This window comes from Ammodytes marinus (genome assembly GCF_949987685.1).
Source record: "Ammodytes marinus genome assembly, chromosome: 4".
NCBI lineage: Eukaryota > Metazoa > Chordata > Actinopteri > Uranoscopiformes > Ammodytidae > Ammodytes > Ammodytes marinus.
The window spans coordinates 25710563-25854741 of NC_137233.1; the positions used below are offsets into that span (position 1 = coordinate 25710563).

Sequence of the window (144179 nt, forward strand, 5' to 3'; positions counted from 1 at the left end):
ACAGCTACAGGACAGAAACGGGCAGCTGCAAGGTTTCATATCCTATAAGTGTGGTTGAATGGGTTTCATTTAGATTTAGAGAAAATATATCAACTGTCCTATTGATATTATTTTATATTAAAAAAGAGGTCTAGGCTCTGCTGGGACAATATTAAATAGATTAGAATAGAATGTAACATAAGATTTACCTGTAAAGGCAACTAAATAATTTATAGTAGCCAAACAATCAATTCCAGTCAAAACATTTATTTATTTAAACAATTTAACAATATTTGGAAAAACAAGAAAATAATGAATTTAGATCATTTCAAATATATGAGTGGTCCAACATTAGCAGAAAACAAAGCAATTTCGTCAAATGAGATTTGAAAAAAGTGCCTTATTAAATTAAAGAAGTGCATACTGTATTAGAGTACATTTAAAACGACTCCCATGTGCTGAACTTGGCCTGATAGATTGTACATCTTAATCAAATTGAATATGTTCAAAACACAATGTGCAGTAAAGAAAATATATAATAAAGTATAACAATCCTTTATCCAATAATGTACTGTACTGTATTTGACAAATGAAAAAGGTACAGTAGACTCCTGCTGTCAGAGGAGGTCAAGACTCCTCTAGAACTCTACCAGGTATGTGCGGGCCTTCATCAGGCGTTTGAGGCGACTCTGCAAACCAGCCCTCTTGCTACCGATGTCCAAATCCTCCTTCAGCAAGAACTCCAAATTCTCCTTGTCTTGAAGCACCATCAGCATCTCTCTCTGCAGCTGGATGGCTGACTCCTGTAACATCTTGTAGCGAATCACCAGCGGGATCTGGTCAGCCAGACGCTGGCTGGCAATCTGAGGGAGGAGAAAGATCGAAAAGTTTGAGACGCAAAAGCCGATATCTAAAAACCTGCCCTTTGTCTAACATTGCTGTTTTTGTTTATGAATTATTCCTCTAGATTAAAACTCACTCTGTAATACGATTTAAGATGCAACGTCAGCTCCTGAAGTGTTGCATTGTTATCTGTTCCATACACAATACTGGAAGAACCATCTTGTTCTTCCTCCTCCTCCTCCTCCTCCTCATCCCCCTTCTCTTTCTTGCTGTGACGCAAACTGTTGCTGTAGGTTCTGTCCTGAGAGTAAACAAGCAGCTCCATCTTGAACTGGGTCCTCAGCATGGATTCAGCAGTGGACTCTTCTTTCACCTTGATGGCTTCAATCTTTGCCTATAAAACAAGATTTTAAGTAGTCTTAACAACAAATAAATTATTCAATGATGATAGTCGAAGTATTAATGAAGAAATTAACTATCAAACTTTCAGAAGATTGCTACCTTGGTAGTTTTTAAGAGGTTAGGATATCCAGTAAAGCTACTTTGGGCCAGCTGTATGAACACCTTCCTCACAGCGTCTTGAGGAAACAGAAGTACCACAAGATACAGAAGCTTGATCTTAACTTATCATGTCACTGGTGGATTTATGAATATGTTTGAATAAAACTGAGAAACTCATTTAATATGTCATTTGTTCAATCACATACCTCCTACGTCCTTGAGTCTCCTGACAGCAGGTTCTTCCAGCTGTTTGATCTGCTCCTTGACCATGACCTCAAAGGTCTTGTAGTTGATGAAGCCCGGCAGTTCTCTTCCACGGTATCTCTCTTCATACTCCTCCACCTCGTCCTCAATTCCCTGGTTAACTGCAACACAAACGTATATTTGTCCTGCTGATGGAAGTTTAAGGATTGAGGCCTGAAGTGACTTTATTTGCTTAATAACAGTTAAGACATGCTGTCTCCTTTGGTCATTTACACAGCTCACCCCTGTAGGAAATGAACCAACCAGAGTCATAGGCTACCTTCTAAATGGCCTTATCCACATCCAAAAAACACTAAGTCCTCTATGTTACAGAGGGCTGTAGACCAGATCAAAACGATCCACTCACATTTTTCTCCTGACTGGTCCAGGTGGGCATTCCACTTCCTAAACTCTCTTCTGAGCATTGAAAAGACGTTGAGCTTCTCTCCACAGTGGAGTTCCTCTCCTGTCGTCAGACTGATGGCGTCCTGAGTGAATGCTGTCACTTTCTGCAGCACACATTACATATTTAACATTGCTAAAGGTTATTTACATTCATTGGGATTTTGACATTTGTCTTTGTAGCCAGGTTAATGTTTTGTAGCGTGAGGGAGCTCACGTCAATGAGGAAGACAAGTCTCTCAGCTGCATCAGATGGGGGTCCATTTCCATATCTCTCCAGCTCTTCCCGAGTCTGTGCTAGTTTCTCCTCTATCTGCTCTTCTAGTCGAGGCAGAGATCGCTGCAGATCATAGCAAGGTGAAAAACTTTAACACGTAAGGTGAATCATCATAATTTGTAGGGTTCATTGTTGAGATGAAGCAATAAAAACATTTACCTCAATGTGATGCACCAGCTCAAGGGTGAGTTTCTCAGCCAGTTTAGGAACAGTGGCTTTGCCTTCATTGTAGAGAGTTCTACAGCAAGAATAAAATATCTACTGAGTACATGCTCTTCAACCTGTCAAACACTTTGATGGATTTTCAGTAATAACCCAAATATTATGCACTTACTGGAAAACCATGTGATCACTGAAGAAGGCTTTCTCTCTTTCTATTGCTTCAGTAAGAGACACCTTGTCTGTGATCTCCTTCTGACCCCTGCACTTGACGATCATGTAGCCCTTCTTCAGGTGGATGACCTCATTGTGGACAATGTCAACCACCGTCTCTTCTGTGCCTTTGTCCACCAGGTCAGGCTTGGTCAAGATACCTTACACACACAGAGTAGACTGGGTAAGAGTTAAGACACTTAGCCTGCCTCAGAGCTAGGTGATTCTTATTCAAAATCAGCTTTTATTACCCAAAGTCCTCTCTCCCTCAGGATCCACCTCCTGTGCCATCTTCAGAGCCTCTGTGGTGGCAATGTCCACGTTGCATGGAACAACTACCAAGCTGATGGTTTCTTGCTTTGTGATGAACTTCTGGATCAGTCTTTTAATCTGAAAGTATGAATTCATATGGTACATGAGAGGCTGTGTAGTGGTGTTGTAGTGGAGGAAACTGGTAGGTGTGTTGTCTCTGGGCTGATCTTCTAATATCACTAGATTCACTTTAGGTGTGACGGCCAGAACACTACTTAACACCCGATATGTTAGAATATGGAGCAGTAGAGATGAGATATGAGTAACAATTGATCCACTGTTTATTGCCATCTCCTTCTCAGCATCCAGTACACAGGAATCAATAATGGCCTACAAAGGCATACAGTGTAGTGTGAAAGTTTGTGAACCCCTTGAGCCTTTTGGAATTTTATTTATTTTAACAATTATTAATTCATTTTTATCAATACCAGTATTTTTTATATGAAATAACAGATGTTTGTTTATCAATTCAACATTTTTCTTTTCCAGAAATCAACTGTTAAAACAGATAAAACTAATTATTTGACAAATGTTGTATGTGCAAAAGTTTGTGAACCCTGAGCTGCATTGCTTAAATCGAGCAAGGTAAACACAATCAGATGGGCCAAATCGAGTGATGAAATAGACCAATGTAATGAGAGATCTTTAGGGAAGAAATTGGGCGGCACTAGATAAAACAAAGATAAAACCAGGTCAGTTTAGGCCCACCAAACTGAACCCATACAGGTCAGACATGCTCAAAGGGGAAAACATTTCAGAGGATCTCAGGAATAGAGTTTTGATGTTGCAATTTTGTCTGAGGACAGCTATAAATTCATATAAAACAGTTTGAGCTCCATCGGTCCACCGTGAGGCAAATCATCTACAAATGGAGGGGTTCACAAACTTTCACACAGCACTGTATATCAGGCATTCAAACTCATAAGCCACGAAAAAGGTGAGAAGCCCGAAAACAAAGGGGGATCTGGGGGCATAACTCCCCCCCCCCCCCCAGAAGATTTTTTTTGTGATTTGAACATTTAAGAGAAGCAATATGGTGTATTATGGTGAAGAGAATTAAGGACAAAGAAAACCTTATCAGATGAATAGTAAAATGAGCAAAACAAGTTAGTCAGCCAACTTTCTTGACTTTTCCAATACAAAGTGTGTAGGTAGCCTATTTACAAAGAAAAACGTTAAAAACAGCTTAGAATTTTTTTTCTTCTTTGACTCACTTGTTAGACAGGCCGTTTTCAAAGTCTTATTAAACCTATTTACAGCCTGGGCCACAAAACCATTTTAGTCTGTATGTTTAGGTCATATCTCCATGACAACACTGAGGAGGGTAAATTCTTTTGGACCACGCTAGTTTTTATTCTTTTGGAGGTTAAAATGTATTGGCGCGATCTCTTGAGTGACAGCTCTCCGCCCGTTGTCCCTCACTTTGCCTCGGAGGTATATGTCAGCTATTTCCCTCCCCCCGACGTGAGGCGGAGTAAAAATCTCACAAAATGGCGATGCGCACAAACCAGGATTATTGGATGCCGTGTGAATAACTGAGGTCAGCCCGGATGCTACATCCATATTATTTACTATCTATGGACAATAGTGGAGGAAACAGGTGAGTGTGTTGTTTCGGCGCTGATCTGCTATAATCACTGCATTCACCTCAGGTGTGTAGGCTAAGGCCAGAACACCATGCACCATTCAAAATCCGTGAAAACAGCAATAGACAAAAGCACATTATCAATTTGAGGCGACACGTTAATCTGCAGTGACAATCCACAAACCGCGGCCGTTAATCAGCGCGTGCATAAATCAATGCAAACGGCTGTAAAACAACGGTTGGCAAACTGTGAATTTATTTAAAAAGTGATTCACATAAACCAAGAAGGCACTTTAACACGGTAAAATACACTTAACAAAAATATAAACGCAAAACTTTTGTTTTTTGCTCCCATTTTTCATGAGATGGACTTAAAGATCTAAAATTCATTCCAGATACACAATTGTACCATTTCTCTCAAACATTGTTCATAAATCTGTCTAAATGTGTGATAGTGAGCACTTCTGCTTTGCAGAGATAATCCATCCCACCTCACAGGTGTGCCACATCAAGATGCTGATCTGACATCATGATTAGTGCACAGGTGTGCCTTAGACTGTCCACAATAAAAGGCCACTCTGAAATGTGAATTTTTTTGCTTTATTGGGGGTCTGGGGACTCAGAACCAGTCAGTATCTGGTGTGACCACCATTTGCCTCATGCAGTGCAACACATCTTCTTCGCATAGAGTTTATCAGATAGTCAATTGTGGCCTGTGGAATGTTGGTCCACTCCTCTTCAATGGCTGTGCGAAGTTGCTGGAGACGGCTTATGGTGGAGAAATGAACATTCAATGCACGAGCAACAGATCTGGTTGACATTCCTGCTTTCAGCATGCCAATTGCACGCTCCCTCAATGCTTGTGGCATCTGTGGCATTTTGCTGTGAGGCCTTTTATTGTGGACAGTCTAAGGCACACCTGTGCACTAATCATGATGTCAGATCAGCATCTTGATGTGGCACACCTGTGAGGTGGGATGGATTATCTCAGCAAAGCAGAAGTGCTCACTATCACACATTTAGACAGATTTGTGAACAATGTTTGAGAGAAATGGTACAATTGTGTATCTGGAATGAATTTTAGATCTTTAAGTCCATCTCATGAAAAATGGGAGCAAAAACAAAAGTGTTGCGTTTATATTTTTGTTGAGTGTAATAGGCCTAGTAGGCCTGCTGCGGCTACTTCAACGCTCCGATAACTCGGAGAGAAAAAAATGTCAACTTCCCTGGAGACGCTCTGACTGACTGATGTCACCGCCCCTCAATGACAAATGCTATTTCTGATTGGCCAAATGACCGACACTATGGTCACTCACTCCACTTTCTTAATAGCTCCACGGTCCACACCACACACACACACACACACACACACACACACACACACACACACACACACACACACACACACACACACACACACACACACACACACACACACACACACACACACACACACACACACACACACACACACAGTGCTGGCCATCAGACCCCCCCCCCCCCTCCCTCCCAAAATGTTTTCTCAACGGATCTCCACAAATCGCATATATGGCCAATTTTGTTTCCAAAACGGCGAATTTCACCGAAAGGTGACTAGTTTGCATGCCTGATATATGTACAACTTGCGTGACACGTTAATCAATCTGCTTTGACGGGCTGCAAGAGTATTAAATATTGTGCATAAATTCAATCGGTCGTATGAAACAACGGTTGGCAAAATGCATTTAAGCCAATTTATATACAAAAGCACAATAACAGGGCCATATAAAGTTGCTGTGGCTACTTGGACGCTGTGATAACTCAGAAAGAGAAAGAAAAGGCAACTTCCCTGTGTGGACAGTCTGGCTGATTGACAGTAACTATGACATCTGCATTAAATAATACACATCTTAAAAAATACTATAAGGCACTAATAGTGAACCATTGAGGCCTTTTCTACAGGTGGGGAACACAGGGCCCAGGGTTATCTTCGCAGTCAACACTTGATCTGGAAAGACTTTTTACCAAAGAAAGTGTCCTTACAAAAGCAGGTGACAGTGTGTTTTGGGGAACAACCATACCTGGTCTCCAATGTTCTCTGGTTGACCCTTTACAGCCACCCTGGCGATGCCAGGAAGGTCAATGAGGGTCAAGTCTGGAACATCAGGAGAGGCGATTTCCAGACTAATGAGGTCATCACTGATCCCCACCCCAACCCCAGCCATTTCATCCTGAGCTGTAGAGAGATGAAATTATGTATGGTGGTTGCAAATGAAGACGTTTAGTAGCTCCATCAATATGTAGCTTGATAGTTGACAATGACATTTAATACTGCTGTACACTGTACCTTCTCTGATCTTCTTCTCCACATCTGCAGGGTCTTCTATCTCTTCCTCAAAGTTCTGGTAGCTTATCTTTCCATACCACTCCTCTCCTTCTCTCCTTCTCTTCATCTTCAGTTCGAGGGGACATCTTGTCACAATGCCTGAATTAATGAAGAGTGAATGACCAGAGAGGGGAAAATCCTTTAAAATACAGTGTGCTTTATGATAAGTCTCAGATAGTCCCTTCTGTAAAACCAGTTGGGTAGGTTTAGAAAGGATTGTTCTGTGGCAGCCAAGCTTTTGATATTTATCCTGCCACAATGTAATAATGAACCCTTAATATTTACACAATAGACTAACTTGGAAATGTGGTTAAAATATCATGTACAACACATAAAGGACTTTGTTACTGAATGCAGTTCCTGGCATTGGTATGGATTAAGTCCTTCACTCGAAATGTACTTATTTCACCGTCATGTTTTAAATTATTATTGGAGGAAAAAAACTGTTTATCACAGGTTACCACTTCTTCTTAATTTCTTTGAAGGCTGATTGTATGGTCAAGTTCTTTTTTTAACCATATTTAAAGTGAATTTCTTATTTTCTTTAGATAGATAGATAGATAGATAGATAGATAGATAGATAGATAGATAGATAGATAGATAGATAGATAGATAGATAGATAGATAGATAGATAGATAGATAGATAGATAGATAGATAGATAGATAGATAGATAGATAGATAGATAGATAGATAGATAGATAGATAGATAGATAGATAGAAATATATGGATGGATGGATGGATAACTCACCACTTCCTCTTGGCAAAGCCACCCCTGACAGCGCCTCCAACACAGAGCTCTTCCCGGAGCTTTGGTCTCCGATCACGGCGATAGCCGGCAGCGCCAAGTCCTTCTCTACCCCCAGAGAGCGAAGAGAGTCAATGAGGTCAATGCAGGGACGCACCTTCTCCTCGTACTGTTGGTTCAGACTGTTCATGTTGATGATTTCTTGTTTCCTGTAAAGAAAGTGTTTACAAAAAACAAATGAATGTCACTAAGATTTTACTAATCAGTTTCTTCTGTGACGAAGCAGATGCTTGAATGCGAAATGTCAGAGCGCACTCAGCAAAAAAAGTTATTAATCCCCGTGTGTTTTGAAAGATCTTTTAATTATTTTACACATTTTAAACATATTTTTGAAACATTCTAAACATCTTTGTGCGTTTTTAAACAATTTAAAAAATATATTTGAACATCTTTATCCAGTGGATTAATCCTGCTTCCTTTAAGCATGCATAGTAGTGACTGAGTTTGCAGCGGAGTGAGAAAGATAGGCAGACAGACTTGCCCAAATATTTGATTATTGTTAAATGTCCTTCACACACCCAGTGTTTTTTCGCTAGTGCCTCCAATGTCCAGCTGTGTGAAAATAGTAGCCATCCGAGGTCCAGATCCTCCTAGGAGGGTCCGGGGAGAGATTTTTTTTTACTTTTTTAAAGTGAAATGCATGAATCTGGTGCACTTTGAGAGGAAAATTAAGAGGCTAAATATGAGGAATTTTGTGTAAACAAATAATTTGGAGACACTGGGTCGGATGAATTAGAAGCTATTGAAGAAAGACACATGAATTTTCCATAAAAATATGAATTTAAAATAAAATATTATGCAGGGTCCTCTGGGTTGGGCCAAGCCCCAACCTCAGCGATTTTTACCAGCATCCAATAAGGAAGTGATCACAACTGTAGTAACCGGAAGTGCCACTGGGGGGTGGTGCCAAGACCGAGCAGTTTTTCTTTGACTCACTTGTTAGACAGGCCGTTTTATTAAAGTCTTATTAAACCTATTTACAGCCTGGGCCACAAAACCATTTTAGTCTGTATGTTTAGGTCATATCTCCATGACAACACTGAGGGGGGTGAATTTTTTTTGGACCACGCTAGTTTTTATTCTTTTGGAGGTTAAAGGGGACATATTATGAAAAACCAAACATTGCCGGTGTTTGGGCACACTGTTTAGGTTATTGGCGTCCCTACCAGCACACACAAGCTTCAAAAAGACAAATATGTCAGTTTCTTCTGGGACACTTATTTCGAAAAAGGGGGGATTTGAAGGTTTCTTCCAAAAAACACAGACTGATGACGAAATCGGTCGGTTTTCATTATCATAAATACTCCCACGGGAAAGCTCACCAGAAACTCGGCAGTTGATTGGCAAATCAAGACGCCCCGTTGGTAACCACACACACCTGGCTGAGCCTCCACTCGCTCATGCAACAACAGAGGAGAAGCAAGCAGTGTGAGCTCAACCTCAAGCTACCATCACACCCCAGCCTCGAAGCACACTAGGGCTGAATGGATTTACTTCATTTTTTGTTAGGCTATCTTCAGCAAAGGTTTGCAATCTGTTAGTGTGATCAAAGCCTTTTTACTGGAGTGTGGAGGAGACTGTGCCAGGAAGACTGAGAGACACCATCCGTCCGAAATGTAAGTAGTCCTATTTTCAAAATAATTCTGTCCGTTTGTTAGTTCAATGTCTGTAATGTGCTTTATTTTATCCCTCCTATAATAACCAACACCGACTGAAATGAGAGAATGCGGGGTTTAGTCGTTAGCATTAGCGCCCGCTAGCTTTACCGTTAGCTTTATGCTAACGGTTAGAGCTGTGAGTCTTTTGCAGTGACAGTTATTTGGCTCTTTTGTGAGCTCACGTTAGTCCTGCCGTGACGGCCCCTGAGTGAAAAACAGACGGTGAAACTGTAGGGTGTGTTGGAAACTGAAGAGTATTTTTTTAATAGCTTCATCCTGCTACCTGCTAGCTGTCTGACTGTATAGCTCAAGTACACACCGCAATAAGTCTGCGGACAGTGTGTAGTTAGGGTGACCAGATCCCAATTCACCAGATGTGGGACAAAGACTACGTTTGTGCGGGACAAAGTGCCGTTTTTTTAAGCAAAATAAACCTGTAGTACAAGCAGCAGTAGGCCTATTACATGATCTCCAGTGTAATGTACACATAGACAGGAATACTGTAAGTTGTCTCTGCTGGTGTTTGTTTCCTGTCCATTATATTTCAAAAAGCACACAGTATCACTCAGAACTTGCTTATTGAGCCAGGGCTATACTGAATTTGTTGTAGCTTTGCCATAACAGATGTATGATGTAGGCCTATACATGTCAGCTAGGCTACATGATGTAACATTGAATGTGGAATGTTTTACAGGTGTCTGAGTGCCCTGATGGAGCCACCAAGACCGTCACACTATCCGTTCCTTCAGAGGAGGATGTGTTCACTGGGTGGGACAGGTGGTCTTCTTCAGGGCCCAACAACAACTGGACAGTTACATAAAAGTTATGGCTTTGCTTCCGTTTGATGTACACTTCATATTTTCATTCCACTGGCTATGAATAAACTGCTTTATTTTTAAGGATGTTTTTGGTCTTTTTAAAATGTAATGATACTGTTTTATCAGAGAAAATCTTCAGCGAGATGAAAATGTGAGTTTCAAGTAATCCTTTACTACAGGTAGCAAACAGTGACAGTAAGCAACACAATACATTTTTTAACGGTAACTTTATTATGAATGAGTGATCACAATACAAATGATACATTATCTACTAGATATTGAAATGTTGTGAGATAATTTGCAGCTCTGACAAACCTAAAGCATAATTATTTCAACCATACATTTTACAAAAGATAATGTCTTTCCAGTGAATCTTGACATGATTCAGGATACATTCTTTTCCATTATGGTTACTGTACATTTTTACATGTCAACTCAGTATCGGTTCACAACCAAAGCTTTTTCACTCCACTGGGCTGTAGATCATTCCACAGACCTGTAAAGACAAACGTAAAACAGGGTGTATGTTACCAGTTTAGAGAGTTTATGCATAAATACTTAGCTCAAATTATGTTATTGACTGTGACATAATTAAACAGTATTTACCTGAGGATAATGTCAGGGAAATCAGAAATCTTGATGCCATTTTCACAGTTTTCAGCTCAGACTCCTGTCTGAACAGGTTCAGTTGTACATCTTTTAGTTTAGAACTGGTTAGTGTGCCGATATTTGTGGTAGAAATGAAGCTAAACATGTTTACATTGGTCTCCATGCTGCATTGGCCAAAAGTAAACAAAACTGACAGCTGGGCGTGTGCCATGCCCATGTAGGTAGGTATAGAGTAAATGAGCAGGGCGGTGCATGCACGCCCATGTAGATCTGACCAGTCAGAGCAGACTAGTATTTGTGCGAAGGGGGGTAAGCTGTCAAAACCTACCTTTTGAGATAGAGGGCAGAGAAGGCTGGAAAAGGCGATGAAGAAATGGGAAATGGTAGAAAACTATTGGGTTTTTTGAACAATAAACCATGAAAACCTTTTCTAGTAGACCTTGGAAATACACCTTTAAAACCGAGATTTTGCATAATATGTCCCCTTTAAAATGTATTGCCGTATTATCTCTTGAGTGACAGCTCTCCACCCGGAGGTATACGTCAATTGGGAATTGCCTGTTTGTCATTTAGCAAATAAATTACTCCATGTGTTAATTATATAGCCTAAAGTAAACCTAAACAACACTAAATATTCAGCATACTGATAGATCCACATGTTGTACCAATGACAAACTCCGCCGACATTAGTTGTGTTCATCACGTCATGGGCCGGTTTCACAGACAAGGCTTAAACCTAGCCCGAGACTAAAATGCCTGTTTGAGCTGGATTAATTCAAAACTACTCGCACAGATTCAGTTTAAAATAGTCCTAGATTAAAGCTATTCTGGATTAAACAAAGCCAATTGCAAAATGGATGACTAGAGCTACTCTAGGTCTAAATTTGATTTTAAATTAATCCTCCAAAGAGGCAGGTTTAACTTCATTTTAGTGGTGTCTGTGAGAGAGCATGGACTATTTGGAATATCTAAATGAAGACCAACTCCCACTGCAGAGGCCAGCCAGAAGAGTACTTGTGGATAGGTCTTATCCAAAACATTTATTTGATGAATTTACATTTCAAGACCGCTTTCAATATGGAAAATGCACTGGAAATAACAACTTTGCTTGAGCTTATTAGATGGATGCATTTAAATTGAAGATGTATTCAGCATAATAAAATGAGTGTCTAAAACTGACACACATGAATAACAAAATGACAAAACACAACCTGAACACCTTTTATTTTCTACTTATATCTTCACTGCGATTAGTAATCACAATTGTCTCAGTACTGTATCTTGTTTGCATCATAGCTCTCTCTTCCAACTTCATGTCCAATTCCACCTGTACAATTTTCATGTCATACTTCCTTCAGATAGCCTATTGCATTTTCTGTTCATGGAATTCTCAGGCTAACTTTCATGCAACGTCATCTTTTTTGTCCTTTCTTGAAAGGTTGTGGCAAGCGCTTCTTTAAAGCGAGATTTGGGTTTTTCCAGAGTCTATCAGTGCAGATATCATTAAAAAAGATGTCAAAATTATAAATGAGAAAGATGTGAAACACCGATAATAATGAAGATAACCTGAAGTTGGTGTATTGTTCTCTTACATTTTCATTAGAATTGAATTTGTTGCAAATTGCGGACAAACTATGTACTTGCTCAGTCCCAGCAGTATGGCTTTTAGATTCAATAACCGGATGGTTTCAAACTATTCTTTAAGAGATTTTTTTCAAATTCATTAAAGTTTATTGACGGAATTGTTTTAGCCTCTGCCATTGTTTTTTCTCACAAGCAATGGTGTTTCTGCTCCACTCCGGGTGTTTAATGATCACCGTTGGACCAGCAGCATGTGCTCATGGGCAGGTGTTTACAATCAGACTTACTTACCTTACTCCCGGACTTCATAGTCACAGACTAACTAAACCAAACCTAAGCCATATCCATGAAAGTGACTTCAACGTCCCAGTTTAACTAGTCCACATTAAGGCCTACTCCTGGCGTAATCAAGGCCCTGTCTGTGAAACCGGCCCCATTTTTGTTTTGGGCTAGCTTGTTAAGCAGGACAGTCGGCTAATGTATGCTCAGCTGTGTGGCGTTGCATGAATAGAGGCTACTTTAAAACAGAGACAAATAAATGCAAGTTATAGCTTGGCAAGTGAGGCTTAGGGGGCAAACAATACACTCTTGACTCAATCAATGTATGTGTTACCTCGCTGGTGGGGAAGGGCAGGGGAGCAGGGGTGTGTGTGCAGCAGTTGCAACGCGCCTCCGTTTGTGCACTCTGCGCGTTCACGTTGACAAAGGAAGTGTGTGCAGGGGGGGGGGGGCATATTTATTGGGGCATTATTATCAACGTTTTTAATCGTCGAGCATTTATAGATGATAATGTCGGCATGGACCACATACACTATGAAAAAAAAAAAACGAACTTTCAGATATTTTTTTTTTTTTCAAAAGGGCACTTGATTTGGCCAGGGGGCAAAGGGCAGGTGCTATAGCACCACTTTGGGTCTACCTGTGCACACCTATGGTAGTACACATGTATAAATACACTTTCTCACTAAAAGGATTGAATGTTATGTTAACATAGTTTAAAATAATATTTTAGTTTTTGAATCTCGTTTAATATGTAATGTAAATGTAATGTGTATGTTTTTCTTTTCCATCAGCAGCCTTTGCTTTTTATTTTTCCCCCATAAGCCATCTGTGAACAAGTTTTTGAACTTAAAGTTATTGTTATTACCTGTTTAGTTGTATTTCCTGGGTGGTGTATGGGTCATTCACATTCCCCTCAAACTCCCATCAAATCTGGTATTGTTGCAGTTTAATAAAGACTTGTAATTATCCACCTTATCTTCATCTAATTAAATTGCCTTATTTTAGGACAAACAATAATTTGCTCCAATCAGGGCATGATGAACCCACCTAGAAGGCCCAGGGACAAAAATATGTTTATAATGTGCTTTAAGGTGAGACTGCAGGTGAATGGTCTGTGGTGGCGGATTTTGCATATGATGTATGTCTGGACTCAAATGTTAGAATGCTTATTAATGAAATAGGAAACATTTGCTACAGGCCTGTATAAAACATACATTGACTGTTTTAGTGTAAACTGACTAACTGAAATGTAGTTTCAACCATCCCCCTCAATCTCCCGAGTGGAGCCAGCCTGACTATACATTTGAAAGGTGACAATGATCCTGCAGACAGCCTCCTGCTGTTCTGGGGCAGCCTGCCCCACCCACGATTATAATATGAATGTATATCTCAAAACCTGTCTGCCTCCCAACCTGCCTTCCCCTCCTTCCCCCCACCCAGCCTTACCTGTCTACCCGCCTCCTACCATGTCCTTAAATAGTCCATGATTTTGAGTGAACATTGTCACTTCTTGTAACATACTTACGTGTGTTGGAACCGGTGACCTCTCCGCGGAGAATTCTTGCTATTCTTGATTGAAAATAAACCTGATGCTATACACTATATCACCGTTTGCTTGACTTTTCTTACCACAGTAATTGGCGAGTTAATTCCAGGAAGGAGAACACCGGCAGAGGGTCCACGGGACCGGACAACAGCAAGCCCTTCCATTTCGGGACAGAGAGGACCTCTGTTGGCCGTCCCGTGGGGAAACTCTGTCATCTCCTCCGAATCGGTATGTGAGAACATGTTTTGTTTTAAAGCAACAACAATTGGGTTAAAGGATTACTTCTAAGGACATCTCTGTAGGAATTTTTACACTACAGTCGGAGCGAAACTCTCCCGTTTAAATTTACTTGGAAGTGAGCATGAACTTTAATTAACCATTAATGTAATAAAGCTAGAACGCCAAAGTGAACAGCCACGAGTTAGCTTCGGCCCGGGTGCTGTGTGACTGTTAATGCATCTGAATGGCCTTCCGCCAAGCACCGGACTGGAATTGACGAATTAGTCTTATTTGTTCAAGTTGAACTGAGCAGGTTGAGAGGAAGGTTTTAGGTAGTTTAGTAATTGGTAATGTTACTTGTTCGGTTGACGGACCGGGACAAGCAGCTGGACAGTGCTTTCATTTGTACTAATTTTCTTTTCTCCGGCAGGTTTTAACTCCTTTAAAACTTTTCCCTTCTTGTGAACATAGCATAAGGGCAGAGTTGGCCCTCTATTTTGGTTGTTTTGTTGACAGTGGAGAGTTCTGTGTTTTACAAAAAAAAAAAAAAAAAAAAAAAAGAGAGAGAGAGAGAGATTTTAGTTTTCTTGGAAAGCCTGAATTATTAAACAGGTCCTTCTGGGAGATTAAACTAGAATTGTTAACCCTTTTACAGACCAAGATATTTGTGTTGGTGGGGCTTGTTTTCGATCAAATAGCAAGAATTTTGAAATTTCATAAGTGTTTTATTGTTTGTCTTTGTTTTTTGTATTGTCTTGTTGTTTTTCATTCTGTTTTGCTTTGTGTTAACTAGCCACGGTACCACAAGGAAAAGGTAAGAAAATTGTGGGCTTATTTCTGTGTTTATAACAATGGGGAAGATTTTTAGCAAACGGGCTGATTTTGTCACGACAATTGACTTGCGAAGGCTCCACAGGACGCTTCGAACCATTTACTTTTAGCATTCAGGCCTGTAGCCTTAGGATATTGAGGCATCATATGTCTTTTAGCTACCATTTAATTCCCTGTTCAGATGGCCTTGCCATTAACTTTGTCTAAAGCTAGCTGCCTATCTGTTTTAAATTCCTTTTTGAGTTTGGAGTTGTTCTGTTGAAGGGAACATTGTGCAAAGTCATTTTCTGTGGCTGAACTAGCCACACACAAAAGAAAACAGGAGCCGGCCTTCGGGGCTGGTTGACGTGTTTTCACTTGATTTTGCTAGTGTGTGATTTCTTTCAGAGGCTTTTCCTGTGGGCTCTTTTGGCTCCATGTTCATTTCCGCTGCTCTCTCCAGCAGAGGAGCAGCGTCAAACACTCTTCCAGTTGGTAAGCGACGATTCCCTAGGTCACTGTTGTGAATGTCTGCTCTTCTATCTAGCCTAGCTTATGGATATGCCTCAGTCGAATGTAGGCTTTCAGGTTCGCTATTTTACCAATTTACTTTTAAAACACTTTTGGGCCAACCAAGGTGGCCATTTTTACCTTCTGCTTAGAGTATTTCTCTTGTTATTATTCGTCTGCTATGGCCCACTTCCAAGGTGTGGTATCCTCCCTGTGTTTTGCTTAGTTCAACCATCTCATCATTTGCATCTTCCTTTTGTCTAATCCTCCGTCCTGACCATGGCCTTTTGTCTTGTGTTCACCATGTGTAAATTACTGGGATTGACTGTGTTTTCCCCCAATGTTTTCCTGACTTTGGGGACTTTTGCTAAACTTGCCTGATTTAATGCTGTTTTCTTCCCATCTCTAAAATAATTTGTTCTGTCTGTTTTTTCAGTCTCCCTTCAGCACGACAGGGACACTGCCACCTAAGTTGACTCTGTTAACAAATGCCTTTGTCTACACCTCCTGTGTTTACATGAATCCTCTGTAGCAAAAAGGGCTACTCTCATTTTTGCAGTCATGGCTGGACTAGCCTGTCTCCATGTACTTGTCACTTTTGCCTTGTTTCTAGCATTAATCTTGTTTACTACATGCCTCCTTTTAGAAAGAGGACTAGCCCATCTGTTTTTAGAAAATACTTGTCCTGGTTCAAGCCAAACTCCCTCATTTACATCTCTTTAAACCACAGATAAACATGCACAGCCACTCTTAAAGAAGCTGTATTGTTTTCTTGATTGCTCATTTCTTTTAGATCCCCCTTTTGTAGGCCCAGCCAACATGCCCATTTTACTTCTCAATAGCACAGAAACCCATGTTTTTACATTTATGTAAGTATCTCCCCCTTGTTTCACTATAGCCTTGCACCACTGTCGCTGTGACAATCACTTTTGCTGATAGCCCACTCACCGTTTTGATCGGCCATCAATGCCTTTAAAACATGCAATGCTAAACAGTTTTCACCTTTCAGACATTTATTTTCCGTTATAAATGAAACGTTTTTGGCTGCTTGCACTAACTTTTCCTCCTGCAGGTTTGCTATTCCATTCTTTCTCCTTTGAACCCTCGTGTTCATGCAACTTGGCAATTTGTTAGGCTCTACATTTAGGTTGGTTTAGCCTGTTTGACTGTGGGCTGTTTTATCTTTGCAACACAGAGTAGGAGAGATGGTGTATAGTGCTCTGTGGTTCTGTCCCAGAGCAAGCGATAGAGATTGCCCTTGCCCACTGATAGCCCACTTACTGTATAGCCAATTCCCTCATAGTTTTTACTTTGTGTGCTTCACAGCACATGTGAGACAGTGAGAGGGTTGTTGTTGTTATAGTTTTGGTTGAGTTTGAGGGGTGTTTTATGTGTGAGGGTACAGAGTTCTGATCTCTGGCTTTGCCAAAAATCAGTCAGTTGGCTTGTTTTTTTCTTTTCTTTTTCTCTCTCTGTGTTTTGTGTGGAATCTCTGGCGTCTGTCTGACCATTAGCCAAATTGGTCACCTTGCTGCCGGCATTTTTGAATGCTTGATTTTTGTATGTTTGTGTTTTTGTTGTTGTTTGGATTAACTCTGTACACTTGGGTGTGTATTTCAGTTTTCCTGTTGCGCGCAGCGATCGTTTAAGCTTTGCTTAAACTTGTTCCAGCATTTTCTTTATGCTTGACTTTTGATTTTGTTTGGATTAACTCTGTGCACTTGGGTGTGCATTTCAGTTGATTTATTGCGTGCAGCGATCGTTTAAGTTTTACTTAAACTTGTTTCTTGTTTTGCTACTAACTTCATCTTTGCTTCCCGACTCTTGTAGGTGCTGATTATTTCCCTGGAAATATGCTCATCTCATGCTATTCCCATACCTGTTTTCTTTTATGTTTCTTTGTACTGTTTCTCGCATTCTGTGGTTTTCCTAAAACCTAACACAACTCATTTTAACACAACTAACTTTGTAATTTGTTTTGTTTTCTTTGCTGCACATTATCAACACTTTGCTGCAAACTTGTTGATGTTTCACCACAGTTTACATTGTGGGCTTTGCAGGTCTTTTTGGTAAGTAATTATGGTTCTGTTTTGCTTGATGACTGCATCAAAAAAGGTAAGATCCCTTTGTTTAGTTGACAAGTCAACATTGTTGTTATTCATGGCTTTGACTTTCTGCTATAAGTGTTATCTTCTTTCCCTTTTAAGCTGATTTAGTGGGCTTTTCTCAATTTGCCATGTTGATACCTCATGTCGCTGTCTCTTTGATTATATTTGAACAATATCCTTCTCTCCTCTATGCGTCACAGTGTATGCAGCAGTGTTTCCCCCTGTCCTGACTTGAAAGGCGCCTCCGCTGTCCCTTCCAGACCTGGAGCTTTGGTGGATGTCTCTGCTTCACGGCATCTGGCCTCAGCGCAAGGCCAAGTTGGCTTCACGGTGATTTCTGCATCCAACACACACATTAGTGACAACCCTTTTGATGCTATTTTTCCTACCCTAAGTAGTTGCAGGGCGCATTTGTGATACCTTTACAAACTGTTTCTTTTGGCTGCCATTGCGGCTATGACTGCCATTAAACAAAAGAAACTTGAGTTTCCCACAAACAACTTTTCTAAGCACGCCTGCTGTCAACTGTCCCTGTCACGGTCACTCCCCTGTCTTCTCTTTCTGCTCTCCACAGACTGGTGAAAGGATGCACTACCACGACCAGCCACCACCCGGGGATCGGTTTGTGGTCATGGCTCCCAGACGGAGGTTCTGACAAGCAAGCGAGGGACAGGACCCTTTCAACTCCTCCTCTCCTCCATGACGGCCGTGAAGGTTGCAGAACGGACCACCTGGATCCATGCCAGTCACAGCGAACGGATCGAGAGGCACCTACAGGACTACAGCCCACCAGCTTGGACCAGATGACATCAGCTGGACCAGCACCAGCAGCGACGAGGAAGATGACGCAAGGAGAGCCAGACGACCCCCACCTCCCCCAGCAATGGCCGCCTATCCTGCACCACGGATGCCCCCCTCCCCGGATTCACTCACACATGCTTTCAGACCTGATGGAAAATGTCTGCCCTCCCCGCTCCACAACCCCCCCTCCCTACCAACAACCCCAACCCCTCCCACTCCTCCGACTACGCAGCCATCACCCTGATGACTGGATTTGCCATCAGCTCCCCACATCCTCCACAGCTCCCCTATTCCCTACACCCTGGCAGATGACCTTAAGCGAAGGTTTGTCCTTTTTCGGAAGGCGATGAACTTGATTTTTGCCTCCAGTGGTGGCTTTTGCTGCTTGTCCGTGCCTTTCTGCTACCCTTGGGGCTCTTTGAACTTTACAGGCATTCTAGGACTATTTTGCCTTATCGTTTTTGGTTTCAGCTTTTCATTGTTTCTTTGGCCTTAAACTTTTGTTTTGTTTTCTTTGTTTCTTTGGTTTAATGTTTTTCCTCTTTGGAATTCGATTTGAGGTTTTTTCACATTAAACTCGCTTCTTGATATTTTGGCCTTCTCCTTTGATTATTGGCCTGTCCTGGGTTTATATTTTTTCCTTACGAGGTTTTTATTATTCCCTGTTATTCCTTTTGCCTTACCTTTTGACTGTTTTGGGGTTTATTTTTTTCTCCCCTAGTGTATATTTTGCCTTACTGTGGTTTGCTATCTTTTATGTTATCATAATATGATAAAAAGAGAGAAGTGTGGTGGCGGATTTTGCATATGATGTATGTCTGGACTCAAATGTTAGAATGCTTATTAATGAAATAGGAAACATTTGCTACAGGCCTGTATAAAACATACATTGACTGTTTTAGTGTAAACTGACTAACTGAAATGTAGTTTCAACCATCCCCCTCAATCTCCCGAGTGGAGCCAGCCTGACTATACATTTGAAAGGTGACAATGATCCTGCAGACAGCCTCCTGCTGTTCTGGGGCAGCCTGCCCCACCCACGATTATAATATGAATGTATATCTCAAAACCTGTCTGCCTCCCAACCTGCCTTCCCCTCCTTCCCCCCACCCAGCCTTACCTGTCTACCCGCCTCCTACCATGTCCTTAAATAGTCCATGATTTTGAGTGAACATTGTCACTTCTTGTAACATACTTACGTGTGTTGGAACCGGTGACCTCTCCGCGGAGAATTCTTGCTATTCTTGATTGAAAATAAACCTGATGCTATACACTATATCACCGTTTGCTTGACTTTTCTCACCACAGGTCTAACATTGTTATCTCATATCATCTGGAAACTTTGCAAGTTGATTACTTACCTAAAACAAAATTTATTTCCATTACAATTTTCTCAGAAAAGTTTGAACAATACAGAAATGTGCCAATATGTAACACATGTTGCATACATGTGCACATCGTAAAAAAAAAATCAACTATAGATGTTGGAAAAAGCCAGAGTTGAATTTTTATTTTTTTACAACATGGATTTTGGATACAGCCTTTTTTCATTTTATAAATCAAAAAATACCATGTACAGGTCTTAAAAATGCATTTACATCAAGCAGAAAATGTCTCCTAAATCAATCAATGAACAACATATGAACAAGTCATTTACGAACAACCTTCAGAATAGTGTTAAGAATGATTATTGAATGTTTAGTTCATGTAAGTGCTAGAAGTTGGGATTTTTTATTCAGATTATAAAAACAAAACTATCAAATAATATTTTTCTAACCACTATCAAACCAACATTAACACACCATTTCTCAGAGTTTGTTTTGTAAAAACTTTGGACACCCATATATTGTCAAACTGAAATAAAGATTTCAGACCAGGTTGTTCATCCAGAATGTGATCCTTGAAGGTCCTAGATACAATTTCTGGTGAACAACCTTTCACAACATTTCATGCTTGTAAAACCACTTTGCTCCCTGATTATAGTGCTAAGAATGGTTATGGGAATTTAAGTTTATTATTGTAAGTGCTTTAGAAATTGAGATTTTTGGTTCAAGAGTATTAGCATACAACTAATGATGAGATAATGGCTGTTAAAGATGGTTGTATTATGTTAAGGTTTTGCCTGCAGTGTCATGCCTTCATTTTATTTAAATAGACCACAATCAAATTACCACCTGACATGAACATGAAGCCTTTGTCATCAATTATGCATGGGAACACATTTATTTTCATGGGATGAGAGGATTCACTAGCCAGGGCAGTATCATTTCATGGCTGATTGTCCAAACATTACTTAGTAAGAACTTAACTAGCAATTATATAAGTTATTGATCAAGGGGAAAAGGCATTATTTAGTGACCAGTTTAAAAAAAATCGATTGATGATCAGTGCACTGGGAATCAGGACTGAATCAACTTTGCATTTGAATCATAGACCTTCATTTTTTCAAGTGGAAAACCACATAGGTTTATTGATGATAGGAGACATAGAGGCTATATATGTAGTTGGTAAATGTCATATGGCTTTATAATTAAAGATTGTATTACAGCTATTGTGTTTTGCAGTCAAACTAGGATAATTTCCTCAATAAGCCCAGAAGGGGGAGACAAAGAACATCGTTTTTTATTGATAGCTAACTCATTTGTTTGTAGTCAAGACCAGAGACCTCTGATGTAAAAAGTTTACCACTTTCACCAAGAGTAAAACAGCTACAGGACGGAAACGGCAGCTGCAAGGTTTGATATCCTATAAGTGTGGTTGTCATTTAGATTTAGAGAAAATATATCAACTGTCTTATTGATATTATTTTATATTAAAAAAGAGGTCTAGGCTCTGCTGGGACAATATTAAATAGATTAGAATGTAACATTAGATTTACCTGTAAAGGCAACTAAATAATTTATAGTAGCCAAACAATCAATTCCAGTCAAAACATTTATTTATTTAAACAATTTAACAATATTTGGAAAAACAAGAAAATAATGAATTTAGATAATTTCAAATATATGAGTGGTCCAACATTAGCAGAAAACAAAGCAATTTCGTCAAATGAGATTTGAAAAAAGTGCCTTATTAAATTAAAGAAGTGCATACTGTATTAGAGTACATTTAAAACGACTCACATGTGCTGAACTTGGCCTGATAGATTGTACATCTTACAGTTTTTCTCAGTTGCTTTGGTGCTTTTCTCAGATCAGAAAGAAAATTCTCATAACTATTAGTTCAACCTCCGCAACGTTTAGTCATTTGAGCACATCATAGTAGCAATTTCTCCTTCCTCTGAACAAATTGCAAATGCTTTTGGACATGTATCAGTTGCTTTCATACCATTCTCTGCTGTTTTATAACATTGTCATTTGCTTGTCATGTCAGTCAAAATGAACTATACTTATGGATGCTGAATAGTTGTTCCCAATAAAACTAATAGTCTTAATTTCATTGCTTGAGTCATTACATACAAAATTGTTGAACTAGTTATCAAATTCTGTCAAGCAAATTTTATACCTCTTCTTTATCATAGATACTTTCCTCGCTGCATTGCAAGGGATAATATCCGTTGTGATGAAATTATGTGGCCAGACAGACAGGAACGTCTGGATGTGCCAGAATGATTTACCTATATATGTTCAGTTACAATATGTCCTGTTATATTGTTCACACTTGTGCACAGCTCTACCAAAAGGGTGTTTTTTTATGTTTGTTCTAAATAAGTGACTGAAGTGTATTTTTCTTTTGCACAATGCTTTAGAATTGCAAAGAGCATATACAGTAAAAATGTGAAACATAGGTATTCAGTGTCTTGTACTCACTTACTCCCCGAACTACAGCAATGTGTAACTTTACTGTAGTTTTCAAATGGCTGTACAAGTAGTGTATAGTGCTGTCTTGAGCATTTTCAGGTAGTGTCACCGAGTTCTGACCTTTTTTTTGCAACGTAAAACACTGAGAGAATAAACTGTCATAATGAAAACATGACAAAGCCATTTGACTATCTTGTTCATAAACGATGGTGTCAAGACTTCTCATTTTGATGACACTGGCAGTTTCATTGACATGAATACTTGCTTTTGAGGAAAGACTATCCATTTTGAGCAAGTGACGTACTTTTGCAGGTTATCCACTAGGTTTTGCAGTTTGCACTAATTGTTTTGAGAAATGCACTGACTGCTGTGCAAATGTTAATAGTGATGTGAGAAAAGCACCAAAGCGACTGAGAAAAACTGTAATCAAATTGAATATGTTCAAAACACAATGTGCAGTAAAAAAATATATAAATATATAATAAAGTATAACAATCCTTTATCCAATAATGTACTGTACTGTATTTGACAAATGAAAAAGGTACAGTAGACTGCTGCTGTCAGAGGAGGTCAAGACTCCTCTAGAACTCTACCAGGTATGTGCGGGCCTTCATCAGGCGTTTGAGGCGACTCTGCAAACCAGCCCTCTTGCTACCGATGTCCAAATCCTCCTTCAGCAAGAACTCCAAGTTCTCCTTGTCTTGAAGCACCATCAGCATCTCTCTCTGCAGCTGGATGGCTGACTCCTGCAACATCTGGTAGCGAATCACCAGCGGGATCTGGTCAGCCAGACGCTGGCTGGCAATCTGAGTGAGGAGAAAGATAGAAAAGTTTGAGAGGCAAAAACCGATATCTAAAAATCGGCCCTGCGTATAAGCATTGCTGTTTTTTTGTTTATGAATCATTCCTCTAGATTAAAACTCACTCTGTAATACGATTTAAGATGCAACATCAGCTCCTGAAGTGTTGCATGGTTATCCATTCTATTCACAACAATCCCAAAACTTAATTTGGGCTTCCCCTTATGTTTTTCTTCCTCCTCATCCTCCTCTTTCTTGCTGTGACTCAAACTGTTGCTGTAGGTTCTGTCCTGAGAGTAAACAAGCAGCTCCATCTTGAACTGGGTCCTCAGCATGGATTCAGCAGTGGACTCTTTGTCTGGTTTGATGGCTTCAATCCTTGCCTATAAAACAAGATTGTAAGTAGTATTAAGACCAATTCAATAAATCCAATGAAAAATTGATAACCAAAGTATTGACGATGAAAATCAAATTATATGAATTTAAATGTTCAACTCCAAGGTCACACTCACACTTGGCCCGGTTTATCAGTGCCATGCCTAAAGAGCACCTATTATGTTTTTTCGTCTTTTCTGACCTATAAATGTTGTTATAATGTTTTATAGTCATGTTAAACGATAATGACGTAAATGCATTTAGACGTATTCCCTGCTTACTGTCTGGGGTGGCTGTGCACATCGCTCAAAACTACGGTGCGGCCCGTCCCTGCCCTGCCCTCCCCTGCATGCTCAAATCTGCCCGCGCTCGCACTGACTGCAGTCAGCTATTTTCACTACACACCCTGCGTTCCAAATCGCATACTTCTTTTTTCTATTCTACATACTACATCTGACTATAAAAATAATCTAGTTAGGATGCAGTAGGCATACAATTGGGACATACTTTTACTTATTTATTTCATCATAACATTGCGCCTTGATCTTGCCTCTTGCTTTTATATCCATCGCATCGCCATTTGTTTTAATATGGAGGCTCCGTCGATGTGACTTCACTTCAGGTGCACACTGGACTGTGGGTCAAAATTGCCCAAATAGGATGCTGTTTTCAACACTTAAAATGTTGGCCGGATGTAGTAGACATCCGGGTACTTTCAACCATCCTACATCTGACCACAAGAATCGGGACATCCCAAATCTTTTTTCTACCATACTAAATAGTAGAAAGTATGCGATTCGGAACGCAGGGACAGTGTAGCTAATACTTCCATTTAGTGTAGCGGTGAAGCTAGGGGGCGGTGCAAGGTTGCCACAAGGGAACCTGACCAATCAGAGCAGACCCGTTCTGCTCTGATTGGCCAGGTTCCAGGAGGGCAGACGGGGGTAGGCCTATAGGGGAGACGGGGGTCTTAAAGAGAGTTCCGTTTAGGCTCTAAACAGAATGTCTTCGCAGAGAGGCTACATAGCAATGCCAGTGTGAGAAATAAAAAGGGATTTTTGGACACTATACCATGAAAAAAGTTTCAAGTAGAGCCAAATACAAGACAAGACAAATAGCATAATATGGGATCTCTTTAGGCACGATTGTCCCCTCTCCCTCCTCCCCCACTGTCCATGCCCAGTCTGCACTCACACCTCTCCAAACGATCCAGGCCTAAGTAGTAGGCCCAGATTTGCCTAATGCGAGTGCGCCCTTTGAATATGTCTACCTTGGCAGTTTTCAGCAGGTTAGGAAATCCAGGGAAGCTACTTTGGGCCAGCTGTATGAACACCTTTCTAATAGCATCTGGAGGAAACAGAAATACAACAGGATACAGCACTGAGCATATAACTGGTGGTTAAAGATAATACCGCAAAGTGTGAATAAAACTGAAGAAATCATTGAATCTGTCATTTGTTCAATCACATACCTCCTACATCCTTGAGTGTCTTGACAGCAGGTTCTTCCAGCTGTTTGATCTGCTCCTTGACCATGACCTCAAAGGTCTTGTAGTTGATGAAGCCCGGCAGTTCTCTTCCACGGTATCTCTCTTCATACTCCCCCACCTCTTTTTCAATTCTCGTGTTAACTGCAACACAAATGTATATTTTAGAGTCCTGTTGATTGAAAGCTATAGACTAGATCAAAATGATCCACTCACATGTTTCTCCTGACTGGTCCAGGTGGGTATTCCACTTCCTAAACTCTCTTCTGAGCTTCGAAAAGACGTTGAGCTTCTCTCCACAGTGGAGTTCCTCTCCTGTCGTCAGACTGATGGCGTCCTGAGTGAATGCTGTCACTTTCTGCAGCACACATTACATATTTAACATCTTAAAAGTATATTTATATTTGTGAAGAGCACTTGTCTTTGTAGCCAGGTTAATGTTATGTAGAGTGAGGGAGCTCACATCGATGAGAAAGACGAGTCTCTCAGCTGCATCACATGGGGGCCCATTTCCATATCTCTCCAGCTCTGCCCGAGTCTGTGCTAGTTTCTCCTCTATCTGCTCTTCTAGTCGAGGCATAGATCTCTGAAGATCATACACAGGTGAAACACTTTAACACCTGATGGTGACTGATAATAATTTATAGAAAATAAGTTGTTGAGATAAAACAATAAGAAACATTCACCTCAATGTGATGCACCAGCTCGAGGGTGAGTTTCTCAGCCAGTTTAGGAACAGTGGCATTGCCTTCATTGTAGAGAGTTCTACAGCAAGAATAAAAAGAACTTACTTAGAACATGCTCTACAACCTGTCAAACACTTTGACAAATAAATATTTTGTGAATTTAACCAAAAATTATGAACTTACTGGAAAACCATGTGATCGCTGAAGAAGGCTTTCTCTCTTTCTATTGCTTCAGTAAGAGACACCTTGTCTGTGATCTCCTTCTGACCCCTGCACTTGACGATCATGTAGCCCTTCTTCAGGTGGATGACCTCATTGTGGACAATGTCAACCACCGTCTCTTCTGTGCCTTTGTCCACTAGGTCAGGCTTGGTCAAGATACCTTACACAGAGAGAGTGACATAGATAGAGAGAGAGCTAGGTAAGTAACTTACCTCAGAGCTAGGTGATATTTTTCAAAATCAGCTTTAAATACCCAAAGTCCTCTCTCCCTCAGGATCCACCTCCTGTGCCATCTTCAGAGCCTCTGTGGTGGCAATGTCCACGTTGCATGGAACTACTACCAAGCTGATGGTTTCTTGTTTTGTGATGAACTTCTGGATCAGTCTCTTTATCTAAAAGTATGAATTCATATGGTACATGAGAGGCTGTGTAGGAGTTGGGAGCATAGGCCCGAGGTTTCATTTCACTGTCAATACTTGATCTGACATAACTTTTTACCAAAGAAAGTTTGCCTGTAAAAACAGTTGACAGTGTGTTTTGGAGACACCGAACAACAATACCTGGTCTCCAATGTTCTCTGGTTGACCCTTTACAGCCACCCTGGCGATGCCAGGAAGGTCAATGAGCGTTAGGTCTGGAACATCCGGAGAGGCAATCTCCAGACTAATGAGGTCATCACTGATCCCCACCCCAACCCCAGCCATTTCATCCTGAGCTGTAGAGAGATGAAATGATGTATGGTGGTTGCAAATGAAGACGTTTTAGTAGCTCCATCAATATTTGGCTTGATAGTTGACAATAACATTTAAGCATGCTGTATACTGTACCTTCTCTGATCTTTTTCTCCACATCTGCAGGGTCTTCTATCTCTTCCTCAAAGTTCTGGTAGCTTATCTTTCCATACCACTCCTCTCCTTCTCTCCTTCTCTTCATCTTCAGTTCGAGGGGACATCTTGTCACAATGCCTGAATTGATGAGTGAATGACAAATAAGGGGAAAATCCTTTGATATTAGCCTAATAATAATAATAATAATTATAATAATTAAATTATCTTACTACTAGCTTACTACTGACTTGATAAGCGCTACTATGACATTTTGAGTTCAAAATGCGATATTAGAAGTTTTCCAATATAAATAAATAATAGGAATGTAGGGAGAGTTGATATAAGCTTCCATTTCCTCTCTACCTAATATATGTAGAGTACCTTTTTTATGGATTTTTGCTATTCATAGAAGTGAGAAAATGTGGACATCTGTCAAAATTGGTAAATGTTATGCTAACATTAAATATAACATTTTCCATAGGCTATTGGATATTCATTATATTCAATATTTTATATTGTATATATTCAAAATAAATAAACCTGTTTAACACAGGGTACCAGTCTGCTTCATTTCTGTGAGGGCTAAATGTATAGTCAATGTATAGGCAATTCAAAGTGCTTAACGGGCTTAAAATACATCAAGATAAGATAGAAATGTAATAATAAAAACAAAGAACAAATATAGGCAGACAAATAGTTTAAAATGTTAAGAATTGCATTTAACATAAAGTTAAAATAACAAGCGAATAGAAAGGGTAGTGTGTTTCTAATGAAAATACTAAGCACAACATTGTTCATAGCTGTAACTTATTACTTCAAAATATAGCCTACAATATTAGGTGGGCCTATGACACATTTTATTATTGAGGGTCCGGCCGAGATTATAGAATGGATGGATGGATGGATAGATAGATAGATAGATAGATAGATAGAAAGAAAGAAAGAAAGAAAGAAAGAAAGAAAGAAAGAAAGAAAGAAAGAAAGAAAGAAAGAAAGAAAGAAAGAAAGAAAGAAAGAAAGAAAGAAAGAAAGAAAGAACTCACCACTTCCTCTTGGCAGAGCCACCCCTGACAGCGCCTCCAACACAGAGCTCTTCCCGGAGCTTTGGTCTCCGATCACGGCGATAGCCGGCAGCGCCAAGTCCTTCTCTACCCCCAGAGAGCGAAGAGAGTCAATGAGGTCAATGCAGGGACGCACCTTCTCCTCGTACTGTTGGTTCAGAGTGTTCATGTTGATGGCTTCTTGTCTCCTGTAAAGGAAGAATAAACTGATTTCTGTGAGATCAGTTTCGTCCGTGGCGATCGAGTCTACAGAAGATGCTCGAGTGCCGAATGCTGGTGGAGTGTCAGATTACAGATGCGGTATAAATGAAACTGAATGTCAAGTTAGGTTTCGTTTCTCTGTCTTTCATTTACTTTTTCCTGTTAACCCTGTATGCCATGGCATAGTGTTGCCATCATCCTACAGGTCCTTTATTTATTTATTTTAATAAAAAGAATAGGCTTTTATCACCAGACATGTCAAAGTGGGCGTGGCATTTATTTATTTTTTGACTCGGGTTGCATCTATTTTTGGTCATAGATAAACAATCATAATTTGTTTAGTCCAACAAGGGCTTGGTGAACCTGCCTAGGAAACAAGTGAGTTTATAATGTGCTTATACAGTAGTTAAAGGAATAGTTCAACATTTTCAGATTGAAGTGGTTTGCCTCAATCTCTCTGGTTTATAGGCAACAGAAACCTTCCCTGTAACTTTGCGAGTATTTTTTATTATGTTAGGGGCATAAATTGCTCATTCGGATTAGTTTAGCTCAAGCACCAGTAGGTAGACAAGGGCAGCAAGTAGCCTGCATTTTGAGGTACTTTTACTTTACACAACCTATATTTGGCAGCTGTGGTTGGCTACATTGAAGATCAAGAGTTTACAGACAAAATATGTCATCAGATGATAAGATTCCCAACAGCATTTACAGTTGTCACATGTGGCTTCACTTTGCTCACTCTGCATTGCATCAAAAATAGTATCCAATCTAATAAAACACTTTTATACTTTTATACTCAATCCACTTTGAATGTTACTGTGAACCTGCAGGTTATCTCATGTAGCACCACTTGAAACATGTAATGATTGATCAGTCAGTGGGTCGGTTTCAGCTTCATAAAAGTTCTCTTAAAGCTCTTGTTCTTTTTATCAGAACAGGCAGGGGTCAACAGCAGGCAATATTTCTTCATCACATTTTGAACCAAACTGTTCTGAATAATAATAAATAGTTTCCAATGTTTAACTCAAAGCTCAAGAGAGATTTTAGCTCTACAACTCTTTTCTGAACTAATCTTTCCAAAACATATTTGATACAGACTAATCTGAACTCTTAACGATTTTTAACCAAGCAATTTTATAGTTTTTAAGTCCCCTGTGTTCCAGAGCCTAAACAGATTAGGTAAATAGATGTAGACATAAACTTTAAATTGAATAGGATGCATGCAGATAGACATGCAGGCACTTTTATGAATACATACATAGAAGAGTGAAAAAGGAGAGAAGATATCAGTCATATTAGTATATAATATATAATTTATTCAAATAATGAACAAACCGTTAAACACAGATAAACACTTCTGCTTCATTTTCTTTGTGGGCTAAAATGTTTGCTATAGCAGATGTTTGAACTGTTAAACTTCTTTTCAATGCTTTGTGGGTGTCACCTGTTTTCTGTTAGCAGCATTCAGACCTTTACAACTAGTTTGTTTATGTTTAAATTACTAAAGCGCAACATAGATCTAACCTCTCCTTTTGTTTAGAATGTGCACCAGATTGATGCATTTAACTTCAAGATACGCAATCTAAAGAAATTTAAAGAATGTGATTACTCATCAACTTCTTCTAATAAAAATCTTTCTCATCTTGTTTGCTCTGCGGTTGTGTTGTGTTGAAGTTGTATATGTTCATACTAAATTCAGTCAACAGAATGCGTGCCTTTGACAGGCGTTCGAGGCGTTTCTGAAGGTCGATTCTCTTGTGTTTTATGCCAGAGTCCTCTCGAAGCAACGACTCGGTTTTCTCCTTGTCCTGAAGCACCTGCACCATCTCCCTCTGCAGCTGGGCGACAGACTCCTGCAACATCTGGTAGAGGATCACCAGAGGGATCTGGTCAGCCAGACGCTGGCCCGCAATCTGGGATTTGGAGAGGAGAAGTAGGGCTGTAAAACTAACATCATTATCTTTACCTTATTACTGGAAAATATATCTATATTTTCTGTTACTCTTGACAGCACAATATCATGCATATCCAAATCCTTTATTCATATTTGGGTATTTTTGGGTATACTGGTATTTTACACATGTAGGGGAGAACGAGGTAATGTGAGACATCGGGTAATTTGAGACACCTCCTGTATCTAGGCAATGCAACACATTTTTGGTCATGTGAGCATTATGTTTTCAAGCCCCTCCCATTTCTCCTTGGCCATAAAGGAGAGGACCTCATGGTGCTGTTGTAAGCATGTTTTTTTCACAAAAACATTTTTTTTTTGCATGTAAAAGTAAATTTTCTTGCTGTCAACTTATTCAACTGTTGTGCCAAAGCAAATTGATTCAGGTAGAAAAACTTCTACCATACATGTTGATGAACTAGTACCAACATATGAAACCATGTGATGATGCTAACTGAAGATTAGCCTGAATTGCCAAGAGGGGTAGTTTTTCTCAAATTGTGTACTTTCAAGTGTTTAGAATTTTTTTTGCTTAAACCTACAGTGTGTAGAATTTTGGGTTTTATTTCCTAGCAGATTTTGTAGAAAGTAATTATAATATATCCATAAGTACATTTAATTTAGTGCATAATAGCTGAATTTTTTTTTTTATTATTTTTTTTTCCCTTAGAAAGGGTCTCATATATGTCCATATTTCTGCATATCTTGGACCAAGGCCTAGTGCCACCATCTTGAAAGTGTCATAGTTCGAATGTCATCAAGTGCATTGTTTAAAATGTAGAATTGTTCTTGTCCTTGAAGGCCACTGTAGCTTCTGTTATTATTCGAAAGGGTTGAGGTTACCCAGGGAGCGTTGCATTCTAGAACATTGTAGAACTTTCTTGATGATGTCATATTACACACTGCACCTTTAATTGACCAAACCCCATGATTCTGTTACTAGTCCGACATTAGTTCTGGAATATTCTAACTGTTACATGTGCTGTTATAGTAGTTTCAGAGTGGAAAAAGTAAGTGGATCAGTGTACCCCCTTGATTTCTCTGGTATGTCTCAGGTTACCCCTAAGCTGGGGTAAAGTGAGACACCAGACAACTTATTTTTTAAACAATCATATTTTCATTTCCCTTCGTCCTGAATAAATCCTGATCATTTCCATTGCTAGGAAACATCCTGAATTAATGGGAAATGTGTACATTTTACTGATAAATCTTTTCAGCTCGCTTAGAGGGGAGGAAATGTAAAAGGTGTCTCACTTTACCCCACTCTCCCCTATCAGTAGAATCCTAATTACACTTACTTGGTAGTAGGACTTAAGGTGTTTGACCATTTCCTTCAGGGTGGCCCCACTGTCATCATTGCTCCCAGGGCTGTTGGTGGTTTTCTTTACCACTGTAGCACCGAAGGAAACAGAAAGCTGTTCATCTTCCCTCTTCCGCTTCCCTAGCTTCTTGCTGTATGTGCTGTCCTGAGTGTAAACAATCGACTCCATCTTAAACTGAGTCCTAAGCATGGACTCTGCAGCATTCTCCTTCTCCTTTGTGATGGTTTCAATCTTCCTCTAAATGACATAAACATGTGTCAGTAAATATTTAACAATCTTTTGTAGAATGTATACAGTAGCAATGGAAAATGAACATTATACCGTAGCGGTTTGGATGAGGTTAGGAAATCCAACAAAGCTGCTCCTTGCCACCTTAAACAGCTCTTTCTTCACAACTTCTAAAAAACAAAATACCAAGACCATCAGAAAGTGAGGATTCCATGATCAAATAATGACTGAAAGGTACAATGTACTCAGGTGTACTTCAATCACTGTAGCATCATGATACCTGACACTTCCTTGATCTTCAGGACAGCAGGCTCTTCTAGCTTTTTGATCTGCTCCTTGACCATATCCTCAAAGGTCTTGTAGTTGATGAAGCCCGGCAGTTCTCTTCCACGGTACTTTCGTTCATACTGAGCCACCTCTTTCTCGATATTCCAGTTGACTGTAACAGGGATGAATTCGTTAAACAAATGACTTTTGAGAGTTTTTTTTAGGGACAGGAGAGAGGGTTTAGTTGTTGTCAATATAGTTACTGTATATAGAGTTAAACTTGGGTCAATGTAAACATCACCATAATTTTTTAAATCTACAAAAGGTTGCATTTAAGGTGAGACATGGCAGGCAAATATTACAGGCTAATTTGTTTAGCCACAGCAAAACCATCCAAAGTGATGTAATGACACAGCTGTTGATGCACTTACATGTGACTCCAGAGCGGTCTATGATCTCTTTCCATCCCGCAAACTGTTTTCTGAGTATGGAAAAGATGTTGAGCCTGACATCCCCTCTTGTGAGGCCAATGGACTCCTGTGTAAACGCTGTCACACTCTAAAATGCCACAGGTTAGAATAAACGGAGAGGGAAAGTTAACATTTCAGAAGCTCAAACCCTTTGGTTACATATTAGGTTAGGAGGTGTAGTGTTTCGCAAGTGTAAAAAAGTGCCAGCTCCTAACTCACATCAATAAGGAAACCCAGTCTCTCAGATGCGTCAGATGGGGGTCCATTGCCATATTTGTTCAGCTCTGCCTGAGTCTTGAGTAGTTTAGTCTCTATCTGCTCTTCCAGCCGAGGCAGAGATTTCTACAACTCAGGGCAAAAATCAACACGTTAAGTAGGCAAAGTTATCTGTAATGAACTCTAAGGGGGAAGCACTGAGAAGCATTCACCTGGATGTGTTGCACCAGCTCAAGGGTGAGCTTTTCCGCCAGTTTAGGAACAGTGGCATTGCCTTCATCATAGAGTATCCTACATCAAGCACAGAAAGTGACTAAGTACATCCTAGACCTAGAGGACCTGTCGAACAGCAAATCATTATTTGAATAATTGCCTAAAAAGACTGAACTTACTGGAAATACTCATGGCCTGTGAAGAAGGCTTCCTCTCTTTCTATTGCTTCAGTAAGAGACACCTTGTCTGTGATCTCCTTCTGACCCCTGCACTTGACGATCATGTAGCCCTTCTTCAGGTGGAAGACCTCATTGTTGACAATGTCAACCACCGTCTGTTCTGTCCCTTTGTCTACCAGGTCAGGCTTGGTCAAGATACCTTACAGAGAGAGAGAGAGAGAGAGAGAGTACGTGTGAGAGAGAGGGGGGTACATTAAAGGCACTACGCGTAACTTTGTCAGTTGGCGGCCCCTTTGGACAAAAGCGGTAGTATTTTCTCGACGCCAGCTGTAGTGAAGCTGTTTTCTAGCACGTGCCGGCCGTGCGTGTGTCAAAATATTAGGACGCCGTATAGTGCATGTCCGTGTGTTGAAAGTGTGGGCACGGCCTTTTTTCGGCTCTGTTAGAGTGGTAGTGACACTGCATCAACTAATGCCAGTCAGTGCCACACACACCTGATTGCAATGAGTTGATGCAGGTTCACTCACTCTTACGGAGCTGAAAGATTCTGTGTCCTCACAGAAAGTGAATGAACAAGAAATGCCAGTATAGATCACGATGAGGTAATGTGTTTATGTTGTTGTAAATAATGACTATTTCAGATGAATAATGGTCATCTGATGATGATGAAGCAAAGTAAACTTTGTTTTAGTACCGCTCATTCATTTAGGAGTAAACACTGCAGTCTAGCTCGCTCCCGTGAAATTGTGTACACGTTGCTTGGCAACGCCCTCCACCCGCCCGTCTATCACTTTCCCTTTTAGCTTCTTTTTTTTTTTTTAAAGATATTTTTTTGGCATTTTTATGCTTTATTGACAGTGCAGAGAGACAGAGGTGAAATGGGGCAGAGAGGGGAGTGACATGCAGAGAACGACCGCGGGTGGGAATCGAACCCGGGTCTGCTGCTGGGCCCGGCCCGGGAGGGGGACGCCTTACCAACTGAGCTAAAGGCCCCTTTTAGCTTTTCTTCATTGAATTTTCTTTTTTCCTTTGATGGTTCAGCCCCGTTATCAGTCATTATGACGACAAATAACTGTCTCAAACAAGGCTCCCGCTCCCCTTCCCTCACCTGGAGGAATAGACTTCTCAAATCGCGTTGCTGCGCCACACTGAAATCTGCGACCAATATAGATATGTGACCATAGAGCCTGCAAAACATCTTTCTTTGCACTGATGGTCTCGTTTGCTGTTAAAGGTAATTTATGATTATCAAAGGAAAAATTAGGCTGTTTTAAAGATATTTAAAAGTTACTCGTAGTGGCTTTAAAGTTTTCAATAACCAAAGAGCACTTTTTTTTAAAGTCCAATCTAATCACCCAAAGTCCTCTCTCCCTCAGGATCCACCTCCTGTGCCATCTTCAGAGCCTCTGTGGTGGCAATGTCCACGTTGCATGGAACAACTACCAAGCTGATGGTTTCTTGTTTTGTGATGAACTTCTGGATCAGTCTTTTAATCTGAAAGTATGAATTAATATTATAATATCAAGTGCGGATGTAAAGTTGTAAACTGTAATACTATCAAATTGCCATTTTGTCCAGGGATGTTCTAATCAAATAATGAACAAATACATTGTAACAAGAGTAAAAAGCTAAAGCCACACTAACTGCCCGTGAAGTTGTAGTAGACAGTACACTCAAGAGAACACAATTGCGGGATGGATGAAAAATGGAGGTGGCCAAAGAAATCAATCATTTCAGGGTTAGGCATGTTGTTGAACTTGTGACTGACGAGCAGTTTAGCAAATGCTAAAAAAGATAGGAGCAATAGAAATAATATTGCATATAAAGAGGTTGATGTAGTTTAAATGTAAGGAATGGATTCAACTGCCTTTTTAACTGCACTGACATAAGCTGTAACAGTTAGCAGGACCAGCTAGTTAGCAACTACCATCAGTTGTGACCAATGACTTCCAAGGCAAACTATAAAGGTTAAGGTTAGTTTTCTCTATTTGAAGCTCATTTAATGACACGCACACTGCAGTGTTTTCCACTGTGTGGAAGCAGAGGGAGGTAGGCCTATACAGAACAAGATTAACGGGTTAGCAAGGTAAATGTACTCCTCTCTCTATAGCTCAGAAAAAAATGGCTGGGCCCGGGTAGCCAGATTAGTTTTTAAGTCACGAGGGGGACTCTTTTTTAACCTGGCCAGATCACCATGGTAATTCAGGCCTCACACCTAACCTGGTCAGGAGGTTATGTCCAGAATTTGGGATTGCATACATTATATAACATTAACTCCTTTGGAAATCTCCAGGTGCAGGAACATGTTATATCGGCTGACTTGTTGAATTTGAAATTAATTAACCCTTCCTTTATCTATTTAAACACAAGTTCCTAAATGATGGGAACAGTAGTTCCAAATTATAAAATTTGATTATGAGTTGTCCTGTTTTAGCCCAAGGAGAGGTCAGGTCTTCCTAACCAAAACCCTCATGATTGGAACAAATAGAAATGTGACCTGCTTATGGCATTAGGGAACTCTGGGGATCAGTACCATCATACAGATTCATCCCTTGAGGACCATGACTATTTGTTCAATACTGTCTGTACAACAGAAGTGAAGATATTTTGTACCAAAATATTAAGTGCTGAACAACCATACCTGGTCTCCAATGTTCTCTTTTTGTCCCCTTACAGCCACCCTGGTGATGCCTGGAAGGTCAATGAGCGTCAGGTCTGGAACATCAGGAGAGGCGATCTCCAGACTGATGAGGTCATCACTAATCCCTGACCCGGTCCCAGCCATTTTATTCTGAGCTTTAGAGAGAGGACATGATATATATGATGATTACAAATGACACATTTCAGTAGATCAACCAATATTTGACTTATATTAGTGACATTTAAGCATGCTGTATACTGTACCTTCTCTGATCTTTTCCTCCACATCTGCAGGGTCTTCTATCTCTTCCTTAAAGTCCTGGTAGCTTATCTTTCCATACCACTCCTCTCCTTCTCTCCTTCTCTTCATCTTCAGTTCGAGGGGACATCTTGTCACAATGCCTGAATTGATGGTGAGTGGGGGAGGAGAAAAAGTGGAATCCAGTGTGCTTGATGAAATGATGGGAATATCTATCTGAGAGATCCATGATCCATGAGAATGAACAGCTGTCTCACTTAGTTATGTGTATCTAACAGTTATGTCAGAACCTTGCATTATATAAATTATTTTCCAATTTGAAGTCAATCTCTTTGTAATTGTATACTATAAGGAAACACCTACAAATAATGTGGTCAATAAAATAGGTTAATGGTTGGTATTTATTACTGTAACTCCAGGTTATGTTTTTCATGCTCTCTGAAGCCCCATCATTTTGTACAAAACACAACTTTCAATGTTGTAACCATCATTGTGGCATCAAATATAGATAAGTCTATTTGTGTCTTCATTAAAAAAATAAAACATAAAAATCCATATAGGATATTCTGTTTTTAATAAATAAGTAAATCGAATAGGCTACTTACAGATTGCTTATTATTACCATGCGTTGATGGTGTTCCGTTTGCTCTGTCATCACCATCCAAACTTTTACCATCAGTGTTTTTATGATTAAATTACTATACAACATTGTTTAACTTCTTCAAAGATTAACCTCTTAATTTTGCAAACAAAGTGCACGAGGTTTGTGCTTAAAAAAAAAAAAAAAAATCATAATTAACAATCTACAAATGTTCTCATGGGAGAGCCTCCCCCCCCCCCCCCCCCCCCCCGTAGACCACAGTCTCAGAAAGTCACGTGGGGAGATAGATTAGGTTGTGGTTGTAGGTTTAGGCATCTTTCTTATGTCTATGGTTGTAGGTAACTCACCACTTCCTCTTGGCAGAGCCACTCCTGACAGCGCCTCCAACACAGAGCTCTTCCCGGAGCTTTGGTCTCCGATCACGGCGATAGCCGGCAGCGCCAAGTCCTTCTCTACCCCCAGAGAGCGAAGAGAGTCAATGAGGTCAATGCAGGGACGCACCTTCTCCTCGTACTGTTGGTTCAGACTGTTCATGTTGATGACGTCTTGTCTTCTGTAACTAAATAAATAAAAATAAAATTATAGCATAAACAAATGTAAGTTCACTGAGATTTCACTAATGAGTTTCGTCCGTGTCGTTCGAGTCTACCTGATGCTGAAGTAGCCTACTTGTAGGCCTACAGAATATTGGAGTCAAATTCGATCTTTAACAAAGGAAGGAAAATCCTTTGTACAGACGAATAAGATAATCCTACTTTGTGAGATGACTAGTGTACATCAGCAGAGGCTCTAGTGCAGAATGTTGGAGAGTTTCGATTTCATGCTGTCAAGTTAGGTTTCGTTTCGTTTTTTGGCTAAAGGCGCCCCCTAATTCAGAAATGTAAAAGCACAAGAGAAACAGGTTTAGATTTGTTTTAATGTGTGTTCAAAGCAAATCTAAACGAATGAAACAGTCACACCAAGAAATTATTTAAAGGTGGAGTCAGGCTGACTCAGACGACGTCAGCTATTCTGGAGTAGCCTGGTCCAACCAGACCATCGTACTTAATTTCATTTGTACAGAAGCCTACTTGAAGTGAAATGAAAATTGAGCGGAAGTAGGTAGGCGGGCGGAGCCAGGCTAATTCTGGAGGATGCTTGTTGTCAAAATCAGTGAATATCTCCTCACGATCCCCCTAACTGTCCATACGGTGTGTAGGCCTACACTGAAGAACAATCAAGTGTTAATACACAGCTTAAACTTAATGGCTAAACGGGCATCTTGCAAGCTACGATGCGGCCCTCTTTGTTTACAGTATGTTTACCAGTTTACAGAGGCTTCTCAAATGGTGGGGCGCGTCCCCCTGGGGGGACGCCGTGAGTTGTCAGGGGGGGCGCGGGCTGCCTTGATTTCCAACTGACCAAAAAAAAAGAGGGATGTGTGCTTGTGTATGGTCATATCCGCGCGAAAGGCCGCGATTTGCAGTAAATAAATGTCCACGTGTCTCTGTAGGCTATTTAAAAAGAAATAAAGCAAGACTAATAATAACATTAATGAATTATTGGTTATCGCATCACAGATGGCCTATTGGCCTATAACCACCATAACTATGTTTACAGTTTAAAAATGTTTTGAATGAAATGCAAACCTCAGTGAATCATTTGCTCGTGTTTCTCTGTCCTGAGATTCACACAGACTAAGCAGTCTTGTTTAAATGTTACAAATTGAGCTAATAAACTGAACTTTGATTTGTTTTGCTGCAGAAGTTATCTCAGCTAATTTTTGTTATCTAATTTGATAAGGTGATTGTATGCCGAATGCTCGTGCCAGAAACTCATACAGTGGTTTTGTACAGCTAAATAAATATTAGCAGGTTCTCAATAGTATTTCAATTAAGGGGGGCGCGAAAACATTTATGTCCCCTAGGGGGGGCATGAGTGACAGAAAATGATTGAGAACCACTGGCCTAGTCCAACCTACTACGAGTCCAACACAATCCAAATCAACTTTCAGTAAGGAGTCTGGGCAGTGTGAGTTTTTTTTACTAGTTTCACAGCCTGCATCTTAGCACCAATATGACATCATGCACATAGTCAACACCTTTTTAGAAACTTGAGAATTATACAAACATTGAACACATTTTCCTTCCACGACAGTGGGACCCAATTTGAAAAAGACATCCAGTTGTAACAGTGTATGTCAATTACCTAGCAAATAATGAGAAATCATCGCTTGTGTGTTTCAAACTACAATAAATACAACATTCAGCAAACAAAACTTCTGACAGAGAAGGAGTAAAAGACTACATCTAATTATCTTGTAAAATAGCCAGCAAAAATTGTATATACAATGACAGCTTTTCCTCCCTTTTTAGTTATAACATACAAATTAATGCCAAACTGAGCAGGGGACATTTTTCTCCTCTACCATCATCACCCGATTGCCCTGGTTAAAAATGCAGAAGTGCCTCTCACTAAAGGTAACACGGCTACATTTGGTTTGACCTCCCACCTGACTTGGTTGTTGTAGCTCCCTTCAGGGGGTCGGTTTCAGCTTCATAAAAGTTCTCCTAAAGCTCTTGTTCTTCTGATCAGAACAGGCAGGGGTCAAGAGCAGGCCATATTTCTTCATCACATTTTGAACAAATAGAACCAAACTGTTCTGAATAATAATAAATAAATATTTTCCAATGTTTATCTCAAAGCTCAAGAGAGATTCTAGCTCTACAACTCTTTTCAGAACTAACCTTTCCAAAGAATATTTGATAGACAATTATATGAATGTTTGTGATATTCTATTTTGAATCACTTTACATGAACTTAGGAACAGTATGAAGGCTGCAGACCCTGACTTAAACTCAGCTTCCACCCGGACATTGTGTGCCGATGAGCTGGCTCAAATCTTAATTCTAACGATTTTTAACCAAGCTCTTTTATAGTTTTTAAGTCCCCTGTGTTCCAGAGCCTAAATAGATTAGTTAAATAGATTTAGACATAAACTTTAAATTGAATAGGCTGCATGCAGATAGACATGCAGGCACTTGTATGAATACATACTCACACATAGAAGAGTGAAAAAAGGAGAGAAGATATCAGTCAGTATATAATATATAATTTATTTAAATAATGCACGAACCGTTAAACACAGAAAAACACTTTGCGGGCTAAAATGTTTGCTATAGCAGATACTTTTTGTTTGGACCATATTTGAACTGTTAAACTTCTTTTCAATGCTTTGTGGGTGTCACCTGTTTTCTGTTAGCAGCATTCAGACCTTTACAACTAGTTTGTGTATGATTAAATTACTAAAGCGCAACATTGCTTGGAGCACAACGTTCTCCATAGATCTAACCTCTCCTTTTGTTTAGAATGTGCACCAGATTGATGCATTTAACTTCAAGATATGCAATCTAAAGAAATGTAAAGAATGTGTTTACTCATCAACTTCTAATAAAAATCTTGCTAATCTTGTTTGCTTTGTGGTTGTGTTGTGTTGAAGTTGTATATGTTCATACTAAATTCAGTCAACAGAATGCGTGCCTTTGACAGGCGTCCGAGGCGTTTCTGAAGGTCGATTCTCTTGTGTTTTATGCCAGAGTCCTCTCGAAGCAACGACTCGGTTTTCTCCTTGTCCTGAAGCACCTGCACCATCTCCCTCTGCAGCTGGGCGACAGACTCCTGCAACATCTGGTAGAGGATCACCAGAGGGATCTGGTCAGCCAGACGCTGGCCCGCAATCTGGGATTTGGAGAGGAGAAGTAGGGCTGTAAAACTAACATCTTTACCCTATTACTGGAAAATATATCTATATTTTCTGTTACTCTTGACAGCACAATATCATGCATATCCGAATCCTTTATTCATATTTGGGCACACCTCTAGGAGAAAGACAGGGCTGGGGATTTTAAATTTTTTGGGCAGCACCTTGAAACAACAACTGCTCGCAATGCTCTTAAGTTATTTGCTATGAACAAAAAAAAAATGTATATATTTTTCTGTGTCTGCCACAGCAAAATGTTTCAAGAAAAATTGACAATTTCTCCTAAAATGATTTGCTTTAACTTTAGATCAGTTAATTAGCTATTCAGCTATTGATTTGGTAATGCATCCCAGCAGAAGTAAAGGGCTAATGGGCCTAAACTCCACAGGAAATGTCCAATGTAAAACCAGATTATTTCATCATCAGTAATATTCATGTATTAAACAGCAAGTGACATTCTATGTAACAGCAGAAATAGACACGTCCTCATTATCAATACAAATGATGCACTAGCCTATAAAGAATTATCATTTAAGTCTTGCATTAGGGGGTGCATCGCTACTAAGCCATCTTAAACTACAAATACAAATTGCAGTGGTCCTTGACTAACATTCTTTTCTACCCTCTTAAGTTGTATCTAAATGACGTATTTTAAACATGTATCAGCAGTATCCTTATTACACTTACACGGTAGTAGGATTGAAGGTGTTTGATCATTTCCTTCAGGGTGGCCCCACTGTCATTATTGTTCCCAGGGCTGTTGGTGCTTTTCCCTACCACTGTAAGACCGAAGGGATTGGACAGCGAAGCCTTTTCATCTTCCCTCTTCCGCTTCCCTAGCTTCTTGCTGTATGTGCTGTCCTGAGTGTAAACAATCGACTCCATCTTAAACTGGGTCCTCAGCATGGACTCTGCAGCATTCTCCTTCTCCTTTGTGATGGTTTCAATCTTCCTCTAAAATACATAAACACATGTGAGTAAATATTTAACAATCTTTTGTAGAATGTGTACAGTAGCAATGGACAATGAACATTATACCGTAGCGGTTTGGATGAGGTTAGGAAATCCAACAAAGCTGCTCCTTGCCACCTTAAACAGCTCTTTCTTCACAACTTCTAAAAAACAAATACCAAGACCATCAGAAAGTGAGGATTCCATGATCAAATAATGACTAAAAGGTACAATGTACTCAGGTGTACTTCAATCACTGTAGCATCATGATACCTGACACTTCCTTGATCTTCAGGACAGCAGGCTCTTCTAGCTTTTTGATCTGCTCCTTGACCATATCCTCAAAGGTCTTGTAGTTTATGAAGCCCGGCAGTTCTCTTCCACGGTACTTTCCTTCATACTGAGCCACCTCTCTCTCGATATTACAGTTGACTGTAACAGGGATGAATTTGTTAAACAAATTAGTTTTGAGAGTTTGCTAAGACAGGAGAGAGGGTTTAGTAGTTGTCAATATAGCAGACTGGAGTTCAACTTAGGTCAATGTATACATTACCATCAGTTTTTAAATGTTAAAAAAATGTTTGGCTATTGTGTTTCCATAACTTGTGTTCTTTCATAGAAGAATAAATAAAAGGCCCAAAATTTACATTTATGGTCAGATCCACTATGAATGGATTGTGCGTTAATAGCTCCATGTTTTGCGGCAAAATAGCGCCCACAATCTGCCCCGTTTTAGCAACGTATTTACAAAAGACTTTGCCCTTACTAACGTATATGCCGGTGCTAACACGCCTACAAAGTTTGGCAGCGGGCGCAGTTTGCCCTTGTTTTGCGTTGACGTGAGTTAGCGGATCTATCCGTGGGCGGGACCATTTCATGCAGCACTGTGTGCTGTGCAGCCGGTCTTTCTCCTCTCTGCCACGGCAGCGGAGATGAACAGCTGATCGGTGCCACTATAGTTAAGGCAGCACGCGCTGCGTCAATTTAGCGCTTAATGAATAAATATTTTTTCCCCGAATATAACGAGACTATTCGGGAAGTAAAAATATTCGGATCGATCTCATTATCCGTGCTTTTCCGAATAGCCTACACATGTTCGGATTCGGGCTCATCCCTAGTAGGCGTGCAACCGAACATTGTCTGGAGATTTGTTGCTGCTGTCCCGGTTGTTGATATCGGAGATGGGGGTGGAGGCACGGTAGCAACGAGAGTGGAACAGAACAGGGAAATACCTGGCGTTTGTTGACAGCTTGATTTTGAGGCTTTGTGTTTCGCGCTGTGCATGTACACCGTGCCTCGTATAAATTGCCGGGTACCGGTTTCAGCCTGGCAGAAAAATCCTTGTTGGATAGCCAAATTTCGTTGAATTTACACTTTCCCATGATGCGGGCCGACTGCTACTCATGCCGCTACTGCTACCTGAGCGACGTGCGTCTGCTCTGAGTCATGGCCGCAAACAAATGTTTTGTTGGTTCCGCTCTCGCGATTGCGCGACATCAAACTATTCTGCAATTTATTTATAGATAAATAAATGTTACCTATTTTTAGATTTGAGACCAATTACAATCATACAATCCTACTTACCATGTGTTAACATTTTTAAGACCTTTGACAGATGGATTTAAGACTTTTTAATGCTAATTAAGGCCTTATTTTTAGATTTATGAATTTAAGACTTTTTAAGGATCCGCGGGAACCCTGAAGATAACCATAAACTGTATATAAAGAGGGTAACACAATTATTTTAGTATGGAAAGAGTTATGTTTCTTCTTTTATGATTGTATTAGCGGAATGCAAACAACTTAGAGATGCCTCCCGCCACCTAGTGTACAGGAGTGTAAAGCACAGAAAATAAACAGGACTCTAGCTACATCTTTTATATAGGGGAGAACGGGGGAATGTGAGCCATCGGGTAATGTGAGACACCCCCTGTATCTAGGCAATGGAACACATTTTTGGTCATGTGAGATATATATTTTCAAGCCCCTCTCATTTCCCCGTGGCCATAAAATAGAGGACCTCATGGTGATGTTGTTAGCATGTTTTTTTTTCACTAAAATGTCTTTTTTGCATGTAAAAGTACATTTTCTTGCTGTCAACTTAATCGATTGTTGTGCCAAAGCAAATTGATTCAGGTAGAAAAACTTTTATCATACATGTTGATGAACTTCCAACATATGAAACCATGTGATGATGCTAGCTAAAGATTCGCCTGAATTGCTAAGAGAGTTAGCTTTTTCTCAAATTGTGGCAGTGGGGTAAAGTGAGACAAATGTTGTGAGAGTGAGACAGTGTCTGTACCCTCTTTTAATGAATCCATTATATTTGAGGTAGCAAGGAGACTAGTTTGAATAAGACAAAAGACAATGTGGGCTGGAGGTGGGGGTAGAATGGTTGAAGGGGTGTCAGCAAGGGCATGGTTTGGCACGTATGTATGTGGGGGACAGGAGAGTGACCTGTAACATCAACAGACTCTGTCTGTATTCAATGAATGATCCCAATAAAACAAATGCAGAAAAATATTAATCAAAGACTCAAAAGATGGAAAATGACAGCTGGGTCTAGTCCTGTGTTCCGAGTCCCAGGCTGTTCTAGCTGGTTCTGATTGTTCTTTTCCCCCAGACACTAGCTGGCTCTAAAGGTCCTGTGTTCTGACCCCCAGACTGTGTTTTAATCTAACTGGTTCTATCTGTCATTTGAATGTTAATTATTGAATATGAATTATATGGTGTATTTGATCAGAGTTACTTTCAAGTGTTTAGAAAATGTTTTTCTTAATTGACCAAACTCCATGATTCTGTTAGTAGTCCGACATTAGTTTTGGAATATTTGGTTTTCAAGCTAGCTGTCAGGATTCTAACTGTTACAACATGTGTTGTTATGGTAGTTTCAGAGTGGAAAAAGTAAGTGGATCAGTTTACCCCCTTGAATTCTCTGGTCTGTCTCAGTTTACCCCACAGCTGGGGTAAACTGAGACACAAGACAACTTTTTTTAAAACAATCATAATTTCACTGCCATTCGTCATTAATAAATTCTGCTAATGCTCTTTTCTAGGAAACATCCTGAATTAATGGGAAATGTGTAAATTTGACTGATAAATCATTTTAGTTCCCTTAGAGGGGAGCAAATGTAAAAAGTGTCTCACATTACCCCGTTCTCCCCTACAGTCTGAACACATATGCTTGGACATTGCAAAGAAAATTCAGGGCAGTGAAGCAACCTAAATATTCATAAACCTTTGTGAATAAGTGTAGCAATATGTTCGGACAACTTAAAAATTGTTTTTATTGTTAATAGTCATTCCTGTTTGTAGGCTGTAGATATTTAAGAAAAAGCCTCCACATTTTCGGTAATTACCCCCCCCCCCCCGCGCGCGGTATTGAAAACGGTATTGAGTTTGAAGTTCTAGCATCGTGACAAGCCGATTGCATAGGAACGGGCAATTCTGAATTGATTTTGAATATCCTCTCATTTACATTCATGCAAATAGGACAGACGCACGGGTCCCTGTATGCTTCGCAGTGCAGTTCCAGAACAGTTGCATACATTTCCCCCTTTGCTTGTCTTCTGTGTATAGTACGCTATTTTTTTCACTAATTTGTTTTGGGTTTTTACCCTATTCACCTGCCGTGCCTAAAAAACAACAACTCCAATATCGACTATTTCACTCAAATGTTAACTTTTAATTTAACTTTTGTTTACAGTTGTGTAGCACGGAAGCCATAGCAAAAACATCCAAAGTGATGTAATGACTCAGCTGTTGATGCACTTACATGTTACTCCAGAGCGGTCTATGATCTCTTTCCATCCCGCAAACTGTTTTCTGAGTATGGAAAAGATGTTGAGCCTGACATCCCCTCTTGTGAGGCCCATGGACTCCTGTGTGAACGCTGTCACACTCTAAAATGCCACAGGTTAGAATAAAAGGAGAGGGAAAGTTTTCATTTCAAACCAATCTTCTACTTGAACTCCTTCACTTGGGGTAATCTCAAACCCTTTGGTTACATATTAGGTTAGGAGGTGTAGTGTTTCGCAAGTGTAAAAAAGTGCCAGCTCCTAACTCACATCAATAAGGAAACCCAGTCTCTCAGATGCGTCAGATGGGGGTCCATTGCCATATTTGTTCAGCTCTGCCTGAGTCTTGACTAGTTTCGTCTCTATCTGCTCTTCCAGCCGAGGCAGAGATTTCTACGAATCAGGGCAAAACTCGTAAACACGTAAAGTAGGCAAAGTTATCTGTAATGAACTCTAAGGGGGAAGCAAGTATTCACCTGGATGTGTTGCACCAGCTCAAGGGTGAGCTTTTCCGCCAGTTTAGGAACAGTGGCATTGCCTTCATCATATAGTATCCTACAGCAAGCACAAAAAGTGATTAAGTACATCCTAGACCTAGATGACCTGTCGAAAAGCAAATCATTGTTGAATAATTGCCTAAAAAGACTTACTGGAAATACTCATGGCCTGTGAAGAAGGCTTCCTCTCTTTCTATTGCTTCAGTAAGAGACACCTTGTCTGTGATCTCCTTCTGACCCCTGCACTTGACGATCATGTAGCCCTTCTTCAGGTGGATGACCTCATTGTTGACAATGTCAACCACCGTCTGTTCTGTGCCTTTGTCTACCAGGTCAGGCTTCGTCAAGATACCTTACAGAGAGAGAGAGAGAGAGAACAGTACATTCAGGATTTCAATATCCAAAGGGCACTTTTTTTTAAAAAGTCCAATCTAATTACCCAAAGTCCTCTCTCCCTCAGAATCCACCTCCTGTGCCATCTTCAGAGCCTCTGTAGTGGCAATGTCCACATTGCATGGTACAACTACCAAGCTGATGGTTTCTTGTTTTGTTATGAACTTCTGGATCAGCCTCTTTATCTGAAAGAATAAATTAATATTATAATATCAAGTACGAATGTAAAGTTGTAAACTGTAAAACTAGCAAATTGCCATTTTGTCCAAGGCTGTTCTAATCAAATAATGAACAAATACATTGTAACAAGAGTAAAAAGCTAAAGCCACGCTACTGCCTCGTTTCCATCTAGCAGAGCGTGTTGGGTCGGAGCGGCTCAGAGCAGGACAGCTCGCTTACGCTAATCCGGGTGGTGTTTCCACCACCGACACTATCCTATAGGGCGGGGTTTAGGCTGGACTGCAATAGCTGCCGCCAGAATAAAGTATCTGGCCGTGGAACAACTGCAGTCAAGCCAGCGGTCTCTCGTTTTTGCTTGGCCAAATCAGCAGCCGCTTCTATATTTATTCCCCCCGTGTTGTGAGCGTATTAAGCCGGTAAATACACAGAGATGGCTCGGTGCGAGACGAAAGGGCCGTGGCAGCTACGTAACTATGGTGACATCTAGGGCCCGACCGATATGGATTTTTGGATGCCGATGCCGATTGTTTTCTGAGAAAAATTACGATAAGGATTAAATCGGCCGATTATTATTATTTTTTTATCCCATAAATATATATTGAAAAAAATTACTTTTTTGAACCCTTAAATATATATAAATACTTGTTACTGTCAATAGGTGTACAGGAACTTTTTATTTATTGAAATATGCATTATCTAACAATAAATAAAGTGTTACAAATATGTCTCAAGTGACATTTTTAAACTCAGACATTAAGCATTTTATGTAACTGCACCCAACCCTCTGGAACTCCCTCCCTCCAAACATCAGCAACTCAAACTAAATAAACTCATTCAAAAGTCAACTCAAAACTCACCTCTTTCAGGAAGCATAATTACACCGGACTCCACTCCAAACCTTATCTTTAATTTGTCTGTATTTTGTTTTCTTTTTCTATAAGTATGATTTTCTATATGTTTGATGTAAAGTGTCTTTGAATGACCTCCAATAAAGCACTATATAAATTCTATATAATAACTATAGTAATATCAACTACTATTAACAATCAAGAGATGACCAATGACTCTGCTATTGGTGTCAGGGGGAACTGTCAAGTGTGAATCAATCCACACCTGCTGCTGCTGTTAATATGCTATAAGGCTACCTCCGGGGCAGCAATGCATCTCACTCAACATGATTGCTGAAAAAAAAAATAATAATAAAAAAAAAAAAATCGGCAAAAAAAATCGGCGGCCATTTTGGCGATGCCGATTTTTCGGAGATGTGCTATAATCGGCCAATTAAATCGGCCGGACGATATATCGGTCGGGCCCTAGTGACATCATAGCAGAGGGAAACAGTGTAGCCCATTGATTAATTTAATGAAGAGGAAACACACCACATAATAAACGGACGGCAGTGTGTAGCTCCACCTTTTCGTCACCCTTTCGGTTTAGCTCACTTATTTTTGGACTCTACCCAACTTTTGGCAATGGAAACATCAAAATAAGCAGACCGAGCCGGCCCGCCCCGCCCTGCTCTGCTAGGTGGAAACGAGGCATAACTGCCCGTGAAGTGGTAGTAGACAGTACACTCAAGAGAACCAAATTGTTGGATGGATGAAAATGGATGTGGCTAAAGAAATCCATCATTTCAGGGTTAGGCATGTTGTTGAACTTGTGACTGACGAGCAGCTTAGCAAATACATGCATGGGGGCTGTAGAAGATAGGAGATAGAAGTAATATAAAGAGGATGATGTAGTTTTTACATACAAACAAACAAAACAAAACAAAATTAACGGGTTACCAAGGTATGTTGAGTATAAACACCGATTTTTTTTAAGTCACGAGTGGGACCCATTTTAATGTTTTACCGAAAGAAAGATCATACTATTATTTATCATTTCAAACTGAGACTCATTGGCCTTGACTCGTTTACTGTGAAGAACATATATCAGAAAAAAATTGCAATGTACACACTGTACACCCCCCTTAAACATTTATATTACATACAGGATGTTCCGGTCTAGTGGACCCAGAGCTAATACAAGTGGGGAAAGTGTAGGTTTTGGAAGAGAAATATTTTGATGATGTAGAGCAGGGCTAATCAATAGGCGGCCCGCGGGCCGGATATTTACTGGCCCCCGCCTTGACTACCGACCGACCCAAAAAAATAATTATTAATGTACTAGCACGCGCGATGTGTGCTTTTGCATGGTCATAACTGCGCGAAAGGCCGCGATCTGCAGTAAATAAATGTGCACGTGTCTCCAAGCGTTTCTCTATCAGCTGCTCTGTGTATGCAGCTTTGCGCGCGCAATTGTACCGCAGTGTAAGTGTATGGTCCATTATTTGTATTTAGTGTGTCTGCATAGTATTGCACCAGTAGAACTTTGCTTTGTACTATCTGCATGTTTGCACAAAATGTGTACCTTCACATAGCAAACAAAATTGCACAACTGTAAAGTCAGTGTCTGTAGTTTTTTTGTATTCAAATAAGCAGTTGTTGTATTTCTGTACTGTGCATTGGCATCTTTGAGCAAAATGCGCCTCCCGTGACCCTGGATAGTGACCCCTTGACAAACACATTTTTTGGGGGAAACACTGTAAGGTGTTGCACTTAGCCTACATTTATTTCTATGTTTTTTGATAAGCTGTTGCACTCTTAGTAAACCTAGGCCTACCTGTATTTTGATAAGCTGTTGCACTTAGAGTACATTTACACTCAACAAAAATATAAACGCAACACTTTTGTTTTTGCTCCCATTTTTCATGAGATGGACTTAAAGATCTAAAATTCATTCCAGATACACAATATTACCATTTCTCTCAAACATTGTTCACAAATCTGTCTAAATGTGTGATAGTGAGCACTTCTGCTTTGCTGAGATAATCCATCCCACCTCACAGGTGTGCCACATCAAGATGCTGATCTGACATCATGATTAGTGCACAGGTGTGCCTTAGACTGTCCACAATAAAAGGCCACCCTGAAATGTGCAGTTTTGTCTCACAGCAAAATGCCACAGATGCCACAAGCATTGAGGGAGCGTGCAATTGGCATGCTGACAGCAGGAATGTCAACCAGATCTGTTGCTCGTGCATTGAATGTTCATTTCTCCACCATAAGCCGTCTCCAAAGGCGTTTCAGAGAATATGGCAGTACATCCAACCGGCCTCACAACCGCAGACCACGTGTAACCACACCAGCCCAGGACCTCCACATCCAGCAGGTTCACCTCCAAGATCGTCTGAGACCAGCCACTGAGACAGCTGCTGAAACAATTGGTTTGCATAACCAAACAATTTCTGCACAAACTGTCAGAAACCGTCTCAAGGAAGCTCAACTGCATGCTCGTCGTCCTCATCGGGGTCTTGACCTGACTCCAGCACGTCGCCGTAACAGACTTGAGTGGGCAAATGCTCACATTTGATGGCGTCTGGCATGTTGGAGAGGTGTTCTCTTCACGGATGAATCTCGGTTTACATTGTTCAGGGCAGATGGCAGACAGCGTGTGTGGCGTCGTGTGGGTGAGCGCTTTGCTGATGTCAATGTTGTGGATCGAGTGGCCCATGGTGGTGGTGGGGTTATGGTATGGGCAGGCATCTGTTATGGACGAAGAACACAGACATTTTATTGATGGCATTTTGAATGCACAGAGATACCGTGATGAGATCCTGAGGCCCATTGTTGTGCCATACATCCATGAACATCACCTCACGTTTCAGCAAGATAATGCACGGCCCCATGTTGCAAGGATCTGTACACAATTCTTGGAAGCTGAAAATGTCCCAGTTCTTGCATGGCCAGCATACTCACCGGACATGTCACCCATTGAGCATGTTTGGGATGTGCTTGACCGGCGTATACGACAGCGTGCACCACTTCCCGCTAATATCCAGCAACTTCGCACAGCCATTGAAGAGGAGTGGACCAACATTCCACAGGCCACAATTGACAATCTGATAAACTCTATGCGAAGAAGATGGGTTGCACTGCATGAGGCAAATGGTGGTCACACCAGATACTGACTGGTTCTGAGTCCCCAGACCCCCAATAAAGCAAAAAAATGCACATTTCAGGGTGGCCTTTTATTGTGGACAGTCTAAGGCACACCTGTGCACTAATCATGATGTCAGATCAGCATCTTGATGTGGCACACCTGTGAGGTGGGATGGATTATCTCAGCAAAGCAGAAGTGCTCACTATCACACATTTAGACAGATTTGTGAACAATGTTTGAGAGAAATGGTAATATTGTGTATCTGGAATGAATTTTAGATCTTTAAGTCCATCTCATGAAAAATGGGAGCAAAAACAAAAGTGTTGCGTTTATATTTTTGTTGAGTGTATTTCTATGTATTTTGATAAACTGTTGCACTTAGAGTACATTTATTTTTATGTATTTTGATAAGCTGTTGAAGAGTTAACCTATTGTGTTTTCTTGAACTGATAAGATTGTTAAACACTTAAACAACAGGCAGCCTATGTTAATCAAATAGGGATTTTTTTGATAAGCTGGTGAACTCTATTTGATAAAATAAAGACAATATATGCACTCCTATGTCGTTGTAGTGTTTTACAGTATATGTAGCAATTGATGTGATGCTCATACATTTTTGGCATTTTTTTCTGGCCCCTCATTTTGGATCATTTCCACCAACCGGCCCCCATTCAGAACTAATTGAATAGCCCTGATGTAGAGGAAGAGGTTTCAGAATGTGAGGATCACTCACTCTCTCATGATCATTACTCATCATAAACTGCTTATCAGGGGTTGGGTCGCGAGGGCAGTAGCTCGAGCAGGGGACCCCAAACTAAGGATGCACCGAAATGAAAATTCTTGGCCGAAACCGAATAAAATTAAACAGTTGGCCGAAAGGCCGAAACCGAATACCGAAAGAGGCTTTTGCAGTTTTGTTTATTATTTAGTAAATTATTTCAACATTGCATACATGAACTCCCAAATGTTCTCCTCAAACATAGCCTACAACTAAAAAGCAACCCTAAATAAATAATTAAACAGTAAAACCTTCAAATCTAAGAGTAAAATTTATATTTTACTAGGAATTAATTTGTGAACCTCTCACTGATTTTTACATGGACTTATATGAGGATGAATCTACAAAAAGGTCGACTTATTGCCTTTCTTCATTTTTTGCAGTGCAGGTTGAGTTGCTCTAAAAAAACTGCACCACAGCTGCCACCATAATGTTCAGACTTCAGAATTTGCTTCAAAGCCCAGATCATAACAATGAGAGGCTTTAAACGATGTCCATTCTTAGGAGGTGATTGTAACCTTTTCGTCTGTAAACTGAAACTAACGGGGGGAGGCGGCTTGCTGGACATATATTTAGTCGCGCTGTCAGTTTGCCGACTTGGCTCTGTGTATTCAGGCTCGAGAAATGCAATCAGGCCGTAGGAGCCTTTTCCCCCAACAGCGCTAACGGACAGGATATCTCCGGTTATCATTTTAGATGTCAAACTAAAGTTTTTTTTGCGCGGCGGCCCTCACCGGCGAGGTGTCACTGTGAGTGACACCGTTACCAACTGTCACAGAGTTTCACCGGGTGAATCGCTGCTTCGCTCGCGCAAGGCTTTTGTGTTTCTATGGTGATTAAACATCAGTCTTGGACGAGCGTTTTAACTTTATGCTGCATTAAGCATTGCACTGTCTGCGCCGTGTTTCATCCAGTTTGAAAAAATTCTCCCACACTGGACTTGACATTTTCATGCACGCTCCAAACTGCTCCTGCTGCGCGCTCACAAAGAGACGTGGACTCGCATACACGGTTACGTCTCTCTTTACTGCCATTTCCTGGTTTACAAGCGCGCAGCTCTTTTAAAAACATATTTCCTTAGTGTCATTTAATTCGCCAATTTTCGGTAATGTTGTTCGGCTTTTTAACTGTTTCGGGCCGAAACCGAAAATTACTTATTTTGCCATTTTCGGCCGAACTTTTTCGGTGGCCGAATATTCGGTGCATCCCTACCCCAAACGTCTCCTTCCCGCAGTGTAACTGCAGTGTAACTGTAGGGACTCGGAGGGACAGCTGCCTCCCGCCACATGAATTGTTTTTCTCCGCGGTATAAACGGTATGGCCAAATCTCTCCCGGTAGACACTTTCATATCGTCCACGGTATGATATCGTCCTATCGCCCAGCCCTATGTGGTAGCGCTCATCACTGCTTTATATCTGCTATACCGGTGACACGGTAGAGTCAAAATCCATATCATAGCGCAACTTCATACCGGTTTACCTTCTATACCGTTTATACCGTACACCCCTACTGTGAACCAATCCAGTGAGAGCTGAAGGTACGGACCGATGATGTCATCAGCACCACATCATCTGCATAAAGCAGTGATGAGATCACAGTGAGGATCACATTTCTGAAAATTCAGGGGCTGTTTATACGACAACACGAAACGGTTCATACGCGAAAATATTTTCGCGGATGCACTATATAATTTACATGAAAACAGCAAACGCAGGCATGAAACCGCAAGTTTTTGAGATCAACTACCAGGGAGGATTTTTTGGAAAACACAACGGTTTTGGTTTCTTGTAAACACTGAAACCATTTTCCCTGGTAACGCTGACGTCACGGCTCCACTTCACGTATGCGTAGCTGATGCGTAGTCTATAACATTTGCTGTCAAAATACCCACACGCAAGTTATAAAGTTAGAAGACAACATAACATGCAAGGTGTCTCCGCGGCACCATCACTGTGATCAGCGGAGAGTGTTGTGCAGGGCTCAAATATAACACTCGCCAATTTAGTCTAATCGATTAGTAAGTTATTGAGACCACCCGCCACTTTGTCTGGGGAAAGATTTGTGCTCTGCCGGTTTTTCTAGCAAAATAAACGTGTGTAGCATCTATATGCCAGGGACACGGCTCTCTCTACATTAAAAAAACACTATCCATAGTTCAGCGCGCGGCGGTTAAGTTACTGTTCAACAAAAGGAGCATCAAGGCTACGGCTTCACAGTAAAAGCATTTCACTGGCTAAACATTAATAGCATTTCACTGGACAAACGTGAGTTGACTTTTATTTTGAAGTACGCCTAACAGGAAGGTAGCCGCTCAAAAGCCCCTTCACTATCAGCATGTCTTCTGTTTTCACAAGTTCAATGCGGTGAAATAAGAGGACAGAAAGCTTGTCATTTACAATAGTTGTAACCCCAAGCTTACACCAACCGCTTTATGAACGTTAGTGGCATTCATTTTCAGTTACAGTAAGGTTTTATACATCAAATTGTACATGAAGAGCTATCTATAAGTGTCACCGCTGACTATTGGCTTGGCATGCCTACTACAGCGATTTCGGCCCGTTTCCTCTGAAAACATGTGTACGAGTGAATATTTCAAATAAATTGCGTCTGAACGGGGTTTTTTTTTTTTTTTTTTTTTTTTTAACCAAAAACGTGAAAACTGTCACGTTTTCACTGTGTAAAGTGCCCCTCAGAGTCTGACAATGATTTCGAAGAAGAGGATGAGATCAAGCATCAGCTAGTTCCCAAATGAAGATAGAGGACCAGCCTTCAGCAGCCAGCCCTAGTCCAGCCCATTAGCTTTGTAGTGTAAACTGACCTGAATTGGTTAAATTTCCAATGAAGTCTAAATAATATATGCTGTTTATATTGCTTTTAATTGAAGTAAAAATCTGATAAGTATTTTAACATAGCATGTTTGATTGTGTTGAATTAAAAACCCCTAAAATGCAGCGGGTCCACCAGACCCACACACAGTGGCTGTTTAACAACAATATGAATAATAGGTTAACCTAGCTAGATCACCACGGTCATTTTGCGATTGAGTTATTTGTACATTATAACATGACAATCCGTATAATAGCAGTGAAGATATTTTATGCCAAAATATTAAAGCGGCAACGAGTAACTTTTAAATATCTTTTAAACAGCCTCATGTTTCCTCTCATAATCATAAATTACCTTTAACAGCAAACGAGACCATCAGTGCAAAGAAAGACGTTTTTATATAGTTTTTATTACTGCATTTGATCTGGTCGTACACCCAGTCCGATTTTCGGTTCACGCGTGCATGCTCTATGGTCACATATCCGTATTGGTCACAGATTTCAGTGTGGCGCAGGAACGCGATTTGAGAAGCCTATCCCTCCAGGTGAGGGAAGGGGAGCGGGAGCCTTGTTTGAGACAGTTGTTTGTCGTCATAATGACTGATAACGGGGCTGAACCATAAAAGAAAAAAAAGAAAATGCAATGAAGAAAAGCTAAAAGGGAGAGTGATAGTCGGGCGGGAGGGCGTTGCCAAGCAACGTATACACAATTTCACGCAGCGAAACTAGACTGCAGTGTTTACTCCTAAATGAATGAGCGGTAGCCTACTAAAACAAAGTTTACTTTGCCTCACCAGCATCATCAGATGACCATTATTCATCGGAAATAGTCATTATTTACAACATAAACACATTACCTCATTGTGATCCATACTAACTAACTGCCATCTCTCGTTCATTCGCTTTGTGTGAGGTGACAATGCATCAACTCATTGCAATCAGGTGTGTTTAGCACTTGCTGGCATTAGTTGATGCTGTGTCACCCATAGACTCACGGAGCCGAAAAGAGTCCGGTGCCCTCACACTTTCAACACACGGACACGCACCATATTGCTTCCTGATTATTTGAATCTTGCACTCCCTGCACGAGCTACAAAACAGCTTCACGACAGCTGGCGTCGTAATAATACTACCGCTTTTGTTCAAAGGTGTCGCCAACGTGCCGACTTACTCGTAGTAGCTTTAAGTGCTGAACAACCATACCTGGTCTCCAATGTTCTCTGGTTGACCCTTTACAGCCACCCTGGCGATGCCAGGAAGGTCAATGAGGGTCAAGTCTGGAACATCAGGAGAAGCAATTTCCAGACTGATGAGGTCATCACTAATCCCTGAACCGGGCCCAGCCATTTTATCCTGAGCTGTAGAGAGGATATGATATAATATATGATGGTTAAATGACAAATTTAAGTAACTCCATCAATATTTGACTTATGATAGTGACATTTAATAATGATTTATACTGTACCTTCTCTGATCTTTTTCTCCACATCTGCAGGGTCTTCTATCTCTTTCTCAAAGTTCTGGTAGCTTATCTTTCCATACCACTCCTCTCCTTCTCTCCTTCTCTTCATCTTTAGTTCGAGGGGACATCTTGTCACAATGCCTGAATTGATGGTGAGTGGGAGAGGGGAAAAAGTGGAATCCAGTGTGATTGATGAAATGATGGGAATATCTATCTGAGAGATCCTTGATTTGTGAGAAAGAACATCTGTCTCACTTACAGCTAGTTATTACAACAATTATGTCAACATACCTTGCATTATATAAATCATTTTCCAATATGAAGTCAATCTCTTCATTATTGTATACTATAAGGAATAGGGCTGTAATGATACGCTTATCCAAACCGAAATCGTGACAAACAGAGCCACAATCCTGTATCGCGGAATGAGAAGCCAGAATCGCGTTGTTTTTTAAATATTTTTATTATTATTATTTATTTATTCTTGTTTGTTTCTTACAAATCGAATCGTGAGTTGGTGTATCGTTACAGCCCAAATAAGGAAACACCTACAAATAATGTGGTTAAAGCAGCTCCGAGTAACATTTAAATATCTTTTAAACAGCCTCATGTTTCCTCTCATAATCATAAATTACCTTTAACAGCAAACAAGACCATCAGTGCAAAGAAAGACGTTTTTATATAGTTTTTATTACTGCATTTGGTCTGGTCGCACAGCCAGTCCGATTTTCGGTTCACGAGTGCATGCTCTATGGTCACATATCCGTATTGGTCGCAGATTTCAGTGTGGCGCAGCAACGTGATTTGAGTAGCCTATCCCTCCAGGTGAGGGAAGGGAAGCGGGAGCCTTGTTTGAGACAGTTATTTGTCGTCATAATGACTGATAACGGGGCTGAACTGGGCTGAACCATCAAAGAAAAAAAAAAGAAAATTCAATGAAGAAAAGCTAAAAGGGAGAGTGATAGGCGGGCGGGAGGGCGTTGCCAAGCAACGTATACACAATTTCACGGTAGCGAACTAGACTGCATTGTTTACTCCTAAATTAATGAGCGGTAGCCTACTAAAACAAAGTTTACTTTGCCTCACCAGCATCATCAGATGACCATTATTCATCTGAAATAGTCATTATTTACAACAACATAAACACATTACCTCATCGTGATCCATACTAACTGCCGTCTCTCGTTCATTCGCTTTGTGTGAGGACACGTAATCTTTCAGCTCTGTGAGAGAGAGTAGTTAGGTGACACTGCTGCATCAACTCATTGCAATCAGGTGTGTGTAGCACTGACTGGCATTAGTTGATGCTGTGTCACTAACCACTCTCACAGAGCCGAAAAGAGTCCGGTGCCCTCACACTTTCAACACACGGACATGCACTATATTGCTTCCTGATCATTTGAATCTCGCACACCTGGCACGAGCTAGAAAACAGCCGTCGTAAAAATACTACCGCTTTTGTCCAAAGGGGCCGCCAACTTGCCATGTTACTCGTAGTTGGTATTAATTACTGTAACTTCAGGTTATGTTTTTCATCGTCTCAGATTCTGATTGTCTAAGCCCCATAACTTTGTGCAACACACAACTTTTAATGTTATAACCATCCATCCTTGTGGTGTCAAAGATAGATAGGTCTATTTTTGGCTTCAATAAAAAAAAAAAAAATTATTCTGTGTAGGATATTCTAGGCAAAATAAATAGGCAAATAAAATACTTGATCACAGATTGCTTATTCTTTACCATGCGATGAGGGTGTTCCGTTTGCTGTGTCATCACCATTCAAACTTTTACCACCAGTGTGTTTATGATTAAATTACTATACAACATTGTTTAATTTCCTCAAAAGTTAACCTCTTCATTTTGCGAACAAAGTGCATGAGATTGATGCTTTTAAAAAATATACAATCTACACATTTTCTTATAGGGGAGAATGCCCCTCGTATACCACAGTCTCAGAAAATCACGTGGGGAGATAGATTGATAGTTAGGTTGTAGGTAACTCACCACTTCCTCTTGGCAGAGCCACTCCTGACAGCGCCTCCAACACAGAGCTCTTCCCGGAGCTTTGGTCTCCGATCACGGCGATAGCCGGCAGCGCCAAGTCCTTCTCTACCCCCAGAGAGCGAAGAGAGTCAATGAGGTCAATGCAGGGACGCACCTTCTCCTCGTACTGTTGGTTCAGACTGTTCATGTTGATGGCTTCTTGTTTCCTGCAAATAAATTGTTTAAAAATATTGGTGAGTTTCAATTTCATGCTGCGTTAAGTTAGGTTTCGTTAATTTTTGCAGCATTTTTGCTGTGCACTCAGCAAGACACGCGTCATAATTGCGAGGGTTTGAGCAAGACGGCTCCTACTCAAACGAGGCTGGTATGTGTTTTGCACCAGCAAAAAAAATAAAAAATTCTCCACTTGAAGCAAGTGTGGCAATCCCATCTGCAAGGAGAACTTCAAGTTTGTTTGCAACCCTGCCACACCTGAGCTGACTGAGTATTTGATACTGCACAAAACAAAATAATGCCTAAAAATCAGTTTTGGTTCTATTCATTGACATATCCCAGGCCTACTAATTTGAACACAATTTGTTTTAGTTTGCATGTAGTATATTGAAAATAATTCATATTTCTATTTTTTTTTCATCTAAAAACATGGTGTTATCCTGAAAAAAATGGGATTTGAAAGGGTTAAATCTTTAAAAATGTATGAATATTTTACATCAATACTTATTAAACCAGATGTAGAGGAAACAATAGCTCATAACAATAAGAAAAAATAACGTATAATAATTGTAGATCTATCTTTATGAAAAGCTAATTTAATTTTCTGTACTTAGCAATACGAGTGTATTTGACACCGCAAAAAAATATATAATGTCTAAAAATCAGTGTTGCTGCTAATCATTGATACATCCCAGGCCTAATAATTGTAAAAAATTTAGTAGCATGTAGCAGGTTTTTTTCATCGTGGTGGTATCCTAACAAAACCTTGGATTTTAAGAGTCAGTGAATCATTGACATATCCCAGGCCTAATAATTAAACACAAAAAAAATAGAGTTGCATTGTTGTATATTGAAGAAAATATTTTTTATAATGTTCTATAGCTAGTTAGCTACCTTTATAAAAAGCACATTTTCCGTACGAGTGTGCCTAATATGATAAGGGGCCCTAAGGGTTAAATCCATAGATAAGTTAAAGTTTCTTTATAGGTCCATGGTTAAATCATACAGCTGCATTCAAAATGCCAAGACCAGACACGCAGCGATCTTTTTCACCCATGGAAACCCCGTAGTCATTGGCGCTAGCAGTAAGCTAGTTCACGCGACATTTAACACAAATAAAAGCCGTACAAACTGAAAGGGAATTTCTGCCGCATTCTCAACAGCACGTTACAAAACAGTGTGCATTTTGTTAGAATTGTTAAAGAGCAACAAATTAAAAGTTTATTTAAAAAAAATCAAAGGGAGAGAGGTGTAAACCTAACTTACCAGCTCCAAGCGTGGGGGCACACTAAAGCTGGACACACAGCACAGGTGCAACGCCAACATTACTCCCCAGGGAAACAGAAAGGTATGGCATAGAAAATGATATTGTGGAACCTATAAACAATAGGAAACAATTTTGGGGGAGTTCAAAATAGAAAAGGGTGTGAATAATTACCAAAAATAAAATAAAATAAAATAAAATGCAATAAAATTTAGCTTGGCTACATAGATGCAATGCAGCGCAGCCACCACAAGATGGCCTCATTATCACAGTTTTCTAGGGTTTTATTTTCCTACAGTGTACCACTTACTCCCACAATACTTTGATACATTTAGATCTTGGTAGGCTACTGGTTATGAACTACAAATGAATACTACATACGGGAAACAAAATGTGAATCTTTTGGCCTATGTGTCTGTTTGTTTTTTCGTCAGTGTACAGTTTAGTTATCTGTGTGTGACAGAGAACTAAGGGTGCTTTGAAGAGCTCCTTTAGTTAGACAGAAGTTCTGGGCTTATAGTACTGGTGTCTGCTGGGGAAATAACTGCTTATTTGAAAGATTTGGAAGTTGCTCTGTTCTCTATCCAATCAAGCAAATCAAAATCTAATAATTGTACTTTTCATTCCATGATTTTAAGGAAAGGACATGCAACCAAAAACTATTGACCACATGCATGGTTGGTCACTGATGAAGTTGTGTATGTAAAGGCTTTTGTGGCTTGCATTACCAACATTAGAAAGAGCAAACAACAAACCAGTCATTGTTGGCTTCTCGTTGCAGTCTGGCAGACTCTCACATTCCAAGAAGCATCCCTAAAATACTCTTCGTTTATATGTGGAGACCAAGGCGACAGCTCAAAGAGCAGGGTTCAAAACATAATGTGTACAGTCTGCATAAACTAACAGAAAACAAACGCTATTTTCAAAGCTAGGTATTTTTTGCACTGATCCGACAAAGAGATCTTAGCAGACACATGGAGAAGAGCACATCACAGTAATGGGCAAATGTGTGCACCTTTATTAGCATGAACGTCCGGTAAAATATCCACACTCATGAACTAATTTCAAGTGCCAGTACACAGATCTGCATACATTTATCATGGATGTCAGACAATTGGAAATACATGTGCAATCAGCTTTATTTCACTGGCACACGCCACATGCTTAGGAGGTCAAGAAACAGGATTGCACAGGTCATATCAATGTAAACGAACAGCAACCAAGCATTATCCTTGAACATTTCTACACATGAAGTGCACAGATTAATTCATTTTTTTCTTTTCTTTTTAAAGTTGTACAAAACCTGAATTGTGTTTTTAAAGTCAACAAAAGGTCAATATTGTTTATGTACAGATGAGCCCTCAATTAATTTTTTCATCACTTATCCCTGTTGTACTGACTTGCTCTTTTGCTGGGCTTTAGCAGTGCAAATGCATACTCTGGACATGCTGTAGGGAGATATAACTTATGCTTAGAATTTCCCAGAAGTTTGAGGAGAGCATAAGAATGCAGGAGCGGCCACTTGTAAACACTGAGGGTGACAATTCCCCTCTTCACATGATTAGAATGAAATAAGTGATATCGTCTGTGCATATGCAACTAAGAAGTAGAAACCATGGAGACAGAGAAAACATGCTGCAATGCATTTCCTGACACAAACCCTGTGTAGTGTATTTTGCAGTATATCGTTATTGCTCTACGTTTTTTGAAATGATCGATGTCTGACATGAGTTGTAATGTATTTGTGCTAACAAATATAACACAGAAGTTTCACTAAATTATATTCAGGATCAGATTTAGAAATGCCTCTTATCAAAATATTGTTCCAGTTAGATAAATAACCATTTTATAACACTGATCGATAATCAACTTTCAATAAGGAGTCCGGGCAGTGCAAATTCTGTAAACTTTCAGAAGTTATAATGCATGTTTTTTTTGTTTTTTTTACTAGTTTCACAGAGTGCATATTTGCAAACATATGACATCATGCACATAGTCAACACCTTTTTAGAAACTTGAGAACTATATACACATTGAACACGTTTTCCTTCCACGACAGTGCGAACCAATTTGAAAAAGACATCCAGTTGTAACAGTGTATGTCAATTACCTAGCAAACAATGAGAAATCATCACTTGTGTGTTTCAAACTACAATAAATACAACATTCAGCAAACAAAACTTCTTGCAGAAAGGGAGTAAAAGACTACATCTAATAATATTGTACAACAAAAAGTGTATCTACAATAACACCTTCTCCTCCTTTTTTTTATCACTTTTTTTTAATAACATACAAATGAATGCCTAACTGAGCAGGGGAAATTCCTCTCCTCTACCATCACCCTCTGATTGCCCTGGTTTAAGATGCAGTAGTGCCTCTCACGAAAGGTATCAACATGACTACATTTGATTGGGGTAGGAGGTGGGACCTCCCACCTGGCTGTACTCAGACGGCTGGCCCAAGTTTCCCTGGTTGGTGTAGCTCCCTGAGTGGTCAAAGCTTCCCTGGGTGAAGGTGCTGGCTTGTTTCTCAGATTCCCCACCTGCAAACTTTGAAGCCCCTCTGTGCCAACCGGTCTCCTTAAAGACAAACCAGATGTTCCCAGCCCATAGAACAAAGTTGAGAAACCCAAAAGCCTAAAGAGGGAGAGAAATTGGGCAAATTAGAAATTCTAGCCAGCCATGCAAACTGATGTTCTTGTATTTGTATTGTTCTATTTATATTCTTCTGAACGCTGTTTTATTCTTCTTCTACTTCAACAAACTTTCAAGATAAATTTCACTTACCGAATGTTGGGATTATTTATATATTTATCAAATCATTCATATTTTATGGAATATTTAACATTTTCCTTCCGAAAATGTAGCCTTTTCTCCAAATCCATTTATCCCAGCCATGCCTGTTAACCTACCACTGAGGTGTTGAGTCCGGACCACTTTGGTCCATGCACAGATCCACATTTGTTGGTCTGGACTTTGCAGGCAGGGATGAGGAGCTGCACCTCATCGGGATCAGTGGCCAATTTCACCTCAGACAGAGCCTTGGCCCAAGCAGAGGAACTGACCAGCCACAAGAAGGAGAACACCACTGTCACCACAAAGTCCTGACGGGATGTAAGAGAGGAGAGACAAAGGGCATGCAAAAATGAAGCTCAAGAGCTTTACTTTGTCACCACTTTGTGAAAATACTGTGTCAATAATTGGGCTGACTTTTACACCTAGTGTATGTCCTACATCATGAGTCATTTGGCAGAATCAGTATAATCAGATTATTAAATGACCAAGTGTTGAGTAACTTCCCACCCAGAACTGATAATGCCCTCTGTCTTTTAGTCCGCTGTACTCACAATGAGCGGCGCTCTGTTGTTTTCATGATACTTGTTCTGAAAAAAGATGTAGACAATGGTGGCCATCAGGGAATACAGGAAGGCAAAGACGGCGATGGTGACGAAGAACTCTGCAGAGGATGAGTAGTCTCCGATGAGGAACACAGGCTCTGTCCTAATGCCTTCACACGCAGGCGCTTCAAAGGACACCTGGTGCAACCTTAAACAAAAAGCAGCGGGTACAGGGGTCAAATCCTGCTTTTCACTCAAAATAGAGTCCATAACCCTGATTTGGAAAGGAAATGTTTTACCCAAGGAGTACTCGTAATTGATGATACAGTGATTCATTCTCATAAGAGTGTTCCCTGGCTTCTGATGACCTGACCTGACTACAGGGTTAAAATATATTATGTTGTTTGTGCAATCTTATTTTTGGCTAAAGACTCCCTTCTTTTCCTATATCAAAATGCCAGCATTGATAAGGTGTAATTCTGTTACATCCCTTGGCTTTCAGCATAATACATCTAGCAGCTGTTAAAGACTAGAAGCATCTATTGTAACATGATGTTTGCAGCTATTTTCAGTTTAATTTGCAGCTTTAATATACAGGTACACAGTCCGGCCATACAGCTCCGAGACAGTGGATGAAGCCCACTCACCTGAAAGGATAAGCAAAGTCGATGCCAAGGCTGAGGTTGCTGCTGGCCTTCTCCATGCAGTCCACACTAACCCGCAGCTGCCCAGAGTAGCCTCCGCATGTCGCAAATGCAAAAATGGAAAAGAGCTGCACAAAGAGAGAAAATTACAAAAATCAGACAAAGGCTATAAAAATGCCCCTATACAGTTGACGTGAATGCTTTAATTCTGTAGATGGCTAAAGGGAAAGTGCAGAAGTGCTGAATTTTTCTGACCAACTGGCCAGCACTTACAGTAACAGTAAAATTACCAAAGCTTTAATCTAATGAGGCCATGGTCCCATATTTTTCAATACATTGGTCATTAGATGCAATTTCTGAAGGTGATACATGGCTACACACTGTTGTTTACAGGCATATCTTTTACTAGCTAATTCGATGCTATTGTAATATCAGTCAGCTTGGTAAACAACATTACTGATGAATCAAGCTGTCAGCAGATCGCCGTATTGTACTTTTAATGTTTATTATTGAAAACAATGGGAGCAAATGTTAAAGCTCATGGTTACAACTAAAGTAGTATCTGATACATTTTATTTTATTAATTTAAATTTTTGCCTGAAGTCCTAGCGCGCAACTCTCGCCATTAAGAGTTAGTTAGTAGTTCTGTTGCTGAAAGCAGGGCACACAGTATGGGGATTTGTAGTCAGTTTCCCCCCAAGGAAAAGATGTTCTCATCCCATGTAGTCAGTAAACACATGTGAAATGCTGTTATCACTAAAATACCTTTGAAGATGCAAACTGCTGCTGAATAAAAACATTATTGTTACAAAAATTATACTTGGATTTCTCTCTTAGGTGTGCACTGAGAGGTTTATGTGACCAGGCGTGGCGTATAATCTATGATGTGTTGTGGTCACAAATGGGGCAAGGAGGGCCCTGACTATGGCAAAACCAACACATGAGCCACCACAGGGTCAGGGAGTGAGTGAACATATATGAGGGTGTAGCTGCTACAAGAACAAGCTTGAGTCCTTACGGTCCTTAGCGGCTATGAATCAGGACGTAGAGGAAGAGGTTGTCCACTGAAGCCTGAATAGTTCCCGATGGTCAGGCCAGGTGTGTAAGTGTGTGCATGAATAGGTAGCCTAAATGAGCGGTGAAAACCTTATAACGAGCTTTGGATAAAAGTGTTATAAAAATGCGATGATTTTAATCAAAACCCCATGGATAGTTAGATCGATAGAATAATGCAACCATGACCAAAAATCAATGGGGAATCCAGAAAAATACCATCTTTTCTTGAACAGACTTTTGGAACCAAAATTGAAAAACACTGCAATTGGGTAGACTCATCGGGGGATGCTATCTTTTTTAAGGGAGAAATGAAAGATTTGTGAGGCCAGGTGAGATATGCTGTCAGTGAAGACATCAGCTGGTCAACAGGTGTCAGTGTGTTGTGAGTGTGTGAGTTAAAACTGAAGGAACCAAACTCCGGATTAGACCGATAAACAGGCTTATCCTTAAGACCAACAAACATACAACAACAACAACAACAACAACAACAACAACAACAACAACATGCAGCAAATAGAAAATTGCAAACACAAAATTCTAACACACACACACACACACACACACGCACACGCACACACACACACACACACACACACACACACACACACACACACACACACACACACACACACACACACACACACACACACACACACACACACACATACAATTCTGCCCTGATATGCTGCTCCTATAGCCTCATGAGTTTTCACAGCCATAATCACCATAATCAGACCTGAAGCCTAGTTAGCATTGGCCTCCCTGCTCCCATATTACAGGCAGCTGGACGTGCAGCTTGCCAGCAGCTGAGCAGGAGACATACTGTATCTTCAGTGTGAATGCCCGTCGGCCTCTGGAGGGCACTATCGGATCATTCCGCCACACTCATCGAGGCAATGTGTACAAGTGTGTCCTTGAAGTGCGTGTTTATGATTCACAACGTATGAATATGCACTAAGCAGGAGTGTTCATGAATGAATGTGTGTTATGAATGTGAGAATGCAATCTGTCTCAACACTTGTGAGCCCGCTCTATGGTACATTAATCTGACAGAAATCAATCTACCCACACAACTAACATGTCACCATTGAGTTCCTCATGATTATCTGGGTGATATTATTAGTAAACATATACATTGAAATTCCCCTGCTATGCACAATACACAGAGCTGTATATATGTCTTGAGTTTATTTTGACTGTAGTTCCCTTGTATCGCTGTTACAACAGTGTTGCATAGATAATTGACTACATTCTTAAATAAACCTCTGTATTGCATGATCTTTATGCGGTTTTCATAGCTTGCAGGGGTTACATCTCAGGAATATCGAGACCGATTAATCAGTGTTATCCGCCATCACTCATGGAAACGTGGCCCCCACATAAACAGCACACAGGTTTTAATTCCACTCTAATAGAGGTTTTTCAGAAGCCATACAAAAATGACATGCTTACTTCTTCTGGCCTTATAGGAATATAAAAATCAAAATGGAAAAAATATTAAACTATATATGTGCGTCTTTTCCTAGCAGGTTAAATATCACTTATCACAGATACAGTATGTGGCATGCTTGACTTGGTGTCTCCAAGTTTTGAGAAGTTTGAAACATCAGAGGCCCTTGTGAACCCTACCATAAGTATCAAGTGGTTAATGCCATTGTGTGGCTAAATTCGGGCATTGTGTTTAGGATCGACCTCTAGATGCAGAGTACCTTCACGTGCATTGACCACTTGTGATTTTTCTGATGCTTGATATCCTAACATAACACATCAGTTTGAATTCTTAGGCACTGCATGCTCACAGATTGTACTGGCGTAACTTTAGAACAGTGAAGCGGGAAGACCTTGAGTCTGTTATCCAAACGTTGCTATACGGTCTTCACATTAAAGCTATACGTTGCTACTGTTGACCACTTTGAAATGTCTGGTTTGAATTTTCTCAGAAGAGAACATTAACACAATGCTGATGTTTCGCAAGCCTATCTGGGTTTGCCAATTGCTGAGCTGACAACACATGCTTGACTAATTCACATATGCAGGTAAATAAACTATAAAGCTGAATACTGTACGTGCAGCAGACTGAAGCATGTGCTTTTCTGAACAGACAAATGGTAGAAATGTGTCCAGATGAGCGAGAGAATAAATACTCCTTCCTAATGATCACAAACAACACCAGATAAACATCTCTCTCTCTCTCTCTCTTTCTGTACACACCTCTCTCTCTCATGCAGCTGCCTCCTCTCCCTGTGATTTTCGGCTTGGGTTTAGCCCCTCTCATTTCTAGCTGGGGCCTTTGAACAGGAGAGCGTGGCATTGTGGAAGGAGGGTGGGTGCTAAGCCCCACACCCCCATGTGTTTATCTGCCTCTCCCAGCTGGGCTCCTCTGGGAACAAGAGATAGAGAGAGGAAAAAAGAGGAACCAGGGTACAGGAATGGAAACCATCTGCAGTGCAAACAAAGCTCAGAAGCATCTCACTGTTTGTTTTCTCCCCCACTGACCTACATGGCATCGAATAGCACAGGATTAATTTGAAGACCATGACCATAATTTGCTATTTGTACCTAAAGTAAAGATGAAAAAAACCTTTAGCATCTGATATAATCTTCAGATTGAGGGAAGTGGATGTGGATGTGGATAAGATTGCAAGAACTAACCTCGCGAGAGCAGGGGCTGGCCGATGTTTATAAAGCTGATCCAAAGGCTTCAGGCTTTACCACCAGCTATCAGACCCACTGTCCCCATTCACACAGCATCCAATGGGAAAACAATTACATTATTGGGGTAGTAGCAATAGGAAACCTTGGGGAGGGTGAAAAGAAAGAAAGCAAGACAGACTGAGAATATGTAGGGAACGGTGGCTTGCTAAAATGAAGAAAATTTGACTGTAAAATAAACCCAATAAGAGGGAGGACAAGAGGAAACGGAGGAAGTGTTCATACAAGAGGACCTGATAAGAGCGGTGCAGTAATTGATGCAGACAGCGCCGAGTGGGGAGGTGAGGATCCTGTTAAGTGGCGAACTACAAGGTGCACTCACTGATGAGCCACACTTGACATTTCCGCAAACCACCTGACAAACATACACCCACACACACACACACACACACACACACACACACACACACACACACACACACACACACACACACACACACACACACACACACACACACACACACACGCACATACACCTGCTCTATCCAAGTCAATAGGAAAAGTTGTGTCAAGTGGGTGCCTCAGGAGGAGAAAAACATCTCAGATGTCCAGCCCCTCTCCCTGCCTGACTGGGAGGAGTCGAAATGAAGAAATGTTTATGAAGAGAGAAAGAATGATTAAAAAGAGAGCGAGAAAGGAAGGCATATCTTCCTCAGATTTATTCTCCTCTACTCCCATTTAAAATTGAGTGTGGTTGAAATAGGGAATGGATAAATCTCTATGTGAAAAGTCATTGTGAGAGCTTTTTAAAGCGCAACTTGAAATTGTTCTTAATGTGAAATAGTAATCTAGCTGTTTCATTTATTTTACTTGGGTCTCCACAACATGTGTTCAAAATAAACTTCTATTTTACACAAATTGACCAAAAGTCAACATACAAATGGCACCGCTGGATTAGCTTTTGTAGATCACTGCATTGACTTCGGGGGTAACCTGCGAGCTAACCAAATGTAGCTTTTTATAGGCTAGTGATCTTAAAGGTAAAAACCTTTTATGTTTTTTTCAACATTAATAGAGACTCCCAAAGTATGAGAAAAAACGCAGCTCTTTCTTTTTTCTCCACCTCCACCTTTCTGAAAACCTGTGTTCAAAAACCCCAGTCAGATTTCTCAACCCACATGACATCATAAGGGGAGGAGCCTCATCCACCCTCTAATTGGCAGTTAGATAGAAGGTGTATCTCAATCGAGCGGCCGCATCCTACGAAGGCTGCATTTGAAGACCGATTGCGTCATAGCTTGTACTTTTTTTCTTTTCGTCTGGTAGGCAACTTCTTTTTCTTTTTTCCTCCGTTGACAAGGCTGTCTCTGTTGGCAGCAATCAGGGTTGCTAGGCAGCACAGGAGCGGCGAGTCGTCACGCAAGGTAACGGCTTGTTACGCAAACCGGAAATGCTCGTAAACGGAGACCTGTGGAGACCGTCTCGTTTAACAACGCTCGTTCGGCCTTCGAATCGGCCTTCACAAGCTATGGCCCTCATAGACCGCGTCGACCGCGTCTTTAGAAGGATGCGGCCCCTTAAATAAGACACAGCCTCAGACTGGCAGTAAAGATGCAGAGCCAAACAGAGCAAACTGGACTTTTTGGAAGGCTGGGCTTAAAGAGACAGGCTCTGAAACGGAGCGTTCCAGAAAGAGGTTGAAAAGAGGAGTTCCAGCCGTAACACTGTGTGAATTACAACGTTTTTTTGACACTACATTATGAAAACAGTTTCTGGTAGAAACCCAAATTACAATTTTTAACCTGAAAAGTTTATTTTTTTAATTTTTAATTTTACCTTTATTTAAGCAGCCAGGTCATTAAGAACAAATTCTTATTACAAAGAAGGCCTGGCAAAAGACAAAAGCCTTTTTGAGCATAATATGTGACCTTTAATTCATGCAATATGTTAATGTGGATGTAGTGGCCTGTGTGTACCAATACACTTGAGTTGACATGCTTCCATTATGCCCAATCAGCGACCTTGATGTGTACATGTTTGCATTCATCATGAGTATTAATTGGTGAATATTCAAATTGTATTGATAATGCAAAATTATTCCCATTAATTTATATCATGTCCATGTTTGTGTGTGCTTGGCAGCATGTGAGCCTCACAGTGTGTAACCTCTCTTTGCATGTGTGTGTTATCCGAAGTGGTTATGGACCTAGATGTGAGCATGCAATGTGTGTGTTTGTGAGTGCAGAGTAAAAATATCTTACTCTCCATTCAGGCAAAAGCATTAGCCGCAGTCCATACAGACAGACAAACAAGACACACACACACACACACACACACACACACACACACACACACACACACACACACACACACACACACACACACACACACACACACACACACACACACACACACACACACACACACACACACACACACACACACACACACACACACACACACACACAGTCTCACTCACTGCTGCACTCCGCCAGTGTGCAAACATGAGCAATTTTACGCCAGCTAGTCATGTACAAAACAAAATGAGAAACGCAGATCAGAAATGGCAGCACACAGGGAAGATCAGACACACACAGATGCACATTTATTTTTTTTTTTTGTAATTCAAGTTTTTTTATTTAAATTTTCGCTTTGGTGCATGACAGTACAAGGTTACACATTCAGAGACATTTGTTATTACAGTACAATTAAAGTCTTTGCCATTATAAAGAATAGAAATACAAATAAATATTTGTATCTGTAAAATCAGGAGATAACAAGAGCAGCTCTAGGGGCACAATCATATCGGAGTGACTAGAATGGTTATCCATACAACATTCAGGAGCATCATTACATTCCATCAACTTTGTTCACGTTACAGGTTTATCGGTCAGTGTGATATAAGTCCAGAAACTCTCCCATGCTGGTGCTTTATCCTTGTTTATAGTATTCAGCTTATTAAGCATATGTTCATATGAGGCTGTTTTTATCATGGCGTTAGCCCATTCTTTAAATCCTGGAGTTGTAACTGTTTTCCAATGTTTAAGAATCGTCCTTGCAGCCACTGTAATGCCAACCATGATGACAGAAAAATCTTTACTTGACATGTTATGTAGTTGACTTCTGTCACCTAACAGGCAAAGTCTAGGAGATACTGGTAGCTTTCTTGCGGCCCATTTGCCTAAGTACTCCAAAACAAATCTCCAAAAGGGCTGAATACATGGGCATTGCCAAATACAGTGTAATAAAGTACCTGCTTCTTTCTGACATTTCCAACATAAATTGTTATTCATTACTCCCATTCTATATAGTCTTAGTGGTGTAAAGTAGTACCTGTGTATAATTTTATATTGGGTAAATTTCCCTTTGGCTTCCCTTATGTACTTTCCATTGTCAGATATAATTTTCCACCATGTATTGTCCTCCATTATACATCCTAAATCTTTCTCCCATATTGCTTTTAGGTTATGACAGTCAAAGCTAAGCAATTGGTTGGTTTTCCTATAAAATATAGAAGCTCGTTTGCACTCCCCAGGTAGTTTGAAGTAATCCATGATGTGGTTCCCATCTCTGTACTGAATCTTGGAGGTAACACAGCTCCTGATTTGAAGATACTTCCAAAAATGGTCTTTTCCCTTTAGCTTATATTTTCTCAATAAGTCTGAGTATGACATAAACACATCATCTTCAAATAGATCAGCAATGTTACATATACCACTACTAAGCCACTTCTTCCAAAATACCGATGTCTTTCCAATTTTAATCATGGAGTTATACCATAAGGAGGAGTAGGATTGCTTACAATGTGACAATTTAAACATTTTATGTATTTTAGTCCATATCTCTTTAGAGTGTGCCATGATAGGATTGGGTAAATTAAGCGAACACTGGGATAGTCTATCAATAGGTGAAAAAGGGAGTGCCAACTTATTTTCAATAGCAACCCATTCTAATGTATTATCTTTATTCCAGTGTCTGGTTATTTTGGCCATTTCGAAAGAGATGTAATATAATCTTGGGTCTGGCAATCCCAGTCCTCCTTTATCTCTAGGTGAACACATTTTGCTAAGCTTAATTCTGGGTCTTTTCCCTTCCCATAAAAAGTCTTTAATGATTGTATCGTATCGTTTGAAAATCTGAGGGGATGTAGTTACTGGTACCATCATTAGAATATAATTGAATTGTGGTGAAATCACCATTTTTATAACATTAACTTTACCCCATAATGTCAGATTAATTTTCCCCCATTTATCCAGACTAGCTTTAATTTTTTGTAGTACTGGTTCAAAGTTTAATGCCGGAATTTCTTCAATATCCTGGCTTAGTTTTATTCCCAAATATTTCATCCCTTTTGGTACCCATTTAAACCCAAAGTTTGTCATTAAGTTTGGATTGAGTAATCCCGTAATAGGCATGGATTCCGACTTTGACCAATTAATCTTGTACCCTGATAATTTGGAATATGTTTTTATTGTGTCCATTAAGTGGGGCGTCGAATTCAGTGGGTCTTTCACCAGCATAAAAATATCATCCGCGTACAATAACAATTTGTGCTCTTTCCCGCCTCCATCCACACCTTTAATATTTGCATTGGCTCTAATAGAAATAGCTAGCGGCTCCAATACAATATTAAACAATAATGGGGATAAAGAGCAACCCTGACGAGTTCCTCTGGTAAGGTTGAATAGTGGTGATATTATCCCGTTAGTTATCACAGCTGCCTTCGGGCTTTTATACAAGGTTTTGATCCAACTAATAAATGTTTGTCCCAATCCAAAATGTGATAGAGCTGCAAACAAGAATTCCCATTGAACCCGGTCGAATGCCTTCTCAGCATCAAGAGAGAGACCAACGACCGGGTCATTTCCTGTCCTGTTGGACCATATCAGGTGTAATAGTCTTCTCATGTTGTCCGTGGACGACCTATTCTTCATAAATCCCACTTGGTCAGGGTGTATGATGCTAGGTAATGCACTTTCCAGACGTAAGGCCAAGATCTTAGTTAAAATTTTACAATCAAGGTTTATCAAACTCAGAGGTCTATAATTAGCAGGGTCTGTTGGATCTCTGTCTTTTTTAGGTATAACGGATATCAAGGCGTCGTAAAATGTTGGAGGGAGAGAACCTAAAGTGAAAGCTTCATTATATACCTCTTTTAATATTGGGGCAAAGATATCAATATATTGCTTATAATACTCGACCGGAAAACCATCCATGCCTGGTGATTTACCTGCTTTCATGCATGAAACAGCCTTCCTAATTTCATTCTCTGATATGGGGCTATCCAGCCCTTCAATCTGATCAGTTGACAGTTTAGGCATATTTAAGTTATTAAAGAAGTCTGTCAATTCGTCCTGTTGGGGATTAATGTCCGAAGTGTATAATTCTTTATAAAACTGTTGTAAAACTTCATTTATTTCCTTTGTTGAGGAGACTATACTATTGCCTTTTTTAATAGCTGGTATCACATTATATGAGTCTTGTTTCTTTAGTTGCCTGGCCAGTAATTTGCCTGTTTTCTCTCCTCCTTCATAGAACGTTGTCCCAAGCCTGAATAAAGCATATTCCACTTTTTTATTGTAGATTTCCTGCAGCTGGAACTTGAGCTTACATATATCTTGATATAACGTATCCGAAAATTGTTTTGATACTTCCATTTCCTGATTTTTGATCGCAATTTCCAATTCCTTTATCTTTTTTATATTCTCTTTTTTCTTTTTAGAAGAATGTGCAATCATTTTCCCTCTAACATAAGCCTTAGATGCTTCCCATTCCATTGCTCTTGTATTAGTGCTGCCAGCATTAATTTCGAAAAAAGATTTAATATCCTCCTTCAACAGTTGTTTAAAGTTCTCATCCTGTAGTAACGACGTGTTCATACGCCATCTACCTTTTCTCTCTTGATCAGTATTTATATCAATGCCAAGCTCTACTGGCGCATGATCAGAGAGGGCCATTGCATTTATGTTACACTTCACAACATGTTTTATAATGGTGTTTGAAATCAAAAACATATCGATCCTAGAGTAAGATTTTTGGCAGTGTGAATAAAAAGTATATTCCCTTTCAGTAGGATTTGTTAATCGCCATATATCGACCAGGCCAACATCCTCGTTTATCATATGTATTGCAGCTCTATCCTTAGGCATTACAGGGGCACTAAATTTGCTTCTATCTACGCAGGCATCTAAGACTTGGTTAAAGTCTCCTGCCAATATTATTTGACCCTCCATCTCCCCCAGTGTCTTATTCACGTTGTGAAAAAAGTGTGGATCACCTTTATTTGGTGCGTAAATATTGCACAGTATCATTTTAGACCCATTAACCAGTGCTTGTATACACACCATTCTGCCTTCTTTATCCTTGATCTCTTTAAGTAAAATAAAACTTAAATTTTTGTTTATCAATATAATTACTCCATTCTGCTTACTAGAAATGGAGCTATGAAAAATCTGTCCAACCCAGCTCCGTTTTAGTTTCAGTGCTTCTTCTCCTTTAAAGTGTGTTTCCTGAAGGAAAGCAATGTCTGTCTTATTATGCTTCAGATAAGTCAATACCTTCCCTCTCTTAACCGGATTCCCACAACCATTTATATTCCAGCTAATGCATTGAACGTGGTGCCTAGACATATTTAAGTATGAGTAGTATATTGAAACTCAATTGTAGGCCAGCAATAATTATGTCCCCCATGCTTCTTGCAGTTGCTATGTCTCATTTGGCTCATTTGTACTTTTATCTGTCATCACCAAGCGCAGCTTCAACAACATCTTATGTGTATCAATGTTAACCTTAACGTTTCTAAGAACATAAACATATAGAGAAAAAACCTTTAACTTAGGAGGGGCCCACCTAAAACCTGGGACCTCTGGCTTTTCTCCAGCCATAAAAGACAAAACAGAAAAAAAACAAAAAAGAAAATAAACCTAAACTTTTTGGACCGTGGGGTATGTACACCTAACCAGTAGAGACTCACTCTCTGGCTTTGTTGCTCAGGCAGAACAATATCAAGCTCACTCACCCACCTCTTTGTCCACATTGTCCACTTTTAAATCAACCTCTTTTTTCTTTGTATTGTCCAAGACAGTCTTCCTTATGGGTCTTCAACGCGAGTGTTATCCGACATGGTCTCAGCTCACGCATCTGTATTGCAGTTCGCCTTTATGAACTGCTCTGCTTCCTTGGCGGTTGTGAAACTCCGATTCTTCCCCTTCCACGTGAATCTCAGGGACGCTGGATGTGCCAGCGTGTATCTCACGTTGAGCCGTTGCAGCGATCTCTTCACGGATGTGAAAGTTTTTCTTTTCTCGGCAAGCTCCTGTGTCATGTCAGGAAACACGGACAGTCGCATGCCTTCCCATTCGATGCCCCGCTTTTCTCTGGCCGCTCTCACTACTTTATCCCTCGCCGACTGTCGCAGGAATCTGATCAGCGCTGGTCTGGGCGGTTGTCCGTCATTGGGCACGGGAGCGAGCGAGCGATGCGCTCTTTCGATTTCAAATTCACCGTCAACTTCAATCCCGAGTCCCTCGCCCAGAACTCTCTTAACACAACTCTCCATAGTGCCGTTTGTCCCGTAGGTTTCTTTAAGTCCCACCAGTCGCACATTATGTCTCTTACTGTGATTTTCAAGCACCTGCATACGGTTCCACATAGCGTCCATCCTTTTCTCATCGTGCTCTCGGTTGCTCACCAGCCGCTCGGCTGTGTCCTCCAGCTGGTGGATACGTCCCTCTGCTTCATCCAGCTTCTCCTGTATCCCGTTAACCGTGTTCTTCAGCTCAGAGGTTGTGTGCTTGATGGTTAAAATATCTCCTGCAATCCCCTGCAGCATGGTGCTCATTTTGACAATCTCGGCATAAAGATTATCCATGTTCGGTGTAGCTTGGTCGCTCTCCCTCTGTTGTGTTAAGCTAGCAGTTTCCATATCGTCATTCGGAGACGGACTATTCCTCGTCGACATGCGGCCCGTCGCCTGATCTTTAAAATATTTCGAAGTAGCCATTGGGGTTCGGGTGAACTCAGGGTTACTTTGGAAGCTGTTTTACAAAAATGAGTGGACTATGATATATGATATTTAAGTAAATATATTGGTGGGTTAGCGGAGCTCTTTCACTGCGCAGCCATCTTGCTCGACGTACCCACGTGACTCCTCAGATGCACATTTATATTGAACTTTGACATAAGATACTTTCCTTACTGAGATAGTGATCCTTCCTATGACCAAATAACAAGCTTCACTGACCACGCGACAACCACAAGCCTCAATTTGAAAGCTGTCTGATCAGTGGCAGCAGAACAGAACATAATCAGTGGCTCATTTAGCAGCGGCTAATCCCTTCCTTCACAGCATAGCCCAGATTCATCTGTCCGTCTATCTCCCTTCTCCCTCCCTTCGTAAGCCTGACCGACCACAAAAGTGTAGAACATTTCCATTTATATTTGGAACAGTGTCCCTTCTTGGAGCTTGTTTTCTCACCATGGTGTTTCCATGGCTACATTGCAAGGTGACATAGCCGGAGTGTGGCCCCTGTCAGAGCCCCATGGTCCCTGTGCCCTGCAGAGGCAGCCACTGCACTGATTAAGCTGGGGGAAACCAATGGATATGTAATACGACCCAACTGTGTGCATGCATGTGTCTATCTGTTGGCTTTTGTGCTGGGTAAATACATGTGATGAGGAAATATACAAGAATGAAAAGATGGAGAAAATGACTGAAATTCATGTCTGTTGCTTGGTCTCCCTTCTAAGAGCGAATATTAGAGGTTCAGGTTAGGACTGAGTTTGGATTGGGCTCCAAATTGGTGAGAGATGAGTTAAGTGTGCCTGACATAAAATGGTAGGGTTTAATATGGATATGTTGTATTATTAGACTGACATTTCACTTGATAAATCAATGACTGTATTTAAACATTGGCGATGTATTTTCTCTCGCTTAACTAAGCAAGCAGTCAACTGCATTTAATTGGCATTCTGTAATGAATGACGCAATTTAGATCATGAATTTTATGAACCCAAACAAAATGCAGTTCCTTTATTTTTATGTCTCCTGTGGATCATCAGCCTGAGGCAGACTACACTGGCGTACAGTAAAGTATGGGTCAGTCCTGGGGTTTGGCTCGAGAGGAGGACCATTACTAACAAATAAATCATTGTGGTGGACTCATCTTTTGTGACTCATGGTACATGAGGCCACTGTGTTGATACAGTAAATTGCCCAGTGTGAGTGGATACAACGGCTGTGACGATGAACCGGCACATAAAAAAAATGCATGTAGATCATCTGCATCATGTGCTCAATCAACTGCACAACTTTACCACCCCCTCTCCCCCCCACACACACATACGCGTAGTGAAGAGTTTGGGCACATCTCAAAGGACAGCTTCTGCATGACTTGGTCCATGGTGGAGAGGAGGGGACCTTACAGCTGTTTGGAGCAGAATATGCCAGCCACTGACAGTGTGCCAAACAGGCCAAGAGCATGCACAAACACACACACACACACACACACACACACACACACACACACACACACACACACACACACACACACACACACACACACACACACACACACACACACACACACACACACACACACACACACACACACACACACACTGACTGAGCTGTAAAACCATCCTCTAGAATCACTCGCAGACATGGCTGATTTGGAATTATCTTTGTAATTACCCAGTAACTTAAGAGGCAGGAAAAAACACTTTGCTGCTACCATCTTGACAACAGTTAATATAACATTTAAACAACCTTCTGTGTGTCCACATGACCAGTCAGCCAATCAGTCAAGGGTTCATTGTAATGTAAATGTCAATCGCTGCTTTAACTGCCGTCTTTAGCGCCGGAGGGCACGTAAACAAAGTAAACTGACAGACATGTGTTTCCACCAAAGTCATGAGCAGTAATGCAGGAGTGTCATATGCACAGAAAACACAGAAGCTGACATTGTTTTTGAGGTCACCAGTGATCGTCATCATCAACTTAAGCTGAATGTATTTAGGGTTGAGAGGAAGGTCTCAAAAAACCCAGTCTGGTATCCCCCTATGAGTTTTTCTTTCATATATGAGGTTCTAGCTTTCAATATTTGGTGCCAATGCAGGAAATGGTGTAGCCTTTATGGAACAAGGAATACCATGTTCAACTTTGATACCGTCACAGATGGACCCCCAATTAAATCCAGCAACACCAGCAGGTTTTTTTCCATTATGTGAAATGCAGCTGACGACCACTCTGAGCTGGTGAACCATTGCACAGGCAGGCAAGAGTGTATATTTTAAAAAATGTGGCTAATTGATTGGTGTAATATTGCTTTCCTTTTTGAAGTTGCAGATGTATTTGTCCAGCAAGCATGTTCATAGTCCACTGCATCCAGATCAATCCCCATTTATTATATCTTAGGACTGTTGTAGCTACATTAACAGGAAGAAGAGACTCTGAACTGGCTGACTATGAACTTCCAGTACAATTTAGAGGGGACTCCTTGTAGTAATATAAAATGCTATGTGAATAACAGTCCTTTTTGTCCAGGGTACAGTTATATCCTTTGGACTCACTGAGGAACAGTCTAACCACTAAACTACACTACTGTTTGTGCTGCAGAATAAATCCGAATACAGGGGTCATCATTTGCATTTGAATTGTATGCATTTTTTTTCGGGTTGTAAAGGTTTTCTTTTTTTCAGTGGCAGGCAAGGGAAAAAAGACAAGGAAGGAAGCAAGGAAATAGTCATTGTTATAACAGTGTTATGGAAGTGTGGTAATAGCCCCACTGTTTCCTCAGTTTTGTGTTTTATGTGTGTATCGTTGCTTGCATTTGATCGCCCATGATTACGTCCAAATGAACACTAACTATCAGGTGGTACCTGGATCAATACATCGCCGGATGTCACAGAACAGGTGTGTAATCATCCTCACACAGAGGGGTGAACGATAAGACATATAGACAGAGGTATGGCAGAGTTGTACGTTAATCACTGCTTGTTCGTTGGCTCTGTACACTAATACATCACAGTGAAGCTGGTCGCATGCAAACAGCCCAAAAGGGAACACACCTCACTTCTAGACGGCTGCCTTATCTCTCAGCTAAAATGTCACTTGTCAGAGGAAAGCGAGATTGGGTGAGGGGTCGCTCCCTTTGCATGTTTAACCCTTATTATGTTCACTTTTTAGACCCTCCGGTACTGTTCGGGTCAAATTGACCCGGGACATTATTGGGGTCTTAAAAGCACTACATAAATAAAGATAAAAACATAAATTAATTAACATATAGATGGCTTTTATCTCAATTCCAAACAATATAAATACAATTTGTGACTAAGGTTTGCAATTAATCTTTGCTAGATCAGATTTAATAATGGAAGTGTTGTTCGATTGTGTGATAAAGTCATGCTATGTGTAACAAAATACACTATAATTGAGACTTTGGTGACATACATTTAGGAACAATTTTTGGTTCTGGTTTTGGTTGTTGGGGTTCTGTTAGTGAATGTGTGTGTGTGTGTGTGTGTGTGTGTGTGTGTGTGTGTGTGTGTGTGTGTGTGTGTGTGTGTGTGTGTGCGTGTGTGTGGGAGAGAGAGAGAGAGAGAGAGAGAAATGTTTCCTATCTGCACAGGCTGAATCCCCTATGGCTACAGTAATTTCTCTAAACTCACATCAAAGAAAATCACTTATCTCCTTATGCCTTTAGGCATCTCTGCAATGTACAATAAACAGAGAGAGTAGGCTACAGCACACACAGACAGAAAGAGGTAGTTAAGGCTTTGATTCAGTCAGAGCATGGACAACTTGTTCTTATTTTTGAATCATCATTTAACTTGGGGTAAATTGGATCATTCTCTTATTTTTGCGGAATGGCGCAAAACGCCGTGCGTTTTTTTTTTTGGCACAGCGCATCCCAACGCACAATTGAAAAGCAATAGAGCGGTTTTCCTCGCTATGTAGTTCTCGCGAAGCTCTAAATCCTTACATAAACTTGATCCATTTAGTCACGGTGAAACGGATCATAGCTGAAATGACCACGGGTAAGGTCCCTCACCTTCTGTAAGAAACACAATCACCACTATCGCGCACAGAGAACCAACGGATGCGTCAAGTTTAAGTTGTACCAGAGAAATGCAGGACTGTATCAAGTCAACCCCATATGTTTTGGCTCAATGTATGTACGTCGGTGTCACCACACACGGACAATTATCACACTGTATCCACATTAGGCTATATCACTCACTGAGGTTGGCTATAGATTGCATAATTAAGTTATTGCATGCACATACATAAAAAGTTCCAACTCACCCATTCCAAAACACGGATAAATCCCAGAGGTAATTTTAGCACGTGAAATGTGCCCACAGACGCAAGCTGGACAAAGAGGGAGCACAAAAGAATACACGTTTCTATCATCACACATTGGCCAATTCAGCACATAATCACACACTCTCTCTTCCGTCAAAATTATCTATTTATTGCGTTACTGTACTCACCTGATCAACAGTGTCCATTTCTGCGGCAGGCTACTTTCGCTCCCCACCAATTGGATTGGATGTAAACAATCTCAAACCGCAAGCCAAGAGCCGATTGAGGTGGCTGTTGCGCGTAACAGAGGCTCTTGGCTCTGATTCCGACTCCGAACGGAAAACCCCGAATTCTCTCTCTCTCTCTCTCTCTCTCTCTCTCTCTCTCTCTCTCTCTCTCTCTCTCTCTCTCTCTCTCTCTCTCTCTGTCTCTGTCTCTCTCACACTCTCTCTCTCCATCCTTTGAGTTGGGGGTTATACTTTGCCATGGAGACAGGCCTTTTCAAAAAAGGAGTTTGTCATTAGGCAATAGGCACTGCTTTGTTATTTTATGAATATGAAATCTCCAATGCATCATTGAGCACATGCCTTAGTATACAACTTACTACATTAGGTTAATATTCAGCAAGCTGACGAAATATGGTGTCCAGATAAAATAAAGTTATAGTGCGTAACTTATGTTGCCCCATGAGGAATTCTGAGTAATTACAACACCACTGTCTGTACCACTATATGGGGTAAGCCTTCAGTGACCGTGCATGGATGGCAACATGCAGAGTCAGGGGTTGACACCAGTTTGTACATGCAGATAAATGAGAATTTTGTGGAGCTGCTATGGCTTCATCAACTTTTTGTCAACTTGTTTGGCCAGGGCTTGAATGTAACCGACATTCATTTAAAAGAAAACATTAAGCACTATTCCACTTACTATGACTCCAAAACTTTCAGAAAACGGTGCAAAAAAACTAAAATAAGCACAACACTAACGTTTATCCACTGGAACATGACTCACTTTGCATATACTTGCATTATGCAATCTGTGAGAGGAGGGACAAGTCATGCTCCATTTATGCATACACGCACACACACACACACACACACACATGCACACACACACACGCACACACACGCGCACACACACACACGCGACTTATCCTTAAATGCTGTTTTTTTGTTTCCAGGTCTATTGGATCTATTGGAAGAGAGTTTGTCACACATTTTCCTAGTTTGCCCATGCAGAGAGGGAGAGAGAGAAAGAGCCTGAAACGCACTGTACTCACAATGATAGAGAGCGAGTGGGTCTTCCCCGGCTCTGCTGCACTGATGACAATTCCTACAAAGCCAAGTGCAAACTGCTCTGACAGTGTGGCTAATTTTGCAACATCTCTCCTATCGTTCCTTCACTTTAACTCTTTCATTTTCTCCCTCCACTGTCTCTTACCCCCTCTCTTTCGAGCACACACACACACACACACACACACACACACACACACACACACACACACACACACACACACACACACACACACACACACACACACACACACACACACACACACACAGTGACATACACACACACACACACACACACACACACACACACACACACACACAAAAACTCCCTGCCTGAAGGGCTCAGTCCAATGCGATTATGGAATCATTGGATCTGATTGGCTAATATTTTCACCACAGGAAATCAAAAGGATCTGAACAAGAGGAACAGAGTCTCTCAAGTGTAATTCATCATTTGAGTTAGGATCTGCTACAGATATTAAGCAAAAATGTGAAAAAATATTACATTTTAACATGATACATATTACGTTATAACATGAAACTGATCTTGTTTTTTATTTCCCTAGTGGCATCAATAAGCTGCCGTAGAATGGGACCACAGGGAGGATCAACAACAAACTTCTGATGGTCATTTGTAATAGGGTTATTGTCTTATTTGTTGTTTAGTTATACGCAGCAAGTGAAGTACAAATAAGCGTAGTTATGCACACTACATAAGTCATATTATCTTGATAGTTTGAATATCTTTGTAAAGCTAAAAACTAACCATCTACTGGCTCTAGCTCTATGCTTAACGTGGAGACATGTGGTATCTTCTCTTCTGACTCTCGATAGGAGGGCTGATGAGAGTATTTCATAAAATGTCAAACTATTCCTTTAAATGTCCAGAGTCTTTAACCAATGTGATATTCAATTTTTAACTAATAATAAAGACTGACATGTTCGATTTCTTGCTTTTTGTTCATATGTGGGCTTTTGCTCTTTGTCCTGCCTGTGACTACTTGATAGTATGAGGCTCAAGTCATCATTGCCCATGATGAACAGCTGCCGCCATATTTTTAAGCATGCTGGGAAGCAACAATCTACAAATAGACACAAAGCACCTGAAGGGAACCCAGATGCAGCCAATCATTTCTCAGCTTTCCCCCACCACACTTACAGTAACATTTGGAGGAGTTTTTCCAAAATACCAAGTGGATAGCCAGCTACGTAACTTGCTGCAAAACCAACTCTGTCCCAAGCTTGACTATATGTGTATGTGCTGGAACGAGCTAATATTCTTGCCAGAGGGGGATAGACAGAGAATAACCTGTCACACACACTGACAGGTGCCTAAATGCATCTTGAATATCTGCAGATCCAGAGAGGAGCACACCTGGGTACAGTAAGTCTGTGTGTGTGTGTGTGTGTGTGTGTGTGTGTGTGTGTGTGTGTGTGTGTGTGTGTGTGTGTGTGTGTGTGTGTGTGTGTGTGTGTGTGAGTGTGTGTGTGTGTGTGAACAGGACAGGCAAAGCATGATAGGAAGTGGAGCAGCAGATAATAAGCAGAGAGAAAGATGCAGGGTATGACTGTGTGTGCATTCCCACGTGTACTTCTGCAAGAGATGCACGCACCCATGTAATAAAAACACCTTGTTGTAGGTGAGCCTGATAAGGACTTCAAATGAACTGGGCAATGGTATAGCAACAGCTGTCTATAAGAGCTGCTACATAAATGGCTCCTCAAAGAAACCCTGAGCAGATGGAGCCAAGCAGGTTCCATGTGAGTAAAAGGGGGAAGTAGTTAGAAGCAGACTGAGCAGAGAGAGAGAGAGAGAGAGAGAGAGAGAGAGAGAGAGAGAGAGAGAGAGAGAGAGAGAGAGAGAAATAGAGACAGCAGTGCAACAGTAAAGGAATAATCGCCATTCTTCTCCTCCGCTTAAGCCTCTTTCATATTGCGACGCTCAGAGGAATAATGGCGCCGAGACTAGGTCAGCCACTTAACCATCTCATCCAACACACTCCACAGCAATTACTGCTCGGCTGGAACCTCTGCCGGAGCACATTCACATCTTGTGGCACTGAAGCAGTTTCAAGTGCAATAATAACAACAAATGCATGTGTTGCTGCAGGGGAGAAAGGACTGCTCAAAAACATTCAAACAGTAAAGGAGAGTTTTTGATTTGTTAGTCATAGAAGCATGATCAGGGGAAGCTTCGTGCCAGAATAAAAAACTAACATGAACAGATATATTTGACAGAGGTTCAGTGGAACCTGATGGTGCTCTGCGCATTCCCCGCAGGGAAGTGTCACAGTCGACCGAATTTCCTACATTTCACACTCACTTGTTAATTAAGCCTATCCTCATATGCCTGTCCCGACACAAAGCAATGAAGCATGATTAGATATACTGAAACAAAAAGAACGAGCGCTGGAAATGTTTCTGGGTAAAATGGCATTAGCCCTGGTCTCATTCTGCACCAGTTAGACAGCGTACATAATCAGGATTATCTTTAGCATGATGGGAAGGGAGTGGGAGAGACAGGGGGGGGAGAGAGAGAGAGAGAGAGAGAGAGAGAGAGAGAGAGAGAAAGAGAGAGAGAGAGAAGAGTGGGTCATGGGAAAACAGATTTCCCCCTCAAAGTCACTCATCCTGGTGACGGATTGCAACAGTGGTGTGGTGATTAACACGCAACAAAGGCAGAATAAGCACTTTTGTTTCCATATTAAATAGAACAGTTTCAGTTCTATTAAAGCCACCAGGATTTGCCAGGATCATACATATCTGTGTCCATGAGTGTACAGCTAAAAATACATTTCTGAACTCTTTTTAACCACACCATTTCAGCAAGGAGTGCTGGATTTTTGCACAATTTTAATCAAATGTATGTGAAAAGGAAAACTGTCTCTATTTTGTTAACTTAGTTTCTATTGTTAAAGTCTTAAACATCATTGACAAGGGATCCCAGCTTCATTGGTCATATACTACAGTCAATGTCATCTTTGGCTGGGGCAGACAACTTATTTTACAGAATGATACACAGACTAAATGAGTTAACTAAATGCAATGGAAACGCGATAATACATTTCTAGAGTCGCCACTTTTATAAGGCTTCTCATTATAAGGTTTTCTCACTTGGACATTCTTTCTCACATCAACTGTCACAGTGAAGAAGACAGAAAATCTTCAGCAACAGGGTTGTATTGATGCCCGATGACTACACCATCAGCACATTTCTCCCCACTGTCCCTGCTTCCTGCATCAAAGTTGTGAGGGACAGAAGGGTTTTTACTTCCCACTCTCACACTTAAGTATCTGCAATAAAGTGAGGACAAGCTCAACAGCGTTTGGATAATTTCTCTATTCTGGTGTGGAAAGTTTTCTTAGCTTTCAACAAAGAAATGCAGTGAATAAATAAACCTTTATACTATAACTATACTTGCGACAGCTGGGTCACTCACCACCGACCCGCTTCCATAAAAACATTTTTAAAGCCATGCCATAAGCAATCTTCAAACTTTCAGGCTCTTGATCAGGCATTATGTATCACATAACTGTATATTTGTAATACCTTTTTTCATTGGTTGCCAGCTGCGTTGTGCAAGGGATGAATTATTACTTTCATTATCTGTTTTAAGGTATTCCTACCACAGCTATGCTGGTGACATTTTTTATTGGGCCTTTGTTTACATGAACTGTAATGTCTTGTTTCTAGCTCCCTCTGTGGTTTATTTAATGACATAACACTTCATAATTCAAGGATTTGATCAATCAAGCCTCTTTAGGGAAACTAATGTGTGGCTGTACATTCTTTGTCCTATTGCACCACTTATGTCCTCACACCACCAGATTTAAGGTATGTGCAGATAGTGATTCACTTTAAAAGGGAACATACGCTATGCTGCATTGTTAACATGATTTTTTAAAAGTGAGATAACAGTGACATATACATGAAATAGAATGTACACCTTTTATTAATGAATATATCAAGATCTGACACTGATAGTTGAAAATAGTCAGCATTTTCACATTTTAAAGTGCAGTGCAGTATCTACAATATGGAGATGAATCACCATTTGAGTTTGCTGAGGTGCATCCTCTGGATTACATTGGGGAGTTTAAAGCATCCACACTGAATCATAGAGGACAAAGTGCTGATGCACTGCTCTCAACGGGCTCTAATATTCATGATTGACACACTTCAGGTCACACCCTACACAGTGATGTCACAGCGGTCACTGACTAGGGTGTGGCAAGCAAAAGCATCAGCCTTGGAAGTTTGAATGGTAGTGCAACAGCAGTTTTCATACATCTACTGTAGGACTAGTAGAATTATGATTTTTTTAAATAAAGATAAAAAGGGAAGCACGATTTTCGGTTATAGACAAAACTCTTAACAAATAAATAATACAATTTCCAGTGATGGATAATTCCTATTTTTACTATTTCCCTATAGTTTTCTTCATCATTTGAGCTACCATCTTTGTGTTTCAAGTCACTTTTAACCAATCAAGACTCAGGCGGTAACAATCAAAATCAGAGTGTACACAGCACACCCTCTGGACTGGCTGTGCTTATCTGAAGACACCGCAACAGTTTACTGCTCCATGTCGTTATCATTCTGCAGCGTTTTCATTGCCAACCCCCACAGAGTCACACTGGAGATGAACTGGCCGTCACTGGACCTGTAGGACCCACTACTGGGCCTGCCAGAGGAGGTCAGGGAGCTGCAGTGATTGTCTGTGGCGGGCAGGTATGGCCTCCCCACCACACCTCTGCTCTCCTCCGCCGACATATTCCCATTCTCTGCATAGGGTCCGTACACAGCCTCCTGAGACAGGTGGGGTTTGGCCAGCCTCGTGTGGTCTGTGGTGCTCAGGGTGGCACTTCTGTCCTGGTGGTTGGAGGAGAGGAGGTGATGTGGCACAAGCGAGCGCAAGTCTGGAAGGGAGGTTGTGGTAGAAGCTGGTGGGCTGAGGTGCATGATGGGAGGTGGAGTCTCTATATGTGGTGTTGGCTGTGGTGGTGAAGGAGAAGGCGTTGAATGTTTCTCAAGCCCTGCATGGGGCATCAAGCTGGGGAAATGCTGCTCTCTGGTTGAGGCAGGAGGTTTACTGTGACCGTCAGGCTTTGGGAACGGGGCCGCTCCATCTGAGCTACAAGATGGGTCTGGGCTGCCGGTGCCCGGGCTCTCGGCTGGAGCCCCCTTGCAGTGCATGTCTCTGTGTCTCCTCAACATGGCCGACCGGGTGAAGCTCTTTCCACAGGCGTTACAGACATAGGGTTTCTCACCGGTGTGTGACCGTATGTGACGCAGCAGGTCACCTGAGCCGAGGAAGCACTTCCCTACGTTATTTGAAAAACACACAGTCAGTGTAAACATAATATGCATCCATAAGCTACAGTAACTCAAGCAGTTATGTTCCTTTGGCTAGCTTATAGCTCTACTATATGTATTTTAAATTTAAATATAATTTTAAGCTGGCAATTTGTCCACAATAACCATTCTACTTAAATTTGACTGGACTAGACTCTTCTGTTTCAGAACCAGAATCAAGTAGGTTGTCAGGAAGTGACATGAAATTGGAAATGTGTTACCAGCGACAAAAATAAAAACAAGCTTTAGATAACCATTTGGCTAATTTGTTAGACATGGCAAAGTAGTCGATAAGGAGACCACAAATTGCTGTTAAATAGTTAGCTATACCATTCATCAGTGGTTGGCACCAAATGTAGTAAGAGACATATCGATTATAGAAATAGTTGCAATTTTTTCCTGCTTCGGTTTTCCGTCTAATCAACTAGTCGTTTGAGCCCTAGAATAGAGTTTTATGCAGTATCTATCTACCTTGAAATCTATTTGAATAATACTTCCAATAAGTGTGTTACTTACCACAGGTGGCACAGCTATGTGGTTTTTCCCCAGCATGGCGTGCCTTGTGCTTCAGAAGCTTTCTGTGCGTGTTGAAGGATTTTCCACACTGGTCACATGTGAACGTTGTGTCTGTGCCGTGAGTCCTCTTGTGCTCCTTGAGATTACTCAAGTTGTTAAATCCTGAGTCACAAGACAAGTATTAGTTATTAAAAAACACTGGACATATAAACACAAACTGTCACAATTATTGAGCTGGATCTGTGAACTAAGCGGCTCACTTCAATATTAATAATCTGTACAGTTTCAACTTGAGATGAATGAGAGACTGGTATTCAACAACAACAGAAGCAATTTTCTTAATCGCTTCTGTTGAAAGCAGTCATTTACCTCTTCCACATATATCACACAGATGTGGCTTCTCTCCTGTGTGGACCACTTTGTGACGATGGACATCCCCTGCTGCAGTGAAGCTGGAAAACACAGATGAATATTCAATTCCTAGGCAACTGTTGGGACAATTAGGGCTGTGTAATATAGGGAAAATATGCTATCATAAAATTGAAACTGCTACAGTGGGGATTTATTAAAAAATAGTATATTCTAATTCAGTTATGGCCACAAAATTGCCTTGATATGCAAGTTAAAGACTGTAATAAAGATGACTGATTCTTATCGATATACTGAACCTGAAACAACGACATATTGCCACGCAACTATCAAGCAATTATCTAAAGCCAGACACATGCATACAATAAGCAGCTAAATTAAAATAGTTTTAAAGGCGAAATGGTAAAGTCTGTGTAAATGTAAATGAGGAAAATGGATACATGAGTGTAATTTACCTTTTACCACATAACTCACAGATGTACGGTTTTTCTCCAGAATGCCGCCGCAAATGCGTCTGTAAATTTCCAGCCTGTAAAACAAAATCACTCACGGTATATATCTCATTATATTTCCCCTATTGAAGAATAAATGCAGCAATTCTGAATAATACGCCTGGCCGTACCTGTGAAAAGTTTCTCCCACAAACATTACACTGAAATGGCTTCTCACCTGCAACAAAACAAAATAAAGATTTGTGTCTTTGAAAATGAAAATATTATTACAGTTAATAGTGACACGTGTTATTGTATTCCATGTATGGTTAGTTAGCTAGTTAGTTATAAACAGTAAATACCAGTATGTGAGCGCTTGTGCAGCTCTAGGTTGCTCGGGTGTTTGAAGATCTTCCCGCACACCTCGCAACAGTACTGCTTGTGTGCCGTCTGCTGCGGGGGCTCGGGCACAGTCTTCAGAGTTGGCTCCTCTTGGATCACTGGCGGAGGACTGGGAGGATGTTCATCCGCCGCTGTCTCCATAACCTCTTCCCTGGGTGTGTCGAGTTTCTCAACGGGAGCCTCTGGAGCTTGGGTCTGGACCACCGGCTCTTCTTGAAGACTCTCTTTGGTACAACTTAGGACGGGTTCACTGACCGCCTCGGCAAACATCTCTTCCAGGGCCTTCTGAGAGCGGAGGTAGTTGTACTTCTTTAGGTACACTGCCTTCTTTGGCCGCACTAGCTTGTTGAGCATGGAGTCTGCCGGGCTAGAGTTGAGGGCGTTTAAATTTTCCGAGGGTGTTAAGGAGGAGATGGGGTTCTTTTCAACTGCCATAGGTGTGCATGGAGGATTGGGCTGAACTGTGTTTGCTGAGCATACTGGAGTGTGGCTGATTCCGTGGCTGACTCCGTGGTGCTCTTCCATCAGCACCAAAGGGCCTGGGCCTTGATTAAGGTCATTATTAGTCTGCATGGCACTTTGTTTGAAGTACTGCTTACTGTAGAAGTTGCGTAGCTTGTAGCCATGGACAAGCTGTTTTTCTACAGGGGCGTGGGTGGCACCGGCTGTGTCACAGTTTGAGCTGCTACCGGGCACAGACACAGGCATCCTTTTGGTATGGTCTAAGTCACTGCCGAAGCCAGCTCTCTGTGTGTCAGAGTGCCCGTGGAGGTCAACATCGTGAGAAAGACTGCTCCCCAAGAGGCAGTCGTGCTCAGAGCTCAGCATACCTGGGAGAGAAAATGTGGGTAATTCCACTGGTGGGGGACAAGGCTTGAGGAAAGCATTACACAAGCCTTGGACGTTGGGAACCTGCAAACACAGAGCGATATCCAGGAGTGCTTGTACGTTGTCTTGGTTGACGTCGAGATGGGAGGTGTACATGTAGTCTAATATTTGCCCGATTCCACCGACGTCCTGGATAACCAAGTTGAATACCTCATTCTTCTGACTGGGGGAATTTTGGAATAAAGACCTGGAACGATCAAAATAGTAATTTTCAAAACTGAGATAATTGAGCCCAGTGATAAGGACGGAAATATTCAACTGGTTCACCAATGTGTGGCTACATGACATATATTTAAAAGACATAATGGCACCTGAAATAGGAGCTGAAAGCCGCCAAGACATTTTTGTGGGCTTTGAAGCAGACACCTTTGACCACCAGCATGCAGTCACAGAGCAGCCCCTGGATCCTCTGCTCCTGGAGCTGCTGCAGGAGGTACGAGCTGTGGCTGGACAGGGTGTCCATGGTCACTCAGCTGTTCAACCCCTCAACTCCAACTCCATTCAAACAACTAGGGGGGGAAAACATATACTAAACAAACAACACATTTTGTATTGATGAGATAATAATTATCCCAACAGTCAGCTAGTCTTCCAAATGTATCCTAATTTCAAGTGAAGCCAGTGACTCCTACAGGCAACACTTTTCAAATAGCCATATATTCATATATAAATATATAATTCAACAACCGCGCAGACCGCAGAATCCAGTGTGTCTGTTAGGCCTTTCACACCAAAATGAACCAAGAGTCAGTTCCAGGCTGGTGTTGGGGTCAGTTCAAAACTGGTTACAGCCTTATCCCAGTTATGAACTGGTTGGTTTCACATCGACCGGAGACAGCCATGGAGCCGGCAAGAGAGCAACGTCATGACGTCACTGTAAACGTGTGTGTACGTCACCCGACGCCGCTGCTCTTGTGGCTAACGCTAAAGCTACCGCTAGCTTTAAGCACAACAACAGCGGCGAATACGTCTTATTTTTACACTTGTTGGCTCTCGCTTTGCTTTCTTAAGCAAACAGGACCCATACAGCGTATTCTCGCCGGTCAATTTGATCGCTACGTTCGGTAATTATGTTATGTTTACGTCTCGTAGTAGCGGTGTTTTTAAATATGGCGGGCATGAGGTTTGAGTTGCTCTGGTTGGTCAGGATAATCCCTCCCCCAACCGTTCGCGCAAGCAGTTCTTATCAAACCCTGCTCAATCCTGGGGTATGAGTTCCCCCGGTTTTTACGGCCCGGAGCAGGCTCTCTGGCGGTGTGAAACCAAAACACTGGCTCTAACTCCGAACAAGCCCAGAACTAGCTCCGATTTTGCGGCGGTGTGAAAGGCCTATGTGACGAGACCACCCATGCAAAAATTTGACGAAAACTGCTAACGAGCTAACTGCAAAGCTATGCTAACCGACCCGTGAGGCACACAATCCCCTCGAGACTGACATTCCGACTCAAAACTTAAATACCTACATATTGTAAATGCATGTACGTTCGTCATAAAGATTAGTCCAAAACCTGCATGTGAGTAGTCCTCCTTTTATTTGGATGATGGGTCACATTCGAGTGTAACACACGTCACCCCACTTCCTGGTACGACCCTGTAATTGGCGCAGCCCCCACAACATTAAGCAGATAACATGAACAAATGTATAGATAAGTGGTGGTGTAATATATTGTAACGAATTGGAGTAACGTGCTGCTGCTTTTAAAGTCAGTGAGCACATTTAGCTACTGAAAAAATACACAAATACGCTCCACCCTGGCCGGAACTCTTATTTGCTCGCTTTTTCTACACGGAAGACTTATGGTCACGTGTGTTTTGAAAAGTTCACACACGCATGGAACCGATTCGTTGCGTTGTTGAAATGCGATTTTGGAGCCAAATACGTTTAATGTCGTGACACGGCGTTCATACGCTTTGAAAGACAATCTCCTCCGTCCGCCAAATAGTTTTATTTGCCAATTGCCAGCTTTAGGCAACGTTAGCTCCCTTCTTATTGCATTACGTTACCTTGTTCCGCCGGGGCCCTGTGGCCTGTTGGGTCAGGACTTTGCATGAGAATTGTAGCAATTTCGGTTTATACTTTGGTGTTGCTTTTTACCATTCCACATTCCGTTAGCATATTCTGTTGAATCGAAGTTATTGTTAAATCTTAGCCGGACAGAAGTGTCTTTAAAAATGGTCTTCTTCACCTGCAACGCCTGTGGTGAATCCCTGAAAAAAGCTCAGGTTGATAAACACGTGAACATATGCCGAGGCTGCCAGGTTCTATCCTGCATCGACTGTGGAAAAGACTTCTGGTAATGACCGAGTGTCTGCTTGTCTTTTCACTAGCTTCACTTTACCTTGTATCTCATGGGGTGGGACGTTTGTTTAATGGGATCTATCTGTGCACGTTGAACAGGGGTGATGACTACAAGAACCATCTAAAGTGTGTGAGTGAAGATCAGAAATATGGAGGCAAGGGCTACGAGGCGAAAGCAAACAAAGGGGACGTGAAACAGCAGCAGTGGATCCAGGTAAAACGCCGATAAACTATGCCAGACCGGTCACTGCTGACGTTTCGTGTCTTAAAATCAAGTCGATGTGTTGTTTTTATTTTGATGAATCTTGTGTTGAAGAGAGTCCAGGAAGCCATGAACAAACCTGGAGTCAGTGCAAAGGTAAAGAGTGTGCTCCAACAAGTCAGTTCGTATGACAACGTCCCAAGAAAGAAGGCCAAGTTTCAGGTTGGTATAACTTCTATCTTTAAAAATGATCCCTGTGATGAACAATTGTCTATTATTATTTTTTTTGTATATATAGTGAATGTTTGCTTGTATGCTTGAACTAACCAATTCATCGTTAATGTTCTATTCCTCAGAATTGGATGAGAAACAGTCTAAAAATATCAAACACCAGTCTTCACGAGGAAGTGTGGAACATCATCGCTGCAGCTGATAGCGTAAGTGTCAACTGCTTGATGGTTTGCTTTATTGTTTTTTTCTGTGACTGTGTCCCTCTGCATATCAGTAGCTTAGCTTAGTAGTTCATTTCTGAAGTAAAGTTATTCAATTGTAAGATTCTCTCCGTGGTGTACATTAGAAACATGCTACAACGATTAGCTATATCCTGCAGTATACTGTATATTCCCACAAGGGTGTTTGCAACTGTTTACAATTACAGTATTTGAGATGGCTGGTAAGTAGTTCTGCTCTAAAGTCATTAGAGGAAGAGAAAACAGTTCAGTTGTAATGAATTATGTAGAGGGGGAAAAAAAATCTTTAATATTTTTTTCAAAGTATCCCACCTGACTTTCATTACCCACCTGTTAACCCACAGCGTCCCGAGGCCCCCCAGGACACTAAAGAAGCTAAACAGACCGTGCCTGAGGTCAAAGCGGACGCCAACGGAAGTGAAGAGCAGAACGGCGATCCTGAGGCCAAGAAGAAGAAACTGAACAAACGGGAGCGCAAAGAGGCCCGCCAGCAGAAGAGTGGGAAGGCTCCGAAAGCCTCCAGGGAGCCAGAAGAAGACCAGGCAGTCAACAAGAAAAAGGACAGGAAGAGAAAGCAGAGCAGTGAAGAGAACGGAGATGAAGAGCAGAACGGACACGGCGATGGGAGCGAGACATCCAGCAAGAAAAGGAAGACAAGTAAGACATTTTTTCCGACTACCGTAGATGTTTAGTTTGAATTTCTGTGTATTGTTACGTACGTATCATTTAAATGTAATTCCAGCGCTTCAGGTAAATTAAAGTCTCCAAGTAGATATGTCTCTGTGGAGAACTCTCTCACCTATGCCCCAACAAACTCTGGACTTTAAAGGCCAGGACACACCAGTCCGACTCGTTCCGACTACCCAAAAAATGGAGTCGCCGTTTCAGGAAGCTCCAGTCTTCCCGTCGCGGCCAAAAAACACACCGAGACGACTGCTTATTTTCCGTACACTCTGCGCTTGCGCGGGACGTAATGTCTCCACAACAGCAGGCGGCGCTAATCTGTATTGTGGCCCGAAAAAATACGAAAGCCGGAAATGATGGGACAGCTCTCTAGAGCATAAACATAGATAGAAATACGTATTTATATTTATGGACCATAAGAGCACAATTTTTAGCAGAGAGTGTCGAGCATGGTGTCGAGCAGTCAACAAGGGTTGATGCATGTGAGTACTCTCAAAACGAAACGAACAAACACATTAAAACGATGGCTAGCTGTTGTTAGCTGTTTGTGCTACCCGCCTCACTTCCGGGCTTCACTGATTCGCTAGCCCTCCACCAATCAAATTGCTCCAAATTAAAGACAGTCGGCCGCCGATTGAACATGTTGTGGGCTCAAAACAAGCGCGACGACCTCTACGTCGGCCGACGTCACGGCACACACCAAACAGATTCGTGTCCCGACCCCCTACCGACACTACGACGGCGATTATCTGGCCGGTGTGTCCTGGCCTTAAAACGCCCTCCCATTTGCCCCCAAGAACTCTGGACTTTAAACATATTTATTGCCCTCACTGTACACTTTCAATTTCTTCAGTCTACTGCATTTAGCACATATTGTAAATAATGTTCCACATATTGCACATTTCAATCTATTTACTTTTTTATTTTAATCTTATATATACCGTTTTTATCCCTTTTTTTTTAACCTTTATTTATACAGGTATATCCCATTGAGTCCGAAGACTCTTTTGCAAGGGAGACCTGTTTTCCTTTCCCACGTTACGATTCACACACACATTCAAAAACCGATAGCAGGCTAACTATCGACATTCACACGAGGCAAGGTGGGTGAAGTGTCTTGCCCAAGGACACAACAACTATGACACAGGTGGCAGGGCGGGGATCGAACCGCCAACCTTTTGACCGCTCTACCAACTGAGCCACAGTCGCCCCAATCTTGCATTACCTTTTGCACTATTTAGAATGTATTTACTGTAAATACAACTTATCTTATTTTACCAAATGTTATCCTGTTGTTCTTATTGCACCGTGGGTCGGAGACCAACGTTATTTCGATTACTCTGTATGTCTGGCACATATTTTGCGATTGACAACAGGTCGACTTTGACTTTGACTTGACTTTAATTGAATAGTATAATTGCACGTGTTGAGACTTCTTAATATATAATTGTTTTATCTTCTTTCTTTCAGTGGACCAAGAAGCAGAGGATTCTGCCTCAGAGGAGACTGAGGATAATGCCGTTCCCAAAGGTAAGGGTTGGCCACGTCAATGTGAATAGCATCTTTTGAGAAAATAAATGATGGTGGATAAGAAAGAATAAATCCACTAGGGGTCAGTGTTTAACACTACCCTCAGTAAGGACCCCTCCTCTCATCACCACCACCTCCTCCTAGTTGCAGCTAATTATGTTTCTGTTTAATTAACAGGCAAATTTAACTGGAAGGGAAATATCAAGGCTGTACTGAAAGACTCACCTGACCAGGAGCTGGCAGTAAAGAAACTCAGGAAGAAGGTGGGTGTTTCAATAACTCTATGGACACAAAGCAGCAGGTCTTTGTTCAACATCTTATCTGACTTAAAGCCAAGCATGCAAATAATTGTATTTGAAAATGATAGCTGTCATTGGTCAAATATGATAATTGCGCGTTCTTTTTTTTACAGATTCTGGCCGCGTACTACTCTTTCACTGGTGATGGAAACTTTAAATCGGAGGAGGATGTGCTAGCACTGTTCAACAAGAAGATCAACAAGAACCCCAAATTTAGAGTGTTAAAAGACAGAGTTAGACTAATCAAGTAGACATTTTCCTCTCATTCATGAAATGTATATTGTCCATATACCTTTACAATTTAAAAGCCATTGTTGTCTGCCATCGTCCCTTGGATTGTTTTGATACAGATGACATAATCTTGAAGATTAAATAATTTTATAACTGAGTCCCGTGTCTTGTCCTCTTCAGTTATTTTACAGATTGTAGCGGCCTAGTCAGCACAAGGAATACTTTGACAAATTAGCTTAGAACGTGTTGGTGTTGTTTAATGTATAAGATGACATTTTGTGATAGACGGCTGCCTCGTTACACATTCCAAGCCCACGGTAAGGCTGGGAAATGGCACCTTATCTGTGGGATTGGATGTTGGCGTGGGGGAAGGGAAACAGGAGAGGTGCACCTGAGGTGAATTTGACTCTCACACGGGACGAAGCTAATGCACATTCCTCGGCACCCCGAATGGGGTTCACTTGGCCAGGGACACAGAAGCTCCATAGAAGCAAGACGCTTGGTGTCAGCCTCAGGTGAAGTTGTAATGCTGTCTGATTTTCCACCGCTAGAATGAGCAACCTCTTTTCCCCGTGTGTACACACACACGCACACACACACACTCATACACGAACACACAGGAGTTACAGGAAGAGATCTGCCCAGCTTCATGAAGCTCTGCTAATCCCAGCAGGTTTAACACAGATACTCATTCATCACACTGCTTACCTGTAATTGTATATTGCATACTTTGTGTATTAGTCAAGCTGTTACATAAGTTTGCTAGTATTTTAAAATTGTGTTTTCTGGTCCTCAGTGGTTTCACAGTAACATGAAATGCTTACAGATGATTGCCTTTATCTGATTAGTGATAGTGATGAAGGGGAACATTGTTTTCCCTTTAATATTAAAGCTATAGTGTGTAACCTTGTCATATAAATCAATGTCAGTCACATTCAATCCATAGCCAGCGTATACAAAGTTCTAGTTTCACTAACAGCTTTAACATCATACCTTTGTGGTGGCAAGATGTATTGTAGGATGATTAGTTTTATATGTAACTAAGAACCTGTTTAGCGTAGCGGATTGAGAGGAGATATTCACTGATTTTGACTCAAAAGCGATTTTGACAAGTGTTCCCCAGAATCACTGACTCCACCTTTTATTATTTCAATTAACAGCTGCATGTTAATTTGAAAATAAAATATGCACAGTAATAAAAATAAAATGCATGTGTTTGTTAAATGACTTACTTTTGTACTTTCTGAACTAGATTAATTTCCACATACATTAATTGTTGGTCACTATCATCTTGATAAAAATGAGATAGCCTATATACTTTATATCTAAAAAAAATACATTTAATGTTATTTATAATTAATACAAAATTATCAATACAATATAAACTTACTTCGTATTAATACTTTTATATTTGTTAATCTTTAATTTAACTGACATTTATTTGATACACTATACATTTTTAGTCACTATACTTTTTATTCTTGATTATGGCAGGTTCGGGCCTCCATACCTATTAGTTTAGCTAAAGTTTTTGCAGGTAAAACAAACCCGTGTTTGGTTATTTCCATGGACGGTTATTTCCATAGATAGGCCTAGTATATAATAGTTATACTTATTTCTAATCCAAGAAGAACTACAAGTGTCGACGTTCACGTGCGTCATATAATAGCGACGCCGTGTCTATCAGGAAGTGCCCTCAATTCTCCAGTTGGCAAAAAGCTTTCGTGATAGCATCAACACAATGATGAACGATACTGATCTAGCGACGTTGCGGAATAGGTTTAAGAAAGATGCGGAGTTTCTTATGCGAACAACGACATCGGGTGACGAAGATGAAAAGAGTAAGCTTCAGAAACAGTGTAAACCGTAGCCTACATAACAGTTAACGTTATTAACAGAGTGGTTCTTAAGTCTAGGCTGGGGACTGACATGATCCATACAGTAAGACCAAGTGGCTTTAAGTCCAAGCTAACCTTAGAAAAGTGGGTAACGTTTATGGTTTAGTTTGTTGAATGGCCAGTTTGTAGGTTGTCTTACAACTAGTAGTTAGTTTAGGGTTGTAGCCCGATTTGTACAGTGGACACTTGTCCAACTCGAGGCCCTCACTGGCAGAAATCCAGCAATTCTTGATTGTTTTGACTGTGAGCAAACGCTGTGTCAGCTCAGCAACTTAATACAGGGAAACTCTACTCCAGTCTCCACTGTCCTCAATCTGAGGGTCATCTCTTTGCCAGTGTAAACCGATAACTGTAATATAAGCAATAGACAAAACATTTGTAAAGTATCCGTTCCTTTTTCATTAATGGCTGCGATTCTCCCAGCATACATACCACCGGTGGTCCTGGTAAGACGACTTATATATTATATCATGTATCTATGATAGATGGACCACTAGGCAGGCACAACTTTGATAAGGAAAGGCCGACTACTTGTTAAGGGCGTGGAGTTCATTGTGAACTCTGCACAGAGTTTACCAGCATCCTAAAGCATTGCAACAGTCAACACTAGGCTTTGATACATAAATCAACCAGTAAATTATAGAGATTAATAGCAGCCTCTCTAAGAAGTTGAACCTGAAAAGGAAAACCTGAAAGGTTTGGAATTTTGCACATTCTCTTAAGGCAAAACAAATCACATCTTTGGTAATAAAATCTAAAACTCCTCCTCTGCCTCTTTGTAGTTGGTTTTCTTTGAGTCATGTGTGTCATGTTGTAACTTCACTTTGGCTAAACATCTGTCTAAACATCTTATTAATGGCAAAACACTTCAAAGGTGGAGTCATTTTATCATAAGTCTGCATCCATCTCAATATATAATGGAGTCATCGATTCTAGAGAAAGCTTATTGTGTGACAGCTCCTGGCACCTCCTGATTGGAAGGCTTCCAAATTGTCAAAATCAGTGAAAATCTCCTCACGATCAGCTACCTGTCCGTACTGTAAGTGGGGTGAAATAAATCAAGTGTTAATACACAGTATTAGCTCTGTAAACGGACCAGTTGTTAGCAACGGTGGGCCCCCTTTGGTTACATATTAGTTTACAGAGCCTAGGCTATGTATTAACACCAGATTTCTTAGGTAGCGTATCGTGAGGAAATATATTCCCCGTTTTTGACAAAAAGTGATTTCGTCAACAAGCCTTCTCCAGAATTGCTGACTCCACTTTGAAGTCTAAAGTCAAACTTGTGTGGGTATGTGAATTGTTGAGTGGTTTTCAAGTGTAAATAGCTAGGACTTAAAACTGTTCTAATCTGTACCTGGATTTCTACTTTTATGGAGTCATCATGGACTGCAGCATGCTTGTGAAGGGAACACGTAAATTAAACTATTTGTTGACCATCCTCCTCTTTTCAATAAATTTCAGGTCAGGAGGAAAAAGATGCGAAACCTCTCCCTCGCATTAACAGACACTCCATTTTCTGGATTGCAGCATCTATAGGCGTGACCTACTACGTGGATTTCCTCCGCAACATCATGGAGAACGATGATATCAAAAGGTGATGTGTTTTGAGGGAGATACAAAACAATTTCCCTGCAGATCTTGTTCAAGCATTTTCTGTTTTCGACAACACCATCTTTTGTATTTCAATAGCTTGAATATGTCTTTTATATTTTTCCAGTTGGTGGTTCAACGTGGGACTGATACTCCTCGGGATCTGCCTGTCTCTGGCCATGTTTTGCATTGTGTACCTGGAGTGGTTCAAAGGTATCCTGCACTACGACCAAGAATACCCCGCCATTCCTCCCATCACCACTGCAGCCTTCATTGCAGCATCTTGCAGGTAAAATAGCAAAATAGACAAGTACTGTATAAGAACTACGTATAATAATTAATATGCTGTAAACAGTTTATAAGAACACCTTCTGTACGGTATCCCTCCTATTTAAATGCTTTGAATTTACTATTAACAATTATTTGGACACATAATGGGATGAACAGGTGACACAGTTAGTTGTCCAATTAATCACTAAAACTTTCCTTTTAGAAACAACATTAAATTGTGGAATATTTGGTCACATTTTAAAATGTATTTGTTTACTTTACAAATGTATGTAGTAGTATCTGCTTTTTAAAACCCATACATAGTAGGGGAGAGTGGCCTAAGTTGTGCCGGTGGGGAAGTTGTGCCACCCCTTGTTTCTAGAAAACCATAGCAGAAATTGGAAATGTGACCACATATTTAAGAAGAGCCATCCATTTGACTCATCATGTAAAGAAGGGAGAAACCTGGAATAAGATATAAGCATATTTAAGCTAAAAAAAACTGTTTTTGCCTTTCAAAGTAAAATTTCCATGATCAAGGTTTTTTGATTATTGTGTCTGAACAATTATAGACACGTTTGAAAACATTTGACACATGTTTTAGTGCTTTAGTATGCTACACTTTGTGTCTATATAGTTAGCACAATGTCAGCCCTAAACTGCTGCATCATGATTATTATCCAAAATTATGGGGATGGGGTGATTTGTGCCAGAGGGCCTGGGGTGAGTTATAAGCAAGTAAGTAAGTGAAATGTATTTATAAAAGCAGATTTATAACAGTTTGCACTGTCCAAAGTGCTGAACATAGTGCATTCAGTAGGTAAAAATGAAGGTAAAATAATAATAACAAAAATAAAAGACATAAAGCCCAGACATCCACATATAAACAAAGATAGTAGTGCAGAGGTAAGATAGTTAATTGAGAGGAAAGACCAGGGTGTACAGATGGGGTTTGAGCCTTGATTTAAAGGCAGAAATGGAGAGGGAATCGCATATGCCAGGTGGCATGGTTGGTTCTACAAGGGCAGAGCAGCTAGTGCAAAGTAAATTTCTGAGAGTTGTGCCATTGGCATGGCTGTATACGCTGGTCACCAAAAGAAAGTGATTGTCTACAGTAGCTCAGAAGAGACTGACATCTCCATTCCACTTAACGACACCACTGATGAGAGTTCAGATGGCCAGAAAGATGATGATGCTGACTTTGTCATTGTGAGCTTTGCAGGTAAAACCATTAGATCGGCTAGGCCTTGTTTAAGAAAATTGTCCTTCAAACTTTGTAAAATATTTACTTTAAATAAACCTTAAATAAGTGATTATCTAATGGATTTGTCTTGCATTACAGTTTATGAGATATATATCAATGGCACAATTTACCCCATGGTATTCTCTCTTGTACACCACACCGGGGGCAAGTTGTGCCACAAGACAACTTTTTTCCGAAAGCTATATTTCTTAAACAGTTTATTTCAGATCCAAAGTTATTGTTGCCGGGGATGCACAACACCCTGAAATATATGTACATATTTGAGTTGGAGACTTTACTGTCAAGGCCTCACTTTAAAATCACTTTGAGTAAAAAGTGGCACAACTCAGGCCACTCTCCCCTACTGATATTGATATCAGCCTGGAAAATCCAATGTCTAGCAGGAGTTTATTTACTTAAATCAGTGGTTCTCAATTATTTTCTGTCATGCCCCCCCTATGGGACATAATTTTTTTCGCGCCCCCCCCCCCCACCCTAAATTGAAATACTATTGAGAACCTGCTAATATTTATTTATTTATCTGTACAAAACCACTGTATGAGTTTCTGGCACGAGCATTCTGCATACAATCACCTTATTATCAAATTAGATAACAAAAATTAGCTGAGATAACTTCTGCAGCAAAAAAAAATCAAAGTTCAGTTTATTAGCTCAATTTGTAACATTTAAACAAGACTGCTCAGTCTGTGTGAATCTCAGGACAGAGAAACAAGAGCAAATGATTCACTGAGGTTTGCATTTCATTCAAAACATTTTAAAACTGTAAACATAGTTAAGGTGGTGTTTTTTATTATTATTATAACCAATAACCAATAATTAATTAATGTTATTATTAGTCTACTTGCTTGATTTCTTTTTAAATAGCCTACAGAGACACTTGGAGACACATGTGGACATTTATTTACTGCAAATTGCGCCCCACCATTTGAGAAGCACTGACTTAAATGGAGTTTTTCTTGATCCTATAACCCCATTGTGTAGGGCGCCCCCCCCCCCCCCCCCCCCGGGCCGGGCCCAGCAGCAGACCCGGGTTCGATTCCCGTCCGCGGTCGTTCTCTGCATGTCACTCCCCTCTCTGCCCCATTTCAGCTCTGTCTCTCTGCACTATCAATAAAGCATAAAAAAAAATGCCCAAAAAATATCTTAAAAAAAAAATGGATGGATGGATGGCCTTGATTTATAAACTGTGGCATGCAATTGCCCCGTCAGCTTGCGAGTCACGCCTGCTCAATGGTGGTAATTCAATATAATTTAAATCACATTTCCTGACGATTCTCAACGATTAGTTGATGGGCTGCTTAGCTTTCTTTGTCCTGTGATAAACTGATCTGGCTTGTTTAAACCAGGAATCAATGTTCATATGAATCTGTCTTAATTGTAGTCACTGTGAAGAAGGAGTCAACTGCTGAACTATAACATTTGGATATGCCATTTTTGAAGGGTGGCCACTGTTAAGCTTGAACTGGTTTTCAGTGGAGTATGCTCGTTCTGTATGTTTGTTAGCGGCTCTAGAATGATTAAAAACAGCACATGTAAAAAGTAAACTGACATTCTACAGCACATCTTTTTACCACATTCTTCACCTGAAAAAGGCTGTGACAGCATGTTTTAAAACAATGCAAATTTCTAAGTGTTCCTGTTTTTCACTTGCAGCTTTAACATGGCACTGTGGCCTGTGTGGTCCTTCTTCACTCCAGTCATCCTCTTCACACAGTTCATGGGTGTGGTCATGTTAATCTCTTTGCTTGGATGAATGAGACAGGTGAGGGTGATGCCTTTCTGTTGGTTTAATTTTCACAAAATTACTTTTTTTATGGAAATGATAACACTGTATTTGGCCGCAAATTGTGGATTTTTTGTAAGGTCAATAAACATGACACAGTAATACCAATGGTTCATACCTTGGCTTACATCATATTGTTTACCATTGCTTAAATGAATATCTCAAACAACCTTCAAATTGCAACCCTATAACAATCTGCTTCACTGCTATGGTATCCAGAAAGAAAACACACTGGCAAAACACTCCAACAACAAAATTAAACACACACCCTACACTACACAAGTCTCGCTGTTGAAATATGCAAAACAACACATGCATTAAACATGGCACCCGGCATTTTGAACCACATTCAATGTCCACAAAGTTCATCTCTTGAAAGATTTAGAGTGAGCTTTCTCAATGTTTATTTATATGAATATATACATATATTTTGTAACTATATAAAATATAAGAAATACTCCGAGATGAAATTGTGCTGTTTTCTTTATATAACAATGGGCCAAAGGGAAATTATAGTATTACAATACATGACATATACAGTAGAAGCAATTAATGCAGTATTATACATCAAAATGCCCCGTAATACAAGATAGCTCCTTATATATGTACTTGGACGTATCATTTCCAAAGGCAGTTTCACAGTGTTTCATAGTGCAATTTCTATGTCATTGTGGAGAAAGTGTAGCCTGGAATTCCAGACCCACATCTACGTAGAACGATATAGGGTCTGGCCACGATCAATATAACTTCCCAACTCAAGGGGCGGCACTTACACGTGCATTTCAAATACCACTGCACGCAATTTGATAGCACTATGACCAATCAGAGCAATGAACAAGTCATTTAGCAAAGAGCGGGCTAACTTTTAAATTAAACTTTTGCCGTGGTCGGTCGTCAAAACAGGAAATTCTTCTATCTTGCTAATGAAAGATTTGAGTGCCGTCTTCCAAACCGTTAAAGCAGCTACGAGTAACATTTAAATATCTTTTAAACAGCCCCATGTTTCTTCTGATAGTCATAAATTACCTTTAAAAGCAAACGAGACCATCAGTGCAAAGAAAGACGTTTTTATATAGTTTTTATTACTGCGTTTGGTCTGGTCGCACACCCAGTCCGATTTTCAGTTTGCGCATGCAGGCTCTATGGTCACATAGACACACATTGGTTGCAGATTTCAGTGTAGCGCTGCAACGCGATTTGAGAAGCCTATCCCACCAGGTGAGGGAAGGGGAGCGGGAGCCTTGTTTGAGACAGTTATTTGTCGTCATAATGACTGATAACGGGGCTGAACCATCAAAGAAAAAAAGAAAACGCAATGAAGAAAAGCTAAAAGGAAGAGTGATAGACGGGCGGGAGGAGGCGAGGGCGTTGCCAAGCAACGTGTACACAATTACACGGGAGTGAACTAGACTGCAGTGTTTACTCCTAAATGAATGAGCGGTACTAACACAAAGTTTACTTTGCCTCACCATCATCAGATGACCATTATTCATTTGACATAGTCATTATTAAACACATAACCAACAACATAAACACATAACCTCATCGTGACCCTTACTAACTGCCGTTTCTCGCTTTCTGTGAGGACACGTAATCTTTCAGCTCCGTGAGAGTAGTTAGGTGACACTGCATCAACTCATTGCAATCAGGTGTGTGTGGCACTGACCGGCATTAGTTGATGCAGAGTCACTAACCACTCTCACGGAGCCGAAAAGAGTCCGTGCCCTCACGGCTTTCAACACACGGACATGCACTATATTGCGCCCTAATCAATTGAGACTGGCACGATCAGCACACGCTAGAAAACAGCTTTACGACAGCTAGCGTCGTAAAAATACTACCGCTTTGGGCCGCCAACGGACAAAGTTACTCATAGTGGCTTTAAGTGTCGAGGTCTATGCCGCTTCAAACTCAAATGTATCCGCATCCATCTTTGTTGTTTACTAGCACGGCTTCGACTGTGCATGCACAACACTGTCGTCATCCGGTTACATCCGCCTCAGAGTCCCATACACAGGGCTCTGGCCTGCCCATATCAGATAGAACGATTTGATTGGTAAGTCAGAATTTTCTGACATCGTTAATGACCTTCAATGGAGAGTGTCCAGACCAACAGGCTGAGCAAATTGTTTTGCAAGTGACAGGTCTGGATTTCCAGGCTAGTGAAAGTGTGCTCCTTTTTTGTAAAGTTTGCGTCACCGAAGTCACTGTATATCTGCTGACACACTGACAAGTTTCACTTAAACTAGTGCTGTGTCTGAAATCGCGCACTTCTATACTTACACTTACTTTTTTGAGTGCACTTTGCGCAAAACCGGAGAGTGTCAAGACGCAGTGCACTGTAAGCTCCTCTGTGGCACACCAAAAACGGTCTAAAAGTTGAGTGTGTACCGATGGACACTTTCCACACTCAACGTCCACCATCTTGTCTACGTAGCAGAGAGGGCGGGACATTAAAATCAAAATAGAGGAGCTTAAAGCAACCATGGAGACGGACGTGCTCTACAAAAGTTAAATTACACATTTGTTCTGTTTTTCCGTACAACTACACTACTAACGTGCCTGTTTTGGCTATCGGTAACGAAAGCAGCAAAGAAATACCAACGAAGAAGAACCGTCAAAATGCAAAGTAATTTCCGGGAGGTGCGCAACGGCAGTTTTGACAGTGCACTGTAGAAATGAGAGCACTGCGCCAATAAGTAAGTGTACTGTAGGGATAATAAAGTGCACTCAATGTAGGTGTACTTACGTAAGTGCGCGATTTCAGACACAGCACAAGATCAATATTCACCAAGTAATTCCTCTGTCTTTCCCAACTTTCAGAGATTACCCGTCTAGACCCACACCTGTGCATTGATCATCTGAACCAGCACAGTATTGATGGTTTTGACTGGGGCTGGTCAGCAACTATCTAGTGCTGACACTTCAACTGTCTCAATTTCTGATTTGTCATTTGTGTGTTTTTCTAAAGAAATTACAGAAACAACTGTGTTAATGGATGTGATGCCATGTGCTGAGTACTAACTGGCAGACAGCACTTATGAGTTCTGAGTGTAATGAATGAATGTTTGAGAAAAGTCCATTTTAACAGCAGATATGTTGCCTTGTTGTAGTAGGAAGGGTGTTAACTGATAACAATAACAGTGGCTCTGTTCTATTTAAATTTCTCAGTGACAGTGAGCCAGCATGCACAATGCCAGGGCCCTGAGACCAAAGCAGCTAAATGGAATTCAGCCATCTTTTATTTATTTACACCAGTGGTTTTCCTACATGTTTAAATGTTCAAACGACCTATATGTTGAAAATGCGTGTAGGAAAACTCAGTTCCACAATTTCTAACTGTCTTAATGAAACTTAGCTTTAAAATATTTTCTTATTTTCCTAGAAGTTTGTTATGACCAATGTAAAAGCTTTTGCTTGTATTCTGTAAATAGCTTTTTTTCTTCTTATTTAATAAACGTTTTGGACTGATTTCAATACAGACTAAAGTTGTTGTTATTGCTTGATGAAGCACAACCATGAACAAATCCATAATTCAATCATTTGCTACAGCACAAGATACAGTACCACTTTAAAATGTAATTGTGCATCTAAAACTCTTTAAAATATCTTCAAGTAAACACTCATGTGATCTTTTGCCCTGTCTATCAAGTGACACATTTGTTCAGCAACACATTTAACCTATTTGTCCTAATACAGACTCAGTTACCGGGTGGTACCCTGTCAAATCTAATGCAATCCAATCCAATATCCCTGCAAAGAGATTTCTATCTTGAGAAACTTCAAAGCTCATTTTATTTTACACTGTCAAGAGAGCCGATGAAGCAGATGTTAGTTTTTGACGCTGTTGTTGTCGATGGAACTGACTAAAGTGTCTTTTTATGTTTCTTGGTGGGGTGTAACTGTAAACAGAATTTTGTTGCTCTGAAACATGTGCAATGACAAAATACAGTTGATTGATTGATTGGATAACAATTTTTTTTAAACTCAATACAGTTGCAGAAAAACTTTACACCAATAAAAAGTTAATTTAAATGTAATCCTTAGTACACAGAGAAACAACATAATAAATATGAATATGTTGGACATGTAGGCTATGTTATCTGGAAATGAAACTTCGTAATGTGCCTCTCACCTTGGCTTGTTTGTGAGACATTAGGTGTTGTTGAACATATATAGCCTAAGTTTGATAAAGTATTAATTTAAGAAAAACAATGTGCTCAAGTGTCCAAAGTAATTATACAGAAATACACCTTTCAGATTGTTTTGCTATTGTATGTGTTGTGTTGTTGAAATACAGCAGCTGCTGTAAAATTGCATCATAAAAAATAAAAATAAAAAAAAAATATATATACATATGAAATGCAATAAGGAAAGACGTTGCATACCTACCTGTAATTTGATTTATCTTTTTTAAAACATTTTATTTGTTTTTGTAAGATGACAACAAAGCTTTTACAATATTTTTGGTCTGTCATCAAAATGCATTGGAATCCCAATAGTGTGGAGGATCTTCCCGAAGTGCAAATAAGACCATTTCAAGACCTTCAGATTCAATCAAAAGTATCGATCAGTTAGTGTGCCCTGATACGGAACTGAACTGACTCTGTTTTATATCGCGCTGATTCTCATTGATCAAGAAATCTATATTTCTAGAGGATGGCGCTGGGAAAAGTACTTCAGTAGCTTCCTTTGTCATTCTTCATGACTATTGATTTCGTGAGATAAACTAATCGGCACTTTGTTTTACAATAGACAGACCCTGAAGATAGGGATGCAGCCTATTTCGCTTAACATCCGCACATCAATAGGCCTATGTCTGTTCCCTCCAAGTGCCACAAGCGGATCTCAGATGTGCGGGTTGATTAATCTGCACGTGATTTGTGTGTGAGTGAAATTACGGGAATGAGGCTGAAAGGATCAAAAAGGTTATGATGCAAAACTGTCATTAGAACAAAAAAGAAGATGTTTGCAAAACAGCTCTATCTCGTGTGTGTACAGGCCTACCTGACTTGTTTTTATACTACATGCAACATGGTTGTCTCTTCATCGTCTCAGAAGACGCAAAGGGGGTAAAACAGAGCATAAAAAACTCTTAACTTGACTGTATAAATGTATACAGTTTGTGGATAAGCATAGGCCTAAGAGTACAAATAAGAATATGTTGTAAATCGACAACAATAGGCTAAGTGTGGGTGGCTGTTATTCACAGTTATGTTTGGCACTGCAGTAGGCTAACCACCAAATAAGCTATCCGTATTAGGAAAGTCACCCCCATCTCAACCACCCACCAGCAACTTGGCTGACTCAGGACAGGACTCCCGTAGCAGAATAGCGGTTATTGTAAAGCCACTCCGATACATGTATCCATTTCTATAATTGTATTTCATTTTTTAATTCCATTAATTAATAAATAAATAAATAACTTTAAGATATACTTTCCAGATACTGAATACCATTGCCATCCCCTCCCAAAGTCAAGCCAAACGTTATCACCTCTCTATTTGCATGATTAGTTCTTCCATTGTTGTGTTGAATTCGCGCGTCCGCGGGAGCGATTTATATTGAACCAGAGGAATGATCAAATCAGTATAGGCCTACGACCTCTGTGCGGATGGTCATAGTTTTCCTTCTTGACATCCACTTAACAAAAAGCCATTGTTAAGTTGTACTGATTCAGATTTTTTTATACCACCTTTGAAGCAAATTATTCAACTCTCACAACTCAACCACAGCTGGACATAAGGCTTTGAGGAGGTGGCACTTGGATTTGAAGCGCTGTCAGGTAACTTGTAGCCAGCCTTTAAAAAAATCGCAGGTTTGTGAAATGTCATCTTCCTTTTCATCTTATCCTGGAGGCCCACATGCTTAACACCCGATAGCCACCCCGAGAGGATTTCAGCAGACCTGGGCAGACTGTCTGGCAGCTGCCCTGAAAAGGTGGATTTTGGCGACGCTCGTTTTTTCTTCTCTTATTGTGGATAACTCGGCGATTAGAGTATTTGCTTCTTTAGACGGTGAATGGTTGGCACAGCTAGCCCGGCGATTTCTGTGAAACATATGTGTTTCAAGAGAACGGGGGTCTGGGATCACCAAAGACTGAAAGTCAATCTCCCATTTTCAGTGACTCAGCGAGCCTTACACCACCAGATATTTCAGTTTCAGGGTTACAAGATGACAATGGCATCTATCAAATCCATCCTCGGCTAGGCTGGACATTGGAACTGTGCGTGGCCACTGAGCCAGACCTTTTAAGATTGAATGAGCATGTTTGGCACAGCACCTTGCTGACTGAATCCCCAGCTTGTAGCGACAGGTTACGCACCTGGCCTCATTTAAATTCACGTATAGCGCGCGGCTTTGTTACTTTTACTATTCTCTTGGCACTGCGATTTGTATACATGTCTCCCACCATGGTGGAACACAACGGCCTGGATATTATGTGCCTGAACAAATACTGCCACAGTTCCTCGTCGTCGTCCAGCTCCGAGCAAGACAAGAAGATGTTCTCCAAACTAAAACTTAGTTTGTCTCGGGAGTACCCGAGGAGGAGCGCAGAGATCCTCAGCGGTCAGTACGGCACCAATTTGCTCCTGGTCGGGGTGGCGTTGATGCTGGCTATTGCACACCATGGACCCGCTGTCCAGGAGGAGCACCTGCTGTCCTTTGTCAGCTGCCTCATGCTCATCCAGCTGATCTGGATGATTTGGTACATCCTGGTGCGGGACAGACAGAAGAACTCGCGGACCGATAGAGATGTCCACGCCACCACATGCTGGATAAGAGGTGAGTTTGTAAGATTACGCGCAAGAATGACGCACTAAATGCGTAAAGTACCAAAATAGATGTTATTATTTTCCATGTCACTGGAAATCTCAGAGGTGCGGTCTTGTTCTTCAAGCATGTGATCACCCACAACAATACTATTTACAAGAACTATGGGTTTGACACATTAAATAAATGTGAACATTATCTGTTGTGCCAAATAAACAAAGGCAAAGTAAATGTTTTCATCATTGACGATAATAACTACATCTTTATTTTGTTTGCAGGTGGTTTGACCCTCCTTGCACTCCTTTCACTGATCATGGACGCTTTCCGAATCGGCTATTATGTTGGCTATCAGTATTGTGTGTCGGTTATGCTCGGGGTATATCCTGTCATCCATGCGGCTCACACCATGGCACAGGTAAGTTTACAATCCCACTTTAATTTCAATAAAGTGAAAATCTTTCAGCAGTGTTGAACACTGTGCCTCTTTTTTCCTTCTTCCTGTGCACTACTTAACCAGGTAGGTCTTGGAATAATGTGCTCATTGTTGCTGAGGCGAGTACAGAGTTGCTGCAACAATATAATCCTATCCTTGTCCATGTTATGTGAGTGAAACTGCACATGGCAAAGGAGATTCTCCTGGTAAAGGGACATAAATAATTCTGAAGTAGATTAAGTTGCTCTAATAAACTATATTTTGATTAATGTTTTGTCTGGCTGTATATATGTTAAAGTTTAGTCTCTTGTTTTGTTCAGGTACGTTTTCTCTGGTTTCACATCAAGGATGTCATCAAGAGCTTGGAAACATTTGAGAGGTATGTGAAATATGTGATATAATAATTTACCAAGAAGTTGGTATAGGTGTCATCATAGCAATGTTGTCACACCCTTAAATCAGAAGAAAACACATGAACCATGTCACCAGCGACTAGAGAATGTGCAAAATATGAAATGGAAACTGTATCATTACACGGCCACATGCTATAAGATGACTTTTCCTCCCCATCTTTAGAGCAAGGGGATGGGATGATTATATTGGTTGTTGAATAATTTGGATTGAAACTATTCCAAACTTTTTGAAGATGGTTTTGTGCCGAAACATGGCAACGTTGATTTATTGTGATTTGAGCTTAATTAAACATGTGAAATGACAGTAGTTTGTCCTCCTTAACTTGGGAACTAGATATGTGCTACCTTTTCTTTACTCTTTGGTCCTGCTGTTTGTCTGCTCAGGTTCGGTGTGATCCACGCAGTCTTTACAAACCTCCTGCTGTGGTGCAATGGCGTGATGTCCGAAGCCGAGCACTTCTTGAATAACCACAAGAGAAGACTCTCTGCCCTGGGCTATGGAAACCACAGTATAGGTAAGGGCCAAGGGGTCGATTGCTGGCTTGTACCTAGAAAAAGAGTACAATAGTCCACTTGAGAGTTCATTTCAATGGATGAAAGAAGAAAGGAGGGAGAGGAAGGTTTGCGAGGGGAACGGAGGTTTACCCCGGCAGCCCAGTGGGTCTTGTTTGTGTCGAACGTCTATCTATTAGGTTTCAAGAAATACACAGTGTTACTAGTGCCGAGGGCCCCCTATCTAGCCCCTTTCCCCACACTTCAGCCACCACCACCCTCCTTGGCAACCCCCCATTTGACCTCAGACGGCTTTGTACCCAGGCCGCTTACTCCCAAGGGTGCTGCAATTACAGTAACTGATACATATAAGCCTAGGGTTGAGGGGTTCGGCTGCTCCTCCTCATATCCGGCTGACTGTGAGGCTGGCTGCACCCTGACTGCTGTTTCCTTTTTAATTAAAGAGTGCAGTACCGTAGTGGTGGCCTTTGGGTGGGAGGGGGCACACGGCAGGGTTTTGTTGAGAGGATCTCTAGAGGGAAGGAGCATTACTATAGTGGGCTTAATGTGTTGTGGAGGGCTTCACAAGGAGGGAGTTAGTATACAAAGTGATTTTCATCAACATCAAAGATGCCCGGCTCTTCAGATAATGAGTGAACTTCCAAATTCAAATATTAATTATATTTCTCATGACTCCTGCCCATCAACAGTTAAGATGGAAAGTGTTATGCTGCAAAGCCTCACCTGCTCCGCTCCTGCTCGCCGCCCACAGCAAACAAACCAACTCTGTGCCACGGTGGCAGAGCAGCAGGCCCAAACAGCCAAAACTTTCATCGGGCAAAGGAAACCCATATCTTGTATAAAAAGAAAGCATGATGAAATCTTTGATTTTGTAGGCCGCTGAGATCAAAATAAATTGATCAAATTCATTTTAAGGTGCAGTATCCCAGTAAAAAAATAATAATAATACTTGTCTTTGCCGTTATTTTCACTACTCTTAAAGCATTAGTCAGTCAAGAAGTGTTAACAAGGGCCTTTAGGTGCAAAGTGGTTAAGAGGCAACCCTAAATACTACAAATCATATTAAAAGAATGCGTTCTTTTGCGTTTAATTTAGTGTGAGATAAGAAATACAGTGCTTTTCTCCAACTCACTGAGGTGGCATTAGTGTAGAGCAGCAGTAGAGATTGTGTTTAACTGTGTAAAAAAGATCGCAATAAACCCAATCTGCATTTAAAAATAGGGGGGATGATTCAGTAGTTACAATTTTGCTTCAAAGCATTAAAATCATTTTGATCCGACAGTTCAAAATAAGCTAAAATCAAATGACAGACAGATGTGAAGCCCAGATTTGTTTCACTTGTACACACTAACTTTGTTAAAAGTGAGGTAAATGACTCTTTGACCTGTGCACAAGGAAGGACTGACATGTCCCACAGTCGTTTTAATTTATGAGTTCCTGTGCATCAAAATTCTATTTGATATTTAGGATTTTTTTTCTCTATTCTATCATTTTTATACTTTATACTATATTATATAGAGTTTATTTTAATGTTTACATTTTTGGTGAATTGCTTCAGTAATGTGTCATAATAAATGGATGTGCTTTTGTTAATGCTTTCTTAAAAGCATGACTCTGTGGTAACGAGGGAAAGTGTGAAATAGATGAATGTTTCATTATTATGCATCTGTTCTTAATATGTTTGGCAGTGCACGCGGATCCTCACTGCAACTGCACCACCAGCAGTTGCTCCATGTTCTCCACCAGCCTCTACTATCTCTATCCCTTCAACATCGAGTACCACATCTTCGTCTCCGTTATGCTCTTCGTCATGTGGAAGAACATCGGGCGGACCATTGACCGCTATGCCAACCACAAAAGGATGGCTTCCAAAACCCAGGGCCTGACCTTGGGTCCCATCCTGGGTCTGCTCGCTCTGGCCAGCACCATCGGGATCCTGGTGGTCTATATCACCCACGTGGAGGAATCCCTCCAAATGCGCCAGTCGGCCATTTCCATGTTCTACATCTACGGCATCGTCATGCTGGTGTTGATGTGCTCCGGTGGTGCCGCGGGTCTTCTCATATACAGGGCTGACCAGGTCCCGCTGGACAACTCCAAGAACCCCTCCAGACAGCTGGACATGGAGCTGCTGTTTGGGTCCTCTATCGGCTCCTGGCTCATGTCCTGGTGCAGCATAGTGGCTGTGTTAGGCACCGCCAGCAACCCTCCTTACCGCTGGACCAACTTTGTCTACTCTCTGCTTATTGTGCTGGAGAAGTACATCCAGAACCTCTTCATCATAGAGTCCCTGTATCGCCAGCAAGAGGGTGGAGAGATGGAGGACCCCGAGCTACCAGCTGCTCCAGAGGTCTTCTCTGTGACTACCTCCTTGGCCCCACCGTTCAGCGGCATCATCAACCACGCCTATGAGACCGCAGACAGGGCCTGCGTCACCATGGAGAACGAGCAGGAGGAGAGTGGTCGGGGGTACAGGTGTCCCAGGAAACCTTCAGAGACGCCGCTGCCTGTGGGAAACAAAGTAGCGGAGCCACGGAATATAAAGAGGCAAATCCTAAAGAACATCGCCGTCTTCCTGCTAATGTGCAACATTTCGGTAAGCAGGTCAACTTCTAGCACTGATAACTGAATGTAGATGAGAGTAGATTAGATTAATTTTTTTTTAATGATTGCTAGAACAACTGTGAAGTTCCCCTATGCTGTTTTTTTTTTTGGTTTTACGTCTGTACACGTTTTGGTTGACTCTCACTTGTTTCTGGACATTTCTGACAGCTGTTTTCAGGAGTTGGTCGAGACCAAATTAGTGAATGTTAGAGTTACGTTTCTGTGGTTGCCAGAAGCACAACTTCAAAGGAACGCTAATGCTTCTCCGGGTCTGCTAGCTGTGTAAATAGCATAGGTAGTTATATGTCATTGTGGAGTGTACAGCTTGTTGAACTGGCTCAAGGTGACAGAAAAAAACAATGAATGTAGGTTTATCTGATTTCCTCTCTTTCTTTCTTTCAGCTGTGGATCCTTCCTGCCTTCGGCTGTCGGCCACAGTATGACAACGGGCTGGAACAGGAGACATTTGGCTTCAGCATATGGACCACAGTTCTCAATTTTGCCATTCCTATGAACCTTTTCTACCGCATGCACTCAGTTGCCTCCCTCTTCGAGGTATTCCGCAGAGTCTGACAGAAGAACAGACAACTGACTGACATCAGATAGTATGCACATGAACACTTGTCACCAGCCAAGAGTGTCTCACGGCGCAGGTCAACTGTTCAAGAGGCAGTCTGGGTCACACTCCAACACACTTGAAAGCAATCTGTGGAGACAATCAAATCGTCATTCCTTCAGTGTGGGGATAACAGAGGAAAACTAACCTATTGGCCTACGCTCCATGAAGAAATTCTCTGTAAAACACACGCTTTAAAGATGGGGATGAAAACAACCTTTGGTTTAAAGCATTTCAAAAGGGCACCTGGTACTTTTTGTCCTGTAGTCACATTTCAGGACTGTGTAAAATATATGTATTTTGTACTGTTTCATATTAGAACGCATATAATGGACCGCTCATAAATATTCTACAGCTAAACTGCTGAAGCACCTGTAAGTCTCAAATATATAATAAGGTAATAGTACTGTATTAATCATAGCCACAAGTACGTGGTGTACCATGTGCATTTTATTTGCATTTGAAATGTTCAAACTGTACATGGATATGGTTCTCATTTACTCCTCTATGTAGTTCAAGTAGCTTAATGGAGCAGTAGGTGACACTTGAGCTACAAAGATAGTGACAATCTTGGCACTATATTTTAAGTAATCTTTATGGACTTAAGTTCTCAGAAGTCATCTTACGGTTCATCAGCCTCCTCTCTCTCACTGCTTCTCTGTTCCGTCAAGCTGAAAGGTAAGATTAGTTCAATCTTACAATATTAGGTAACACTGTTTGAATTACACTGGAATCCTGTGATCTGTATCCACGTTGTATTGAGAATTGCAAGGTGAGATAACACATTTGATGTCAACAATTGTTTCCCTTCTAAACCCTGACAACATTGATTTCATGCATGTTCACATGAAAAGGCAATGTTTTAATTGTTGGAATCAGGTGCCATATTGTTAAAAATGTGAATCTTGTATCACACTAGTTCGGGGATTATTACGCCAATATGACATATGTTGGTGAAAAATGTTTGCTGTGATTACAACTGCTGCACCAGACCAGAGATTGTATGTTTACACCTGAAGGATCAGCAGTACACAACCATGCCAGTCCGTAAAATCACATGTTTCCTTATGACATAAAAATACAGATATTCTGTAAACTTGTACTGTACAACTTTGTATCAAATCACTGTCTCCGTTCAGTCAGATGTCCAGCAAGTTCTCAACCTGGTGCTATCCACTGTATGTGTACTCACTATGTGCCAATCCTTGTTATGTTTAGGTCCAAACTGCAATATTATATCATTTTTGTAAATACTGTCATTCTGATCAAAAATCGAAATTCAGAAACTGTGATACGATATTGTGAAATTATATGACTATAGTAGTGATGAAAGCCCACTGAGACAAATGTATTTGTGATTTTGGGCTATACAAATAAAACTGATTTGATTTTTGATTTGATGAATGAATATCCTAATAAACTAAAGAATAGTTATTCTGTTTTCATATACAAGACAGGTCACGTCTCTTAAGTTAGACTACGTCTTGGTGAGTTATCTGCTCTTCTTCTCCTTGCTGCCATTTTTCAACATTTTCGCTGTACTTCTAAATAGCCAGCAATTGCGACTTTCCTCCACAGGATGGCGCCACGCTTTTAGGTTTATTTAAGAAATCTGATCCAGAAGCTCCTGTACTGCGGACAACTATCAGGTCTGCATAAATACCTGCTTCTTACATATAGAATACAACTGTGTGGATTTGTCTGCTAATGATCCGGTAACTATCCAGAATATAGATATTGACACACAATACATTAACTCAAATTTTTAAGAGATTTTTTTCTTGTTTAAATGCAGCATGAATATTTAACATTTGCTGATTTAAGACTTTAGTCTCACAGGCCTTTTTCTGATCTTTCAGCACATTATTCAACGGCTCTGGTAACCTCTGTAGTAATGTCTGTGAAGAATGAAATGTTGTCTCGGACACAGGTTGCCTCCTGACATGACATCCCGAGATTACAGTCTACTCCAGATAATTTGGCATTGGGGAGATTATTTTGACGTAGTGTCAGAACGATTTGACAGATGCGCAGACACGTCTAAAAATATCCGTGACGTTTCAAAGCCGGAAACGGCGCTGCTTCTGCTGCTGTTGGACAGGCACACAACGACGCACGGCGCGCGCCGCTTGGGGCTCCTGGCTTATCTGACCCGCTGAGAGTGTGATGTGACTCACCTGTTCAGGCAGCTCTGACAAGTGGTTGAGCTCTCACCTATGGTCGACAGTCATCAGAGGGCAAACGAGCACCAGTATTCAAGGATACTCTGTTAAAAAGTAGACTTAGATCCAAAAAGACCCATTGGCTTTTATTTTTTCATTAAGGAAAAAATATAAAATGTTTGCTGTCGCTTTTTAATTAGTTAGTTTACCAAGTTCTGTTGGGCTTACTGTGCCCTGGGGCCCTACTTTAAGCTATAAGCTGATTATGGTGCTGGAAATAAAAGTATGTATCAAATATCTGTGTGTGTGTGTGTGTGTGTGTGTGTGTGTGTGTGTGTGTGTGTGTGTGTGTGTGTGTGTGTGTGTGTGTGTGTGTGTGTGTGTGTGTGTGTGTGTGTGTGTGTGGAGTGTCTGCTTGCTGAAGGGATCATGAAGGCGTACTGCCTCAGGATGTTTTCTTTTTCAGCACCATGGACAGCTCCGCCAGTGTTGTTACTGCATACCGCTTTGTGATGCTCGGTTCCCTGGAATTACAGTATAGTAGTTACCTACACTTGATACTTATGTATATGTGAACTGGTTTGGTTGTGTGTGCGACCCACATTACATAAAACACATTTAATGTGTCTAGTACACGAACAAAGTTATCCTGTGTAACAACCCTCTTCATTCCTGTCCCTGCAGCATTGTGTGATGTCAGGTAATGTGCACTGGAGAGGACACAGCCAATCCACAATTTGCAGACAGCTCTCCAGTGATTAAGAGTTTAGAATTACGCACTTGAAGGGGAAACTAGAAGAAACCCTTAAAACCCTTTTGCCCTGTTCAGTTGTGCGTAACACCACGCGCAAAGGAGGCGTACGTGATGTTGTCTGCGCCCAGCCCTGGTTATGTTAGTGTGAGTTAGGCTGCAGGGACTCCCTCCTCGCCAACAGTGCGCTAGGATATCTTGGACTGAAAGATTCACAGTTAGCCGGGTCAGAAGACCGGACCGGCAAGGCTGCAAAAAAAAAAATGCGCTCTCTACTGCTTGCCTCGTTTCAGCTCCTCAGCGCACCTGGCACGTCGCTCGGTTCAGCGCTCACTTTTTCCCTTCTGTCGGTTTTGCACTCAACATCAGGCTGTCAGCCGAGCGGGTCAATGTGGCCAACACGGTGAGTGGCTGATAACTGCGCCTGTCCCCGCACACGGGGCAATGGAATGCAGTTGTACTTGAAGAGGCACATGGAGAACCCAGCCAAGTATCACTCGTCCGTGCAGGGGATTGACTCTGCGCCAGCATCCCTCGGAGAAATTATGTGGAACAACAGCACCGAAACGGAGGCAACAAATGACGGGCATAATGATATGGTGGTGCGTACAGTGACGGGCTGCCTGCTCGCCCTGCTCATCCTATGGACCCTGCTGGGTAACATCATGGTTTGCTCGGCGGTGTTGCGCTTTCGGCACCTGCGGACCAAAGTGACCAACATTTTCATCGTCTCCCTGGCCCTGTCGGATTTATTCGTGGCCATCCTGGTGATGCCATGGAAGGCTGTGGCAGAGGTGGCGGGGTACTGGCCGTTTGGCACTTTCTGTAACGTCTGGGTCGCTTTTGACATTATGTGTTCCACCGCCTCCATCCTCAACCTCTGCATTATCAGCGTGGATAGATACTGGGCCATCTCGAGCCCATTCCGCTACGAGAGGAAAATGACCCAGCGAGTTGCCTTTGTTATGTTAAGCGTCACGTGGACGTTGTCCGTGCTCATTTCATTCATACCGGTCCAGCTGAACTGGCACAAAGCCGGCGGTGACGACATGGATGGGACGCACAACAACTCTTCCACGAGTCGACAGGTGGAGGAGAACTGCGACTCCAGCCTGAGCAGGGAGTACGCTATATCCTCCTCTTTGATAAGTTTCTATATTCCAGTGGCAATTATGATTGTGACTTATACCAGAATATACCGGATTGCACAAATACAAATTAGAAGGATAGCCACACTGGAACGAGCGGCGGAGCATGCGCAAAGTTGCAGGACCAACAGAATAGAGTGCCAACACCACAATACACTGAAAACCTCGATTAAACGGGAAACCAAAGTGTTCAAAACTCTGTCGGTGATCATGGGTGTCTTTGTGTGTTGCTGGTTACCTTTCTTCGTCTTAAACTGTATGGTCCCTTTCTGTGACAGGCCGGCCACGGACAAGGACGCGGGTCTGCCGTGCGTCAGCGAGACGACTTTTGATGTCTTCGTGTGGTTCGGCTGGGCCAATTCATCCATGAACCCCATCATTTACGCCTTCAACGCAGAGTTCAGAAAGGCCTTCGCCAGCCTGCTGGGTTGTCGCAATTTCTGCTCCAACACACCAGTGGAAACTGTTAACATCAGCAACGAGTTGGTCTCATATAACCAAGATACCCTCATCCACAAGGAAATTGTGAACGCCTACATCAACATGATCCCCAACGTTGTTGAATGTATTGAGCACGAAGAGACTTTTGACAGGATTTCCCAGTTTTCTCTTAACAACGAAAAAGCCACCGACTCAGTTTGTGACTTGGAGGACTGCGAGGCAGATATCAGTCTGGACAGGATGTCACCGTTCACACCCAATGGATTACATTGACTCCAACTGTATGTCTCCCAGTGCGTAATTGGATGTATTAATAATAATGCCATCTTCTCCCACGTTCCACAAGCTCCTCTCCACAGGGAGCCAGCAGGCCAGGGCCCACTGTGAGGGATAGTGACTTGCTCATGGACACGTCAGCAAGGCATGTCTCCCTAGCCACTAGGCCACCATGCCACCGCTTTGCGTCATATATGAAATGTGATGTTGTTGTCCCATTATCGAAAAAAAATAAGAGATGTGTAGGTGTTTATTTACATGACAAGTGGAGTCTGTGTTCATTTGTTCAAAGTTTCAGTGTAATTTAAGCTGTTGTTTACTTGAAGGCTCTGACATTCGTATCTCATGTCCATTGACTTGGGAGGGGGGAGTGTTTGCTTAGATACGACAGAGGTATCATATTTAAAACCTTTTTGCTGCTTAAAAACCTCATGTGTATCCAGTGCCCATCTTTCCACTGAGTCTGAAAACCGAGGGCAGCCTTACATACAGTGCACCCAAGACAGTTGTACTCAAATGCAGTCATTTCAGCGCCTTATAGCTTTTTCAAAGAAGAGTTTTGAGACATGAAAGGAATGTGTGGTATGGAGCTTACAGGTTACTTGATGCCAAAATGCAGTATTAGAGTGTTTACCCTCCACTTCACCTGTTTACCCTCCACTTCACCTGCTCTGCACCTCATGGACTTTTACACTGTTTGATCCAGGCCCAGATGACCAGGGGCTTTAATGGAGCAAAACATGTTGAAAAAGGCACAAATGCACAAGGGGGAGCCTGTTTACATTGGAATCACTAATCCAAATTGAAGAATTTAGACTAGAACCAGCAGAATAATTTTAACAAGTCAAAACTGTTACCCTTTTTTTGTGATCATTAGTTTCTCATTGAGGCCAAAACTACTGAACGTTTATGCTTTAGCAAGCTGTCAGTTCTTACTGATCCCACAAAAGAAAAGAAAGAGTCAAGATTTTCCTGAATGTCCAAAGATTTCAAGGAGTGAATCAATAAGACCGACACAATAAGGCTACAGCATTTCGTCACCTGGAAGATGTGTCGCTATTGAAAGCCTACACACACATGAGGCCACTAGGCCAACACAATTGGATGTCATACATCAGTTCTCCCACACATCTCTCTTTCTTTGTACTGTACAGATGATCTTCTCTGAATGTATACTACTGTCCTTTAAACAGTGAAGTGTTTCATTGTTTGTCTAATAAAATAATGTCATCTTGAGTGGAACAGAGTGCTCTGATATTTCCTTCAGTGACATTAATATTTTTGGGTTTCACAAATGGACATTCTTTCAAGGATAATCTCTTTAAGTTTAATGGTAATTTAAAGCTATAGAGTGTAACTTATAATATACAGTTAATGGAGAGGTAAGACTATTTCCTCTGGCGGCTGATTAGTTTGAGTCCTGCTGATAAGAGGGGCACCGCTGAGCAGTTATATAAATTGAGCAAACATAGGAGCAGATAGAATACTCAAGAGGCAGCTCTGCTTTCCATGTCCAAACATTTTCTTGGGCACCTCTCACTCCTACTTTTCTGAACCAAAATCAATACTTCATATTTGTTAACTCTCCCTTGCTACCCACAGTTTCAGCCAGTGAAACAATACACTTCCTGAGAAACCACTCTTTATTAAACTCCAAACAGCATCTGCCAGTTCATTTTTTTCTGGCAGCAAAAAAACAGCCGTTAAAGTGCTTTTAGTGGTCAAGTTAGACTAGAACAGCACTATAAATACATTCAGTTTTAGAAGTACAGTATAAACACTACAACTCCTGCTTTGTTGAGTTTGTTTGGTCGTGCTGTGTTGTAGCTTGGTTTCCTCTGTGGTTTGCATCTTGGGATGTTTGGTTTTTATTTTAGAAGAAGCCTTTGATCTTGTCACTTGTGTGTAAGTGCTCATCTGATGATTCCAGTTTTCCGGTGTGCATTTTTAAGATGGGGTTTACTGAAGGCAGGGCACTGTGCATTTGTTTCTCTGTCTAGCTGAAGAAACACTTGTCATGAGCATTGGAGCTAATTTTGATGTGTATGTGTGTCTGTGTTCTTGCCAAAAAACATCTATTATTGCAGGTGAGTACTGTTTTACTCTCTTTTGGATACCAACAATAAGATTTCAGAAACTGCCATGCTCCCATAAGCCCTAGTTTTCTTATGTGATTGATAACCATTGTCAGCAAGTCTCCAAGGTTGCTGGGAGGGAAATTGCATAGATAAGATAGGTGGTAGAGGTTGGAGGTGATAGCCACATGTAAAGGAGACACGCGGTAAGGACTATAAGTTAAATGGGCAAAAAGCTATGTCTTACTATTCAAACAGGCTTATTGAACATTGGACTTTGTTTTTAGTATATTGATTTTGTTTCGTTTTCCATATGTCAAGGTGGAAGATGGATCTTCAGAGGGAGAGTGTTATGTCCCTCCCACAGTCTTGGAGGCTATCCTGGTCCACCTCAGCTAAAGAGGGACATATGGCAGCTGATCCAGTTCACCTGGGACATTCAAATAATAAATGCTGGCCCGTGTGCTCACTCTGTCTCTCTCTCTCTTCCTACAGCCTCTATTTTTTTGCATTGTCAACGCTGTAAACACGCCCAACATCCATGCATCGCTTACATGGCCGATATTTCTGGCTTCCACACTCCACTGTCTACAATTTCAATAAATCTGTTCCAAGTAAATTTCACGAGTGGAATCCCTTTTTGTTGCATGTCTCAAGCCAGTTTGTGACACTAAACACTGTAATGAAGTTGAATCTACAACAATGCACTGTGTTGTAAATGTTCATATTTTTTTAAATCTAAACTATCTCTCAAATGAATGAAGTGAAATGGGAAGTACATTTTCCTCTGAAATGCAGTGGAGTGAAGTATATAGTAGCATACAATGGACTTAGACAAGTATAAATAGCTCAATCTTGTATGTATGTTGAGATGTTTTCACTGAAGTATCAATGTACACAATACAACTTTGAATTAGCTCAGTAAAGTGAAGGAATTAGAATGAATATACACTGAGCACAATAACATTTATCATTGCACCATATTTTGTAAGTTGTTGAGTTTCATGCATAACATTTGGTAAGTTACCTACTATAAACAAATTACCAGTTCATTAATTGCAGTGAAAAGTCAAACGAAGAATACATTGGCTTTAAATAGAAATAAAGTAAATGTTCTTTGTATTATTTTGATAAAAAAAACAGATCAATGGAAGTCTATTCCAAGAAACAATGTCTCAAAACATGTGTCCTTGCAAAGTTCATAGTCACACTCAATTCCTGCAATTTTCCGCAATATACAGCTAGCAGTTCAAGCCGTATTAAAAGCTGAAAATATGTATAAATCCTATTACATAACTCTGGCCTTGCAATTGAGCGAGAGAAATGTAATCTAGACATAGACACGTAAATGGGCTGTAGCTCTAACAAGTGTATTCCTAGACACTTTTTTCAGGGAAGTGAGACAATCTGTTATTTCCCCTCATTAGTGGCAATATTTGCACAGCTGGCAAGGGATTGCCATATAATGACATTGAGACAAAAAGCCTGAGTCTGAAACCCTGAACCAGTGCTATGGTGTGGTGCCCCTCCCACCTCTATTCTGTTGCTGATCAGTGTTTTCCTCCATGCCGTGACAGATCGGACAGGTCATCAGGACCTGTGGATCAGGCTCTGTCAGACCTGAAGCGTAGATGGTTAATCAGAGACAACTTGTCAAGCCTTGATTAACCTTCAGATCACAGAAGACATATTAGATGCAATGTTGATCGAACTCCGGAAGACTGGTGTCACTTTGACTTAACCTTTTAAAAAAATGGCCATGCAGTCATCTCAAATGTCTATAACTCCTGCATGCAGAACTGAATATAGAATGAGGATGCCAAGTATTTTCAAGATAATTTTCCAATTCAAAAATTTGAAAGGGTATTTTCTGTGTAATCATGAACCAAATGTGTAGAAAATAAGAAAGCAGCAGTATTCCCAGGGGAAGAGGTGTTTACTTGTATTGTGTGCTGGATCCATGCTGTGTAGAACAGATATGAAAGGTGGTTTGACCTCGATATTCAGCCATGACAGGAGGGCTGGAGAGGAAGTGGAGGCAGGCTTAGGGGGGTTACACCATCCGTCAAGACGCATTCATCAAAAACCCGTCTTCTCCTCCTGCACACACATGCATGTGCTTACACACACACACACACACACACACACACACACACACACACACACACACACACACACACACACACACACACACACACACACACATATATATATATATAAAACATAGATGCACAACAGTTAGAAGAGATTTGCTCTGAATCTCTTTTGTTGTTGTTTTCCCCTGTCAGTCCTCCTTTAATGTCTCAGTGTTCTTTCTTCAGTATTTTATCTTCAAATGAGTTTGGTATCCTAGAAAAAGCGTAAAGGCTGTTCAATTACCTGTCTTTTTCACATCTCAGGGGAGCTTGGCAGCCACTGTGGGTGAGAAGGCTTTGAGCTTAGCTACATGGGTGTGGGGGGGAATTAAACCTGTAATTACTATAATTAAGCTTGACCTGTTTTATTCGAGAGTCTGTGAATGACCTCGTCAATATAAGTGTCACCTTATCTCCTCCCGGCCCGACTCCACACACCCACACTTCCATGTTCCACTTTACAAAGTGACTCCTTCAGCTACACCTAAGAGATTGCGTTTTCTTCTCATGATAAAAGCAACTGTCTCACTGAGGCTGGGTCTTTGGACCTGAATCGTTGACGGAGAAACTTCAGATCAGCAAGTCATTGTTGCATATCTGTGTGAAAACAGCTTTGAAGATCACACACCTTTTGCTCTTTGGAAGTCTTTCTAACACCTCCCGCTGCAATCCCATCCGCTTCCTATCTCTGACGCAGTCTCAGCTTTTCAGGTAGTTCCAGCTAGCTTGAATGGACTGAAAGACTGATGTCTCTTTTCCCCAAAAGGCCTCTGGTCCACTCTGTGTGTTTACCCTCTGGAATGCACAAACCAACTCTGAAATGGATAGGATAAAAACTTCTGCTCTGTCCTCTGTACGATGCCCAATCATACAAAGATTATATTTTTTGGGAGAGATTGTTGCTACGTTACATCCCCTCTTTCTACATTCGGTATATTCTGTTTCTTTCCCCCAGAATAAGCCATTAAATGATGCAGAGATGCCACAAAGGAGGAAGTCACATTTATAAAGTTATATCAAAAGTTTCATTAGGGACAATTTTCCTTCAAGCAGTCCAGAGAGGTTTTCTTAAATTGTTTCAAATCTGATATTTGGTTTTTAAATCTGCAGCAAAACCAATCATTGATGCCTGGGTTTATGTGAACAAAAACATGATCATAAAATAAACCCTAGCTTGATTATAGCAGTCATAACCAATTTAGATCCCCTTCTTTCCGCCTTTGTTTGTGGCAGTTAGGAATTTTGTCCTCTGGTTTCCTACAGTAACATGCAACAATCAGAGTTAAAGTTTTGGAGTGTGGACAAGTTTTGGTATTGTTTGTTAATACTTTGACAGCCAGAACTGCAGCTAGCTACTCTACTTTATCAGGACTATAATGTTGTTTGATCATCTTATAACAGGTAACAGTAATCTGTTAATCACAAGATATACTTTTATTTTTCTGAGATAGAGTTGTGAGATAGTTTATTTGTATTACTACAAATATGGAAGTCATCATTTCAAGGATTGTTTTGTTTTGTTGTTCCTCTGATAAAATGCAATGTACCTTCTCATTTAACCAAAGAGGTTTTCAAAATTCCTCTTGTTTCTCTCCATTTTGTGTTGTTATTTATTCCGTCAGATGAGAAGTAATCATAGGAAATGGTGAACATAGGTGCAACATTCTGTGTCTTAATGGCTTTTTGGTCAATTGTTTCCACATAACCATCATTGAGCAAATTGCCTCAATACATGAGAGGGAAAGGCAATGAGGCAAGACTTATTTATTTTTATGGGAAGGGCGAAAACATTGACTGTATGATATATAAAATACCCCCCGCTGACCAATAACAAATCTTTACGTTTGGACACCTTTACAAAAGTTACAAAGTGCTGTTGGTCACCAACTTTCACTCTTTGTGCGGCTTTAAAACAATCATCAGTGACGCAGCATCCCTCAGCATATCTTCTAAAATAAATTTCTAGCCCATTGAATGTATCTTTGATTTTTTAATGCTGGTATATGTTCTTCTCCAGTCCACATGGAAATCTACCAATTTCATACCATTATGAAAGATGAAACAGACAATGTTACACTACTTGGCTGTATGTTTTCTTTTGATTGGGTGGCCAAGAAGCAATTTGGGTGGGCTGAGCCCACCCCTGCCCCTGGCTAGCGCCTAGTGTGCAACAAATGTGACTTTTGCTTATTTACTTTAAAAATGTACAGTAGTTAAAAGATTTGGCAAACCCAGGTAGAATTATGTATATACCTCAGAAATAAGATTGTTGAAATCCTCAATGTTGAATCAATAAAACTAACATGTCAAAGATTATTAACTTAATGACAAGACAATTTAAGCAGATTAAGATGATTGCAATACTTAAAGAAGTCATATTGTATTGGTTTAATGATTTAAATTAAGAAGTGAAATTTTTTGTTAATATAAAGTACATGCTAAATCATTCTATAATCATACAGCAATCACTTAAACAATATGCACAGTTCATATCACAGGTCTCCCAGTCATTCAACTTTGCAGTAATTGCCAGATACAATTAAGTGTATCCCGCTCGCCAATCAGGAGACAGAGCGCTATAAAGAGGCGGGTCTCTGTGCCCGTGAACGATGACTCGCTGCGCATTCATGTGGTAGTGAGTGACGTAAGGCGAGAGAGGGGACTGCAAACTGTAGTCACTAACAAGAAGTTAGCTAAAAGGACCATATAACTTACTTCTCCTTTAAATCCACTGAACTGAATCAAGTGCCTTTAAACAGACATTAAACATTCATGAAAGTTTAACAAATGGGAATTTAGTGTATAGAGCACAAATAAATAATTTTCAGTAAACGTGACTTTAATATGTGCAACCAATGTACTTATTGATTTCACATTTAACCTAGCGAAGCGTCCAAGCATTTGTTAAAACACACCAGGTTCCTTATCGGCCACACAATGCTGAATGCAGTAAAATCGATGGATATGCTAATACACAGTATTTAGGTGAGTGGTTCATAACGAAGAGAACATCAGTTAAACTGTATTTTCACTGTTGTGACAGTTACAGGTTGACTTTTATTCTATCAGCATTGTTGGATATACTTTATGCATCACAGGGCATTTAATGATTCCTTACAAAATGCTGCATTAGGATTGTCAAGCTTTCAACCTCACTTTTGACAATCATTGCTGATAACAAAGAGTTGGGGAAATCTGTATGAGTGCGTCTCTAAAAGCATCAAAAACACTGTCTCCTGGTTCAGTGCAGCTCTCTGAGATGAGTTAAAGAGATGCTGCGTTTCATGTTGCCTTTATTCTCTTTGTCTATGAGAGAGTTTTACGCTCATCAGAGTGAGTAGTGTGTGCGCAGGACATCAGCTGTACAGCTACTCCGGTACAATCACACACAATCATAAACACATGTGCGCTTGTCCCCCAGAGATGTATAGAGAGTTTACAGGAACAGCCATCAGGTCCAAAACCGCTGTTTTGCTCTCTGAAGCTCCTGTCAGGCACCAATTGTTTAAATTGGTGTTTTAATCAAGAGGCTGATTATCCTCCAGTTCATGCTGTCTGCATGCACGCAATTATAATCTGAGATATTTTCCTCCTAGTTGCTAATTGTCATTCGGTCCAATGAGAACCCTATCAATGACGTCACCGTTAACACAACCATGCATGAAGTTAACAGATGTGGGATGTTGACAATCACATTGTATCCTGTCTCCCGGACCCCCATGTGATTGGATAATTACTATCAAGTTTTGATCCACTGACAAATAATGCAAAATTATTATTATTAATTAAAATGAATTTTACATTAGTCTCTATAAGGACTGAACTGTTCATTAGTCTCAAGCAGGGGGAGAGACAATGTGTAATTTTCAATGGAAAATAAATGTTTCTCACAAGCTTAAAGGAGAAGTAAGTGATATTTGTTGTTAACATAAGTGTTAAATCACTCTATATTCATACTGCAAACACTTAAACAGTATTCGCAGTTCATAACACAGGTCTCCCAGTCATTCAGTTTTGCATTAATTAATGCAAAACTGAATTCCATTAATAAGATTTCGGGTATTCCGCTCGTTTTAATGCAATCAGGAGACAGACCGCTATAAAGAGGCGGGTCTCTGTGCCCGTGTACGATGAATCGCTGCTCTCCATCGCTGCACTATCTGACGAAGACAGCTGCGTGTTCCTGTGGTGATGATAGGGATGAGGGAGGGGACTGCTGTCTGCAGTCACTGACAAGAAGTTAGCTAAAAGGACCTTATCACTATACTTCTCCTTTAACATGCTCCACATTTTAAGAAGTTTAACAATGGTCTAAGCTAATATCACCATTTGAAAAGATTGAAGGCAGTCAGCCAATTATTTAGCAAGGACCACATTGTATTACATGAATTTATCAGTATCATAAATTAATCAGCATCATAGCAACAATGTCATATGACAATGGAATGTTAAACCCGTACCTCAGACTGAGCAGTTTTGCCAGGAATTTGCACAAATGTTGCATAGACCAGCACATTTATTAGAGAGGGAATTGGGCAGAGAGGGGGACGTCATGCAGAGAACGGGCTGTGCTGGACCTTGATTATTCTTACCTTTTATTTAATTATTGTATTCTACTTTTTGATTTGTTTTACTTATCTTGTTTCACTGCATTGTACAAGCAAGTCAAATTATTGTTGTACATTTGATGAATTAAGTGATTTGGATTCTATTATTTGTAAATATTACCTAGCAAAGCTTGTCATGGCCCTTAGTTTCAGAAATAGCCACATCGTGTGGAGCGGGGGCAGGTCCCTCATTATCTCCCAATGATGTTATTGAGGATGGATGGGAAGTGAGGTGAGGTCATGTAGTGTCATCTAAAAGTTACTCCAAACAATAATTTGCAGCAGCTTCACTTAAATGGAGGGCAGCAACACTTACTACGTATAAAGCCTGTTGTATAAGTAGGTTAAGAGAATAATATCAATAATTTATGTGTGCTTGGGTGTCCTTGTTGCAGAAAGTGAGCAGGAAGATGTGACAGTGGATGATGGAAGGATGGAGAGAGAGGAAAATGAAGATTCCTCTGAGGGTGGTGAGAAGGATGACGAGAGGATGGAAACAGTACGTTGACAAAGGAGTGTTTAAGTCTGGTGAGATTTCAAAGTGCAGACCTAAGTACATGTCAGGGATACATATTCATGTGTCCTCAATTATTTATGCAAAATCAAAAGCTGCATATGGATAAAGATAGAAAGTGGGTTGATGTATAAGCGCCCAGAGTGTTGTGCTAGTACACCCCTGCACAAATGTTTACCCTATCATTTCTCTCTTTCTTTATCTGAGGACAGAATAATTGAAACTGTTCCCTGGTGAAAGAACGTACCAAGGAAAGTGCAGTTCATAAGCTATTTATGCCTTAGTGAATGTCAGGTAAAACGATGGGCCACTTTAAAAGTCTTCGCATCACCTCCACCCCCACATCTCCAAGAATATTTCAACAAAGACAGCAGGTAAGAAAGTATGTTTTTTTAATGAAACAGTGTTGAGTGTAAATAAATCATCTGGTCTGCAGCTTGGGAGCAAATTAAATGTCAAGTGGTGAATCATGCTCGGAAAACCCCCTCGCACCGTGTCATAATTTGTAGTTGGAGTTGTGTGGTTGGGGGATGGGTGCAGGTTGTGGAAGGAGAGCAGAGGTGCTGTAATCAAATCTGTGGTTCTGGGCGGTCTCTAAGTGTGACTACACAGGTAGTCAGCCATGTTTTACCCAGAGGCAGGTTGGTAGGTATGTGCCAAGTAGTGCTTTACCGCCCTTCTGAAACCGAGGGAATCAAGTTGCAAGCCCTGTCAACTGACAGAGTAGTGAATATATTTATGCTTGCGTGGGACTGTGTTGAGTGGGGACGTATATGTGTGTCTTGGCTTGCCCAGAGAGAACATAGTGCAGGTAGTAAATGTTCATTCGAGAACTGTTTGCGAACAAGCAGTCGTTGAGGAGAAATCTGAAAATATACTGTAAGACTGAAATTAGACTAAGAGAACTGTTGCATTGTTTCGTTAAAAAAAGACTCCAAGGATCTAACCCGTGTCACTAAAGATAGCATCCTCAGTAGTGTAAAGCATTTCTTCGACAACTGGAGTACTTTGCAACAATGCAGTGTTTCCATCAGGCTGTCGAGTGGATTTTATAAACTAAAGAACTGATTTTTAAAAAGGTAGTAATGTGATGTGCATTTCCCTCAAGGCAAGGTGAAAGTTCCAAAACACCAGAAACAAACCATCATCCATTGATCAATGAGAGCTTACTGAGGAACTGAATAGTGAGGTGTTGTTGAGGCCATGTTTGTAGAATTTCATTTAAAGACTAATAGAATTGTACCAGGGTAATATTTTAAAGCTCCAAAGAATGGCCAAACAAATATGTTGGTTGCCTAATAAATATGAGCGAGTGCATGTTTGACATTTACATGAGGTTGTCTCTCAGAGAGAAACATCAGGTTTACTAAAGAAAATTGATGATATACATAAAGGCCTTTCCTATTCCCATAATGCCATGGCTGTCAACGTGTGGCTGACATATGAATTTGATTGATGGATTATGTGTGAAAGTGTTTGTAGAAAAATAAGGACAGACTTGATTTCCTTTTATACAGATTCTTCCGACTTCTCTGTATGTCTGTGTGTGTGTGTGTGTGTGTGTGTGTGTGTGTGTGTGTGTGTGTGTGTGTGTGTGTGAGTGTGTGTCGGTATGTCTGTATGTCTTTTGAAAATCTTGCCAACCATTCATCCTCTGCACTTGGCTAGTGTTTTGCTGAGGACCCAAGAGAGTGCAGTGCCAAGTGTGAAGTTGTGTGGATCAGCAGTACTGTAGAAATCTGCAAAAATCCAGCCAAAAAGGATGGGAGTGCGCCGCGACCTTGACAATGATAATGGACAAGAACGTCCTGAACGGGCACTGCACTAGTTGACACAATGGTTAATGTAAAATAGTCAAACAGCCTGGTCATGGTGATTAATCCAGTTTTGACACTTTACTGTGGCAGCTGCATGGTGCTTTTTAGGCGAGGGACAAATTGCATTAAATATGTGAATTTATAAACATGAAGGGGCGTGCAACTTTCAATCAGTAGATCATACTCGATGGACCTGGTAGTCTCTGCGTTTTATTTCTTAATTTTGACTACAACAAAAGATCTGCTCATAAAGATAATACACAGACTGTTGAGGATTACAAATGCAACAAAAAACGAATGGAATTGTTCACTAAATCAATGAATACTCAATCATGGCTTAGCAACTGTAATCATAGCAGATCCGTCAAGCTTTACAATTCTTGCATGGGGCTCTGATTAAGAGATAAACATGACATTTATAGAGTGTGGATTGTGCCATCAGTTTTTACTAGATTTAGGGATTGTTTATATTCACCCAGCTTATACCCAAGATAACAATAAACGATAATCATTACTTTTCCTAAATGCTTTTGTGTATTGTGCTCATCCTTAAACTATTTTCCATTTAAATATTAAAAGTGAAACCCTAACTAATGTTTGAAAATAATTACAGCTAGCCAAATAGGGATTTAAATAGATAGTTTTAAGAAATTGTGATTTTAGGTTTAAGCGTACACTTCAATACAAAAGTAATACTATTTCTTCATGGGCATGGATCCCTCACTGGTCAGGATGAAAAAAATTATAATTCTGGGAATAATTCTGTGGCTTCAGGTGCCTATTAAAGAGCCCCTTCACATGGTTATTCTTTAATTGGAATCAGCTGGAATGTGTTTGAATCCAACTTTGCTAACCTTAGCTTAATTATCCAGCTGGTTTCAGAAAATCAAATCTTCAATTGACAGTTAAGTCATCTCAGCTGAGAAAAAGTTTTGCATATGCCTAGAAATGAGAACCCCTGGGCCCCCCAGTAGCTCAACTGGTAGAGTGCTTACTGTTAAAGAGCACCTATTATGCTTTTTCATCTTTTTTAACCTATACATGCTGTTATAATGTTGTACGGTCATGCTAAATAATACCAAAGTGTCAGATAATGACGTACATGCATTTTAGACAAATTCCCTCCTTACTGTCTGGGGTGGCTGCAGTTGGTTGTGCACAGCCTCGACACACGATGCCGATCGCAGCACCCTATTGGGGCGTGCCTGTTGCCATGGAGTTACTGGCCTGCTCTGATTGGCCAGGTTCAAACTGAGTGTAGAGGGACAGAGCTTTTTTGCAGCGAGGCTAAACTGCAGTACCAAAGTTAGACTGAAGAATAGCATAATTTAAGGTCAAGTCTTTGTTACAGGTGCCAGGGCTCAATTCCAGTCCATCCTTTGACTAGACTACGTAAGTCTGTGTATGTCAAATGAGAGATGGCCAAAACCTTTCTCTAGTCATAGATAAGAAGAGATGCTGACGACATAGTCCTAATTTTCAGTCTCTTAAATTCCTTCAGAGCTTCAACCAACATCATTTGCGTGGGAGTTAGTCAGTTAGCATAGCCTGGTCCTACCAGACCATCTGGTTCATTTAATCTGTACAGAGGGTCTGGAATCGCTCAATTGACAAACTCACTTGAAGGCGGGTTGCTGTTGAAGTTAAAAAATATTGGATCTGCCCAGTGCCAATCTGGATCTGCCAACCAATCACATAACGTTTGGTCGCGACATATGTCATGCACCCATTTCTGACTACAACTGAAACTCAACGTCATTGTTCTCAGCCACTCCCTCTGTTCGCTGATTGGACCGCCAACAAATCTGGCGGAGAAAACCCACGAATATACTGCAGACCCAGACTGATACTGAAAGGAAATGACAATTAAAGCGGAAGCGTGTAGGCGGGCGGTGCCAGGCTACAGTTAGCCTTGTCTCACCAAAAGCTTGTCCAAAGTACATTAATACAGATCTTCCTTGGTACCAGGAACAAATAACAATATCGCCTCTGTACTGGATGTTCATTACAGATATTGAGATTAATTGTATTCCAATTGTCTATTGTATATTCAACTTCTCTGTAGCAATTTGGTCGACGTGCTATTGTCAATCATAAATGAACCGACTTGGACATGACATGCAATCACTCCTCCTCAGTCTTCCCTCATCAATTGAACTAAATGTCTCATCAACTGCCAATTTCTGGCAGGAAGATTGAATTAACTGGCCAATAAAAATACTATTTCCAATCTCCTCCTGAGTTTAGGGATCACTATTGAATAATCGTCCAGAGGGGGCTGTTGGGATGGTGTCAGTGTTTTTCTCAAGGACATTAGCTGTGTAACATGATACCCTGATGTAATATGGCTGTTGGTGTGGTTGAGCCTGTGACTGCAGGTCAGAGAACAGCAGTCTTGAAGCCTTTTATTCAACTGTTTGTGAACCACAAGTAGAATGAGTTCTCCTGTTGTGTTTGCTTTTGGGTTTTTAAGCCATTATACACTAATTAAAACATACGTATGAACATAATATTAAGTAAATTTTCTTTTACACACAGAACTTTTTTTTTCTTTAAGTTTGGCTGGCCTGTTGAATCAATGTACAGTATCTCACAAAAGTGAGTACACCCCTAACATTTCTTCAAATATTTCATTATATCTTTCCATGCGACAACACTGAATAAATGACACTTTGATACAATGTTAAGTAGTCAGTGTACAGCTTGTATAACAGTGTAAATTTACTGTCCCCTCAAAATAACTCGACACACAGCCATTAATGTCTAAACTGTTGGCAACAAAAGTGAGTACACCCCTAAGAAAAAATGTCCAAATTGGGCCCAAAGTGTCAATATTTTGTTTTGCCATCATTATTTTCTAGCACTGCCTTAACCCTCTTGGGCATGTAGTTCACTAGAGCTTCACAGGTTGCAACTGGAACCCTCTTCTACCCATTCATGACGACATCAAGGAGCTGGTGGATATTAGAGTCCTTGCGCTCCTCCATCTCCCGTTTGAGGATGCCCCAAAGATGCTCAATAGGGTTTAAGACTGGAGACATGCTTGGCCAGTCCATAACCTTTACCCTCAGCTTCTTTAGCAAGCCAGTGGTCGTTCGGAGGGGTGTTTAGGGTCGTTATCATGTTGCAGTACTGCCCTGCGGCCCAGTTTATGAAGGGAGGGGATCATGCTCTGCTTCAGTATGTCACAGTACATGTTAGAATTCAATGAACTGTAGATCCCCAGTGCTGGCAGCACTCATGCAGCCCCAGACCATGACACTCAAACCACCATGCTTGACTCTAGGCAAGACACACTTGTCTTTGTACTCCTCACCTGGTTGCCGCTCCACACTCTTAACACCATCTGAACCAAATAAATGTATTTTGGTCTCATCAGACCACAGGACATGGTTGCAGTAATCCATGTCCGTAGTCTGTTTGTCTTCAGCAAACTTTTTGTGGGGTTTCTTGTGCATCATCTTTAGAATAGGCTTCCTTCTGGGATGACAGCCATGCAGACCAGTATGATGCAGAGTGTGGCGTATGGTCTGAGCACTGACAGGTTGACCCCCCACCCCTTCAAGCCCTTCAGCAATGCTGGCAGTATTCATAGGCCTATTTTCCAAAGCCAACCTCTGTGTACGACGCTGACCACGTGCACTCAACCTTCGTAAACTGGGCCGCAGGGTGGTATTGCAACATGATAACGACCCCAAACACACCTCCAAGACGACCAGAGGCTTGCTAAAAAAGCTGAGGGTAAAGGTTATGGCCTGGCCAAGCCTGTCTCCAGACCTAAACCCTATTGAGCATCTTTGGGGCATCCTCAAACAGAAGGTGGAGGAGCGCAAGGTCTTTAATATCCACCAGCTCTGTGATGCTGTCATAAATGGGTGGAAGAGGGTTCCAGTTGCAACCTGTGAAGCTCTAGTGAACTACATGCCCAAGAGGGTTAAGGCAGTGCTGGAAAATAATGGTGGCCACACAAAATATTTACACTTTGGGCCCAATTTGTAAATTTTTTCTAAGGGGTGTACTCACTTTTGTTGCCAGCAGTTTAGACATGAATGGCTGTGTGTCGAGTTATTTTGAGGGGACAGTAAATTTACACTGTTATACAAGCTGTACACTGACTACTTTACATTGTATCAAAGTGTCATTTATTCAATGTTGTCCCATGGAAAGATATAAAGAAAAATGTGAAGAAATGTGAGGGGTGTACTCACTTTTGTGAGATACTGTATTACTATTTCCTGCTCATATGCCTCGTTTCCACCAAGTAGAGCAGGTCGGGTCGGAGCGGCTCAGAGCGGGACAGCTCACTTTTAAAAATCTCGGTGGTGTTTCCACCGCCGACCCTACCCTTACTTTTAGGGCGCGGTTTAGGCTGGACTGCGATAGCCGCCGCCAGAATATGGGTCAAACTATTCGGCTTTGGAAAAACTGTGGTCAAGCCAGCGTTCTCTCGTTTATGCTTGGTCAAACCAGCCGCTTCTTTATTTATTCCCCCCGTGTTGTTGTGAGCATAAACGCACAGAGACGGCTCGGTGCAACTGATAGAGACAGTGAGCGAACAGCGCTGGCTGCAGCAGCTATGTGACATCTTAGCAGTGGGACACAGTGTAGCCAACTGATTCATTTAATGACGAGGAAAAACACCACACAGTTAACAGTGCTACGCTCACATTTTCGCCAAAACAAAAGACTCTCTTTACTCTTGCTGAGGTGACTACGCACGGCGGAAATGATTCTTTTGACCAATAAACGGACGGCATGTGTAGCTCCGCCTTTTCGACACCCTTTCAGGCGGTACCCCAACGGAGGAGTACCGAAATTAAGAGCGGTGTAGAGCGGTTAGGTGCACTTATATCCGTACCCCACCCAACTTTTGGCAAATGAAAAGCCAAAATACCCGGACCGAACCGCTCCGACCCGACCCGCTCTACTCGGTGGAAACGGGTCTTCCAGTGAATCAGCATATTGTCATGCAATAGTCTGGCATTTCTTTCAGTTATAACAGTGTTCATCTCTGAAATTCGTCTGAAACAAAAGCTGAGATTCAAGGTGACCCTGCTTGTTTATGTTATTCATTCACCCGAGAAATAGAAGAATCAGTATTGCCCAAGTCGTTTGAATAACTTGTGATACTTGAAATGTCTTCATGCTACCAGCGAACACACTTCTCTTTCATGTTCACAGACCTGCTGCCTGTCAGTTTGATGTATATCGGATTTCCATGATTTTTTCGGTTTGAATCCCTTTTGGTCTCTTTGTTGTCTGCATCCATAAACAATCCAAGGAAAGGTTTTACAATTGATCGTCTTTTTTATTCAGGTTTCTTTGGCATTGGTTGCTTTGATAATCTTTGCGGCTTTTGATTATTCTGTTTGCTCTTATGCTTTCAGCTTTTGTTCATTCTCAAAACTAAAACCTATTACGCTTACAAGAGCATTCCCATAATCAGGGTTAAGGATTTCTTTCCACGAGACATAATCAAAAGCCAACGAACAAAGCTGAGCCTTTTCTATCTTTCAGTCAAGATCAATATGTCCCAAGGTACAACAATTGAACTAACTATAGCGTCGATATATAGTCCAACTTTATCTGACATGTTGCTTGATGGCAAAGCTAATTCCATACTTGTTCACTCTGAGCACATTGAGCTTCAGTAAAGTCATTACGAGGATGCATGGCCAGTGTATCAACTCACATTTAAACTGTAATTAGGTAAACTCTTGCCCTCGAGAGCAATACCCATGAGACACCCTACGGCTGCACAGTGACCTAACATGACACCATCCTCTTGTGTCTGCGCATCAACTGAAGTGTGAAGATGTGTGCACAAATCCATGTGTGCATGTCCTGTATGTTCACCACTTAAGAGATCCTGTTTCCTGTAGTCTGTAATTAGGTAAGGAATGAGCCACCCCACAACAGTGACCAATGCTCTCTAGAGATGCAGATGCAGATTAAATGTACGTATGTGTGAGACTGGGATCATGGTACCAGTAGTTAAAGATAAAGTAGTTAACCCTTGTGTGGTGTTCATATTGTTGTTACACAGCCAGTGTTGGTGGGTCTGGTGGACCCACTGCATTTTCGGGCTTTTTAATTCAACACAATCAAACATTTTATGTTAAAATACTCAACAGATGTTTACTTCATCTCAATTACAAGCAATATAAACAACATATATGGTACATATATGCCCTTTACCTTTGTTAGATCACGTTTATGAAATAAAGTACCACTAATTTTTCTGTTTTTTAAATAAAATGTAATAAAAATAAAAAACGATTAAAATAAAGATATGGGGGGAATAGATTCAACACATTTACCAATGAAGCAATGTTTTTCACAACAATTCATTTTAATTTATTTGAACTTCATTGGAAATTTAACCCATTCAGGTCAGTTTACACTACAAAGCTAATGGGATGGTCCTAGAGCTGGCTGCTAAAGGCTGGTCCTGTGTCTTTGTTTTGGAACTTGCTGATGCTCAATCTCATCCTCTTCTTCAAAGTCACTGTCAGACTCTGAATTTTCAGAAATGTGATCTTCACTTTGAGCTCATCACTGCTTAGTGCAGATGATGTGGTCCTGATGACATCATCGGTCTGTGACCTTCAGCTCTCACTGGATTGATTCACAGCCGAGTTGGGGCTCCTGGTATTTGGATCAGCACCTCTAAATCTGAGGCTATGGTTCACACAGTATGAAACCGATGGATTGTCTACTCCAGGTAGGGAATGAGTCCTTACCCCAAGTAAAGGAGTTCAAGTACCTTGGAGTCTTGTTTGAGAGGGAGGGGACAATGGAGACTGAGTTTGGCCAGATAAACAGGGGCAGCGGGTCTGGATTTGCTCTCACTTTACCGAAATTCTGATATGAAAAGAGAGTTGAGTCGGAAGGCAAAGCTCTCAATCTACCAGTCGATTTTGGTTCTTACTCTGACCTATTGTCATGAAAGCTGGGTCATGACCCAAATAATGAGATTGCATGGGTACAAATGGCCGAAATGGGTTTTCTCAGGATGGTCAAACTCATTACACAGGATCCCACCCACCCCCTGTACAAGTCCTTCCTAACTTCTGCCATCAGGCCGCCGGTAGAGAGTACACCTATCAAAGAAAAATATACACAAAAACTCATTCATACCCATTGCCATAAACAGCTTAAACAAACAATGCACAATGGACAAATGAACCCTGACACACTGTCACTTTACACTTTACACAGCCTTCATCTTGTTATTTTTACAGTTTTTAATATTTATACTACTTGTTTTAAGATCTATACACACTGTGTGTGCTCTCAGAAATCAATGTTGTTGTATGAATGCCTATCAGTACATTATCCTGTTTGTATGTCGAGCCACGTCAAAGATGATTTTCTGTTACAACAGACAATAAAGTTTTCTGAATCTGAATCTGAATGAGTCTCAGTTTGAAATTATAATTAATAGGATAATTTTTCTTTGAATAAAAATGAAAATGGGTCCCACAGACCCGAACACCACTCAAGGGTTAAACCCTTTATTGTCCTTGTCATCACAATAAAACAAGGTTATTTCCCCCCCCCCCCCCCCCCGAGATCACGAGATAATGAACATACTGTATGAGGAAACAACCTTCTGCTGTGATGGGGGTGGTGATCTCATGATAACGCTCATTTGGTCGTGATAAGGAGTTAATTGGAACCCATGATCTCGAGATAGCAGTGCATTATATGTAATGAGAGGATGCTTGGTTATCTCATACGTAGTCATTTCCATGGGAAAACAGAGGAAATAAAATGTCTGATTCAATGTCAGTTTAGGGCTCATGGCACATACTTCACCTCCAAAGAAACTGGAGTGTTGCATCAGTTTACAGGGTAGAGGATTGAATAATTATGTTCTAAAGGAATAGTTTGACGCTAAGTGTTAGATGAGAAGAGTGCTACCATTGACAGTGGTGTGCGTTAAGTACAACACTGGAGCCATGAGCCTATTAGCTTAGCTTAGCAGAAAGACTGGAAGCAGACAGAAACAGCTAGCCAGCTAGTTCGTCCAGTGTCTTTTTTTTAAATATATTTTTTGGGCATTTTTATGCTTTATTGATAGTGCAGAGAGACAGAGGTAAAATGGGGCAGAGAGGGGAGTGACATGCAGAGAACAACCTCGGGCGGGAATCAAACCCGGGTCTGCTGCTGGGCACGGCCCGGGAGGGGGACACCTTACCAACTGAGCTAAAGGCGCCCCCTAGCTTGTCCAGTGTTAAAAAAAACAAATAACAAGCCTCCTGCCTGCACCTCCAAAGCTCCTTGAATTGCCACATTGTATATAATTTAACCTGTACACATAAAATCAATAAATTAAAAGATAACAGTTTGAGATTCTGAGGGGAGTTGTATGTCCTTAAAAATGACCTGGTCCTAACTCAATATCAGTTGATCGCCTTCACAGATAATCAATGGACTGAATAATATGCTGGCCACACAATATCTCAATTACCGTCATAATGCCTTTGTGCCTCTTGACCTTTATAGCCTCACGACTACGTAGAAGCATTATAACCTTCAGCTGCTCAAACATCCCTGTCAGTCAGTTAGAACGTTGGAAAACACCCTATTGAAACCTCAGCAGACTGACTGGTGTTTGGTATACCACCTCAATTATAATTTTTTTTTTTTATGTATTATTTATTGTATGAGTGTTTGTGTTATTTTCTCATTGCATTTCTCGGCCCTTTTAAATTGCGAAACGTATTCATTTCTGTGTTTTCTTCTTTTCTTTTTCGATTTTCTGTATAGTGGCAGAGCAAAAAATCATTTTGTCAACACATGTAGTCAGATTGCCATTTATAATTCACTGTCAAAACTTAAAGGCTCAGACACACTTCGCCGCTAATCGGGAGTCGCCGCGTCGGACATCGTCGGAGAGTCAGGAGGTGGCGGGGACATGAGTCTGTTTGGTGTGTTCGGTGACGGACGCAAGCGCAGAATGTACGGCAAGTTGGTATTTGGTTCGGTGTGTTCTTTGCTCTTTTTTGACCGCGTCGGGGAGACTGGAGCTGACTAACCTACCCGGCTCCATTTTCTGGCGACGGTCGGTAGTTGGCCCGGTGTGTCTTCGCCTTAAGAAGCATTGTGTTTTTACACACTTTCATAGTTTCAGACTTAGAGTCATTTAGAGATACAAATCGAGGGCTTGGCGCAATAGGGGCGTAAGTGACATTTTCAGAATTTTACAGGAGAGCAAAAACAAACTTTTTATTGATTGTAAATATTTAACAAAAAACAGCATATGGAAGCAATCTCTACTTTAATAGAGATTAGAAATGACTTTTATATATCATTTTAAAGGTCTCGATAAGTTCTATCAAATGGTAAAAGAATAACGTCACTAAACATTATACTTTTTGAAATAAAGGCTGAAAACATAAAGGCGTAAGTGAAAACCTTCAGTTGAGCTTGGCGCACAAAAGGCGTAAGTGCATCATAAATAGGCTCAAGAGCTGACAATATGGAGGGATTGCAGAAAAGACCATCATTTATACTACAGAAAAGGTGTTTTTGAATATGTTTGGAGAATTTGATATACCCACATATGATGGAGAACATAGGACACTAAAATAAACACTTTTTTTATTTTTTTATTTTAATAAATAATTTTTTTATTTTTTATTAAATATTAATTCCTTGAAGCCTAATCTTTATTAAAGTAGAGATTGATTTCATATGCTGTTTAAATATTTATGATCAATAAAAAGTTTGTTTTTGCTCTCCTGTAAAATTCAGAAAATGTCACTTACGCCCTTTTCGCTCCAAGCCAATACGAGTATTGTCAGCTCTTGAGCCTATTTATGATGCACTTACGCCTTTTTTGCTCCAAACTCAACTGAAGGTTTTCACTTACGCCTTTATGTTTTTAGCCTTTATTTAAAAAAATAAAATGTTTAGTGACGTTATTCTTTCACCATTTGATAGAACTTATCAAGACCTTTAAAATTATATATAAAAGTCATTTTCGCAAAATATGTCACTTACGCCCCTTTTGCTCCAAGCCCTCGAAATGTGGGATTTCATTTTAAAATACAGTAAAAATGCTTTATTTGCCCAGTGTTAACATCTTCATTTGTAAAGGGAACACAGTCACAATTGTACCCTTGTGCTAAGTGAGACACAGTTTCTCATAACTGTGAAATGCTTTTTGTGCTCAGGTAGAAAGAAGATGCACTTGTCAGGGCTTTTGGCGAGAATTTCTTACTGAAACACCTGTATTTGGAAGTGAGAAATCGGAAGGAATAAAGTCACCCTGCCAGCTCACACCTGTCAGCTCGCTCCTCAGCTCACTGGACCGATCAATGCTTTTGCCTCACAGGTCAGAATAGATGTGCACTCCAAGGGTCCTATAGCCACTCGCTAGCCGTGGGAAGTGGCTAGTGGAACGCAGTCAAGTACATGCATGGTGAAAGTCACGGTTGTAAATAAATAATATACTGCCATATCTCAATACTGAGGTGATGTCCAAGTAAGCTGTGTTTCCCCAGGTAAGTTAACGTCAAACCACATCCATGCACTCCCAAACCTTGGTCTTGAGGCTGAGCAGGAAAGATCAAGACAGGGCTCTAGCTGGCAGAATATATGGAGGATACAATTCATTAAAAACAAAAGGGTCAGCATTTGTGTCTGTTTATGCAACAAACACACTGTAATTCAGAACGTCCACATGTTGAAGTGAATCATCTTGACTGGCAGTATTATGTTGACCTAGATTGGCTAAACTCCCCACGTCTCTTAGCCTGGCTGCCAGTATTGACACAATGAATGTGATCTCTGCACTCTGTTGTTGATCAACAAATAGCTGTAAAGCTTACCGAATGACAGCCCTCCTCATTTTCATAAGGAAGCATATTTGCAATAAGTAATGTAAAAAGCACAGAAATAAATACATTGGGTTAATAAAAAATATAGTTTTTTGTGCATATATTGCGTCATTTATGTATTTATTTATGTATTTGTTTAATAATGCTTGGTTCAATGCTCCCTACTTCACAGCTCTCTGCTGGGTTTTTTCTTTGCCAGGGCCTAGGTTTGGATAATTTGTAATGACAATAATTAAAGTGCAGCTGATACAACGCTATAGCTTTAATGCTTTCTTTAGTTCTGATGCTGCTTTCCCTCCAGTGTATTCTGTCATGTCTATTGCTCTTGTAAGGCAGGTTATTTGATGAATACTCATGTTGAACAGCAGCGTTTTGTAAAATATGATGATTCAGCTGTATAGACAACAAAGAACATTGCTCTTATCAGCAACTTACAGGTGCTTCTTTACTGTTCAGTGTCACATTAAAGACTTGTGACATTAGTTCATGTGCACCAGAGGATAACTCTTACATGTTACTAAACATTAAGCTGTTCACCAATAACATTTCAGATGGCTCTAAAGCACATCATGGAACCACCCGAGATTCAAAACATGTGTGATGTAACCGTGTGAAACATCACGTCTACTGTTCTTGGGGTTTCTCTCTCATGTCAAACTTGTGTAAAGAGGCAGCTTCATTTTCTGTCTCACAGAAAGTAGGTCACAGGTTAAAGGACAGCAGGAAGATCATGTGTACTGTGTACTGTGTCCGTGGTCGGTTATTTCATCTCTGCATCCTGCAGTCTTACAGGGTTACTAGTAACGAGCTGCAGGGGACGCTCCACTCAAGTTACACTCCCAGAAGCATATTATTTCCCACATGTCCACTGTAAAGATCAGGTGGCGTCCAACGACTCGATTAAGTAACCCTGACCCACATAGTGGCCCAGGGTTGGTTAGTGAACAATGAGGTTATGTGGCTGGGTCTGCTGGGTGAAACAGTAATGATGCTCGATGGGTGCCTCAATTCTCAGAGTTTAGACATATGTCCAAGAAGAAACAGAATTCATCTGCTATTGTGGGCAGAACCTGGCGTGAATAATTCAAGACAGAAAAATAGAAAAGTGAGATGCAAGGCAAAGCTGTCTGTGAACTTTCCTCTGTGTGTGTGTGTGTGTGTGTGTGTGTGGGTGCGTGTCTGTGTGTGTCCGTGTGTGTGGTATTTCAACCAAACCACAGCGTTGTCAGTGTGAATGACACCCAGCTTCTTTAAAATGTAGCTTATCATTTGAGTGTATGGTATTGACAGAGATGAAGGCTTCTCATCAGATCAAGTGTCTGGAGGGTTGGTGAAGTGCTGGCAAGTCAGACTGACATATCAGAGCTGGGAATATAACATTGTTCATATAGTAGCAGAGGCAAACTCGGAGGCTAAGGAAAGTTCCAAATGTTCTGTTCTCATCATTGAAAGTACATCATAACTTCCACATTATTCTGTGATATTGTTTTCAGTTATTGATTTTCGTCTTTTCAGTGAGTTTAATTGTCACTGTTTCCATCGAGTAACAGTGAACTTAACCATGTTTTAAGAAATAACAAATAAAATGCTTACCGTACTCATCTTAAATGGCCTGTATGATGGTTTGTCCGTCACTTTTATTGATTTATTTTTAGATTTTAAATTAATCAAAATCGATGAATTTTGTAATTACATTGAATATGTTATTCAATACTCTTCAGTTCAATATAAACCTTTATTATCACTTACAGTGACTGACTCTAATCATGATTGCTATTTGTCCACATCTTTCTCATCTTTTGTTTGAAATTGGAGAAACCAATCAGGAGTGAGTGACATATAAATCTCGCCAAATTAATTTTTAGTTGACGAGGATCTGCAGAAGCGTTTGATGGGGGCAGAGAACTTAACAACGTGTGACATTATTCGAAGAAATGTTTTCATTTAGAGAACTCATGTAAATATTAAAGTAATTTTCTACTTTTCTGTTTGAATCAATTGTAAATCAAACTCCAAAATAGTTGTCCATAGAAGAAGAAGAAAGAATAAGAAGACATACTTTATCAATTGCCGGGAGAATATATATATATTTTTTTATACTCTGTTTTTGTGTTACACTCATTACACACACACACAGGGCCGCCCATAAGGGGTAGAAAGTGGAAAAGCTTTCTAGGGCCCAGAAAAAAAAATATATATATTTTTTTTTGCAGATTACCTAATTTAGCCAACCTTTATTATGAACGCTATATTCGCAAGATAACTTTCTATAAAAGAAAACATTTTATTCATTGTTACTTGGGTAAAATATATCACATTTTATATGTATCATGGGTCGTTTTTTTCCCCCTCACAACCGTTGCATGCATTGATGATGAGCAAGCTAACCTAGCAAGCTCAGTGATGCCAGGACCTGGACATAAATCAGGGTACCAGAAAAGAAAGGAAACAAAAGGGAACTTTCAAGGGCTTTAGACCCCCGGAAAATTCCTTAATATCAGTATTTCTGCTAGCAGAAGTGTATTTTCAATTCAGAGATACTGTGATATTTCATCAAGTTTTGAGGTGTCTTTGAAATTATTCTGTATATTGTATCTATTATTTTCTAAGAAAATTAGAAAATTACATATTTAGCCTTTAAATGAAGGTGGCAGATGGTTGTTATACTGATGAGGAAAGCTTCTGGTAGCAGTGCTATCATGTAAAACCCTCCCCCTACAGCATTGGTGTGTCTAAAAGCTTACATTACAGGTAATGTTACAGTAAATGTGCCAAAAAGCAGGTGCATAGATCTTGCAAGAGCAGAACATTTCCGCTCGCAAGCTGCACGCGCGAGCATCGTCGGTGTCTCTGCCCACTATTATTTCCAGTAGCCCACCTTAATCTAACTGGCTAGAACCGGCCCTGTGTACCGGTATGTGTTTATGTAGGAATAAGCGCATCATGCACATTGATACAAATTCAGTATGAGTAAAGGGGGCCCAATGACTGGACCTTTTCAAAAAGGGGCCCAGTCATTTGTCTGGGCAGGCCTGCACACACATAGGCCCAAAGAACATGTACAGAGCTATGGTTACAATTAGGTTCAGGTATTTTAGGAAAGTGACCTCTGATAAGGTTGGTTGACCTCTGTTGTCATGGTTACGAATAAACAGTTGTTTAAGGTAAGGAAATGATTGCAGTCATGCTTCTGGTTTGAAACAGCAAACAAAGTCCAGACGTTTAGAAAATAAACATACAGTATATCACTTTGGGACTCACACACTGTCAACCCAAGATCAGATTATGAAAGACGGCTGTTCTGCTATCTGGGCACACATTAGCAGTGGCATAATTGCTGCTCTTTAAAAAGTCAGAGATAGCTACATCGTTCCAACTAATTAAAACTCCCTCCATGTACATGATACAGCAACGGAAGCGAAGGTTGTGTAGAAATGTTTTCCCAAAGCATATCAGTCATCCCCTGGAGTTGAATATTTCTGTTTGCCAAACATTAATGAGGGACATATTTCCGTTCAGGCAGTACTGCTCGAAGGCAGGTACAAATGGAAACAAATAAAAAAAAAAACATCAAAGCAAAATTGTGTCACAAAGGAAAACTTAGAGATAAGACCTTCAAAAACATTTGATTGACAGATGCAGCGTGGTTTGGATGTCTTACAGCAGTGGTTGTCTTTGAGAATGCGTGGGGACTTCTGTTTCAGCCTCCTTGGCAGCTCCGAGACACATATTGCTCTGTGTGTTTCATGATGTCCTTCCTGCTGAACTCCATGCAGGATGGAGGGCAAGCAGAAAATCCCCCCTGCCTCTCTTTAGTATTGTTCAAAGTCCCCTGAATCAAAAGGTGAATGTGACACTCCATTTGCAATTCCATTTGGCCTCTAATAGGCTATGGTTATTCCTCCAATCCTGAAGAATTTGCAAACCATTTAAAAGTGGGGAGAGCTGGTTTATTTCTGCACCCTAAAAGTTTATATCAGTAGATTTGAATGCTGAAGCTCGGCGTGCTGGAGCTTATATTACATAATTGTGCATACAAATTGGAATTTTATCACAGCAGTTGCATTTACGTGACAGGTTGTTGTTACTGCGACGGGAGTGGCTTAGGCGTAGGCAGAGCTTGGCCAAGAGATGTGGGAAAGCCAAAGCGAAACTAATTAGAGGATAAGGAATGACATTTGAATCCATTTACCCCACTTGTGGATGTCCTTCACAGTGCTTCCACTGGATCCTGTGGTGGAAATCGGCATTGCAAATTCAGGTGTCTAGTGTTTTCTCATCACTACAGAGGTCAATTTCATGTTTACTGTGCAGGTCGACAAAAAAGAAATACAGATTTTCAGGAATAATTTAGCTCCAGGCTTCAGTCCATCTGTTAATACATACAGTACCAGTGGGTCATTATATATATATATTAGGGCTGTCAAAATTAACGCGTTAATGCAGGGTGATTAATTTCTGGAATTAACGCGTTAATTTGTTTAACGCAATTAACGCATGTGCAGAATGATCCGACCCGTGCATCCCACCTGCTCTGTACTTCAGTCACTGACCCATGATCAGTAGCTGATCATGAAATGTGTGCAGCTGGTTTTAAAAGGCTATTGTTGATAAGAATACAAGTTGTTTTGGCCCATTCTTTCCCCAGTAATTGGTTTGCACTAGAGTGTTTCCTGAATATTACCTGTTTGATAGTGTATAATGTTGGATAATTGTGTGTAAGTGAGTGTGCGCACTTCAGTCGCAGTGGGTCTGTTGTTGTTCTCTGTTCAAGTGTATCGGGTCAGCACATCATGTATTGTGCCCATGTAAACACATAAATAAAGTGGAATACAATTAGCATCACATACACAATGAAACTATAATAAATAACAGGAGCAATAAACCAAAGAAATGTACCAGAGGCGAATCCCCTCTCTGACTCATGTTCTGAGTTGACAACAGAAAAAACCTTTAGGATCACCAGGTTGGAGCTACCATGGAGAACCTCTACACCCAGCCGTGCAGGAAGAAAGCCAATCGGATTATTAAAGACCCTCATCACCCCAGCAACAAACTGTTCCATCTGTTGACGTCTGGCAGATGCTACTGTAGCATCCGGTCTCGCACCACCAGACTCAAGGACAGTTTCATACCACAAGCCATAAGACTGTTGAACTCCTGAACTACTAAGCCCATCACCATGTAACTTTGCAACAGCTAACATCTGTTCAAACATGTCTGTTTACGTTTCAATGTTAATTCCTAAGTCATAATTTACATCAGTACACCTCGCATAAATATTTTTATTATATTTAACATTAATATAATACATGTACAGTATCCTATTTCACTACAGTTATTACTTTTATCACTATTTCATGTAGTATTCTATTTCGTCAACACTTAATTTTATTTTGCATTCTAAATTCACATTATATTCATATAGTGCACCTTAAACTATAATTAAAGCTATTAAACAAACTAGATGTAATTTACCATTCAGCCCTGCGCTTCATCACAGGTGCCCCAGCTAGAACTCACCACTGCATTCTGTATGAGGCTGTACAATGGCCCTCCCTCTCCCTTAGAAGGAAACTACATGCACTGATTTTTATTGCGAAAGCACTAATGGGTAAACTACCCCTTTACATTTCAAATTTGCTTTCCTTCCATAACAGTGTTTACAAAACAAGGTCATCAGAATATATGTTATTAACCACACCACTAACAAGAACACAACTGGGTACAACAGCTTTCTCATCATATGCACCAAAGGT

General features: G+C 40.8%; 10 protein-coding genes across 10 annotated transcripts; 4 read left to right on the forward strand and 6 right to left on the reverse strand.

The window, feature by feature from the left end:
- Positions 1-565: 565 nt before the first annotated feature.
- On the reverse strand, positions 566-7817 carry LOC307249807 (interferon-induced GTP-binding protein Mx-like; the record flags this gene model as incomplete). The annotated part of the gene is made up of 12 exons (XM_080026658.1): positions 566-842; positions 959-1216; positions 1324-1400; positions 1530-1688; positions 1934-2075; positions 2186-2308; positions 2405-2483; positions 2580-2778; positions 2869-3007; positions 6575-6729; positions 6841-6978; positions 7631-7817. The coding sequence occupies 12 exons, from the start codon at positions 7815-7817 to the stop codon at positions 618-620; spliced, it is 1881 nt and encodes a 626-aa protein (XP_079882784.1). The 3' UTR covers positions 566-617.
- A 12837-nt stretch (positions 7818-20654) lies between these two features.
- Positions 20655-28135, reverse strand: LOC307248959 (interferon-induced GTP-binding protein Mx-like). The gene is made up of 12 exons (XM_080025526.1): positions 27869-28135; positions 26826-26963; positions 26559-26713; positions 26252-26390; positions 25960-26158; positions 25777-25855; positions 25554-25676; positions 25307-25448; positions 25076-25234; positions 24875-24951; positions 23355-23612; positions 20655-23235 (listed from the first exon to the last, which is right to left on the reverse strand). The coding sequence occupies exons 1-12, from the start codon at positions 28053-28055 to the stop codon at positions 23011-23013; spliced, it is 1881 nt and encodes a 626-aa protein (XP_079881652.1). The 5' UTR covers positions 28056-28135; the 3' UTR covers positions 20655-23010.
- A 1302-nt stretch (positions 28136-29437) lies between these two features.
- On the reverse strand, positions 29438-37220 carry LOC307248949 (interferon-induced GTP-binding protein Mx-like). Its single transcript, XM_080025514.1, has 13 exons — positions 37083-37220; positions 36781-36992; positions 35838-35975; positions 35575-35729; positions 34289-34427; positions 32934-33132; positions 32754-32832; positions 32545-32667; positions 32287-32413; positions 31869-32027; positions 31682-31758; positions 31337-31597; positions 29438-30000 (listed from the first exon to the last, which is right to left on the reverse strand). Exons 2-13 carry the CDS (start codon positions 36965-36967, stop codon positions 29710-29712), a joined length of 1935 nt encoding a protein of 644 aa, XP_079881640.1. The 5' UTR covers positions 36968-36992; positions 37083-37220; the 3' UTR covers positions 29438-29709.
- A 2654-nt stretch (positions 37221-39874) lies between these two features.
- On the reverse strand, positions 39875-57231 carry LOC307249758 (interferon-induced GTP-binding protein Mx-like; the record flags this gene model as incomplete). The annotated part of the gene is made up of 12 exons (XM_080026611.1): positions 39875-40150; positions 40860-41126; positions 41211-41287; positions 41397-41555; positions 44899-45025; positions 45191-45313; positions 45397-45475; positions 45571-45769; positions 45857-45995; positions 54782-54936; positions 55044-55181; positions 57045-57231. The coding sequence occupies 12 exons, from the start codon at positions 57229-57231 to the stop codon at positions 39875-39877; spliced, it is 1926 nt and encodes a 641-aa protein (XP_079882737.1).
- A 3689-nt stretch (positions 57232-60920) lies between these two features.
- Positions 60921-78839, reverse strand: synpra (synaptoporin a; the record flags this gene model as incomplete). Its single annotated transcript, XM_080025630.1, has 6 exons — positions 78703-78839; positions 78515-78580; positions 62506-62630; positions 61868-62066; positions 61433-61624; positions 60921-61157 (listed from the first exon to the last, which is right to left on the reverse strand). Exons 1-6 carry the CDS (start codon positions 78718-78720, stop codon positions 60921-60923), a joined length of 837 nt encoding a protein of 278 aa, XP_079881756.1. The 5' UTR covers positions 78721-78839.
- Positions 78840-84279: 5440 nt separating this feature from the next.
- On the reverse strand, positions 84280-89400 carry zbtb49 (zinc finger and BTB domain containing 49). The gene is made up of 8 exons (XM_080026803.1): positions 89232-89400; positions 88080-88277; positions 86841-87955; positions 86670-86716; positions 86503-86576; positions 86048-86130; positions 85679-85840; positions 84280-85131 (listed from the first exon to the last, which is right to left on the reverse strand). Exons 2-8 carry the CDS (start codon positions 88229-88231, stop codon positions 84383-84385), a joined length of 2382 nt encoding a protein of 793 aa, XP_079882929.1. The 5' UTR covers positions 88232-88277; positions 89232-89400; the 3' UTR covers positions 84280-84382.
- A 181-nt stretch (positions 89401-89581) lies between these two features.
- On the forward strand, positions 89582-93641 carry lyar (Ly1 antibody reactive homolog (mouse)). Its single transcript, XM_080026804.1, has 8 exons — positions 89582-90062; positions 90167-90281; positions 90384-90491; positions 90626-90706; positions 91084-91396; positions 92894-92953; positions 93131-93216; positions 93366-93641. The coding sequence occupies exons 1-8, from the start codon at positions 89941-89943 to the stop codon at positions 93501-93503; spliced, it is 1023 nt and encodes a 340-aa protein (XP_079882930.1). The 5' UTR covers positions 89582-89940; the 3' UTR covers positions 93504-93641.
- A 1559-nt stretch (positions 93642-95200) lies between these two features.
- tmem128 (transmembrane protein 128) lies at positions 95201-103753 on the forward strand. Its single transcript, XM_080025560.1, has 5 exons — positions 95201-95324; positions 96846-96978; positions 97102-97263; positions 100162-100270; positions 103115-103753. Exons 1-4 carry the CDS (start codon positions 95225-95227, stop codon positions 100259-100261), a joined length of 495 nt encoding a protein of 164 aa, XP_079881686.1. The 5' UTR covers positions 95201-95224; the 3' UTR covers positions 100262-100270; positions 103115-103753.
- A 2939-nt stretch (positions 103754-106692) lies between these two features.
- otop1 (otopetrin 1) lies at positions 106693-111601 on the forward strand (the record flags this gene model as incomplete). Its single annotated transcript, XM_080026932.1, has 6 exons — positions 106693-107077; positions 107344-107480; positions 107819-107877; positions 108296-108426; positions 110113-111020; positions 111431-111601. The coding sequence occupies 6 exons, from the start codon at positions 106693-106695 to the stop codon at positions 111599-111601; spliced, it is 1791 nt and encodes a 596-aa protein (XP_079883058.1).
- A 3389-nt stretch (positions 111602-114990) lies between these two features.
- On the forward strand, positions 114991-116419 carry drd5a (dopamine receptor D5a; the record flags this gene model as incomplete). Its single annotated transcript, XM_080025341.1, has 1 exon — positions 114991-116419. Exon 1 carries the CDS (start codon positions 115007-115009, stop codon positions 116417-116419), a length of 1413 nt encoding a protein of 470 aa, XP_079881467.1. The 5' UTR covers positions 114991-115006.
- Positions 116420-144179: the final 27760 nt, after the last annotated feature.

Bases quoted from the DNA above. Each gene is read 5' to 3' on its own strand.
- LOC307248959 (XM_080025526.1), bottom strand. From the start codon at position 28,055: ATGAACACTCTGAACCAACAGTACGAGGAGAAGGTGCGTCCCTGCATT. The intron at 26,964-27,868 runs GTGAGTTCTTTC...TCATCAATTCAG, and splicing joins GGCTCTGCCAAGAGGAAGTG to GCATTGTGACAAGATGTCCC. The intron at 23,613-24,874 runs GTAGACATATTC...CTTGTTTTATAG, and splicing joins ACCTGCTGAAAACTGCCAAG to GCAAGGATTGAAGCCATCAA.
- LOC307248949 (XM_080025514.1), bottom strand. From the start codon at position 36,967: ATGAACAGTCTGAACCAACAGTACGAGGAGAAGGTGCGTCCCTGCATT. The intron at 35,730-35,837 runs GTACAGTATACA...CTCTCTCTAAAG, and splicing joins GGAGGAAAAGATCAGAGAAG to CTCAGAATAAAATGGCTGGG. The intron at 30,001-31,336 runs GTAAGTGTAATT...TCCAAATCCCAG, and splicing joins ACCTTAAGTCCTACTACCAA to ATTGCGGGCCAGCGTCTGGC.
- zbtb49 (XM_080026803.1), bottom strand. From the start codon at position 88,231: ATGGACACCCTGTCCAGCCACAGCTCGTACCTCCTGCAGCAGCTCCAG. The intron at 86,717-86,840 runs GTATTTACTGTT...GTTTTGTTGCAG, and splicing joins GCACAAGCGCTCACATACTG to GTGAGAAGCCATTTCAGTGT. The intron at 86,577-86,669 runs GTACGGCCAGGC...TTTGTTTTACAG, and splicing joins GTGGGAGAAACTTTTCACAG to GCTGGAAATTTACAGACGCA.
- lyar (XM_080026804.1), top strand. From the start codon at position 89,941: ATGGTCTTCTTCACCTGCAACGCCTGTGGTGAATCCCTGAAAAAAGCT. The intron at 90,063-90,166 runs GTAATGACCGAG...CACGTTGAACAG, and splicing joins GACTGTGGAAAAGACTTCTG to GGGTGATGACTACAAGAACC. The intron at 90,492-90,625 runs GTTGGTATAACT...TCTATTCCTCAG, and splicing joins GAAAGAAGGCCAAGTTTCAG to AATTGGATGAGAAACAGTCT.
- tmem128 (XM_080025560.1), top strand. From the start codon at position 95,225: ATGATGAACGATACTGATCTAGCGACGTTGCGGAATAGGTTTAAGAAA. The intron at 96,979-97,101 runs GTGATGTGTTTT...ATATTTTTCCAG, and splicing joins GAGAACGATGATATCAAAAG to TTGGTGGTTCAACGTGGGAC. The intron at 97,264-100,161 runs GTAAAATAGCAA...TTTCACTTGCAG, and splicing joins TTCATTGCAGCATCTTGCAG to CTTTAACATGGCACTGTGGC.